The 125,817-nt window shown below is 37.9% G+C and overlaps 10 protein-coding genes, 1 non-coding gene and 3 pseudogenes across 17 annotated transcripts; 4 read left to right on the plus strand and 10 right to left on the minus strand.

The window, feature by feature from the left end:
- The first annotated feature begins 378 nt into the window (after nucleotides 1–378).
- Nucleotides 379–2,416, plus strand: LOC149005961 (uncharacterized). Its single transcript, XM_089169508.1, has 2 exons — nucleotides 379–636; nucleotides 754–2,416. Exon 2 carries the CDS (start codon nucleotides 778–780, stop codon nucleotides 1,780–1,782), a length of 1,005 nt encoding a protein of 334 aa, XP_089025634.1. The 5' UTR covers nucleotides 379–636; nucleotides 754–777; the 3' UTR covers nucleotides 1,783–2,416.
- Nucleotides 2,417–3,630: 1,214 nt separating this feature from the next.
- On the minus strand, nucleotides 3,631–5,419 carry LOC149005962 (uncharacterized). Its single transcript, XM_089169509.1, has 2 exons — nucleotides 5,121–5,419; nucleotides 3,631–5,010 (listed from the first exon to the last, which is right to left on the minus strand). The coding sequence occupies exon 2, from the start codon at nucleotides 4,987–4,989 to the stop codon at nucleotides 3,901–3,903; it is 1,089 nt and encodes a 362-aa protein (XP_089025635.1). The 5' UTR covers nucleotides 4,990–5,010; nucleotides 5,121–5,419; the 3' UTR covers nucleotides 3,631–3,900.
- An 11,382-nt stretch (nucleotides 5,420–16,801) lies between these two features.
- Nucleotides 16,802–57,864, plus strand: LOC149005963 (disease resistance protein RPV1-like). Of its 3 annotated transcripts, XR_016175688.1 has the most exons (7): nucleotides 16,802–17,448; nucleotides 19,091–20,189; nucleotides 20,354–20,656; nucleotides 20,768–22,083; nucleotides 22,204–22,254; nucleotides 55,793–56,051; nucleotides 56,509–57,864. XR_016175688.1 is itself a non-coding variant. In XM_089169511.1 (4 exons), exons 1-4 carry the CDS (start codon nucleotides 16,961–16,963, stop codon nucleotides 21,293–21,295), a joined length of 2,418 nt encoding a protein of 805 aa, XP_089025637.1. In that variant the 5' UTR covers nucleotides 16,802–16,960; the 3' UTR covers nucleotides 21,296–24,141. The 3 variants fall into 3 exon arrangements, 1 of the variants encoding a protein (XP_089025637.1); XR_016175687.1 differs by having other exon boundaries at nucleotides 20,768–22,254; XM_089169511.1 differs by lacking the exons at nucleotides 55,793–56,051; nucleotides 56,509–57,864 and having other exon boundaries at nucleotides 20,768–24,141.
- Nucleotides 57,865–58,143: 279 nt separating this feature from the next.
- Nucleotides 58,144–65,663, plus strand: LOC149005964 (putative nucleolar protein 5-2). 2 transcript variants are annotated; one of them, XM_089169141.1, is made up of 9 exons: nucleotides 58,144–58,288; nucleotides 59,282–59,435; nucleotides 59,542–59,583; nucleotides 59,981–60,160; nucleotides 60,269–60,433; nucleotides 63,626–63,826; nucleotides 64,296–64,793; nucleotides 64,872–65,003; nucleotides 65,083–65,663. In XM_089169141.1, exons 2-9 carry the CDS (start codon nucleotides 59,358–59,360, stop codon nucleotides 65,500–65,502), a joined length of 1,716 nt encoding a protein of 571 aa, XP_089025267.1. In that variant the 5' UTR covers nucleotides 58,144–58,288; nucleotides 59,282–59,357; the 3' UTR covers nucleotides 65,503–65,663. The 2 variants fall into 2 exon arrangements, with proteins under 2 accessions (XP_089025267.1, XP_089025266.1); XM_089169140.1 differs by having other exon boundaries at nucleotides 59,297–59,435.
- A 1,331-nt stretch (nucleotides 65,664–66,994) lies between these two features.
- On the minus strand, nucleotides 66,995–67,068 carry TRNAT-AGU (transfer RNA threonine (anticodon AGU)). Its single transcript has one exon. It is a non-coding gene; the product is annotated as a tRNA-Thr (tRNA).
- Nucleotides 67,069–67,895: 827 nt separating this feature from the next.
- On the minus strand, nucleotides 67,896–70,611 carry LOC149005966 (uncharacterized). Its single transcript, XM_089169290.1, has 5 exons — nucleotides 70,204–70,611; nucleotides 69,860–69,936; nucleotides 68,686–68,840; nucleotides 68,338–68,461; nucleotides 67,896–68,248 (listed from the first exon to the last, which is right to left on the minus strand). Exons 1-5 carry the CDS (start codon nucleotides 70,325–70,327, stop codon nucleotides 68,060–68,062), a joined length of 669 nt encoding a protein of 222 aa, XP_089025416.1. The 5' UTR covers nucleotides 70,328–70,611; the 3' UTR covers nucleotides 67,896–68,059.
- A 5,337-nt stretch (nucleotides 70,612–75,948) lies between these two features.
- On the minus strand, nucleotides 75,949–76,805 carry LOC149005967 (putative receptor-like protein kinase At1g30570 pseudogene; annotated as a pseudogene).
- Nucleotides 76,767–79,310, minus strand: LOC149005968 (disease resistance protein RUN1-like; annotated as a pseudogene).
- Nucleotides 78,077–84,068, minus strand: LOC149005969 (uncharacterized). Of its 2 annotated transcripts, XR_016175651.1 has the most exons (3): nucleotides 83,248–84,068; nucleotides 79,233–82,924; nucleotides 78,077–78,180 (listed from the first exon to the last, which is right to left on the minus strand). XR_016175651.1 is itself a non-coding variant. In XM_089169229.1 (2 exons), the coding sequence occupies exons 1-2, from the start codon at nucleotides 83,745–83,747 to the stop codon at nucleotides 79,801–79,803; spliced, it is 3,624 nt and encodes a 1,207-aa protein (XP_089025355.1). In that variant the 5' UTR covers nucleotides 83,748–84,068; the 3' UTR covers nucleotides 79,003–79,800. The 2 variants fall into 2 exon arrangements, 1 of the variants encoding a protein (XP_089025355.1); XM_089169229.1 differs by lacking the exon at nucleotides 78,077–78,180 and having other exon boundaries at nucleotides 79,003–82,924.
- A 4,110-nt stretch (nucleotides 84,069–88,178) lies between these two features.
- On the minus strand, nucleotides 88,179–91,448 carry LOC149005970 (uncharacterized; annotated as a pseudogene). The gene is made up of 2 exons (XR_016175586.1): nucleotides 90,683–91,448; nucleotides 88,179–90,522 (listed from the first exon to the last, which is right to left on the minus strand). The product of XR_016175586.1 is annotated as an uncharacterized LOC149005970 (transcript).
- A 2,470-nt stretch (nucleotides 91,449–93,918) lies between these two features.
- Nucleotides 93,919–100,263, plus strand: LOC149005971 (transcription initiation factor IIA subunit 2-like). The gene is made up of 5 exons (XM_089169355.1): nucleotides 93,919–94,078; nucleotides 94,174–94,296; nucleotides 97,632–97,799; nucleotides 97,888–97,938; nucleotides 99,240–100,263. The coding sequence occupies exons 3-5, from the start codon at nucleotides 97,671–97,673 to the stop codon at nucleotides 99,378–99,380; spliced, it is 321 nt and encodes a 106-aa protein (XP_089025481.1). The 5' UTR covers nucleotides 93,919–94,078; nucleotides 94,174–94,296; nucleotides 97,632–97,670; the 3' UTR covers nucleotides 99,381–100,263.
- An 853-nt stretch (nucleotides 100,264–101,116) lies between these two features.
- Nucleotides 101,117–104,579, minus strand: LOC149005972 (uncharacterized). The gene is made up of 2 exons (XM_089136066.1): nucleotides 103,904–104,579; nucleotides 101,117–103,579 (listed from the first exon to the last, which is right to left on the minus strand). The coding sequence occupies exons 1-2, from the start codon at nucleotides 104,401–104,403 to the stop codon at nucleotides 101,308–101,310; spliced, it is 2,772 nt and encodes a 923-aa protein (XP_088992192.1). The 5' UTR covers nucleotides 104,404–104,579; the 3' UTR covers nucleotides 101,117–101,307.
- A 5,329-nt stretch (nucleotides 104,580–109,908) lies between these two features.
- On the minus strand, nucleotides 109,909–113,186 carry LOC149005973 (uncharacterized). 2 transcript variants are annotated; one of them, XM_089168521.1, is made up of 2 exons: nucleotides 112,534–113,186; nucleotides 109,909–112,216 (listed from the first exon to the last, which is right to left on the minus strand). In XM_089168521.1, exons 1-2 carry the CDS (start codon nucleotides 113,025–113,027, stop codon nucleotides 110,008–110,010), a joined length of 2,703 nt encoding a protein of 900 aa, XP_089024647.1. In that variant the 5' UTR covers nucleotides 113,028–113,186; the 3' UTR covers nucleotides 109,909–110,007. The 2 variants fall into 2 exon arrangements, with proteins under 2 accessions (XP_089024647.1, XP_089024648.1); XM_089168522.1 differs by having other exon boundaries at nucleotides 109,909–112,658; nucleotides 112,780–112,851.
- Nucleotides 113,187–116,059: 2,873 nt separating this feature from the next.
- Nucleotides 116,060–119,471, minus strand: LOC149005974 (uncharacterized). Its single transcript, XM_089135586.1, has 2 exons — nucleotides 118,913–119,471; nucleotides 116,060–118,261 (listed from the first exon to the last, which is right to left on the minus strand). The coding sequence occupies exons 1-2, from the start codon at nucleotides 119,431–119,433 to the stop codon at nucleotides 116,320–116,322; spliced, it is 2,463 nt and encodes an 820-aa protein (XP_088991712.1). The 5' UTR covers nucleotides 119,434–119,471; the 3' UTR covers nucleotides 116,060–116,319.
- Between the last annotated feature and the right edge of the window lie 6,346 nt (nucleotides 119,472–125,817).

Below are 125,817 nucleotides of genomic sequence, written 5' to 3' on the forward strand. Positions count from 1 at the left end.
TCCTTCATCAATGCAAGGTTGGATAGTTGGCAAGAACAGTATTTCTTATTCAAAAGATATGTCAATACAGCGTTTATCCAGGGCCTTTTTTTTTAGGAAAGTTTTTTAAAAAAATTTTTTGGGCCCCGGGTTTGGTGTCATTTATAATTAAAAGAAAATTATATTTTACATTCGGTTCTCTTGTGTGGTATTAAAAAAGATCAATTATGTACCAGTTATAAAGAGTTTGAGAATAAGCATATGAAAATGCAGCGTCGATAGCTATACAGAAGTAGAAGTTCCAGGAAGATTCGGGCCCCAACAAAAAAAAGCCCCCCAAAACCCCCCCCTTTTTTATTTTGTTGCCCCCCCCCCAAACCCCAAATTAAGTCAAATAAAGAACATAGCTTTTGTCCTTCTGTGTAACAACTTAGAATAAACTAGTTTAGGGTAAGAGCATCTATGACTCTTCATGACTTTCATCGAAGCTAGCTCCTCGAATAGAATGAGTGATATACAACTAAGGAAACCATAGTGAATATAAAGAAGAGTAAGAGAAATACAAATCTTGAGGAAGTTCTCGATCTCTATTTGCTCATCTTGCAGCTTTCACCTTCACTGTTCTGGCTGCTGCAGACGAAGCTCATCTTGCTTAAGGTATTATTATACTGCATCTGTGTTTGTCAGTTAATGTTTGGAACTCTAGCTGCTGCTACTACTAATACTGAATATATACAGTGAGATTGATTTTTTCTCTCTTTCTTATTTCGTCAGGTTATAAGTAACTAATCAAGAACTATGAGTGGAATTTGGTCGACGGATGATAAACTATTTGTGGATGGGAAATTAGGGATCTTGTCTTTCGACCTAAAATTTGCACCTTCACCTTCCGAATCATTACCAGTGGAGAGGAGATCAGGCCTGGACTATAACGGGCCTAAAGATGATAAATTCAAACATTTCTTGTCGAAAATGGGCTATCGTGTTAACAACAAAGGGAGAGTTATTGTTGCTGTCCCAAGAGACGATGATGAGGTTGAAGCTTTTCATTACTTTCTTCTTGAAAAGGTGATTCCTTTGGGTCCTTTTGGTTTCCCAAACAAACCCATACCAAAGAATCAACAAGAGACAATATTACGAGCTGAATTAGCAAAGAAGAACGACGAACTGGACGAATTGCGAAGGCAACTGTTGAAGAGTACGGTGAATCTAGAAGACATCAAGTTTGATCGTCCTCTTGTCTTAGTCTCTACAGAATCTACAAGCTCCAACTTCCTAGGGTTTTGCCGTCGGATGAATCGTATATACGTCAACTCGAAAGGAGACTATATAAAATTTGAGTTCACCGCTATGGATGCTGGAACTTCCAAGGCTTATTCTGATGTTCTTTACTATTGTGATGAGGATTGTTGGATAACTAGCCCTTTCACATTGGTGCAATATGATGAGAGCTCACCTGAGCAGCAAGATACAATTTTTCAAAAATTTTATGAACCTGGTTATGCTAATATGCGGAATTGCGGAAATCCCAGTACTTGGCTTGTGAATGAAGCTCTGACTAAGGCGCGTAATTGTCTCTCATGTGCTTTCGCCCTTGGTCGGTTTCGTTTTTTCGGCAAAATAACAAGAACTTCTGGGACATTTCGGAACAATGCTTTGGTCAGTGTGTTCTTCGACCAATGTCGATATAAGTATTGTTATGTTGATGCTTTAGGGACTACTTTCTTTGTTTTAGATACCGCAAAAAAACAAACCTGGGACGCCAGCCCGCCTTTGGGAAAGCCTCCAAGACTTCTTGATTAGGCTCCTTTTCCTTTTGGGTGTGGGTGAGCATTTGGAGATCTTTACTACCGTTTTCATTCATCATCTTTCTTAGTTTTCTGTTTTAGTAGTTTCTTGTCATTGCATTTATTGGTCAATCTCAGCTTCTGAGTTTGTATCTCAAAGGGTTACTTTTTCCCTTTTTACCTTTCTTTAATTTCTAGATTTGTTGCAATGGCTATTGTCAGTAGCAGCGAGCCATCACGATTATGCCACGTATACAGAAAATAGTTGGACAGTGTCAAATGAATGACATGATTACTTAATTTTCTCACTTTTTTATTCAAAATTTCAAGTTTTTCTTCTAATGAACACTTCGAAATTTGAAGTTGCGTGTGCACATTGGGCTAAAGTTGCCCACCAGGGGAGTATTATTTTAATTCAAGATAAAGACAAAATTACACAACAATAATAAAATTTTCATCAAACATTATTAATTATTAATTATTTATAAAATATTTAAGTTGCTCAACTTGCCTATCATTGACCACCAGGCTGACCAGAGTATCTATTTTTATTAAAGATAACAACAAAATTACATAATAATAAAATTTATGAAACATTATTGATTATTTATTTATTTACATAATATTTTTGATAGTTTGAAAACTTTAAATTGCATGGTAATATGGGGCTTAACTTTGCCAATCATCCACCAAAGGAATTATTTATTGTTACTAAACGGTTGCCCAACTAGGAGTATTATTTTAATTCAAGATAAAGACAAAATTACACAACAATTATTAAATTTTCATCAAACATTACTAATTATTAATTATTTATAAAATATTTAACGATTGCTCCATGACTTGTTCCTATCCTCTCTCGACCACCATCGGCTGATCTCAGACTTTGGTGAAAATCTATTTTTACGTTAAAGGAAATAACAAAACAATAAACTTTACATAGTAATAAAATATTGGAGGGATGAAGCATTATTGATTTCTCAATCTTAGGGTGCCCTTTTTTCTCTAGTTACGTAGATATTTATTCATGATAGCATTTTCTGCTTTATTTTATTATCATTTCTAAATAGCGTGTCAAGTTAGGAATATGGGTGCAACTTTTAAAAGCTTCCCAAGTGCCAAATTTGTGTCATCTTTCATCCACATGAATTTTTTATTGTTTTCTAGGAATAAAGTGCTCAATAATAGTAATGATAGGGGATTTTAGTTTTTTTTTAATTGGAGGTCATCGAAATCGTCACTATCTACATTAAACGACCTTTTCTTTGGTGTGGGGGGCTAACCCCTTCTTTTTATTTACCCCCTTTGTAATTATGATCAAATAAACCGCCATTGATTGGATTCAATTAGTGATGGATTTAAAAAACACCACTAAATAGGATTAGTTTATCCCATCCAAATACAATTAGTGGCCCTCCATTGATATCTCAAACTTTGGTCTAGAAAATCATCTATTATTGACACGATCCTCACGCAATGAAGGAAATCTCCGAACAAAATGAGTGGACTTTAAATGTGGCCCAAATAATTAGTGGCGGGAAAAAAAAACCGCCACTAATATTGTTTTTTTTTTTTTTTTTTTTTTGTTGGGGTAGGGATGAAGAAGAATTGATAGTCTTTCAACTATATGGGGTTGCACGGGCATAATTGTCTCTCATGTGCTTTCGCCCTTGGTCAATATCGTTTTTTGCCCAACGTCGATATGATGGTAAGCACTGCTATGTTGATGCTTTAGAAACCACTTTCTTTGTTTAGTTACAAGGAAAATAAAAACTTGGGACGCCAGCCCTTTTGAGAAAACCTCCAAGACTTGTTGATTAGGCGGATCTTGCTTGGATAGAATGTCTGATAAGTGCAGCTTAACATACAAGAAATTTTATTATGAGATAAACTTTTATTTCATTATAACAACATACTGACTAGGACTCAAAAGGAACAACGAATGTGATCCATGCTTTTGGCCATCGCCAAATGCATTGGGATATACAAGCTTGAAACAGATTGACTACTAAATGCAATAACAAGAAACTACTAAAACAAAAAACCATGGGCAAATGAATGAAAACCAAGTAGCAAAGATCAAAATAGTATTCTCGCACCACCAAGTCAAACACACTATTCAAGCAAGATCCGCCTAATCAAGAAGTCTTGGAGGCTTTCCCAAAGGGCTGGAGTCCCATGTTTTTGATTTAGCTTTCTCTAAAACGAAGAAAGTGGACCCTAAAGCATCAACATAACAACACTTTCCATCATATCGACATTGGTCAAAGAACGAGCTCACCAAAGCATTGCTCTGAAATGTACCAGAAGTTCTTGTTATTTGGCCGTAAAAACGATCCTGGCCAAAGATGAAAGCACAAGGGAGACAATTACGTGATTTACTCAGAGCTTCATTCACAAGCCAAGTACCAGGATTTCCATGATCCTGACTATTACCATAGCTAGGTTCATAAAATCTTCGAGAAACGATTTCTTGTTCAGGTATGCTCTCATCATATTGCACCCAAGTGAAAGGGCTACTTATCCAACAATCCTCATCACAGTAGTAAAGAGTTTGAGAATAAGCATACGAAAATGCAGCATCGATAGCAGTGAAGTCAAATTTGATGAAGTCTCCTTCTGAGTTCACGTATGTACGATTCATCCGAAGACAAAACCCTAAGAATTCGGAGTTTGTACGGACTACTATGACACGATTCATCTTCATATTGTCGAGTTGCCTTAGAAAGTCATTCAGTTCATCGTTCTTCTTTGCCAATTCATCTTGCAATTTCTTCTCTTCTTGATCCGTCGTGTTCTTCAATAGTAGTTCTGCTTTGGTATTGTCGAGTTGGCTTTGCAAATCATTCAGTTCATCGTTCTTCTTTGCCAATTCAGCTCGCAATATTGTCTCTTCTTGATTCTTTGGTATGGGTTTGTTTCGAAAACCATAAGGAACCAAAGGAATCACCTTTTCGAGAAGAAAGTAATGAAAAGCTTCAACCTCATCATCTTGATCTCGTGGAAGAGCAATAATAACTCTCCCTTTGTTGTTAACAAGATAGCCCATTTTCGACAAGAAATGTTTGAATTTTTCATCTCTTGGCCCGTTATAGTCCAGGCCTGATCTCTTCTCCACTGGTAATGATTCAGAAGGTGAAGATGCAAATTTTAGGTCAAACGACTTTACCTCTAACTTCCAATCCACAAATAGTTTATCATCCGTCGTCCAAACTCCACTCATGGCTCTTGATTAGTTACTTACCTGATGAAATGATAAAAAGAAAGACTAAAGACCCAAAAAATCTGTCACTATATTCAGTATTAATAGCTAGGTTTACAAACAATTTAACTGAAACAGATGCAGTATAATACCTTCAGCAAGATCTGCTCCGTCTGCAGCAGCAAATGGAGATCAAGAACTTCCTCAAGATCACCCAGTACTGAAGCAAGATTTGTATTTCTTCTACTCTTTTTTAGTTCACTATAATATCATTAAATAGCAAAAGCAACTAATCCTCAATTCCACTCTTACAGTTGTCTCCAAGCTACCTGCTCGTTGAGAAGACAATAAAATGAAGACTCCAAAGTCAAGCTTCTGAAGTCTTTTTGAAAAAATTGAAAACCCAACCTTGAAACCTTTAATATAGGAATCCAGATCCTGTGTGTCTGAGTTTTTGTACGTCCCATCTTTTAAACTTCTAGATGAACAACATATGGATGCACAAAGAGCTGGACTATTGGTTATTTTAAAGCATATTATGGATCCAACGGTTCAGCTCGTTGTGCATCCATCTGTTCAACCACTAGATGGACGGCATCTATCTAGACGAACAAAGAACTGAACTATTACATATTTTAAAGGATGTTATGGATCTAACAGTCTAGTTTTTTTTGCGTCCAGGACGACATTTGGACTAGAAAGCGCTTAATTGTTAAATATTTTAAAGTATGTTATGGATCTGACTGTTCAATTCTTTGTGCGTCTAGATATCGCCTGTTTTAAAAGCCTTCACGTAGATGGACTTAGGGGTACAAATCCATACGAATTAAATTAAAATACCTAGTTTTTTTTTTAGGGTTAAAAGTACCTAGATTTTCCCCAAAGATATTATTTACATATATTTAATGTTATCCTACCTTTGGTTAGTAATTTGACTATTTCTTACTTTGGTGCTAATTATTAAATAAATAAATAAATAATTACTATTGCTCCTTTACATTTTTATAATTAAATAACAACCTTATCCTTGACTTTTTTTTTAAGTTATGTATCGAATCTTGTACTTTGAATTGCTTTTACTATTGCCCTCTTGCTATTAACAACTTAGCTGATGAATTGTTATTTTTCCATTTTTAAAATATCTAAAATAAAATAACTCCAAGTAATGGTCAGTATCGATTTAAGCTTTAGTTAAAGTGTTAAACTATTTATCTATATCCATGGTTAAAAAATAAATAAATAAATAAATGTCTTATGATTTTCCCCTAAATTAAAGTGAAAAAAGAAACTAATAATTCTTCCATGACTCAGCAATGAGGTGAACTAGTAATTTTATATATATCTCATTTTGATGGAGGGTAGAATAAACAGTCAAATATCTCAAGGTCCCAAGCATACCAACATTCTCTGCAAAGACCAGAAGCCATTAAGATTGCTTGTCTCAACTCAGATCGGACATGAAATGCTAAAGCCCATGCGAAAAAGCTTGTTGCATCCCTTTTTAATGGCCAACAACGTACACAACCATGCGTGAACATTAGCAATTTTTTTTCATAAATCATCATTAGAATAGAACCCATTGAGATTTGAGTCTAGATCATTTCCACCCAAGCAAGCATATTCTCTCATCCTATCCTCACACATGACTCTGTTCATGATACACAAGTAAGCCTATACCAACCAAAACTACTGAGGTTGGGAGGATCGGGGGCAGCCTACCCAAGTGGAAGGGATTTGAATTCAATTTGATTTCACCACAAGTCATTCTTCATGAACTTAATGTGGATGCCTCTAGACGTCCTAGATTTCGTTTTATAAGTTAGTGGTTTTCTTGAAAGGAACCGGAGGAAAGGGTGTATTGGGGGCTGTTTTGCGGGTAAGGGAGGTTGGTTCTTTTATGACCTATCTAATTGATGTATTTTTAATACCCCATGTATTAGATCGCCTAAATATTTGAGGCATTAATTGATTCTTTTTAAATTTCTTCTGCTTAATACAATCATCCTTTAGAAAAAGTCATTATTCATGATAAGAAATGGCAAACCTGTGTCAAGTTTTATGTAGATGTGGGAGAATAAGAGAACAACCCATCCTCACTTAGGCAAGTTGTTCTTATCCTCCTATTCTTACGAAAAACTTGTTCATGAACAATCCATCTTCACTTCAAATTTTTTTTTTTTTAAACCTTCACTTCATGTAAACATGCAACTTAAAACTTCTATGAGCATTATAAATATTTCATAAATCGATAAATAATCGATAAAGTTTGTTGAAATTTTTGTTATTTTGTAGTTTCATCTTTATCTTCAATGAAAATAGATACTCCGGTGGTCATGGAATGGCGAGTTGAGCAACTTAAATATTTCGTAGATAACAAAATCAATAACGTTTGATGAGAATTTTGTTATTATATATATATATGTGTGTAATTTTGTCTTTTATCTTAAATTAAATAATACTTCCTTTGGTCAATGATCGGCAATTGAGCCCATGTCAGCAATTTGAAATTTCAAAAGATAAAAAGTTAGTAATAAAATGATACATCATTTTCCACCTTACATCGCATGTGATTATTTTTTGTCGTATCTTCTTACAATATCCATTAAGCGAATTAATAATCTACTAACCCACATTAAAGGGACACGCAAGTTGAATGCTTTCATCATTCATGGTTACCCAAAAAAAAAAGGTTGAATCCTTTCATATTTAAGTGAGAAATACTTAATCCATCTTGTCTTGTGAGTTTTTCATTCATAATTTTATTGGAACCCATCATCAATGCGAAGGTTGGATAGTTGGTAAAAATATTATTTTTCATTCAAAAGATATGTCAATACAGAGTTAGTCGACAGGTGAAACCCATACCTTTTAGTGAAGAGATTGTTCAAAAAAATTTATTGGGACCTCGAGGTTTGGTCGAAGTCATTTATAATTAAAAGAAAATGATATTTTACATTTGGTTCTCTTGTGGTATTTAGAAAACATCAATTAAGGACATATCATCATTTCAAAAACCAAAATATCCTTATAATTTTTTTTTTTTCAACTACTACTAAAAGGGGTGCAAGTTTGGCCCTAACCCACCTTAAGTCCGCCCTAAGCCCGAAGGGCTTGAACTTAAGATTTTGGCCTTGAGGGTGGGTTAGGGCCAAAATATTCTATCCAATGGTGGCTCTGTGATTATTTTTTGGCCCGCTAAACCTATCCTGATTTGTCCTTGATTTTTTGTTTTGACCCTAGTCCTGATTTTGGCTCTGAGATTCTAGCTCTAATCCTGTATCTAATGTTTGATCTCAATGAATTATGAATAAGGAGAAGGACAAGGCCAGGGCCAAGTATAGGATCAATCAGAGCTAGGGACAAGGCCATAGACAAGGCCAATCAGGGTTAAGGCTAGGGATAGGGATAGGGCCAATCAGGGCTAGGGACATGGCCAATCAGGGCCAAGGACAAGACCAATTAGAGCGAGAATGAGCTTGGCTTGGCCCTACAGGGTTTAGGGTCAAGGACAATAATTATTGGCCCTAAATTAGGATCAGGGCAGGAATGGACTTAGATTAAAATGTATAGGCTTGGGTTTGGGATTGCAAAAGTCCAGCCCTATTGTAGCCCTAATTACTATTAGATGCTTCTTATTTTTAATAAGTGAACCAACAATAAAAGTTAAAAAAGAAGGGGGTATATATGTAAATATAATTTTTATATTACATTTTAAGATTTTTAGTTTTTGAATTTACAATTTTAACCCCCTAACTGAAATTTCTTCATCTCAATAAAACCCTAGGGGAAACTCTATCCCTGCTGGGTTCTTCTTTAGCTCTTCTTGAGTTCATCCAAATCCAGGAAAATCAAGGAAGGGAGCACAATCATCGACTCATAGGAAATACCCTCCCCAGAGGGTCAACTTAGGTCACCATCCCTAGATAAAGGTAATGCTTCGTTATTTGCCACTTGTGAGTTGTGACTACATAAATTAGTCCATTTGCATTTTTGTTTATGTTCCTAGAGCGGCAAATTTACTAGCTGATGCTCTAAGCAAGGACCAGATTTGTGCAGCATCAGATTTATTGGCCATTTTCCACTCTTTGGTTGATGGATTCTTGTAATTCATCTTTTGTGTGTCCTTTTGCTGTGGAATAAAAAGCCTTTAAACCAAGAAGAAGAAGAAGCAAAGGAGCCGCACATCTTAATTTCTATGCTTAGTCCAACATAAACAAGGAATGTTGCTCAAAATTTTAGTAAAATTAACAAAAAGCCATTAGACAAAGATCGAAAGGGCCGGGGGACTACCGGGATGATCATTCATGGCTTAGATGGTACGCCTATCTTAGCAAAATCCATTCCTCTCACCTGCTCTTTGGCACTTGAATGTGAAGCATTGGCTATGAGATCAGGGCTATTGGAAGTGTTGGCTGAAGGGACTGACTTTATTGTTGTTGAGTCCGATTATAAATTACAGGATAATAGTGTTCATACCTGCATGTCCTTCCTATTTTACAAGATATAGGACTAGGAGTGCTCACCTCTAAGTTTTTGAGTTATAAAGCCCTCTATGTATCTAGAAAGTCCAATGATGCTACAGACTTTCTAACAAGGAAGGCATCCTCATTTGAGGGTCCAACAAAATGGTCTATTTTCACTGAGTGATTGTTAGAGCTTTGCTTTACCATGTCTTTGGCCCATAATGAACGAATTGCTAATTACCAAAAAAAAAGAATATAGAGATGAATGCAACATATACATAGCTCAAAATAACAATAAAGGAAAATTACAATTAAAAAAAAAAAAAAAAAAGACCAGGAATTATAACTACTCCAATACATAATTTCTTAAGCATCATATGGTTTCAAGTTTCAATCTTTCTTTTTTAATTGCAGACCATTAGGAAAGGGAGTAAATCAAATAAAATGAGCCTAAAAAATTTAGCTTTCTTTAGACCAATCATTAATGGGTTCATGACTTTTGGGCTGGGCTAAAAAGAAGGTCAATCCAACCTAAATTAAAGTTAAAAGCCCTTTGTTGCACACAATCCTTCTCTGGGTGATGTTCAATGCCAAAAAGAGTTGGACTTCAGCATTGGCCACTTTGAAATTTTAATTAGGGTTCTACTAAAAAAACATAAAAAATTCAATTGGGCTGTGTTAGGAAAATCATTTTATCACTCATCATAACAAATATGGATATATTCGAGTGATTGGTTCAGTTGGCTAAGACAAATGCATCATAATATAAGATCAAGAGTTTGCATCTCTTTGAAATGTTGGTGAAATCTTGTTGTATATATAAAAATATATAAAGTTCTTAACTCACAACGTAGTTGAGGTGCACGAAAGCTAAAAAAATGTTCATTTTATGGTCTATTTCCCCCGCCCTGCCCCCCCTAAAAGAAAACGAAAAAAAAGCTTGAGTCATTTTATTTTATTCAGATTCTTTATGTCTCTTTGACACTCAATTCCTAGAATCCCCTTTCTTATTGAAGGTTGCGCATCACATGCTAGAATTATTTATTTAGAAAAAAATTTAGTCAATGAGTCCATAGGCTTCTATTGTTTTAAATTATTTAAAATATTATTAATAAAAATAAGATTTTTTTTTGTCGTTTTCCAACTGTATCATAAAAATGGAAGGAAAAAAAATTTTGATAGAAAAAACAGAAAGAGAAATCATTTTCATGAATGGAAATATTTAATCATCATTATGATATTATGTGCTGGTTGTAATAAAATATTTAAAATATTTAGAATAAATTACATGCATTTTTTTTTAAATTTAATCATCATTATGTGGGTGGCTCCAAACGTATTGGGAGGCAGTCTCTTATTAGAAGCCTAAAGTCTTAGGAGGTTTGTAGTTTGATCTTCTGTTTCCTTCACATCTCTCCCTCCGCACCCATCCTCCAAAGACCTGTAGGTCTGCAGTCATGATTACTTGTATCCACTGGTAAAAAGAATACCAATCGAAGAAAGTGATTGATCCGAAAAGAGTCTAGTGATTTTTTTTTTGAAGCCTAATATGTATAATCAAAGTCGTGTGGTTGTTCAACCTCAATAGTGTAAGTGTGGAAACCGAGCAACCATGTCAAAATTTCGTCACTCCAATATGACTTTGAGCATGTAAAAATTTATCAAAGATAGTTATGTTTTAATATTTTTATCACAATAAACATGTAAAAATTAATGAAAAGTTCACATTAAAATTATGAAGTCAATGCATGAGATAACCTTAACTACTGTTGGTATGTGTTCTCTTCATTGATTTGTTTTAAGTATGTAGAAGATTTCAAGTCAAATGTGAACTTCGGGATTATCTTTTCACACACAATCTGTGGTGTTTTCACATTATAAGTTTCTAATTGTTGCTGCACAATCATGTTCGTCCCTTCATCCGGATGAACCTGCAAGAATGAGCTCGACCGTGGAGGTCGAATTTTCACCTCCGACAATTTAGTTAGGAATTCGATTGAGGAAGACAAGAAAGTAATGAACAATAAGAATTCGAATAGTGATAGTTCTATTTAGCGTCTTCCTCAATCGGATTCCTAACTAGATCGTCGGAGGTGAAAACTCGACCTCCACGGTCGAGCTCATTCTTGCAGGTTCATCCGGCTGAAGGGACGAACAGATTGTGCAAGGAACACTAACCAAGGTGTCTACTAGTTTCAACGTTATTCTTCTAGAATAGAGCAACTGACCTTCAATCCAGCAGCTCTACTGAAGAGCGCGGGTGACATTGGCAGCCATGGTTTTACCACAAACGCCAGAAAGATTTACAAAATGGATTCAAACCCTTTCCTGGCTTCCATCACGATCGTTCAGAACCCTAGCTGTAAAGCTCCACCTCTGAGGTTTTAAAACCCTAGCTAGATCGGCAGGGGGAGGGAGGAAGATGGGTCGGTGGTTGCCGGCAGGGGGTGTGGTGGGTGGTTTTTGGGGAGGTATATGCCTGAGGGTTGGGCATAGGAGGATAATTCGGTCATTATACTACCCCTAAAGGCATTACGGTCATTCACATTAAAAATTGAATAGTTTAACAAAATCAAGAAATTGTAGGTAACTTGTGATTTTTTGCATTAAGATGAGGTGTTTAGAGTTTTACTTCCACTAAAATGGGTAAACTGTTAAAAAACACTTCTTTTTTTTAAAGGGCACACATATTTGATCGTACCAAAGTGTACGTAGGCCATGTCAATACAATATAATACTCGATATAAGATGATACATCTCTTAAAATCGCCTTACCGATACAACACCTGATATCGATACTTCAAACCTTGCCTAGCTTTACAATATGGAATTTCACTTCCCTAAATCCTAATGAAGCATAAAACATATATTAAGACACCAATTAATAGGAAAATCGATACGGATTTTCACTTCCCTAATGAAAAAATTGATAGGGATTGGTTTTGAAGTTAAATATGGGAATAAGTGCACAGCTTAATATACAAGAAATTTTATTGTGAGATGAACTTTTATTTCATTATAACAACATACCAACTTGGAATCAAAAGAAACAGCCAATGTGATCCATGCTTTTGGCCATCTTCAAATGCATTGAGATATACAAACTTTGAAACAAATTGACTACTACATGCAATGACAAGAAACTACTAAATCATAGACAAATGAATGAAAACAAAGTAGTAAAGATCAAAAAATATTCTCGCACCACCAAGTCAGACACACTATCCAAGCAAGATCCGTTTAATCAAGAAGTCTTGGAGGCTTTCCCAAAGGGCTGGAGTCCCAAGTTTCTGATTTGGCTTTCTCTAAAACGAAGAAAGTGGACCCTAAAGCATCAACATAACAATACTTTCCATCATATTGACATTGGTCAAAGAACACGCTGACCAAAGCATTATTCCGAAATGTGCTAGAAGTTCTTATTATTTGGCCGTAAAAACGATACTCACCAAGGATAAAAGCACATGGGAGACAATTACGTGATTTACTCAGAGCTTCATTCACAAGCCAAGTACCAGGATTTCCATGATCCTGACTATCACCATAGCTAGGTTCATAAAATCTTCGATAAACAATTTCTTGTTTAGGTATGCTCTCATCATATTGCACCCACGTGAAAGGGCTACTTATCCAACAATCCTCATCACAGTAGTATAGAGTTCGAGGATAAGCATACGAAAATGCAGCGTCGATAGCAGTGAAATCAAATTTGATATAATCTCCTTCTGAGTTCACGTATGTACGATTCATCCGAAGACAAAACCCTAAGAAGTCAGAGTTTGTACGGACTACTATGACGCAATTCATCTTCATGTTGTCGAGCTGCCTTAGAAATTCATTCAGTTCATCGTTCTTCTTTGCCAATTCATCTCACAATTTCTTCTCTTCTTGATCCGTCGTGTTCTTCAACAGTAGTTTTGCTTTGATATTGTCGAGTTGGCTTTGCAAATCATTCAGTTCATCATTCTTCTTTGCCAATTCAGCTCGCAATTTCTTCTCTTCTTGATCCGTCGTGTTCTTCAACCGTAGTTCTGCTTTGATATTGTCGAGTTGGCTTTGCAAATCATTCAGTTCATCATTCTTCTTTGACAATTCAGCTCGCAATATTGTCTCTTGTTGATTCTTTGGTATGGGTTTGTTTCGGAACCCATAAGGAACCAAAGGAACCACCTTTTCGAGAAGAAAGTAATGAAAAGCTTCAACCTCATCATCTTGATCTCGTGGAACAGCAATAATAACTCTCCCTTTGTTGTTAACACGATACCCCATTTTCGACAAGAAATGTTTGAATTTATCATCTCTGGGCCCGTTATAGTCCAGGCCTGATCTCTTCTCCACTGGTAATGATTCAGAAGGTGAAGATGCAAATTTTAGGTCAAACGACTTTACCTCTAACTTCCAATCCACAAATAGTTTATCATCCGTCGTCCAAATTCCACTCATGGCTCTTGATTAGTTACTTACCTGATGAAATGAGAAAAAGAAAGACAAAGACCCAAAAAATCTGTCAATATATTCAGTATTGATAGTTAGGGATATAAACATTATAACTGAAACAGATGCAGTATAATACCTTCAGCAAGATCTGCTCGGTCTGCAGCAGCAAGGTCAAAGCTGCAAGATCAGCAAATGGAGATCAAGAACTTCCTCAAGATCACCCACAGAAGCAAGATTTGTATTTCTCCTACTCTTCTTCTTTAGCTCTCTAAAATATCTTTAAGTAGCGAAAGCAACTAAACCTCAATTCTACTCTTACAGTTGTCTCCTAGCTACCTGCTCATTGAGAAGACAATAAAAAGAAGACTCCAAAGTCAAGCTTCTAAAGTCTTTTTGAAACAATTGAAAACCCAACCTTGAAAACCTTCAATATAGGAATCCAGATCCTCTGTGTCTGAGTTTTTCTACGTTCCATCTTTTAAAATACTTTTTTTTTCCTTGGGTTAAAAATACCTAGTATTTCCCTAAAGATATTATTTACATTATTTAATGTTATCCTACCTTTGGTTAGTAATTTAACTATTTCTTACTTTGTGCTAATTATTAAATAAATAAATGAATAATTATTATTGCCCTCTACAATTTTATAATTAAATAACAATCTTATCCTTGACTTTTGTTTAGGTTAGCTATGAAATCTTGTACTTTGTAATGCTTTTACTATTGCCCTCTTGCTATTAACAACTTAACTGATGAATTGTTTTCAAAATACCTAAAATAACTCTGAGTAATGGTTAATATCGATTTAAGCTTTAGTTAAACTATTTATCTACCCATGGTAAAAAAAGCAAGCAGGATTAATAGTGATCGCTATTACTTTAGTTAAACTATTTATCTACCCATGGTAAAAAGCTTTAGTTAAACTCTGAGTAATGGTTAGAAGGGCTGTTCAAGGGAGGTTTTGCAAGGAAGTTTCCTTTGTGTTCAGTCCTTGAAGCAGAATTAATAGCGATCATCGAAGGCCTTAGGTTGGCTTGGAGTTTGGGGTTTTGTCAGATTCAGGTCGAATCTGATTCTAAGGAAGCTGTTGCTCTCCTCGACCCTTGTAGGCATGCACAAGGGAATATTGTTCGCCTCATTGAGGAAATAAAAACCCTTTCAGGCATTAATGGAAGGGTGAGGTTTGTTCATCTTGGTAGAAAAGCAAACAAAGCTACTGATTGGATGTCTAGGGTGCAACTTTGTCCCTTAGAAGAAATTCTCATGGTGGATAGAGAGTCTTGTTTAAGTTAAGTTTTTTGTTTGTTCTTTTGGGTTGTTTAACCCCGTCTTTGTACCGAAAAGAAAAAAAAAAGCAAGTGAAAAAAAATAATTATATATTATGATTTTTCCCTAAATTAAAATAAATAAATAAAAGCTAATAATTCTTCCACGATTCAGCAATGAGGTAAATTAGTAACCTTATGTATATTTCATTTTGATGGACGGTAGAGTAAACAGACAAATATGTCAAGGTCCCAAGCAAACCAAAGAGCTCTGCAAAGACCAACAGCCATTAAGGTTGCTTGTCTCAACTCATATCGAACCTGAACTATGCTAAACCTCATGTGAAAAGCTTGTTGCATCCCTTTTTAATGGTCAACTGCACAACCATGAGGGAACATTAGCAATTTTTTCATAAGATCATCATTAGAAACCGTAAAGATTTGAGTTTAGATCATTTCCACCCAAGCAAGCTTGTCCTTTCATCCTATCCTCACACATGGTATGTCCATGATACACGGACAAGTCAATGCCAACAAAACTGTGAGATTGGGAGGATCGGGGCAGACTGCCTAGGTGGAAGGGATCTAAATCCAATTTGATTTCACTAGAAGTCATTCTTCATGAAAAGAAAATGACATTTTGGATTTTTAATTCTGACCTTCTAGTTGAACAACATGTTCAGATCCCCTCTAGTTAGGCAAGTTGTTCTTTCATCCTCCTAACAAATTATCAATAATGTTTGATGAGAATTTCGTTATTATATATGTGATTTTGTCTTTATTCTAAATTAAATAATACTTCCTTTGGTCAATGATCGTCAATTGAGCCTCGCAATTTGAAATTTAGATAAAAAGTTAGTAATAAAATAATATATCATTTTCCACCTAACATCGCATGTGATTACTTTTTGTCGTTTATTCTTACAATATCCACTAGCCAATTAATAATCTAATAACCCAAAATATTCTGGCCAAGGGCTAGCTTGTGATTACTTTTTTGACTACCGTGTCGGTACCGACTCGTTCATAATTTTTTGTTCTGATTTTGGCCTTGATTCTGTATTTAATAATGTACCTAATGCTTGATCTCAATGAATTATGAACAAGAACAAGGACAGAGCCAATTAGGGCCAGGGCTAGGGACAGGGCCAAAGACAAAGTCAATCAAGGTCATGGTTAAGGATAGGAACAATCAAGACTAGGGACAAGGCTAATCAGGGCCAAAGACAAGGCCAATCAGGGTGAGAATGAGCTTGGTTTAGTCTTATAGAGTTTAGGGTCAAGGACAATAATTCTTGGTCCTGAATTAGGATCAAGGCGAGAATGGACGTAGATTAAAATATATAAGGCTATGTTTGGGATTGTAAAAGCCCAGTCCTGTTGCAACCGTTACAACTATTAGATGCATCTTATTTTTAATAAGCAGACCAATAGTAAAATTAAAAAAAGCAGCGGGTATATATGTAAATATAATTTTCATTTTACATTTGAAGATTTTTAGTTTTTGAATTCACAATTTTTAGTTGAGGTGCAAGGTTCGTTGAGTGATAAAGATTCCACTGGGAGAGGTCATGGGTTTGAGTCGTTTGACTTGCAGATGGCATTTCATTTCGAGTATTAAAGAAAACACCATTACCCTAAAAAAAATTCTAGTCCCCATCCGGAAAGGGTGGTAAAGTCAACAGGGAAATCTAATAAAATAATAGAAATATCCCATGAAAGCTGCAGAAAGGCTCTGCAATTTCCTGGCCAAAAGTACGAAGATTGAAGTGTTTACAAGTTCGACTGAAGAGATTGAGGCATTCTTCAAGCAATTTGTCAGAGTAAATGGCAGCAGCAAATCATCAGGCCTCTTCTTCATCCTCCTCTGGTTCGACTACGTATGAAGTGTTCTTGAGCTTTTGCGGCGTGGATGTTCGTAAAAAGTTCGCTGACTATCTCTACGAGGATTTGGTTGCGTCTGGAATTCGAACTTTCAGGGATGAGGAGGAATTGCGCTTGGGTTCCAAGATTCGCCAAGACCTGCTCGATGCAATCAAGCAGTCGACAATTTCGATTCCTATCTTTTCAAACAACTACGCTTTAAGCCATTGGTGTCTCGAAGAGCTTACCCATATGGTTGAATACAAAGAAACTCAAACCATCATACCCATTTTCTACGGAGTTGAACCAAGGGATGTGCGTAAACAGACTGGACAATATGGGGAAGCCTTTGAGGAACACCAAAATCGCTTTGAAAAGGCTACAGTGCAGAAGTGGCGTGATGCTCTGGCAGAGGTTGGAAACTTGAAGGGATGGCACACGGAGGAACACACGTAAGTCCAACAGTTTCAGTTGGATTCCAGCTTTTGGGTTTAATTTAAATTTTTTGAAGTTCATTTATTGATTACTAATACTTAAGATTAAATGACATAGATCTTGCAATTTCTTTGAATGTTATGACATGGATAGTTTCTTTGGTATATTAAAGGGGGGAAGTTTTCCATCCTCTTCTACTCTCCTTTTTGGTTGGATTTTTTTTCAGTCATTATTAGTATGTAATCACCTCATATTAAGAATAGTTTGGATTTTAAGGGGAAATACAGAGCCAATACAGTCTTGTACAAACCTAAGTGGAGATGAATCAGATCCAATTAAATTTTGGATGGGTTAAAGTAGCAGCAGCCTCTTTAAGAAGCTCTTAGTACCTCCCTCAGCTCAACCACCAAATTAAGGGTGTCAATGGAACCCTGTCGGCCGAACCAGCTGCCCAAAACCACCCTGAGCATGACCAAAATTATCAACTCAAAAAGCTGGTTTAGGTTACAAATTAATTGGCTATGGTTCGGGTTTAGCCCTGGGGCAAGGCTGGCCCAAACCAACCTGACCCTATTTTAATTGGACTAAATACAAAGTACATGGAATAATGGAAATTGAGTTTTAAATGACGGAGTAATCCACTAACCCTAAAGACCTAAAGTGGGTTGTCACAATAAATATTTTTTTCAAGAGAAAATGCATGGATTTATTTGAGAATATCTCATGATCTTCTCTTGGATGAGGATATATATCATGTTAGGTTCTTGTTATATGAAGATAAACACACACCATGTTAGACTTATGTAGTATGAACGTATGATACGTTTTGATATCATGTTAGGTTGCTAGAGCTGCTCATATTCTTCTATTCTTAATACAATTTTATTTATTCTTCTTAACTTTAATACTCTATCCAAATTTTGCCTCGTATCGCCGGTTCACTTTCTTTTTTCTTTTTTCAATAAATGGAAAATCAGTTTGAAGCCAGAAGAGAAGCCACCAGAGGGAATTAAGGACATTCCTTTCGCTAGTCCAAGAACCCTAATAAGGAGTGATCTTTCTTTGAGTTGTAGCATAATCTTCAAATGATTTTTAATGCTGCTCCCAGAAATTCCCCAAAACAGCTTGTAACTGTTTTGGGTCTACAAGCAATCATTTCAACACACTTGAAAATGTGAATAAGGCTCACGCCTACATTGGTTGTGAATGTCCTTCTTTTTCCCCCTTCAGATAGGAGTTGATTCTTTTTGTTTTAAATTGTTAGGAGTCGTAGTATATTGAAGTATATCTCTTTTATTTCATTTTATTGCTTGTAATCGGCCTACAAAAGGTGGAACAAAAGATGAAGTGAAGTTAAAGCAAACCCTCTTCCCCTTCACCCCCTTTTCTTCTCTTCCCTTCTTTGTCAGTTTTAAAAATTTAATTGGTTAAGGACCAATAAATGCGAGATCTTGCTTTTCATTACTCTACTTACTCATTTTTGAAGGATTTAAGAGAGTCAATACAAAAATAGACACAAAAAATATTGTAAGGCTTGGTAATCTTCTTTAGAAAACATAATTCACTAGTGGTTTCTTCCTTGTTGAATTTATTTTTCCTTTCCTCATGCAAAATATTCATCATCAAAGTGTTTACCCTTTTTTTGTTTGAATTATGCAGGTATGAAGGGAAGTTGGTGAAAGAAGTTGTTCAAACAGTTTTGAGAACATTGAAGGAGAGAATCTTTACTGTCTCCAACAAGCTAGTTGGAATCCAATCACATATAGACAACATGTTGGTGTTATTGGATGGAAAATCTGAGAAAAGAATAATGGTGGGGATCCATGGCCTTGGTGGTATTGGAAAGACAACGATTGCTAGAGTTGTCTACAACAAAGTTCGTAGTGAGTTTAACGAATGTAGCTTTATTGAAGATATTCGAGAAAATGCAGAAAGATATGGGATTCGTCATTTGCAAAATCAGCTAATCTATGATATCCTGAAACAAAAAAATCAAACTAGTATTGATGTGAATGCTGGAGTTGAAGAGATACGGGAACGATGTCGCTCAAAAAAGGTTATTATTGTTTTGGATGATGTAGACCAAGATATTCAGGTAAAGTCTTTGGTTGGGGATGGTAAATGGTTTGATAAAGGAAGTAGAATTATCATCACTAGTAGAGATAAGAAAATTCTAGATGATCAAAAACCTGATGGGATTTACAAGCCTGAGGAATTGAACTTTTCTGACTCTCTTAAACTTTTTAGCCTACATGCGTTTGGAATGGACCAACCTCTTAATGATTATATGGATGTCTCAAAAGCTGTGGTAAGAACTATTGGGGGACATCCGTTGGCTCTTCAAGTTATAGGTTCATCTCTAGCCTCAATGAAATTTTCACCAGGCACATGGGAAGGCATGTTAAAGAAGTTGGAAAATATTCCCATTAATAAAGTTGTGAAAAGACTGAGAATAAGTTACGATGGATTGGAGCACGAGGAGCAACAAATGTTCCTCGATACTACTTGTTTTCTCATCGGAATGGACAAGGACATTGCCTGTCACATATGGGAAGGCTGTAACTTTTATCCTCTAGTAGGACTTGAAGTTCTTTGTTTGAAGTCTTTGATAAACATTGGTGAGGATGGTAAGTTAGCGATGCATGATATGGTTCGGGATCTTGGAAGAAATATTGTTTTAGAAAGCCAAAAGAAACTAGGGAAGCGCAGTCGAATATGGTCTCAAGAGGATGTTTTATTTCTACTTGAAACAAAGACGGTAGGTATTGAATGCACTTTCTTTTTTTTCTTTTTTCTTTTTTATGAATTTAATTTAATTTATTATTACTATTAATTTTTTTGGAATTAGGCTTTCAATGGTGTTTTTTTTGGATTATTAGAACAACCTTGGTTTAGTATTTATTGAATTCCTCTGTTTCGTAGGGAACGAGTTATTGTGAAGGACTGAGTATTGACTTCAATCGACTGAATGCTGACCGCAGATCGAGGAGCCAATGTTTGATGAGTGAAGGATTCGCTCCACTGACTGGATTAAGGTTACTCCGAGTTGATTATGCACAATCTTTTGGAAAATGCACCAATTCTTTTTCAGAACTGAGATGGCTCTCTTGGAGGGGATGCCCTGGCCAATATGAACTAGCCAATTTTTGTCCTTGGAAACTAGTTGTCCTTGATCTATCAGACAGTGAGATCACAGAAGAATGGATGGGTTGGAATGATATCAAGGTCTTGCAGCTCTTTGTTTTAATTATTCATATCAAGAGTCCTGAAAAAGTTTGACAAATTACTTTAGGTCCTTAATCTAATTAGATAAGTTCTCTTCATTTTATTTTGCAGAAAGCTGGAGATCTTAAAGTTCTAAATCTCAAATCTTGCCATCAATTATGTAGAACTTCTGATTTGTCAAGAAACCAAAAACTGGAGGTACTGATTCTTAGTGACTGTCAAAGGTTGGTAGGGTTTGACCCATCTTTTTGTAATCTCAAGAACTTAGTCACAGTAGATATGAGTGGTTGCGAGAGGTTAGTTCATCTCCCAACTGAAATAAATCAGTTGACCTCTCTCAAAAAACTTGATTTGAGATGGTGCTGGTGTATAGAGTATCTCCCAGATGAAATTTGTCAGATTGCTTCTCTTGAATCACTCCTCTTAAATGGATTGTCGTTTCTCAAGAAGCTGCCAGAGAAATTGGGTGGAATGATCTCCTTGACAACACTCGATTTAACTGGCTGCATGAGTCTGGAAGAACTCCCAATGGAAATTTGTCAGTTGGCTTCTCTTAAAACACTCTGTTTGAAGGGATGCAAAGGTATAAACAACTTGCCAGAGAAATTGAGCAGCATGGCCTCATTGACAATCAGTTGATCCAAAAGGACGCTATAAACTTGTTGGGTTGCATATAAGTCCTCCTCATCATTGGGAATCATGATCACTTTTGATTTTTAAAGACACAAATTTGGTTGAGGTCAATGCATCTTTTTGTCATCTCAAGAATTCAGTCATTAGATATAAGCAGCTGAGAGATCTAGTGTACTCCTCAGTTGAACTTTGTCAGATTACTTCTCTGGAAAAGACTTCTTGTAATTTGCTACTTTAGCCTAGTGCATGGAAAAACTTGATTTTAAGTATTGCACAAGTTATTTTGCAAGAGGCTTTTGCAATTTCAGAATGTGATTCCTAGAAACTAACTGCATTTCAAGTATTGAAAATTCTTATTCAATCGGATAACACTGAACCAGATTAACTTTTCTTGATAATGTGGGTCTGAAAAATATAATACTTAGATGCCCTCTTCACTGCTGTCACACCATGGTAATCTAAATGATGCATTGTCATGCTGTAAATGAAGGATTCACTTATTTTATTGGATGAACATAATGCTTCACTTACTAGGCCATGCTTGTTTCAAGGACAGGATTTCCAATCGAAGTTGTGGGTCCCATTATATGTAGCTTCTGTGACCATACAAGTATACAACATCCACAAAAGTTTTGCAGGATCAACAAGGTTACACATTGAAGCTAGTTTGTCCATTGCATCTCTGTCAAAGAATAGAAAGACATCCAAAATTGAAAGAAGAGCAATGGCACAATATTACTAATAAAATAACAACAGCAAATCAACCATTATGAGAAACCACAAGCTGATGACTGGTATGAAAACTTTTACCCTGCAACAACTAGGAAATGGTGTATTTGCTATTTCACAATGTAGAAATGGTAGACATATATTAACATATATTGTGCTGACATAGTAAGTTTACTTACTTTCAGGCATTAGCATTGGTTCATCTTCCTCACTCTTCTATCTAAATTGCTTTGGAGGTTTGTTTCCTACTTCTAGTTTTTGTCACATCTTTTGCTTTTGCTGCATGCTTTCCTATGAAAGCTAAGACACAATTTAAGGAACAAAAACAAGTAATGGTCAATGAAACCTCATTAGATATTAGATAGGAAGGATCTGTTAGAGATCAAATTGCATGTAGAATTATACATTTCTGGGCTAGAAATGGTAGTCGCAACTCGCAACTATATAGCATACAGAAACTGAGCAATATACACAAACTTTTGTTTGAACTATGAAAAAAATCAAGGCAGAACTGTTCATACAAAATCGAAGGACTTTTTGTTTGAACTATGAAAAAATCAAAACAGAACTGTTCGTACAAAATCGAAGGACTGACAGGCCCAAGAACACCAACCGTCTAAAAGGACTTTTGGAGATCCAATGCAATGTGGAGATTCAATTTCTGCAATTGCATAAACTACATTGGCTATATATAATACCCATGTGGAACCATTTGTTGTATGTACTGAACTGTATACTTGGAGGGTGGGCCTTGGAGCAATGGTAAGGTTGCTCCATTGTCTACTGATGACCATTGAAGGTTTCAGGTGTGGAAAAATAGCCTCTCTGCAAAAGCTAGGGAAGGGCTGCATACATTATGACCTTCTCTAGACCCTGTGGTGGCTGGAGCCTCCTGCACTGGTGATATCCTTTTGTCTGCAGGTATCATTTTTCTATTTCTCCGTAGAGATATTCCAGGACTACTTATTCATCTAGACATTAAACTTCTGAATCGCTTGAGTCCAACTTCTTATCTATGAGGCTATTATTGCCTAGCTGGACTACAGTGCTTGATCTTCAGTCTGTTAATTTTAAAAGAGATTCACAGCTACATTTACACATTCTTTCTATATTGATTCTTTCATGGATTAGTGGTTGTATCACACTATCATGTAGGTCTGTAGGGAAATTCCTTCAGAAACACCCTGCTTTGTTAGGAAAAGTGCTTGAGAGTGTTGAATGGCAATTTGATTCATTAATGGCATCAATCTTGAGCCTTCAACTCATTCATTTTTCCAGTATACGATCTTCCATCATGGAATCTTACAATGAGATTTCAAGTAGGGATTTATAACAAGTCACCTGTTCTGTTGATATGGACCCATGTCACACATCTAAAATCACCAAATGCTCTGCAACCTCGACTCAATCTCTCATTCATATTTACTTTCCACCTACCCAACTTCATTTTGGTTGAAACATGGTACCAAAGGCTTCAGCAGAAGCAGAATCTGGGGAAGCATTTTTGCCCACAATATCACCCCAAGGCCCTGGATTTTATTGCAGTAGATTGGCTAGCTTTCTATATTAGGGGGTGAGGACTATTTCATATACCATGAGGGAGAGTTGAACTTATAACCCTCACTAAGAGGAATTGGTCATTGCCAACTGAGCAACCTTGTGATGCTCCCTGAGATTTTTTTTTTTTCTTTTTTTCTTTTGGTGGTGAATGTTAACCATGGTTCAAATAGTTTCATTAGAAAACACCCCTAATAAGATGAAAGCCTAATTTAAAATTATTTGATGAATTTAATTATTTTTTAAAAATTTCAAAAACCAAATTATATAGGACTTGAGTTGAATAAAGTAATAAATCTATATAACTAAAGGGGAAATTTTAGGGACTCCCAAAAATGAATAGTGAAAAGCATAGACACCCCAAGAATATATCAAATTGGTAGACACCCCAAAATCTCTCTTAAATTTGCACAATGGTACAAATTTCGTTAAGTGATGGTTAGATAATCTCATAATTCCTAATTTGCCCTTATGTCTTATGACTTTATAGTATTGCCCTTAACCTTGTTTATACTTTGGAAAAGTTTCCTTGATATATTGTATTTGAATATTCTTTTTTTTACTTCATAAAGTTATTCAAAAAAGTTTTATTTCTTTAAAATATAAGATATAATGGATAGCAAAAATCAATGCCAAAATTCAAATTAATTTTGGTAAAAATCATTTGAATTTGAAATTTGAATGTATAAGTAAATTATTAAGAAAATTCTGAATTACTCTTACTCCTAAATTCAAATTTTGGGGTGTCTGAAATTTGTACTATTAAAGTATACATAAATTTGGAGTTTACTTTCACGTTACTGTTCACGTGAACAGTGTTTTTGCTGTTGTTTTGATTATATTTTCTATTTCTAATGTGGGAATCTTGCTACATAAGTTTTGGGAGTTTTTTAGAAAGCATAGTTTCTATTTTGGTGGTAGTTTCTATTTTCAGAACTTTCTATTTTAGGAGTTTGGAAGTTACTAAAGCTATAATATTTTGTTTCCTTCTTCTAGAGGACAATTACTTGTCTCTCAAGTTGTATTAGATTCATTAGAAGCTATAAATAAAAGTGTTCTATGATTCTAGTCTCTTTAGCTAAGAATCACAGGTCTTTTCTACTAGTTCTTCATCTCTCTTCTCTTCTTCTTCTTCTTCTCTCTTTTCTTTGTTCAAGTTCAACTGCTATTTTGATTGTTTAAAGCTTGTTTTCTAACATGGTATCAAAGTTGTGAAGCGTGCAGCCACCTAATGCTGTATATTATGGACTGTTAGATCAGATATTCATGTGAACTGATATTCTCTACCTATTACCTTACTCTTACACGTTCCAGAACTTGGATACCTTTGTTACCTCTCTTTTTTTTTTTTTCCTCCTATTCTGTCCTAAGGTTGCAGAATTTTGTTTTCTGCTCATTCTACTTCAAGTTTTGGAAAACTGATTTGAGTGCTATCTACCTCAGTTTAATGTTTTCACTTACACGTGACTCAATCATGAGTACGGCTGAATCAAAAGGATCTCAAGGAGATCATGTAAACGTTCAAATTACATCTATCAAGCTCAAAGGTAGTTCTAATTACTTGTTGTGGTCACAAGCGGTTCGGGTGTACATACTTGCAAAAGGTAAGCTTAAGTTCATTGAGGATGAACCTCCTGTTGAGACTGACAAATCCTATTTTAGTTGGATCCAAGATGATGCAATCATCAAAATTTGGATGTGGAATAGTATGGCACCTGATATTGCAGCGAATGTTATGTTCCATAAGACTGCAAAGGGAATATGGGATGATTTGCAAGAGACTTATTCCCAAGCTAAAATATGACTCGGATTTTTAGCATTTATGAAAAGCTATTTCAATTTCAGCAAGCTGACAAGTCTCTGCAGGATTATTACAACTCCTTTAAAGGCATAATGGAGGAGTTGAATGTCTTTCAACCTCTCACCACTGATATAGAGAAGCTAAAGGCCCAACGGAATGAATTTTTTGGGTCTAAGTTTCTTGCAGGATTGAACCCTGAACTGAAATCTGTTAAAGGACATCTTCTTGCTGGTGAGCATGTCCCTAATCTTAGTAAAGCATATTCTAGACTTCAACGTATTGCCTTGCCTAAAGGGAGTTCTCCAAACAAAAGTTCTAAAGGAGAAAATTCAACCTTCACTACCTCTTATGGAAGGGGACGTGGTCGTGGTTCAGGGGGAGTTAGTAGGTCTTTTGGAGGTCGTGGTGTTCAATTGTCTGATAAGACATCTCGACTTTGTACTCATTGCGGTAAAACAGGGCACTTAGTGGAAGCTTGTTGGGCCAAACATGGAAAACCAGAGTGGGCCAAGCACCTTGTCAATCATGCCGTTTCTGATGGTGGTACTGATACTGTAACAAACAACGATAGTGGTTCTGGATCTTCTTCAGGGGACTTGTCTAAGACTCTAAGAGATGATGTAAGCCAAATCCTTCGCCGATTGCAAAATATTGAAATTGGCGCTTCCACATCCACTAGTACTTCTGCTGCCACACTTTCTCATGCAGGTAACACAACACTTCTCACTTCTACTCCCACCCCTTGGATCATCGATTCAGGGGCCTCTTCCCATATAACTGGTAAGTCATCACTTTTTAGCTCTTTTTCTAAATCTACCACTAAACATTTTGTTGTCATAGCTAATGGGACTTCCACACCTATTCTAGGCTCTGGAAGTGTTTCTCCTACACCTTCTTTTACTTTATCATCCGTACTTCATGTTGCTAACTTTCCTTTTAAATTATTATCTGTTAGTCAATTAACTAAAGCACTAAACTGCTCTGTGACTTTTACTCCCACTTATTGTGTTTTCCAGGACCTTCACACGAGGAAGACGATTGGTGGAGGGTGTGAAAGGAACGGACTTTACTATCTGGACTATGCTACCCCTATTGCAGCTCTTTTTGATGATTGTGTAGATGCTCTCCAGTGGCATTGTCGTTTAGGCCATCTGTCTTTACCTAGATTAAAAATTTTATTTTCTTCTTTTAAATCAGTGTCTATATTAAATTGTGAAGCGTGTGAGTTAGGGAAGCATCATCGTGCCACCTATCCTCCACGCTCTATCTCTCGTAGTGAGTCCTTATTTTCTCTTGTTCATTCCGATATTTGGGGCCCTCGTAGAATTAGTAATAGGCATGGTTTTCGATATTTTGTTACTTTTGTGGACGATTTCTCCCGTCTTACATGGTTGTATCTTTTAAAGGATCGGACAGAGTTCTTAACTACATTTAAAAGTTTTATTCATGAAATTCGGACTCAATTTTCTCTTCCTATTAAAATTTTTCGGTCCGATAATGCTTTAGAATATGTGCAACATGATATATCTAACTTGTGTGATTCTCTTGGAATGATTCATCAAACCAGTTGTTCATTCACTCCTCAACAAAATGGAGTGGCTGAACGCAAAAATCGTCACCTCTTGGAGGTTGCACGCGCTATTTTGATTCAGATGAATGTTCCAAAGAGTTACTGGTGTGATGCAATTTTGACTGCTGGTCATTTAATTAACCGCATGCCTATGCCTTTGCTTTCTTAAAAATTTCCTTTTTCAATTGTTTTTCCCAATAGAGAATCGTTTTCAGTTCCACCTAAAATTTTTGGTTGTGTGTGTTTTGTTCACATACCACATCCTTTGGATAAACTTTCCCCCCGTTCTATTAAGTGTATTTTTCTTGGGTACTCACGCACTCAAAAAGGTTTTCGTTGTTATGATCTGGTTCTTCGCAAACAATTTACAAGTGCGGATGTGACCTTTTTTGAAGACACTCTGATACGCCCCTGATTACACAAGTGTATCAACGAAAGAAGAAATAGAGAAGAACAGCTGAAACATTGACTGAAACAGGGCAGAACATAGGTGAAACAGGGGAGATGTGGTAGCTACACCAGCAGCAGGTGTAGAGGAAGGCCAAGTGGCAACCCAAGAGTGGGCAAATACCACCATTTTTATTATGCACTAAAAGACAGAACTGTAGGCCAGATGGCAGCAGGACAGTGGATGAGAGAATCAAGTTTGTTAGAGTACCAGGGGATGGGAGAATAATATAAGGGAAAGAGCCGAATAGTAAAGAGGAGGAGGAAAAGAAAGGCAAGCGATCTTGTGGGAGAGGGAGCCTCTCAGGAGAAGGGTATAACCTTCGGTGTTAGTTGCAGCTTTACTTATTTCTGTTTTATCATTCCAAGAATTAGTTAGCAGATGAATAGAGTCTGTTGTAGTGATTTAAGTTGGATTGTCGTCTTAATATATATGCAATGATATTCAACTTCCTCATCTGTTCATGTTCTTTATTTATCAATCCGAGTAATCTTTCTGCTGTTGGGAGTTTGGTAGGGAGATAAGTTAGGCTAGTGAGAGGGGTCCTAACATTCGGTATCGAGCACGTCGACTCGGGGAATGGTAAGGTGAATGGAGTCCGAGTTGAATTATTGGAAGACGGTGTGAAAGACCTCAAACCCAACTCGCATTGATCGACTCGAAATAGACAAGGTAGAACAAAGTCGGGTGGCATTCATGAGTGACGAGAACATACCTGCAAAGGGAAAAGCCCTAGAGATCGATAGTCCATCGCCTGAAATTACGATGGGAAGGCGGTGGCGGCACCAACATCCGTGAGGGATAACTCGCAGAGTGTTGTCGTACAAGAGATACCGCAGACCACAACTTCCTTAGGGCGTCGCGATTTCTTTCCGAGGTATCCGGAGTTACCTATCTTCAATGGCGAAGATCCAAATGGATGGTCGGCTAGGCGGAGAGATATTTGGGCTGCAAGGGCTCACCGATGCGGAGAGTTACGGCGCGCTGATTTGCTTCGAAGGACCTGCATCGGGTGGGTACAATTCCGAGAATTACAAAATCCCTTCCATCGTGGGAAGAGTTGAAGCGGGAGTTGCGAAGCGATTCGGTTCATCACGAGCAAGAACACCACGGAGGCGATCATGGAATTGCGGCAGGAGCACGGTTGCTAAGTATCGCAACCAATTTGAGGCCCTTACCGCCGCTGCCGGAGCTAAGGAGAAGAATGGTTACAAGGGGCATTTTTGTCTGGACTGGGCGATGAAGTTAAGGCTGAGTTGCGCCTATTTCAACCTAAAAATTTAGCCCATGCAATGGATATGGCCCATTCCATCGAGTCCAAAAACAACACCCTTCGTGGGCTTAAGAAGATTCCAGTAGCGCAGCCCATTAATGGTTGGGGACAGAATACAGCCCAGAGGACGGTATCATTGAACCGAACAAACCCTGTAAGTTCACGGTCCAATCAATCAGGTCCAGTGACTCAAACCAGTACCGGTTCGAATGTGGTTAATCAAACTAATGTAGGGCAAACCACAGTGAATAGTTCGTCGTCCTCAAAAGGGGTCTCGTCTGCTACATCCGGCGGTGCAAGTAGCAGTAGCAGCGGCCGTAAATGGTTGACACCTGAAGAACTAAAAGTGAAGATGGATAAAGGCTTATGCTTCCGGTGCGATGGTCCCTACAGTCGCGGTCACCAGTGTCCATTGAAACAACTGAAGATTCTGCTTCTCCACGAAGACGAAACCCAGGAAGGAACAACGGTATTTGCAGAGACACCTATCAAAGTTGGGGAAGAGCCACCTGAGCCATTGACTGAAACTGAACTATCGTACACCTCTCTCGCAGGGCTTGATTCACCCCGTACGCTGAAATTGAGAGGGTCGATTGAAGGAAATCCGGTGGTGTTGCTAGTAGATTGTGGCGCAACACACAACTTTATCTCACAACAAATGGTACAACAGATTGGGTTGAAGGTTGAAGGGAAGAAGCAATTTCAAGTCACTTTAGGGGACGGGAAGCATGTCAAGGCCGGGGGTATGTCGTGACATTACCATATGATCGGAGCGTGCGGTTTGTGCGGGGCTCTTACCATTCGAACTTGGTGGAATCGATGTCATTTTAGGGGTGGAATGGCTCTCCTCTTTAGGGGATATTCAGAGCAACTGGAAGCTCCAAACTCTGAAGTTCAAATGGGAGAACAAACCAGTGACACTAAGAGGGGATCCCCTACTCGGGGGAGACATCTCTACATCAACTGTGGAAGGCAGCACACAAGAGGGTAGTGGAATGTGGCTGAAACCTATGCAGCGGATGTTTGGCCGGTAAATCTTGACAGGAGTAAGTGCTTTCTTGGAATATTTCAACTCCCTATTTGTAGAACCCGGGGACTTACCGCCAAGAAGACAACGGGATCATTCGTTACGTTTGATCGAGGGCGGTAACCCCCAAACCTCGGGCCATCGGTACCCACATTCACAAAAAATGAGGTGGAGAGATTAGTCGGTGAGATGTTAGCTGCTGGACTAATTCGACCCAGTGTAAGTCCATATTCCAGTCCAGTGTTGTTGGTGAGGAAGAAAGACGGAGGATGGAGGTTTTGTGTCGATTATCGGGCACTTAATAAACTCACTATACCCGACAAATTTCCTATTCCAGCGATAGATGAGTTGCTTGATGAATTGGGAGGCGGACAGGTATTCAGCAAGCTCGATCTTAGATCCGGGTATCACCAAATCCGAGTTGCTGAAAATGATGAAGAGAAGACGGCATTCCGCACACATGATGGACATTACGAGTTCCTCGTAATGCCCTTTGGGCTTTCCAATGCACCAGCGACTTTCCAGGCACTAATGAATAAGGTATTCCGCGAATACCTACGTAAATTTGTGCTAGTATTTTTTGATGATATTCTTGTCTACAGCAGTACCATGGATGATCATTTAGATCACTTACGGTGTGTTTTATACATATTATCACAAAATCACTTGGTAGTGAATCAAAAGAAATGCTCCTTTGCTGTCACCACATTGGATTATTTGGGGCACATAATTTCTGCTGAAGGAGTCTCAGCAGATCCACAAAAGATCCGCTGCATGGTCGAATGGCCACTTCCGAAGAATGTCCGGGCACTTAGAGGATTCCTTGGTCTCACGGGGTATTATTGGCGATTCGTTCGCGATTATGGGAAAATAGCCACAGCACTCACCAAGCTGTTGAAGAAAGATGCTTACCGTGGGATGATTCAGCTACTACAGCCTTTGAAGCACCGAGGCAGCAATGACTTCCGTACTTGTCTTGCTATGCCTGATTTTTGAAAGAATTTTTGGTGGAAACGGATGCATCGGGCGTAGGGTTAGGAGCTGTCCTCATGCAAGAAGGGCATCCTATCGCCTATTGGAGTAAAGCATTATCACCACGAGCCCGGCCAAATCCGTCTATGAGGAGTTAATGGCGGTGGTGTTATCAATTCAAAAATGGCGCCATTACCTCTTGGGAAGACACTTCAAAGTTCGTACCGACCAAAGGAGCCTCAAATATTTATTGGATCAAAAACTCGTGGTGAAGATCGGCAAATGGATTATGAAGTTATTGGGATTCAACTTCGAATCCTTTACAAACCAGGGTGTGAAAACAAAGCTGCCGCGCACTATCCCGGCAAATGGAGGGCCCATCCACTGTTCTAGTCTATCTGCAGCAATGTGGGGGTGGAGAAGAATTAGAAGCTGAACTTCGGACATCTAACCACTATGGCAGTGATGCAATCATTACTTAGTGGTTTGACTGCATTTTCAGATTATAAGTTGAAGAATGGGACTCTTTTCTTTAAAGAACGTTTGGTCATTCTGAGGGTTCTAAAATGATTCCTAAGCTGTTGGCTGAATTTCACTCTACTCCATTTGGGGGCCACTCCGGCTATTTTCGCACCTACTGAGAATTTCAGCGGTTGTGTATTGGGTAGGTATGAAGAAGGCTGTCAAAAATTATGTGGCAAGTTGTGAGACATGTCAGCGGAGCAAACATCAAGCCATGAAACCCGCGGGGTTGTTCTGCCTCTCCCTACCGGACCAAATCGGGAAGATATCGGTCTGGATTTTATCGGTGGATTGCCTGGGGTCGTGGTGGAGATACCATATTGGTGGTAGTGGATCGACTTTCAAATACGGACACTTCATGGCACTCACACACCCATATTCAGCAGAGATGTGGTGTAACCTTCACTAGGTTGATATCGGCTCCATGGATTTCCAAAATCCATTGTTTCGATCGGACGGGGTCTTCATGAGTAACTTTTGGAAAGAGCTGTTCGTCTAGTTGGGACCAACCTGAAATTCAGTAGTGCTTATCATCCTCAAACAGATGGCCAAACGGAAGTGGTGAATCGAGGCCTTGAGATATATCTCCGTTGCTTTTGTGCGAGACAACCAAAAAATTGGATCACTTGGCTTCCTTGGGCTGAATATTGGTACAATACTACATATCATTCTTCTACCAAGATGACACCATTCCAAATAGTCTATGGACGGAAGCCCCCACCTTTACTCAAGTGGGAAGGGAATTCTTCCAAAGTAGCTGAAGTTGACATTTACCTGAGGGAACGGGATCAGATTATAGCTGAGCTGAAAGACAATCTGCGGGTAGCCCAAGACCGTATACGGTCTTCTTCAAATCAACACCGAAGAGAGGTAACTTATCAAGTAGGCGAGGAGGTTTTTCTCAAACTCCAACCATACCGCTTCAAGAAGTTAGCCAAACGTCCCAATGAGAAGCTCAGCCACCGATACTACGGTCCATACCCTATTGAAGCCCAAATTGGTCCAGTTGCCTACAAGCTTACACTCCCACCCGATTCCAAGGTACATCCGGTGTTTCATGTTTCACAACTAAAGAAGGTGGTGGGTCTCAACATCACAACTCAGCCCTTACCAACATGTTTAACCGAAGATGGGGAACTTCAACTTACCCCGCAAACACTCCTAGACACTCGCTATTCAACTCAGGGTCATTGGAAGTGCTGATTCAATGGCAACAATTATCCAGCTGTGAGAACTCCTGGGAAGATTTTCGTGAGCTCCACAATCAATTTCCTGAATTTAACCTTGAGGACAAGGTGACACTGAAGGGAGGGAGTGTTGATACGCCCCGATTAGACAAGTGTATCAACGAAAGAAGAAACAGAGAGAGAACAGCGAAACATTGGCTGGAACAGGGGCGAACATAGGTGAAACAGGGGAGATGTGGTGCTACACCAGCGGTGTAGAGGAAGGCCAAGTGGCAACCCAAGAGTGGGCAAATACCACCATTTTTATTATGCACTAAAAGACGACCGTAGGCCGGATGGCGCGGACGGTGGATGAGAGAATCAAGTTTGTTAGAGTACCAGGGGATGGGAGAATAATATAAGGGAAAGAGCCGAATAGTAAAGAGAAGGAAAAGAAAGGCAAGTGATCTTGCGGAGAGGGGCCTCCGGGAGAAGGGTATAACCTCCGGTGTTAGTTGCGGCTTCTTATTTCTTTTATCATTCCAGATTAGTTGCGATGAATAGAGTCTTGTGTGATTAAGTTGGATTGTCGTCTTAATATATATGCAATGATATTCAACTTCCTCATCTGTTCATGTTCTTTATTTATCAATCTGAGTACTCTTTGCTGTTGTTGAGGAGTTTGGTAGGGAGATAAGTTAGGCTAGTGAGAAGGGGTCCTAACACACTCCTTATTATCTAAGTCAATCTGTGTCTATTGAAAATGTTTTGGATGATACTCCTCCTATTCCCTCTTTAGTTCCTTCCACTAGCAATGTTCCTCTACAGGTTTATCAAGCAAGACATAAGTTGCCAGAACATATTGTGGATAGTAGAGTTCCTCCTAACAATATTAGCGGCTCTCCTTTAGTGGAGCCTGAAGCTGGCCCTACGGATGTTCCTTCTTCATCCTCTCCACCGGCGGATTCTTCTAGTGGAGATCCCACTCGCCTTCGCGATGACTTACCAATTGCTTTAAGGAAAGGTACTCGTACTTGCACTTTACACTCTAACATTGTTTATCCTGTTTCCAATTTTGTTTCTACCTCTCATCTCCCTCCTAGCTTTCATTGCCTTGCTTTGTCTATGTCTGCCGTTCATATTCCAACCCATCATACCGAAGCTCTTAAAATTCCTGGCTGGAAAGCCGCTATGGATGTGGAAATGGATGCTTTACATTCTCGTCATACATGGTCTTTAGTCAACTTACCTCCTGGGAAAGATGTGGTCCGCTGTCGGTGGGTGTATACAATTAAGTACCATTCTGATAGCACGGTTGAAAGGCTTAAGGCCCGCTTGGTGGCTAAGGGCTATACACAAACATATGGTGTAGATTATTTTGAGACTTTTTCTCCCGTGGCAAGACTTAATTCTCGTCCGTGTCTTGATATCTTTGGTCGTGAATTATGATTGGACTTTTTTTCAGCTTGACATAAAAAATGCATTCTTATATGGTGATCTTCATGAAGAAGTTTACATGGAGCAACCTCCAGGGTATGTTGCTCAGGGGGAGGACAATGTTCGTGTTTGCAGGCTTTATAAAGCGATTTATGGACTCAAACAGTCTCCACGGGCTTGGTTTGAGAAATTTAGCAAGACCGTGGAGTCTTTTGGTTTTGTACAAGTGTTATTCCGATCACTCTATGTTTGTTAGACGGCAGGGTGATTGTGTTGTCATTATGGCAGTTTATGTTGATGATATTGTCCTTTCAGGCAATGATGTTGATGCAATACATACAGTTAAGGCACACTTACAAAAATCTTTCCAAACCAAAGATTTTAGGTGATCTACAATATTTCTTGGGGATTGAAGTGATCCGCAGTAAAAAAGGAGTAAGTTTGTCACAAAGAAAGTATGTGTTAGATCTTTTGACTGAGACTGGCATGCTTGCTTCTAAACCTAGTGACATTCCCATGGATCCTCAGTTGAAGTTAGGACGTGATGATGGTGACTTGTTAAATGATGTCCATCGTTACAGGAGTCTTATTGGGAAACTTATTTATCTTACTGTTACTTGTCCTGATATTTCTTATTCTCACGGTGTGTTGAGTCAATTTATGCAGTCTCCTAGGAAGGCTCATTGGGATGCAGCGATGAGAGTGCTTCGGTACCTCAAGAGTGCGCCCGGAAAAGGGCTCATCTATCGACCAAATCGGAGTGTGGACTTGGTTGCCTTTTCTGATGCAGATTGGGCTAGATCCGTCATTGATCGCCGGTCAACCACAGGTTATTGTACTTTTCTTGGTGGAAATCTTGTGACTTGGAAGAGTAAGAACCAGTCCACCATTGCTCAATCTAGTGCTGAAGCTGAGTATAGGGCTATGGCCCACACCACTGCTGAATTGATGTGGCTTCGTTCATTGTTAGAGGAAATAGGATTTCCAGTTTCTACCCCTATGAAAATGTTTTGTGATAATCAGGCAGCCACTTACATTGCTAGTAATCCAGTGTTCCATGAGAGAACGAAGCATATAGAGGTAGGTAGATTGTCATTTTGTGCGTGATGCAGTGAAGAAGAAGCTTATAGCAACTCCTTTTGTGAGCTCTACTGACCAACTAGCTGATTTGTTCACCAAAGCTCTGTTCAGACCAAGTTTTCGGTCTATCTCATTTGCAAGCTGGGCATGGGAGATTTATATGCTCCAGCTTGAGGGGGAGTGTTAAAGTATACATAAATTTGGAGTTTACTGTTCACGTTACTGTTCACGTGAACAGTATTTTGCTGTTGTTTTGATTATATTTTCTATTTAAAATGTGGGAATCTTGCTATATAAGTTTTGGGAATTTTTTAAAAAGCATAGTTTCTATTTTGGTGGTAGTTTCTATTTTCAGAACTTTCTATTTTAGGAGTTAGGAAGTTACTAATGCTGTAATATTTTGTTTCCTTCTTCTAGAGGACAATTACTTGTCTCTCAAGTTGTATTAGATTCATTAGAAGCTATAAATAAAAGTGCTATGTGATTCTAGTCTCTTTAGCTAAGAATCACAGGTCTTTTCTACTAGTTCTTCATCTCTCTTCTCTTCTTCTTCTTCTCTCTTTTCTTTGTTCAAGTTCAACTGCTATTTTGATTGTTTAAAGCTTGTTTTCTAACATGTACCATTATGCGTAACCTCTCTCTTGTTCTTGTGGTTTGTTTAGATTTCAGTAACTTCTGTTCTACAGTTCTCCAGCAAGGCAGATGCAAAGGCTTTCCCAGCACCATCGTTGAGCTGTGGTACTCTCTCTCTCTCTCTCTCTCCCCTCCTTTTACTTAAGTATCATCTTCTCATCTACAAATGAAATTTCTCCATTTCATCTATTTTATGTTACCTTTTCTTTAGTTTTGATTTGGAAGCTTTTCCTCTCAGGATGGTGCCTTCTTTACCTCCTATAGCTAAAGTACGATGCATCCGTGCATCCTTGTTCAGTTCTATTTGTATTTTTTATTTTTTGTTTGCTTTATAAAATTTTATTGGTGGGTAAGGTGATTGTGCATTCGCATGAGAAAGCACATTATAAAGATGGTTAGGAGCATTTTGAGGCAAAATGTCTTGATTATTTATGAACCCATAGAACTCTTTGGTTTCATGCAATGGCGTGTCTTCAAGTTAAAGCTATTTTGCCCAATTTGGGTTTCCTATTTAGGGCAGTGAGCCATTGAGGGAAGCTTTCTATGAACTATGGCCTTTACTTGCTACTTATCAAATTACTTGTTGCTAAAACTTCTTCAGAATGTTTTGTTCACGCCAGTCTCTGCAAATGTGATAAGTTGTAGCTTAATATTCCCCCATTTTTCAGAAGAAAAAGTATAACGGATTAAAAATTTAAGTTCAAGGAAATGTTCAAATACATGGTGGTATATATCTGAGATGAAGCACGAAATCTGACATTTGTATTGATCTGGAGTTGAGTCTCCTTCGCATGACATAAATGGGCTAGCATGAGGCCATTTGCCTGCAAATATTCAGTAGATTATATTTTCCTGTTTTTTCTAAAAATGATTTTCCATCTAGCGTTGTCAGGATTTTCTCTCCAATTTAAAGTTTTCTAGATTGGATATTACTTCCAATTTTTAGAGCCATGCATCAAAGAAAAGTTATCTTGATGGTAATTTTCTTTTACAGGAGGAGAGGTTGGTGCCATTTTCCTGGTTTCGTTTTGGGAATTTTTTTAATTTTTGTTGTTTTCTAAAATTTGGTTTAGATATCCAAAGTCATTGGTAATTCTGACTAGTTATCGTTGAGGGAAATCTTCATGATTTGATAGTATTTGGTTTTTTAGTTTGATATGCGACTTAAATGTTCTAATATAAACATGCTTTTGTCCATTATTTTTTCTTGTTCTTGTATTTGTACCACTCTTTAGTTTTCAAGTTCTTTCTATTTCAGAGCTTTCTGTGTAAAGCATAGTGGGCGGTATCATTTGTGTTTTAGATGCATAAGGTATGAAAATGCTCGTGCTATTTGAAACTCCTGTGGGTTTCGCCTTTGTTTAAAGTATTAGATCAAGGAAAGCTATCTAAAGTGGATGTAAGTACCTTGGATTAGATTGGTTTCATTGTCATTCTCTGCGCTTTGTTTGGTTCTGATGTGGAGAAAATATGATCGAACTTGGTTCATACTTGGTTTGACCTTCGACTCCGGTCGAGACGAAAGGAATCGACTCGCTTTCGAGCAAGCCGGGTCCAAGAGGTAGCTTGCTGAGGAAGAAAACTAAATCAACAACAAGCATGCCCTAATCCAACTTATGGATTAGGTTAATTACCCTAATGATGGCAGACACAGATGGACGGCTGTCACTTATCACTATTGAAAGGATAATCATCAGATAACCGTGAGGTTATCTCAGGAGTCCTCTACTAGTTCAAACTAGTAGAAGTCTATCGCTCAACGGATCTAACTATTAGAATCCAACGACTATCCGAAGAATGCTCAAATACATCCAACGAAGAAGATTCGAAGGTACACTCTATATAAACATCACTTACCTACAAAGTAAAGGAAGAGGAGAGATCCAGATCCATACACACACTTTTGGACGTAAACACTCAGATGCTTATGATCTAAATCGTATTCCAGTTATTCATTCCTTAGCTTTGCGCTTCTAGCAGGGCCGTTTGTGATTAAGTTCATCGACTGGCTTAGCCTTCGGAGGTGGACTCCTGACCCCAGCGGTCGGGCCACATCTGACGCTTTCGTTTTGCAGGTCATTCTAAGGAGATCTAAGGGCTGAGCAGATTTTGGACGCATCATTTGGCACCGTCTGTGGGAAACGATTCAGAAAGCTATGGTGACTAGATCAGCAGCAGCAGCCGCTGCACAACGCGATCTTGGTGTCCAAATCCCTGGAGTAAATAATCCAGATATTCCTCAGGAAAGTTTACCACCTCTCGAAGTAGATGGCGGTCAAGGGGGACACAATCCTCCAGAGACACTCCAAAATCAATTGGATCAATTGAAAGTCCAACTTTTGGACGTAAGTCAAGCACTCCGTGTGCTAACCAGACGAGTGGTATTACCACAAGAACCTGATCATCGCGACGCAGGAAGGCGTGTATTGCCACGGGATCAGAGATTAATTTAAGATCAGAATATCGGTCAGAACTTTCGTGAAGGTGACCGAGTGCCTAGGAGAGTCGACAATCTACCTAGGCGGGACGATCGATTTGACGGACCGCAAGGAAGTACAACTGATTCGAATACAAGGTTGGTTACAGGAGTGAGAACTCATTCACCAACTGTTAGACGAGCTATTCGTGATGAGCGGGCTTTTCGTGACGATCGGAATGTTCGTGATGATCGAGTAGTTCGTGATGATCGTTTTGTTCGGGGTCGTGATCGTGTTGCAGAAGATCATTCAACACATATTGGTCGGGAATTGGCCAATATTAATCAGAAGTTGGGACAACGGCTAAAGGAAGAATAACTGATGATATCTATTCAGTTATTCGAAAGACTCCATTTGCCGAGCCAATTGCGGGATACCAGTTTCCTCATAATTTCCGTTTACCAACTTTTTCCACTTTCGACGGCTTTGGAGATCCTACGGCCCACATCGGTTATTATCAGCAGACTATGGCAGTTGCAGGTAATTCTGATGAAATTTTCTGCAGGGTTTTTGGTTCATCTTTAACCGGAGCAGCACATAAATGGTTCTTGAAACTCCCATCGGGAAGGGTCGTGAATTTTGATGAGTTGGCGTGCAAATTCATAAGGCGATACCTGAATGGAATCCAGATCAAGAAGACAGAGGAAACCTTGTTTACTATTAGGCAAGGAAAGAGCGAATCGATCAGAGAATATCTGAAAAGATTCAATAGAGTTACAATGGAGATAGAGAATCTAGATGAGCAAGTAGCTAAAACTGCTTTGTTCATTGGACTCACTAACTGAAGACTTTTGGAGTTATTACTTCAAGATATGCCTACAACTTATGCTGAGTTGGTACAGAGATGCCAAAAGCAGGCTGAAGTCACATAAATCTTAGATGCACGCCAGGGGGACAATAAAGCCTCCACCAAAGAACAAAAGGCTCTTGAGAACAGGCAGAAGCCAAAGCAGAATGTTCGTGATCGAGTTGGAAAGCCTCAGGCATGGCGGCAGAGATCTCTCGGTAAAAGTGAGTATACTCCATTAAATACTCCTCGGGCTGATATTTTGAATATTATTAAGAAGCGAAATATTTTGAAGTGGCCTCCAAAGATTCCTTTAAAGCCTGGAGAGCAACAGGATCGAGAAAAATATTGTCGTTTCCACAAGGATTACGGTCATTATACCAATGATTGTCGTCATTTGAAGGCGGATATTGAGAGATTAATATCTCAGGGACATTTGTCCAATTTTGTTAATAGAAGAAGAGAGGAGCCACGTGAGGCTGGGCCCAAAAGGGATCGTTCGGATAGTCCAGAACAACCGAAGGAGGCTCCAAGATCTAAAAAAGGTAAGGAGGTGATTGATGCTACTCGGTCACCGATCCTTACAATATTCGGAGGCCCAGAACCCGAATCACTCTGGAGGTTGAAAACAAAATCTAAATTTGTTGGAACCGGAGAAACGAAGAAGCGTAAGAGGCCGAACGGTGAAGATTCTATCACCTTTGGCGAAGAAGATGAGAGAGGCGTTTGTTTACCTCACGATGATGCCATAGTCACCAAGGTAGAGATCGCGCGCCGAGAAGTACATAGAGTCTTAGTTGATACAGGGTCTGCTGCGGACCTAATGTCTTATGAGGTGTATCAAAAGCTTAAGGTGGATAAGGACTTGATGGAGCCATCATCCACACAGTTATATGGCTTTGCAAGATCATCTGCAATAGCGGAGGGATCTGTCCAGTTGGACCTATCGATTGAGAGTTTTCCCAAGGAAGCTACCGTCCGAATAAATTTTTTGGTGGTTCAGGAACTTCCAGCTTACAATGTTATCCTCGGGCGGCCATCTTTGTCCAAGCTAGGTGCTATTGTTTCTACGAAGCACCTGAAGATAAAATTCCCGACTGAGATGGGAATTGGTCAAGTTTCATCTAACTAGAGGATCTCTCTGCAATGCTATGTTGCCTATTTGAAGGACAAGGATGGCCCAAGGAAGATGACTGCCCTACCAATAGAAGTACGGGATGATCGGGAAGAAGCAGAAATGCAAAGGCCCGAGCCGGTAGAAAAGTTAAAGCAAATCCAGTTGTTTACTAATAATACAGAAAGGATTACTTACATCGGATTTGAGCAACTGGAAGAGTTCAAAGGAGAGTTGAAGTCTTTTCTTCAACAAAATAATGATGTATTCGCATGGTCTGCTGAAGACATGCCAGGAATCGATCGAAATGTTGCAGAGCATAAACTTTGGATAGATCCAAAGGTGAAACCAATCATCCAAAAAAGGAGAAATTTCTCCATAGAAAAGTACAAAGCCATTCGAGGCGAAGTTGAAAAACTGAAGAGTTCTGGTTTCATAGAACCAATTGAATGCTTAACTTGGTTAGCCAACGTGGTAATGGTCAAGAAGGCGAATGGGAAGTGGAGGATGTGTATAGATTGCACCGACCTCAATAAGGCTTGTCCTAAAGATTGCTATCCATTGCCCAGGATTGACCTCTTGATAGATGCAACTGCAGGATATGAAACCTTGAGTTTCATGGATGCCTACTCGGGGTATAATCAAATCCTCATGAATAAGGAGGATGAAAAATTTACGGCTTTCATGACTGATCGTGAAAGCTTCTATTATAAAGTCATGCCGTTTGGCCTGAAAAATGCAGGAGCTACATATCAGAGGGCCGTCAACAAGATATTCAAAGACCTAATCGGGAAAAATGTTGAGGCTTATGTTGACGACATGCTGGTAAAAAGCATTGCAAGGGCAAAGCATATCGCAAATTTAACAGAAGTATTCACAGTCTTGCGAAAATATCAAATGAAGCTAAATCCGGAGAAATGCGCCTTTGGAGTATCTTCAGGCAAATTCTTGGGCTTCATGGTGTCACAGAGAGGTATTGAGGCTAATCCAGCCAAAATACAAGCCTTAATTGATATGGAAGCCCCAAAAACTGTTCGGGATGTGCAGTGCTTGACGGGGAGAATAGCTGCTCTGAACTGCTTCATCTCAAAATCTGGAGAAAAGTGTCTACTATTTTTTAAGGCACTTAAAGATTTGAGGGGAAGCAAGGAAGCGAATTGGACTGAAGAGTGCCAGAGACCTTTCGAGGAATTAAAAAAAACACTGGGAAGACCACCGCTTTTATCCCGACTCGAAAGGGGAGAAGTTTTACAGCTATATTTAGTAGCATCCCTTTCAGCGGTCGGTGCGGTACTCGTTCGGGAGAAGGATAAAAGGCAATGGCCAATTTATTATGTTAGCCACGTTTTACTTGATGCGGAGACGTGGTATTCTCAGATCGAGAAGCAAGCTCTAGCTCTCATAACAGCAGCTAGGAAGCTACGGCCATACTTTCAGGCTCACTCGATAGAGGTATTTACAACTTTCCCTCTTAGTAAAGTTCTTTGTAAACCTGATTTGTCTGGAAGGATGGTAGCCTGGTCGGTTGAACTCAACGAGTTCCAAGTAAGCTTTAAGCCTAGAATGGCAATCAAAGCTCAGGCGTTGGCCGATTTTGTAGTAGAAACTACTGCACCAATGGAGAACATTGTTGAAGAGCCCACTATACCAACCATTTGGGAAGTATATGTGGACGGTTCGAGTAATAAAGACAGAGCAGGGGCTGGAATTCTTTTGAAGAGTCCAACAGGATTTATCATTCGATATGCATTGAGATTTGCATTCGAAGCTAGCAATAATGAAGCAGAATATGAAGCCCTGATAGCTGGACTCAGATTGTCAAAAGCACTTGCGCGATAGCAAATGTAACTATTTATAGTGACTCTCAGCTTATTATCAATCAAGTTCAGGGTGAGTATGGTATTAAAGAACCTCGCTTGCAGAAATATCGAGAGATTGTGCAAGCGTTGCAAAAAAATTTCAGGAATTTGAAGGTATGTCAGATTCCAAGGACAGAAAACACAGTGGCAGATGAGCTATCCCGATTAGCCAATACCAAAGAGAGAAATTTAGACCATTCGGTCTACATTGAAGAGATAACATTTCCAAGTTATCACGAGAAAGAAATTTCTTACATTGAAGCAGAGCATTGCTGGATGGATCCGATAGTGGAATATCTGAGAGATGATAAACTACCGGAGGATCAAAAAGAGGCGAGATTAGTCAGTGTACGATCCGCGAGGTTCATTATGCAAAACGGAAGGTTGTACAGAAGATCTTATTCTGGACCCCTTCTAAAATGTTTAGGTCCCGAAGGAGCGGAGTCGGCTCTGGCCGAAGTACATGAAGGGATTTGTGGCGCTCACATGGGTGGACGAGCCTTGGCCCACAAAATCCTGAGACTTGGGGTTATATTGGCCTAAAATCCAACAAGCTGCTATGGAATATGTTCGCCGGTGTAACAATTGTCAAGTCCATGCTACAGTATTCAAATGCCCAGCGGAAACCATGACGTCAATTATAGATCCCATCCTTTTTGCGATGTGGGGAATCGATATCATGGGTAAATTCACCAAGGCGTCAGGCGGAAGAGAATATCTGATAGTAGCAATTGATTATTTCACTAAATGGGTTGAGGCCAGTGCCCTGGCAACAATCACTGAAAGAAAGGTGGAGAAGTTTCTACTTGAGTCAATCATATATCGCTTTGGGATGCCGAAGATAATCGTTACTGATCATGGTACCCAATTTGACTGTCCACAATTCGAGCAGTTTTGTGGAACTTACATGATCGAGCATCGTATGTCATCAGTGGCATACCCCCAAAGCAATGGACATGTAGAGGTTACTAACCGAATGCTACTTGAGGGAATAAAGAGAAGACTTGAGGCCGATAAAGCCTTATGGGTCAAAGAACTGCATAATGTACTGTGGGCCTATCGAACTACGGTTCGAACACCCACAGGAGAAACTCTATTCAGGTTGGCTTATGGATCCAAAGCATTGGCACCTGTGGAAGTAATGGCGGGAACATTGCGGGACAGAGAGTTCGAAGAAAAAGCGAACGAGCAAGGACTACTTGATAGTCTTGATTTATTGGATGAAGTTCGGGCAAAAGCAATAGCACGAACTCAACATTATCAACGAAGGATAGCGTCACATTATAATACCTAAGTAAGGAATCGTCGGTACTTAGCAGGAGATTTGGTATTGAGAAATACCTTAGCTTCAGATCTACGCCATCAAAGAAAATGGACCCTTCTTGGGAAGGACCATATATGGTTATAAAACCAGTCGGTTCGGGAGCTTACAAGCTGAAGAACATAACAACCCAGAAAGAGTTGGATCGTTTGTGGAATGCCAGACATTTGAAAAAATATTATCCTTGAGGATTATCAATTTTGTTCGTGATATAAGAAATTTCAACTCAATCAATGCAATTTTTGGTTTTCAACAACTATCTTTTGATTGGGGGGCATCATACATCACACTCAAGAACAGATCCGGCCACAAGGCATCGGTTTGAAACCCGAGTGAGTTCCTTCTCAGACTTATTGAATTTCTCCGGAAATCTTTAAGTAAAGGCATCGGTTTAAAACCCGAGTGAGTTCCTTCTCAGACTTATTGTATTTCTCCGGAAATCTTTAAGTAAAGGCATCGGTTTAAAACCTGAGTGAGTTCCTTCTATAAGGCATCGGTTTAAAACCCGAGTGAGTTCCTTCTACAAGGCATCGGTTTAAAACCCGAGTGAGTTCCTTCTCAGACTTATTGTATTTCTCCGGAAATCTTTAAGTAAAGGCATCGGTTTAAAACCCGAGTGAGTTCCTTCTACAAGGCATCGGTTTAAAACCCAAGTGAGTTCCTTCTCAGACTTATTGAATTTCTCCGAAAAACCTTAAGTAAAGGCATTGGTTTAAAACCCGAGTGAGTTCCTTCTACAAGGCATCGGTTTAAAACCCAAGTGAGTTCCTTCACAGACTTATTGAATTTCTCCGGAAATCTTTAAGTAAAGGCATTATAAGACTTACTGCAACAATGACTCAAATGACTAGCAAAGTTCAAAGATGAAGTTCAAGTCTTTATTAAACGACCAGAAGAGGCCAACCTTTACAACCAACATATAAACAAGTGTTGGGGTACAATCTTCACTTGGTCAAAATGAGAAAGACATCATCGAGAAATTACAAGATTGAAAAAGCTTTGCCAGAAGTCATACAGAGTCAGGAAGCAACACAAATTCAGGAAGAAGAAGAACAAAGTCGGGAAAAAGCATGTTATCAAAATCCTCTGCAATTCCATACTCTTTATCCAACTTGACCGGAAGAAATCTGATCTTTGATGAAACCTATACTCAGGCCAAGTTCTTCATAACTGAATCCTTGGAGAGGAGCATAAGGAGGGAAATCATCGAGATAATGCATGATATCCGGATCCGGGGGCGGAGGATCAATCTTATCCTTGGTCCAGTCAGGAGAAGGAAGACCCAGCTTGGCAAACACTTCAGGATGACAAATAGAGCTGTAGGGAGTCGTATCGAAATAAGGATCTTTCCTTAATATCGATTCCCATACTTCGTTTTCGCCATCGCGGTATGCCTGCAAGTTATAAGCATTCAGCATGTCAACAAAGGGCTTACTGTGCAAATACTTGAAGATGCAAGCTCTGCGAACGTCAGTTGGAAGGGATTCGGGCAAGGGAATGTTAGCTTGCCTTTGGGGTAACGCTTCAGATCCTTTTGCCCCTAACTTTTCTACTTCTCATTCCAGCCGCCGGATCTTCTCCCTGGCATCATCCAAATCTGAATGGAGATGCTCAATCACAGAGTTCTTCTCTCCTGCAACCTCCCAAGCTATTTTTTAAGGTGAGCAATTTCAACGTCCTTAGCTTTGGAGTCTTCCCGAAGCCTGGAAACTTCATTACTTAGTTTACTAAGTCTAGAGGCTGCTTCCACTTGGTTGTGGAAGTTGCTAGTGAGACTCCTGCAAACAACTTTCGAGTTAGACAGGAGTAAAAGAATAATCTTCAGCATCAAAAGATAATATGAAGAGAAACCTACATCACCAGTGACTTCATAAAGTCATCGTCTGGAAGTTTGGAAAGAACTCTACTCTGGCTAGGCATTTGAGCAGCAGTGCACCACTCCAGCGCTTTGTCAAACTCGTTTGACACTAATTCAGACTTCCTCAGGGGAGGAGAAGGATGAGCTACATCAAGAGAAGGATGAGCTGCATCATCCACCAACCGACGGCGCTTCCTAGTGGCAAAATCCTCCCGCTCCAAAGAAGGAGAGGAAGAGGATGCCAAACAAGCACTAGAGTTGGAAATAGAGGCAGCACCTGCTGGGACCACGCCTTCGTCAGATGCCAACATAGTTGCCCCAGATGTCTGAAGGGTCTCCTTCGAAGAATCCCGAATGGTTTCTCCAATAGTGACATCAAAAACACAGGCAGCGATGAAAGGATCAAGATCTTCCTAGGAAGATCGAAAGGTCTCTTCAGCGGAGGGAGCGTAGGAGAAACATTAGTAGAAACTGGGGGAATCTGATCTGAAGATTCACCAACATCAGTCTCCTCACGTTAAGAAGATTCACCAGATGCAATCACCTCACTAGCAGCAACCTGCGTCGGTACTGGGACAGTCTTCTTGCAGGAATTCGCCTTAATAAAGCTCAAATCGATTCTGGGAGGCACTGCAAGTACAAAAAAGGCAGTATCAGTACGAAAATCCAACAACATTCAGAAAAAGGGAAAACCCTATTCTCAAATACCCATTAAATGAACCCCAAGTATTACTACTGTGAAGTTCACTCAGGGAGAAGGAGAAGAGATTCGTGACATGGGCAAAGTAAAAGCTTTTGTTCAGATGCTGATCGAAAATATTGTTGGAATACGAAAAGTACAAACACGGCAAAGGAAGACTAAATGTCGTTTTGTTTTGCAAATCTAATTTGCAGATAGCAGGATAAATGAGAAGTACCCTTGAGGAACTTAAATAGCCTCAGGGAGTGAGGCAAGGGTTGAGAGTCAAAGGCAACCAAATGACCGGATCGAAGAAACGCTTCGAGTTCTTCAAAAAGTAAGATCGTTGGTCAGAGGAAAGCCATGTGGAAATATGCACCTGGTACGAGAATACCTCCAACCGTCGCGCCACCACTTAAATGATATTTATATTTCCAACTCGTTGGGAGAAGTGAGTGGTACACAAAGGCTGGGAAACGTTTGGACTTCGTAATAAATGAAGGAGCAGTTGAGAATATGTAAAAGCTGGAAGCTAAAACATCTCTCCCAAACGCCTCTTCATGATTTCCCAAAGGTCATCCCTCGTCAAAATACAAGGAGTTAAGTGATAAGTGATAATAAATATCATTTATACTTTATTGCCAAGACAAGCTTTTGGATATAGGATGAGGAAATATTCAGGCAATCATTGGAAAAGTTCTATTTTCATTGATTATGGAGGGTCAAACTTTACAAAAAAAAAAAAAAAAAAAAAAACCTTGACTCCCTAAGATTCTTCCTCATTATCGTGTCTGAGGAGTCTTTCTCGGGTCGTCTTCATCAATCTTCTTTTCAGCATCAGGCTGTGAATTTTCTTCTTGAAGTGGCGGGGAATCAGCAAGATATTCCTCATAATTCGGGTCAGCTGGAAAAGGATCATCCTCTCCCAAAGCCCAATCTAGGAAGGCCAACTTAAGCTTCCCAAAGATTTCTTTATGACACACCTCACTAAATGGAGTTGTGTCAAAGGAAGGGTCAGATTTGAGGATCTTTTCCCAAACATCATTCTGCCCCACGCGGTAAGCTTGAAGGTTGAAGGCGCCCAACAGTTTAGAGAAAGGAACGCTGTTCAGATATTTCCGAACACAATCCTTTCGAAGCTCTAGTTTAACATGTTCGGGCTTACTTGGACTTGCCATCTTCAGTAAACGTTCGTTCTCTATGGCTTTAAACTCAAGACTGTCACCGAACAACGTAGTAGCTTTCTTCTATTTCCTAGCCTCACGCTCGGCAACAGCAGTGCGGGCATTTGAGGAATCAAAGGCCTTTTTTAAGGAATTCATTTCCTCATCGTGCTTCACCTTCAGCTCTTCGGCTGCTGCCTTCAGCCGGTCTATTTCAGAATTGGCCTTCGCCAAATTCTCTTCACAGGTCCGCAGCAAGGAGCCATTGTGACCAACTCGGCTCAATGCCTCCATGTGTTGGTAAAAGCTCAACACGACATTCTTAGGGACGAGGAGATTATCAGAAGAACTCATAAGAAATTATGAAAAGCAATTAATGAAAGCTCAGGAGGGATGGTACCTTGTGGACTGACTTACAAGGGCATCATCGTCCAGGGTTTCAAAGGCCTGACGATCAGCAGGCAGAAGACCGAGAGAACTCCATTCTGCAGCTTTCTCAGGGTCTTGTGTTGCCCTATCGATGCCGTCGGTGTCCACCGAGGCATGAAGATCTCCTCGCAATCTTCATTCTTTTTGGATTTTTTCTGGGAGGAAGCATCAACCGAATCGTGCTTCCTTTTAGTTCGAGCGGCGGAGGGGATACCAAACTCTTCCACCATTGGTTTTTTCCCTTTTCCCGAAGCATCAACCACTGGCTTCAAGTTCCTAATACCCTTGTAGGAAGGGTCGGGAGAGGGAACATAAACTACTTGTTCGGCAGTCAAGGCTCGAGGCGACCGTTGCTCAGCTGTCACAACAGCCTTAGCAGCCTTTACCCGAAGATTTTTAGGGTTCATTCTTGGTGGCACTGCAAAGAAGGACAAAAATCAGGATTGCGAAAAGACATATCATTCTTAGAAAATTGAAGGATGATGGTTAAAAAGCTCACGATGAGCCAGTCCCTAGTACTGGAGGATGGAGTTGTATTCCATCTCATATCCATGTATCTCTTGATACCATGGAATTGATTTGATCTTCCTGACGGCCGTTTTGTCTTCTTTGAATAGGGGAAGGACCCGGTTACCCTCAGAGTATGAAGTATACTGTTTCCAGACGGTCGGGAAGTTGAGATCTGATTGAGGCGCTTGACAGAAAAAATATCGATGGCGCCATCCTTTGTGATTGAAAGGGCAAGTTCCTTTAGCAAGAATGCTGCCCCTCCAGTTAAGCTTAGTCTTATTGCGCTTGGAAAGCACAACCCAACCAAGAGGATGGGAGATAGAAAGAAGATGAAAATGCACGAAAAGAGCAAGAGAAGGCGTAATGCCAAGTTCAAAGCATAAACCCAAGAAACCGATGATGAGACGCCAGCTATTGGGAAGGAGCATTCCAGGGCAAATATCCCAGTGATTCAGGATGGCTGCGAACAAAGGATTGAAGAAGGGAAAGCAAACCCCGCTTTCCAGTGCATCTATATATAGGGAAAATTCGCCTGGAAGGATCGAATCAACCCTCTCATCAGGGTTTGGAGCCCTAAGGTGGTAAGAGGAAGGAAAATCAAAACCCTGAATGGCCGAAAGAAGAGTTTCCTCCTTATACGAGGAGGCAACAGAATCGGGTCTACCACTAGGTTTGAAAGTTTGTTTTGACCGCCCAGAAGACTCTACGGTCACCCTAGGAGTCATGGATGGTCCAAACTCAGGAAGGGCAGAGGAAGTTTCAGCTTTTCTTTCTAATCTCTTCTAGTTAACTTCTGCGAAGTCACGCCAGAGAGCAATTAGGGTTTTATTATCACTATCCGACTGCTCAGAGGGAAGGGAAACAAAAGCCTCGTTACCATTATCACTATTACTGGCGTTGGGCACGAGGGAAGCTTCGGAAGAAACCCTATTGTCCTCCATTACTAAAATCTCAATACGATACAAAAAAGGAAAAAGAAAAACATGGAGACAGGAAGTTAACTTTGCAAAGGGATCAGTAAACTTACTGATTCAATGAGGCAAAAAGCTTGAGAACGAGAAGGCGCGAAGGAGACGACGGGGTTTCAAAATTCCAAGAAGAAGAATGAAACCTACAAAGACAACGAACCGCTTTTAAGCACCCGCACGAGTGTTCGAGGATGTGAACGATCGAGATTTATTCAGCATCGACGATCGAGATTTGAAGACGGTTTGAAAGTTTGAACTCACGAATCCAAAACAGGCGTTCAGAAACCGACGCTTGGGTTACGTGAGCCACGATCGTTCAACTGCGAAAGGATGCGTGGCATTGCCCTCACAACGCTTGAGGAAAAAGTGACCACTGCATTAAATGTGATTTGACATTTAGTGGGATATGCAAAGATTATTGCTTGACAAAGAACCCAGTTAAAAACCAAGCCCTCAGGATCGACCGAACGCTTGGTCTGGGGGGCTCGTGATGTGGAGAAAATATGATCGAACCTGGTTCATACTTGGTTTGACCTTCAACTCCGGTCGGGACGAAAGGAATCGACTCTCTTCCGAGCGAGCCGGGTCCAAGAGGTAGCTTGCTGAGGAAGAAAACTAAATCAGCAACAAGCATGCCCTAATCCAACTTATGGATTAGGTTAATTACCCTAATGATGGCAGACACAACTGGACGGCTGTCACTTATCACTGTTGAAAGGATAATCATCAGATAACCGTGAGGTTATCTCAGGAGTCCTCTACTAGTTCAAACTAGTAGAAGTCTATCGCTCAACGGATCTAACTGTTAGAATCCAACAACTATCCGAAGAAGGCTCAAATACATCCAACGAAGAAGATTCGAAGGTACACTCTATATAAACATCACTTACCTACAAGGTAAAGGAAGAGGAGAGATCCAGATCCATACCCACACTTTTGGACGTAAACACTCAGATGCTTATGATCTAAATCGTATTCCAGTTATTCATTCCTTAGCTCTGCGCTTCTAGCAGGGCCGTTTGTGATTAAGTTCATCGACTGGTTTAGCCTTCGGAGGTGGACTCCCAACCCCAGCGGTCGGGCCACATCTGACGCTTTCGTTTTGCAGGTCATTCTAAGGAGATCTAAGGGCTGAGCAGATTTTGGACGCATCAGGTTCCCACTTTTAAGTGAATGGAATTCAATATCATTGTTTGCTGTGTTCCAGGATTTATGGAAGGAGTTTTCCATGTCAGATTCAGCAACAGGTGATTTATACTCTCCTTTGCTTCTCCAAAAGATACAGTTATTGGGAAATATGTATCATCATTGATGTAGGTCAATAATTTCTAAAATATACGATGTGTGATATGATTACTTTTTCGAGCTTATCTTTATCGCAATTGTCAAGGTGTTACCTAGGCTCTGCCTAGGCATCCAATCAACTTCTTTCGTCCAAGACAACAACTTGTTTAAATCAGTGGAATCAAGGGAAAAGGAAAATGAATAATGGTCAATTTTGTTTTGTCTTTCTTCTATTGTCATGTTTTTTGTTTGATAAATGGTGTGGAAAATCTTAGAATCATATCATAATATTTTATTAGTATCTTTAATCTAAGTAGATCAGATTGAAATATTCTATTACAGGTATTTTTCTTATTGTATTTTTCTATTCTAGGTAGATTACTCATTTATTGCAATCTTCTATTCTAGGTAGATTTCTCATTTATTGTAATCTTCTATTCTAGGTAGATTTATCATTTATTGTAATCTTCTATTCTAGGTAGATTTCTCATTTATTGTAATCTTCTATTCTAGGTAGATTTCTCATTTACTCTAATCTTCTAGGTAGGATATTCTTTCCTATTTCATAGATAGCAGCTGTGTATATATTGATTGTAAAGTTCTAAATAATACACACAAGAATAAAACACTTCAATTCCTATTTCGTCATGGTATTAGAGCCAACCAATCTTGGGATTGCTATTCAGCTTTCAGGCCTTCATTGCCTTTAATCTCTGGTGTTTCCGCCACACAAAGATTATTCTTCCTTTGGCCTTTATCGCCATTCTTTATTCAGCTCTGTTCTGTTTTTTTTGTTCCTTACCTGAAAAACAAATTTTTTCTTTCTCCGTCTTGTCTGTCGTTCTACTGCATCTTTGGTTACTGTTTCACATACTATTTTTAAGCACCTACAAAGAGTATGTCGTAACCAAGAGAGGTTACTTCCGGGATCGCATTTGATCGGACAATCAAAAATCTGCAAAATGGAGAATTGCAGAATTTTCAATTTGCCTACAGGCTCGATGGAAGAAATTATTTAAAATGGTCTCAACTCATTCGGACCATTCTGAAGGGCAAAGGAAAGATGAGCCACCTGATTGGAGATGGACCGAAACCAGGAGATCCAAAATATGAAGCATGGGACGAAGAAGATTCTATGATTATGGCATGGATGTGGAATTCTATGATTCCAGAAATCAGTGATACATGCATGTTCTTGGCAACTGCCAAAGACATCTGGGAGGCTATCCAACAGACGTATTCTAAGGCGAGAGATGCAGCCCAAGTCTATGAGGTCAAGGTTAAAACAATAGCAGCCAAACAAGGAAATAAAACGATTCTGAGAATATGCCAACCAGCTGAAAGCTTTGTGGCAAGAGTTGGATCATTACCGAGTCATCAAGATGAAATGCTCTGAGGATGCTGCAGAAGTAAAGCAGTATATTGAGCAAGATAGAGTCTATGATTTTTTGGTTGGGTTAAATCCTAAGTTTGACCAAATAAGGGTTCAGATTCTTGGAAAACCAGATGTGCCGTGTTTCAATGAAGTTGTAGCATTGGTTCGAGGGGAAGAGAGCAGAAGAGGACTGATGTTAGAGCCTACAAGTGTTGATAGTTCAGCAATGGTATTTTAAGGAGGAGAGCATTCACCTCCCACAACCGACAAGGCATTTTCTGTTGAAAGTGGAAAAACTAGGGCAATCCAAACAGCAAAACAAAGACAATCTATGGTGTACCTATTGCAAGAAAGCTCGTCACACACGGGAAAGATGCTGGAAACTTCATGGTAAACCTCCTAGCCGAGAGTGGGGGCACAAAGGAGAGCAATCTGGAAATAATGGTCAGGCGCATGTTACATTTGCACAAAGAACTCGAAGCCACTAATAAAGAGGTTGCTAGCCTTAATCAGGAGGACATAGAACATATAAAAACTCTTTTGAGCAACCTTAACAAAAAACCAGGTACATGTTCTTTGGCATATTCAGGTGAGTTTCCACTTTCTATTGGATTAAATGTCTTTAGTAATTCTCTTTCAAGCCCCTGGATTATAGATTCAAGTGCAACTAACCACATGACACACTCACCAAATCTTTTCACCACATATTCTCCCTGTCCAAGTAGTAGGAAGATAGCTACTGCTGATGGCTCATTAACTACTGTGGTTGGAACTGGAAATATTGAGCTCAACTCCTCCCTCACCTTGAAAAATGTCCTACATGTTCCTAGACTATCTACAAATCTCGTTTATGTGAAGAAACTCACACAAGATTTACATTGTAATGTAGTCTTTCACCATAGTCATTGTGTATTTCAGGACAAGGATTCGGGGAGGACGATTGGACATGCTAGAGAAAGGGATGGACTCTACTACCTTGAGGCACCAAGCCAATCACATGCTACTAATGGTAGTCCTTCTCAAAGCAATAAAGAAGAAATCTGGCGTTACCATCATAGACTTGGACATCCTTCCTTTAGGGTGATCAGTCTTTTGTTTCCTTCATTGTTTCAAGGCATACATGTTGATGAGTTTCATTGTGATGTGTGTGAGCTTGCTAAACACAAGCGTGTACCACTTCCTTTAAGCAAGAAAAGAAGTTCCATCCCCTTTTATCTCATTCATAGTGATATTTGGGGTCCTTCTAGAGTTCCTAATGTGTCTGGGGCTAGGTGGTTTGTGTCATTCATTGATGATTGCACTCGTGTCTCATGGATTTTTCTACTCAAAAACAAATCCGACGTTAGTTGTGTTCTTCCCAACTTCCATTCCATGGTTAAAAACCAATTTGGAGTTAGTATAAAAAGATTTAGATCTGATAATGCCATAGACTATTTCAATCAAATTCTAACTCCATTCTTTCAAAGGGAGGGAATTATACATGAGTCATCGTGCGTTAATACCCCACAACAAAACGGAGTAGCTGAACGGAAAAATGGCCACCTTCTTGATGTAACTAGAGCCTCCCTATTCCAACACAATGTGCCTAAGTCATTTTGGGGGGAAGCAGTCCTCACAGCAACTCATCTTATAAATCGGCTGCCTTCGAGAGTCTTAGGATTCAAGAGTCCAATGGATGTCCTTTCCCAATTCTACCCAAACCTACAAACGACAAATAACCTTGTTCCTCGAATTTTTGGGTGTCTTATTTGTTCATATTCATGGACCACATCGTGGTAAATTAGATCCTAGAGCACTCAAATGTTTATTTATAGGATATTCCTCCACTCAAAAGGGCTATAAGTGCTATCACCCTCCTTCAAAAAGGTTTTATGTTTCCATTGATGTTTCTTTTCATGAACATAAGTCTTATTTTTCCACATCTCATCTTCAGGGGGAGCATTCAATAATGGAAGATAAGAATGGGAATTCCTTCCTTGACTTAGAGTTCACTCCTAAATACTTCACTATGTCACCTGAGTCAAACTGTGAACAACCTAAACTTGTGTCAGACTCACCTATGTCAAACTGTGAACAACATGAACATATGTCAAACTTTGAAATGAAAGAGCCTACTTCTGATATTGAGCATGTGAGATTTGGCAAAGGAAAGGTGTTCTCAAGGAAGAAGAATCTTGTTCCAGAATCAGTGCAAGTTCAAGACTCCAATCCAAATTCTGGAAATGAGGTACAAATGACTAATCCTTCACTACAAACCGAATCTGATGTGCCCACAGATAGTAATGAACTAGACCTTCCTATTGCCATTAGGAAAGGCACTAGAGAATGCACAACGAAACCCATGTACCCTCTTGCCCAATTCTTGTCCTTTAAACATTTTTCCCCATCTCATAGAGCCTTTCTGGTAAGTTTAAACACCATTGCCATTCCTAACAACTTATCTGAGGCTTTATCCAATAAGGAGTGGAAGCAAGCTATGAATGTGGAGATGGAAGCATTAGAAAGCAATGGAACCTAGGAACTTGTAAGGTTACCAGAAGGGAAGAAACCTGTGGGGTGCAAATGGGTCTATACATTGAAGTATCGAGCAGATGGATCTTTAGAAAGGTACAAAGCAAGGTTGGTAGCCAAGGGCCACACCCAAACTTACGGGATTGACTACCTTGAAACATTTGCTCCAGTTGCAAAAATGAATACTGTCAGAATCTTACAATCCTTGGTGGCAAATTATGGTTGGGACTTACAACAGTTTGATGTTAAAAATGCATTCTTGCATGGTGAACTAAAGGAAGAAATTTACATAGAGGTTTCACCGGGTTATGAGAATGATTTAGCCGCTAATACTGTATGCAAGTTAAAAAATGCCTTATATGGACTCAAACAGTCACCGCGGGCATGGTTTGGCAGATTTACTAAAGTCATGATTAGTATGGGTTACAAGCAAAGTCAAGGAAACCATACATTGTTCATCAAGCACTCATCATTAGGGGGAGTCACGTCACTACTTGTGTATGTTGATGACATAATAGTGACAGGAAATGAAGAAAAAGAGAAACAAAATTTGACTTAATGCTTGGCTAAGGAATTTGAGATCAAGGCTTTAGGAAGATTAAAATACTTCCTTGGCATTGAAGTTGCTCACTCTCAACAAGGCATTTTCATCTCTCAACAAAAGTATATCACTGATCTCCTTAAAGAAACAGGAATGGCCGCGTGTAAACCAGCAAGCACTCCAATAGATCCCAACAGTAAACTTGGGAATACAGAAGAAGATGTTGTTGTGGACCGAGAGATGTATCAAAGACTAGTAGGAAGACTAATCTACTTGTCTCACACAAGGCCCGACATAGCATATGCAGTTAGTGTAATCAGCCAATTCATGCATAGTCCAAAGGAAATTCACTTGCATGCAGCTCACCATGTGCTACAATATTTAAAAGGGACGCCAGGGAGAGGCCTTTTATTTAGAAGGAATAAAGGAATGATACTAGAAGCATACACTGATGCTGATTATGCAGGGTCAGCAGTAGATAGAAGGTCAACCACAGGATATTGCACCTTTTTTGGTGGCAATCTTGTGACATGGAGGAGCAAGAAGCAGAATGTTGTGGCCCGGTCAAGTGCAAAAGCCGAATTTGGTGCAATGGCTCAAGGAATATGTGAATTACTTTGGTTGAAGATTATCTTAGAAGACCTAAAGGTTGAATGGGGTGGACCAATGAGACTCTACTGTGACAACAAATCAGCAATCAGTATAGCACATAACCCTGTTCAACATGACCGAACCAAGCACATTGAGATTGACAGACACTTCATCAAAGAGAAGCTAGATAGCAGACTGATTTGTACGCCGTATATGTCTACACATAGTCAACTTGCTGATGTACTTACTAAAGGATTGAGCAGCTCAGCCTTTCAAAAATGCATATCCAAGCTAGGAATGGAGAATGCCTATTCACCAGCTTGAGGGGGAGTGTGGAAAATCTTAGAATCATATCATAATATTTTATTAGTATCTTTAATCTAAGTAGATCATATTGAAATATTCTATTACAGGTATTTTTCTTATTGTATTTTTCTATTCTAGGTAGATTACTCATTTATTGCAATCTTCTATTCTAGGTAGATTTCTCATTTATTGTAATCTTCTATTCTAGGTAGATTTCTCATTTATTGTAATCTTCTATTCTAGGTAGATTTCTCATTTATTGTAATCTTCTATTCTAGGTAGATTTCTCATTTACTCTAATCTTCTAGGTAGGATATTCTTTCTTATTTCATAGATAGCAGCTGTGTATATATTGATTGTAAAGTTCTGAATAATACACACAAGAATAAAACACTTCAATTCCTATTTCGTCAAATGGGAATGCTTGTTGGGGAGTTTCTTTCTTGAGCTTCTTATTTTTCCTCTGCATGATCAACTTTAAAACCTGAAATGTATTTGGTTCACCTCATTATCAGATAGTGAAGCTGAAAGCTTTTTCCAAGTTCAAGAACACAGCTGAAGCCTTATCAGGAGCAACCTTGTTGATTGATGACAGGCCTACCACGTCTCTTCATAATTTTTTGCATGCTCATTGTGATGGCAATGAGAGTTCGAGAGTGGTATAGTTGGCATCTTCCAGAACTTGCAAAGATTGTTCAAGGCAACGTTCTCTATGCCAGGGCAGTGAAGCTGATGGGGAACCGTGAAAATGCTGCAAAGCTTGATTTCTCAGAGGTAGAGTTTTGCTTTCCATTTTTACCACTATTATATGACAACTGTAAAGGATATGATTCACACACATGGTAGATGTAGCTTGCCATTAGGTTGGTTTCTTTGTCAATTCCTTGGGCCAAAGAGCTGACAAAGCATTGTCTTACGGATAGTACTTTGAAGCTGTTCCCATGTAGCAAACTAGCAATGACATAGTTGCATTCAGTCTTTAGGTTGTATCTGTTTTAGAGCATTCTTAATTTGTCCTTGCTGCCTTAATGGCATTACAAGGAGAGTAACATGATCAAGAAAAGTTTTCAGTTTTATGTTGTCCTTGAATTCCTTCACATGAGCCATCAAAATCAAGCCCAGAGTTTCCAAAACATGATTTATGTGCCACATTGCTAAATTTTAGGAGATCCAGTTTCATGCTTCATGTAATAAGCTGAAGGTCATTACCCTTTTTCTTACTTTTATGCAGTTACTTCCAGAAGAAGTTGAGACAGAACTGAAAGAGGCATCCATGGGAACTGAAATCAGTGAACTTAATCAAATGAATGTTAGAGAACTCGGTGGACAAGCAGACCCAAGAAGACCAGCCATCTAAAGAGACTTTTAGAGACCCAATAGAATGTTGGGATTCATTTCTGCAACTGTGTAAACTACATTGGCTATCTATATCCATGCGGAACCATTTGTTGTATGTACTGAACTGTATCCTTGGAGGGTGGGCTTTGGAGCAATGGGAAGGTTGCTCTAGTGATTGCTTGTGACCACTGAAGGTTTCAGGTGCTCTGCATAAGCTAGGGAAAGGCTGTGTACATTATGACCTTCCCCAGATCCTGCAGTGGCTGGAGCCCCTCCTGAACTGGTTATATCCTCTTAATCTGCTAGTTTCCCTTTTCTCTTTCTTGGTAGAGATCTTCAGGGACCACTTAATTCATCTAGACATGAAATTTTTAAATGGTTTATGAGTTCATTTTCTTATCTTTGAGGCCATTGCCTTGCTGGACAACAGTGCTTTGATCGTCATTCTGTTAATTTTAAAAGAGATTCATAACTACACTAACACATTCTTCCTATGAAATTGATTCTTTCATGGATTGTTGGTTTTAGGATTAAGATCTGTAGAGTAGTTCCTTCACAAAAACCCAGCATTTTTAGGCAAAGTTCTTGAGAGTGGAGAATGGCAATTTGATTCATTAATGGTATCAATCTTGAGCCTTCAAGTCATTCATTTTTCCAATATACGATCTTCAATGATGGAATCTGACAATAAGATTTTGAGTACGTATTTATAATGAGGCACATGTTCTATAGATATACTATTAGAGAGAGTCAAACTTATAACCTTTATTGAGACTTGAGTGGGCATTAGTTATTGTCAACTTAGTAACCTTGTGATGGTCATTGGGGTTGTTTTCCTTTTGATGGTAAATGTTAACCATGGTTCAAATGGTTTCTTAGGATACAACTTTAATCGGGTGAAAGTCTAATTTAAAATTATTTTGATGAATTTGGTGAGTTTAATTATTTTTTTTAAAATTTTAAAAGTCAAATTATATAAGAATTGAGTTGAATAAAGTAATAAATCTATATAACTAAATTATAAAATCCTCCAACTCCTTGTTTCCTTCTCTTATTAAAAATGGTATAAGCTTAAAATATTGTCACGTTTGTATTGTACTTAATTTTTATTTTGTCACGTTTTTCATATGTTAATTTGCCATGTTTTTAAAAAGTCAAGTCGAATAACTTTTTGTAACAAATAATTTTATATATTAGGAACAAGGGTATTACATAATAGGTGAGGTTACGCCCAGAAGGGATTCGAAGTCGAGTCGAGTCACAAAACCCTAGTATTACAATTACGCTTTCGATATAGAATTCCAAAATACATGTTAGAAAATGATTCGAAAATGATCAATGCGATTCCATGCGTTGGTCCCCATTATTAATGCCACTCAAAACAAATCAAATTTAAATAGACCCACAAGCTATATTGTTTAAAAGACAAAATTACCCTCAAATATGAAAAGGGTATAATAGATAGAGAGGTATTTTTATCTGTTTCAAAAAATAATCTGTATATTAATACTGATAATTTCCCAAACTAAAAGTCTCTTCTTTGGGTTTAGGGTTTAAGAGAGCTAAACCCTCTCGCTTGTTCTTTTGGTTTATTCAGATTTCTGCAGCATCCATTGTACAGTTCTCCAGCAAGGCGGTGGCGAAGGCTCTCCCGGCACCATCGCTGAGCTGTGGTACTCTCTCTCTCGCCCTGTTTCTGAGTAGTTCACTTCATTGTCATCTTCATGTTATCTTATTCTTATCTACAAGTGAAATTTCTCTATTTCATCTCTTTTATGTTACCTTTTCTTTAGTTCCTCTGATTTGAATTTTTTGTTTTGTTTTTCTGTTTTTTGATTTATAAAATTATTTTGTTGGGTAAGGTGACCGTGCGTTCGCATGAGAAAGCACACTCTAAAGACGGTTAGGAACCTTTTTAAGCATAATGAGTCCCGCTTGATTATTTGGGAACTCATAGAATTGCCTAGTTTCATGGAATGGTGTGTCTTGAAGTTAAAACTGTTTGGCTCAATGTGGGTTTCCTATATGGGGGGCAGTGAGCCATTGAGGGAACCTTTCTATGAACTGTGGCGTTTATCTGCTACTTTGCAGGTTACTTGTTGCTGAAACTTCTTCAGAATGTTTTGTTCGCGCCAGTCGTTGCAAATGTGACAAGTTTTAGCTTAACTTTCCCCCATTTTCAGAAAAAAAGTATAACGGATTAAAAAACTTGAGTTCAAGGAGAAATGTTCAAATACTTGGTGGTATATATCTGAGATGAAGCAAAAAATCTGACATTTGTATTGATCCGGAGTTGAGAGTCTTTTCCATCTGGTATTGTCGCCTTTTCTCTCCAATTTAAGTCTTATGGATTCGATATTACTTCCAATTTTTAGAGCTATATATAAAAACAGTTATTTTGATAGTAATTTTTTTAGGGAGGAGGGGGTGGTGCCTTTTTTCTGGGTTGATTTTGGATTTTTTTTCCCTTCTAGAGTTCGATGTACACTTCTAAAGTTATTGGTGGTTTTGATTAGTTATTGTTCAGGGAAATCTTCCTAAATTGATGGTATTTGGTTTTTGTAGTTTGATATGCAACTTAAATGTTCTAATATAAACATGCTTTTTATCCATTATTTTTCCTTTTCTTGTATTCAAATTTATTTTTACCACTCTAAGTTTTTAAGTTCTTTCTATTTCAGAGCTTTCTGTGTAAAGCAGTGTGGGCTGTAGCATTCATATTTAAGTGCATAAGGGTTGAAAATGCTCGTGCTATTTGAAACTCCTGCGGGTTTCGCCTTGTTTAAAGTATTAGATGAAGGAAAGCTATCTAAAGTTGATGTAAGTAATCTTTGATTAGATTGGTTTCATTGTAATTCTCTGCGCTGAATTTGGTTCCACTTTTAAGTAAATGGATTTCAATATCATTGTTTGCTCTGTGTTTCAGGACTTGTGGAAGGAGTTTTCCACATCAGATTCAGCTAGACAGGTGAGCTATACTCTCCTTTGCTTCTCCAAAAGATACAGTTTTTGGGTAATATGCATCATCATTGCTGTAGGTCAATAATTTCCAAGATATACAAGGTGTGTGATATGATTACCTTTTTGAGTTTATCTTGGTCATAATTGGCAAGGTCCTAGGCTCTGCCCAGGTGTCTAAGCACCTTCTTGCATCCAAGGTGACAACTCGTTTAAATCAGTGGAATCATACATGAGGGGAAAAAAATATGAATAATGGTCTATTTTGTCTTGTCTTTCTTCTATTATCATGTTTTTTATTTGATAAATGGCTATGGATGTTGGGGAGTCTCTTCCTTGAGCTTCTTCTTTCTTCTGCATAATCAACTTTAAAACCTGAAATGTACTTGGTTTCACCTCAATGTCAGATAGTGAAGCTGAAAGCTTTTTCCAAGTTCGAGAACACAGCTGAAGCGTTATCAGCAGCAACCTTGTTGATTGATGGCAAGCCTACCAAGTCTCTTCGTAAATTTTTGCGCGCTCATTGTGATGGAGAGTCATTAGCTGTGGCAGACTCAAAGCTTGGAAATGTGATAAAAGAAAAACTGGTATGCTCCCTGCACTTTGTGTCATAGACTCTTTGTTTTATGCTATCCCAGACTACCCATTTTTTCCTTTCAATTCTATGTGATAATTGGGGTCTCATATTTTTTCAGCAAATAGACTGTGTTCACAATAATACAGTGATGGAGCTCATGAGAGGGTTAAGAAGTCAATTAACAGAACTGATTTCAGGGCTCCCTGGTCAAGATTTAGCTCCAATGAGCTTGGGTTTAGCACACAGTTTGTCTAGATATAAGCTAAAATTTAGTCCTGACAAGGTGAACTCTCTCCTTCAAACTATTTACTAGTCTTTGATTTTGAAGTTTATTCATGTTATGTATTTTTTAGTGCTCAATATAATTGTTAGTTTTTAGACAGCACACTCTGTGTTGGTTTGAATAGTGTAAGTAAAAAAAGAAAAAAAAAGAATGCTTCTCTGGTTTGTGTCCACTGAAACCCAATTCATAACAAATAATTATCTCCAATAGCTAAAAGGACAGCCTTATTGGGACACAGCCAAAATATATTTAATCAAGAGGATCAAATAACTGAGCCAAATTATGTTTGATGAAGAGAGTCACATCAAAACTCCGGTCTGGTTCTTGTCTTGCCTCATATCTGGTTTGAGCAGTTTGCTCACAAATTGGTTTTAAAATTGTTGGTTAATGTATTCCGAAAGAGTTATAAGGTATGAATCCAGGTTTGACACTTTGACCCCACAAGTAACTTGATTGATGAACTGAAACCATCACAAGGCTATATGCTTCTGTGGTTTTGACCAGACAAGAGGTTGAACAAGAAGGGGCCTTCAAGATGGAGGTCCATTTTCTCATTATTTATCTGTAAGTTCTTATACCCTTAAGTCAATTTAGTTCCATCATCATTTGAATTTCCACGATCCAATACCCGTTTTCAAGTTAATGTAGTGGTTTCCCCCTAAACTTGTTTCCTTTTAAAGATGTCCTAAACTTTTCTCAGAGTTTTAAAAATTGCCATTAATGCCATTATTTGAGTTTGTTTTGATTGGGCAGGCCTATTAAGAGATCCGAATTGGATTTATGGAATCCAACTTCATGCAATGCATTGCCAAGATATTCTTAAGTTCTCAACAAGGTTACCTGTGGAGCCTTTTATGTTTGAAAGAGACAATAAGCTTTAATTTAGTCTCTCTCTGTCTACCAATAAAGATGGGTAGCTAAAGATGTCCTAGGTGAATCAAAAGGAAAATTCCATTTTTATATAGAGACTTGGTGGTGGGATAGTGAGGTTCAAGCTGCCATTAGGAATTAGAAAGCTAGTTTTAAGACATGGCAACAAACTAAGGATGTTGTCTTCAAAGGTATAGGTTGGCTAGAAATGAAGTTAAGAAAATTGCGGGAAAAGCAAGGAGAAGAAGTATGAAGAGTTGTACAATAAGTTGGGCACGAAAGAAGGGGAAAAAATCTATTTATAAGATAGCTAAAATAAGGGATAGGAAGAGTAGAGATCTTGACCGTGTTAAATGTATTAAAATTGGAGATGATAAAGTACTAGTTTGTGATGAAGACATTAAGAAAAGATGAGAAATCTATTTCTCTAGTATACTAAATGAGCATCCTTAAAGCACCAGTGCTTCGGACGATTTCACCATTCACCAAAGCACCAATTTTCGAACATATATACGGATAATTTCGATGTTCGAAGTAAAAGAAGCACTAAGGAGGATGAAACTAGGTAAGATACAAGGTTCTGATGAAATTCCAATAGAAGTATGGAGGAGCTTAGGAACTCATGGGCTAGTTTGGTTGACTAAGTTGTTTAATAAGATTATAAGCACAGGAAAAATGGCAAATGAATGGAAGAGAAACATTGTGGTTCCAATTTACAAAAATAAAGGAGATATTCGAAGCTGTAAATCTGTAATAAGTATAGGGGCATTAAATTGATGAGTCATCCTATGAAATTATGGGAGAGAGTAATTGAAACCCGTTTGAAACACTTAACCACAATTATGAAGAACCAATTTGGGTTTATGCAGGGAAGATCTACAACAGAGGCTATTTACCTAATTAGGAGACTTATGGAAAGGTATCGAGAGTGTAGGAAAGACCTTTATATGGTATTTATTGACCTATAAAAAGCTTATGATAGGGTTCCTAGAGCGTTAATTTGGCAAGTACTATAGAAAATAAGTGTTGCAGGTAAATATGTTGACATACTTAAGATTATGTATGATAGTTCAATGACAAATGTAAGAACAATGGGGGGACAAAGTAATGAATTTCCAATTATAGTTGGGCTACATCAATGATCAACTTTAAGCCCATATTTATTTGCACTTGTAATGGATGAATTAACAAAAAACATTCAAGACGAAGTCCTTTGGTGTTTGTTTTTTGTTGATAATATTGTGTTGATAGATGAGACTCAAGTGATGATTAATACCAAGTTAGAATCATGGAGAGCAGTTTTGGAATCAAGTGGCTTTAATCTAAGTAGAATGAAGATATAATATCTAGTTTGTAACTTTAGTTATGGTCGGGCATACGATGAGGTGGTGAAGCTTGACTATAAGGAGATTTCTCAGAGTGATTGTTTAGGTACCTAGATTCAATGATAAAATAAAAGAGGTGATGTAGATGATGATGTTTCCCAAAGAACTAAAATAGGGTGGATGAAGTGGAGAGGTGCGTTCGGGGTCTTGTGTGATTGACGTATTCCATTAAAGCTTAAAGGAAAAATCTATAGGACCGTCATTCAACCAACTAAAATGTACAATTAAGAATGTTGGACTGTTAAAAATAATCATATAGATAAACTCAGTGTAGCAGAGATGAGGATGCTAAGATGGATGAGTGGCAGAACTAGGAAGGGTAAGATAATGAATGATCATATTAGAGTTGGTATGGGAGTTGCTGCCATAAGTGATAAGCTTTGAGAAAGCTGTTTAAGGTGGCACAACCACGTTCAACAGAGACCTGTAAATGCCCCTATACGGAGAAGTGATATAATTCAGATTGAAGGAACTAGAAGAGCTAGGTGCAAACTTAAGATAACCTTAAGAGAAGTGGTGAGAAAGGATATACATAGCTTAGGCTTTGTATCTAGCATGGCCTCTAACAGAACTTATTGGAAGGCAAGAATCCATGTAGCCGACCCCATTTAGTTGGGACAAGGCTTAAGGCTTGTTGTTGTTGTTGGTTCTGTTTACCAATAAAGGTATAATGTAAATATTATATGGCAAATAATATGATGTGGCCCACTCATGGCAGGTAAATAAAGTCCATATTTTCGTCTCCATCCGCTCATCTGGAATTGGTTGAGCATTGTATAGAACAAATAATTTTGTTTTGGGTGGAAACCAAGCGTTTCTTGTTAAATAGGATCTTTTCCAGTTTTTGGGAAATCAGTTTCTTCTTCTTTAGTTAATTTTTAGCATTATGTCTATTGCTGTGAAAGCTATAACTCAAGGTTTGCTTTCCTCTTTATAGGTGGATACAATGATCATTCAGGCTATTGGTTTGTTGGATGATCTTGATAAGGAGCTCAACACATATGCAATGAGAGTTCGAGAATGGTATGGTTGGCATTTTCCAGAGCTTGCAAAGATTGTTCAAGACAACATTCTCTATGCCAGGGCAGTGAAGCTGATGGGGAACCGTGAAAATGCTGCAAAGCTTGATTTCTCAGAGGTAGAGTTTTGCCTTCCCTTTTTACAACGATTACTCTGAGGGCTCATACAGGAAAGTATGATAGCTGTAAAGGATATGGCAGATGTAGCTTGCCATTTGATTGGTTCCTTTGTTAACCCCTTGGACCAAAAAGCTGACAAAGCATTGTCTTACCGATAGTACTTTGAAGCTGTACGATAGGGTGAGGTGATTCTGGTTGAACTGACCTAGTTGCATTCAGTGTTTAGGTTGTATTTGTTTTAAAGCATTCTTAATTCTTCCTTGCTGCCTTCATGGCATTATGGTAAGATGGTCAAGAAAAGTTTTCAGTTTTATGTTGTCCTGGAATTCGTTCACGTGAGCCATCAAAATCGAGCCCAGAGTTTCCAAACATGATTTATGTGCCACATTGCTAAATTTTAGGAGATCCAGTTTCATGCTTCATGTAATAAGATGAAGGTCATTGACCCTTTTTCTGGCTTTTATGCAGATACTTCCAGAAGAAGTTGAGACTGAACTGAAAGAGGCAGCCGTGGTGTCCATGGGAACTGAAGTCAGTGAACTTGATCTGATGAATATTAGAGAACTCTGTGATCAAGTGTTGGCTCTTTCAGAGTATAGAGCTCAACTTTATGATTACTTGAAAAGCAGAATGAACACTATTGCTCCAAATCTGACTGCTCTTGTCGGAGAACTTGTTGGTGCTCGCCTTATTGCTCATGGTGGCAGCTTAATTAACCTTGCCAAGCAGCCTGGAAGCACGGTTCAGATCCTAGGTGCAGAGAAAGCTCTGTTCCGGGCTCTGAAGACAAAACATGCTACTCCCAAATACGGCCTGATCTATCATGCATCTTTAATTGGTCAGGCTGCTCCAAAATTGAAGGGAAAAATTTCTCGATCTCTTGCTGCTAAGGCTGCATTAGCCATTAGGTATGACGCTCTTGGAGATAATCCGGATAATTCAATGGGACTAGAGAATAGAGCAAAGGTAATTTATAACTCAAGTTCCAAGATTCTGTTGCCTCTTCTTCTGGGACCCCTTTTAAAATGTGAAACTGTTTTGTAGCTTGAAGCCCGACTCAGGAATCTTGAGGGAAGAGAGTTGGGGCATTCTGCTGGGTCGATGAAAGGCAAACCCAAGATTGAAGCCTATGATAAGGATCGTAAGGGGGCAGGGGCATTGATAACTACTGCAAAGGTGAGTTTACGAGTGTTCGCATTTGGTTCGTTTCTTTCTTGATATTACAGTAATTGAGGGTACTTGTGATCATGTGCAGGCTTACAATCCTTCGGCTGATTCAACACTTGGGCGGACCATAGAAACCACAAAGGCCCATCAGGATGAGGATGCTACTGAAGATAGGAGAAAGAGTATGCAAATTAAAAACACTGATGAGCGAGACAAAGAGGATTCTATAGAGGAACCAGGAGAAGAAACCAAAAAAGAAAAGAAGAAAAAGAAGAAAAAGCAAGGGGAGACTGAGGTTGAGCACATTGAACTTGAAGACACACAGAAAAAGAAGAAAAAGAAAAAACATACAGACACTGAAGCTGATTTGGAGGCTGAGGATCAGCACATTGAACTAGAATCTGGAGAAACAAAGAAGAAAAAGAAGCGAAAGCATCCAGAAACAGAGGGGGAAACTGAAGGAAGCAAGAAAGATAAGAAGAAGAGGAAGAAAAAGAAAGATGAGTGAATGTCCGACAGTAGATGTAGTAGGTATCTTCCATTGTAAGCAAGCCAAAAATTTTGATGTTAAGATAACAATGGTTGATTTTCATGTAAAATGTGCTAATTATCCAGAGGTGCCAAACTTATTTCCTTTTGCTTGGTTAATATTCATACATTATACATCATTCTTGGTTAACTCCAAGGTCCGGCATGTCGGCTGGTGTCGCCGTGTCGGTGGCTGGCGACACCAGCGACCAGCGACACCAGCGACACGGCGATTTCAGCCGACATATTGAGCGATTTTTGAGGGATTCGGTTATCGACTCATCGCCATCGGTGATTGCACAAACAACGTCGCCGATGTTTACCGGAGAGTTACATCTTTGAACTTGTATTGTCGTGTTATTCTGTAAATCTTCCTACTGGATTAAACCCTAATTCCTCCTCTTTTTTTGCAAATCTGTCCATGGGATCCAACATCTTTGTTGTTATTCCTCTCTACGTGCTTCAGATTAGCTGATAATCGAACGAAAAATACCAAAAATCAAACCAATCTTTCTTTAGGATTCTATAACCAACCTTCTCGTTTGTTCCTAGTTTGTTCCTTTCAATTATCATCTGGCTCCCGAATAGGTTGTGGGGTTTTTCTACAAGGGTGAAGAAGTAGTTATGGTGTGCCAAGCAGCCTGAAGTGGTTCTGGACAGCCTGTGATGTCCTCTATTCCTGGATGAACTTTGCAACGACTTTCTGAAGCAAATTTCGACACGAAATGGTGGGAGACTGCTGGACTGCAATGGCCTTGAGGAAGTTCAAGCAGACAAATAACGCGCAGTTCTCCTTCTCCACCAACGTCGCTGATGCCCTCCTCCACCACGCCACCATCTTCATCGCTGCAGCCCTCTGCAACTGCCCATCCAACCCCTGCAATTTCTTGGCTTTTGGGCTCACCCACGAACAGATCATGATAACTGAATGGGTCTTCCAGAGTAGAAAAGTAAAAGGAAAACAGGGGATAGCAAAAGTGAGCAATATCTCTTGGTTATCGACTTTTTGAAGCAATATCCCTACCGTCGATCACACTGTGGAAACTTGAAACAGGTTCGAAATATCGATCATTGACGATATATCGCCGGAAACCGGCGATATATCGTCGATGTTTAGTATTTATCGAGTCGCTGGGGGGTGTCGTGTCGCCCCCCAGCGACACGAGGTACCATGGTTAACTCTAGTAGATCATTCACTTGTGCTGCCAAGTGTTTTATGCGTGAACTCCATCAATTATATCAATGTTGCTCCTTTTACCAAAAATAACAGAAAAATGAATGTTGCTCCTTGTTCTATTCAGTTTGCACTTGAAATGCAAACGGCTTCTTTACTGCAGCACTGATCTAAGGTATGGGGTATGGGTAAGAAAACTAAGTAAAAAGGCAAAAATTTCCAGTTTGAGTAAACACACCATACACTGGGAATAACATCTATAAAAATTGTCACAAAAAAAAGATAAATAAAAAAAAAATGCTTTCATTGAGAGTTGAACTCAAGACCTCCCGCTTACTAAACGGGTGCTCTAACCAACTGAGCTATGAAAGCTTGTGAAAATCATTTTGAAAGCAATTTTATTTGTAATATATTTCTTTGATCCAACATCCTCCTTCAGGTTAGTAGGGGATATTGAAACAAGGTGGTGTGTGACAAATATGGTCTCCTTTGTGCTTGACCATGCACATAATCTTTGGCCTAATGATTATTCACCAGATATTATGTATGAATAACAAATATGTCAATTCTACCCAAAAAAAAAAACAACAAATATGTCAAATATGATACCTTGCATAGTATGTCAAATTCAACAAATTTGGATGTTCTTGTTTTAGACTTTTAAGGTGGTGGGTGACAAACACGGTTTCCATTGTGCTTGACCATGCATATAACCTTTGCCCTAATGATTATTCATCAGATATTATGTATGAATAAGAAATATGTCAAATATGATACTTTGAATAGTATATCAAATTCGAGGAATTTAAATGTTCTTGTTTCAGACTTTTAAGGTGTTGGGTAACAAAGATGGTCTCCGTTGAGCTTGACCATACACGTAACCTTTGGCCTAATGATTATTCATCAAATATTTTGTATGAATAACAAATATGATACCTTGAATAGTATATCAAATTCAAGGAATTTGAATGTTCTTATTTTAGACTTTTAGTGCTTCACTGAGTTGTCTTATGATCAAAATCTCAACGTAGAATCTGAGATTTCTAGCTAGTTATTTTTTATTTTCAGTATCTTCATTATTACTAGCATTGTGTACTTTTGTATGAACACTTAAGTACTTGAGTTGTCAAGTCGGAATGAAATGCCAAAGGTGAAGATTTAAGATCTAAGACAAGTTAAATTGTAAAATATCAAGTGGATTCAGTTGTCATGTTTATCCTGTAATTTCAATTAAATAGTTACAGTGATAAGACAACAAAATTTATCAGTAATGTCAGTAGCAACTTGCTGGTATATAAGGGCACAAGCTAGTATATAATTTCAGTATCTAGTTAGAGTTTAAGCTACTATACAATTTCAGTATCTAGTTAGAGTTAGAGATGGCTATTGAGATTGTTAAGTCCAGGTTTATGCAACTTTCCTTAAGGGATGAGTTGAATTCCCTAATGTCTCTCCCTTTACCACTTGTGAACTGAGGCATATATTCTTCCAAATAACACATTTCTCCTTTTTCATTTCTTTCTCTATTGGATATTCCACCAGCTGGGTTCACCTGTGCAACAAAATTATACATAAATGAGGAACAATATTAAGAAAACCCAGTGAAGATTACAACCATAAATTTAATTTTTTGACTTAAACCTGATTAGCATCTCTCTCTATTGCTTTTCTTGTCTGGGGAACTTCATCTCTTTCTGTCAAAAGCCTTTCATGCCTAGAGGCTGCCCTTTCAGATTCCCGTTTAGTCAATTGAATTCCTAAGGGCCTGCAAAACAGTGAAATCTCAAACAACCACCATAGCAGTGTAGTACATTCTTGAGCTTGTCTCTCAATTTCCTGTAGAAACTTTTCAACATTCAGAAATCTTTTACAGATTGATCTTATGTGTTATTAGAGACTAGAATAGTTGGTTATGTTCACATGTAAGCTTTCAACACTAAATCTTATCATAAGATTTGCATTCTAAATTAAGGATGTATATGGGTTTACCTTTGTAGAGCGAAGCATTTGGAGATTGGGTCAGTGTTTTCCACATCTTGTTGATAAAAGCTGTTTAGATCACTGGATTCTGTTCTTCCATTACTTGATGGACGTCTACTTAAAAGAGACTTGATGTTTGTTCCTTTGTCGATGCTTCTGTACATCTGCTGATTAGGGAAAGGTTTAATAGGCAACATTATGAATTCTGATTAGTTTGTTTGCAATAAATTCATCTTCATGTAATTGCAATATTTTATTCACAAATTATTCAAGATGGTGACCTTGAAAAACTTTCATGTGTGTGCTATGTCAAATCCATATAAAAAGCATTTGGCTGAGTTTTTTTCCAGTGCTGACTGCCAAGCTCACACACCAACCTCCTTCATGCACCCAGGCTTGAAACCAGTAGCAAACATATATAGCACACACGAAAACTCCGCTAGTGTAACAACACATTATTAGTATTAGTGGAGTTTTTAGGAACACTAAATAATAATCTCTTGTCACATATGTTTGGAAAAGTTTCATTTAATTCTAGTAGAGATGGAAGAGTTGCAAGAAATATGACAAGGGTTTTCACAAAATGTCATTTTCCTCCTGAGGGGTAAGGCGTTTAGTATGACTCTTCCCCCTCTTCAGGTTCTTGTTATTTTGATTTACTGATCTAATGACACGATATGTTTTTTCTCCACAGAAAAGCCATTTCAAGTTTGATCTGATTCTACTAAAACCATTTTATGGTAAAAGCTGTTTGAAACAGTTCCTGTTAAAGTTCCTATATTTATTGGATACATCTGCTCTGATCCAAAAACATTAGGGGCTTTCAGATCAAATTATCTGTATCCAACCTATTAATACCTGTTCAACTGCTTTGTCAACTACAATTGTATATCATAATTTGTACGTGGAAATTAATCTAGCTGGAAGCTAGGGTTGTGATCTAAGACAAAATGCATTCTCTCTCTTCTTTTGTTTTTTCCCTAAATTTCTTTGGGGGTGGGTGGGGTGAGGGAGAAAATAAAAGTACTTGAATCAAAACAAAGGGAGAAAAGAAAAAGAAAAAAAAAGAAAAAGAAGAAGAAGAAGAAGAAGAAATATATCATCTTCTAACAGTTCTGAAACTTCTTAATATCTCTAGGAACACAGTTATAGATTTCTTCTGAAGAAAAACAGAAAAATGTACCTGAAGATGGCTCTTCACATGAGATATCAACAATCCTTTAACAGCCATCAGTTGTATAATTCTCTTCGGTGTAGCTCCTGCAAAATCCAGAATTTATCAGCCCTTTAATGAAAATTTTCATTGATACAAGCTTCAAATAATGGTTCTAGTAATAATTAATTCCTTTTCTTTTCTTGTTTGGTCATGCTGAATACAAAAAAGACTTATAAGATACATCTTAAAAAATTTATACATATTTCTTCTTGGCTTGGTAATTACTAGACACTCTCAGATTCCTTGAAGAGAGATCTTCTGTGAAACTTTTATATTTAATAGTTCAAACATCTACTGCAACTGAAACTTACGATGTTTTCCACCGAGTCTTTCGACGGCTTCCACAAAGGATTCATGAAGATCGGGTGTCCACCGCAGGCGAGGAGCTTCAGATTTCTTGTAGTGTCTGACACCAGCTCTTGGAGAGTTTTTCATTATTTCTTATTTATCAAAATGAGAGTAGTGCTTCATCACAGTAGTTCTAGATTATCATATATGTTTGGTTCTCCTTTTTCCAGTATGAACACAAGTATACTAAAAGCCACACACAGGAATAAAAGTTGATGTCTTAGTCCATGGAATTTTATGATCAGTAGGGACAGTCAAAACATAACCAGTTGCTTGACATGAGCGAAAAGTTAAACAAATTAAACCCTAATGGAGACAGATACTCTTGGTTGGTCATATTGAAGTCATAAGTCATAAATTGTTCTGTGAAATATCTACCTCATTATCTCTATTTGGACCACTGACCACCATTTCTCTTCTTCGAAGCCTTTCCAGAAATTTGAACTCAACTATCTCAGGAAGACAACTATAATATTCTATAAATTAAACTCTTACCTGCAGACCCAAGAGCTCTCTCAATTGAAGTTGGGTTCTGTAGATAACCCAAATCTGGGTCTGTGTTTATGCTTTGCCAAACTTACATTATTCTAAAACTTTTTACAATCTCTTTGTCAAAAGATGTGTCAGACAGATGGTTCTTTACCTAATTCTCCAAACAATGGGGACTTTACGGCAACTATTCCTTTGTTTGTTCTCACGAAAAGGAACCAAAAGTTGAGCTTGAGTCAACAAATGCAAACCCTATCCAGAAGTTGAAAAAAAAGGGGGAAAAAAAAGCTAGTAAGTAAATAAATGATAGGTTAACATAGATAAGGAAGCAACGTTGAGAGAGTCAATTAAAAATAGAGTTAAAAGAGAGTGAAACAGTGCCAATAGAATTTCAATTCTTTGTGTACGTAAAATTCCAGAATATATGCCCCATAGTAGTTGAGCTCAATGAGTTCTTCTTCTTTGGGATGACAACATCAACTTGACCATTACCTTAATTAGCACCATTTGATGCCAGTTGTTTTCACCAGTTAGAAGTGTCAATGGGTTGGATTAGGTTGGGTCTTCCTAAAATCTTGCCTTTTATCTTAAGGTTTTAAATCAAATCTAAACCTTATTCAATTCTGCTAAGCAGCCTTAAGAACCCTCAACCCAAACACTAACCTTTTTAAGGTTTTTCAAGCCTGACCCCGACCTTACGGAGATTAGGGGTCAAGGTCGCCCTGACCGTGGCCTAAGAGAGAAATGAAGAACACTTAGATATAAGGCATACCTTACAAAAAAACTGAAATATTATTGCTAGGAAGGTAATTTCACAAGGGATTTTGTTTATATATGCGCGCATATGAAATAGAAATAAGAATCTGTTGTGCAAATTGTAATTCATTAATATTAGCGAAGGGTATCTTTATTGTTGCGTGTGACGGAAGTTTGATTTAATTAACATTAGGTCAAGTAGGGTAAGTTTGACGGCTTCAAGGCCTAAACTAGAATTCTACCCAACTGTTTTAGGATCAATTAATTTGAATTCGAACTTGCCATTTTGAATGAAAATTGGGCAAGGCTTTAAGGCAAGTCTAAACAAATTTTGATGGACAAGATTTATTGCCCTCTGTACTAGCACATTTTCAATTCATATCCAAAAAAAATGAAGAAAAACATGTTATATAGAAGCCTAAATTAAACACTAGTTATATCATTACAATATGATTAAAGAGGTAGATGATAGCGTACACAATAAGCTCAACCAAAGATATCCATTTGGCTCAAAATATGGTTAGAGGAAGATGACGATAAATGAAGAAGATTAGGTTAAGCATAGGAAGCCCTTAAAAAAGAAGAAGTCAAGGAGTGAAATTAATTTTCAATATGGTTTAAATGTCAACAAAAGACGGTGCCTACTTTTGGACCCATTCTTAGCCATGTTGCCGTGTTCAACACTACACTTCTCTTTCTTTGAATGTGAAAAAGCAAAACCCTAGAATTTCATGGCCTGAAAAAGCAAACAATCAAAGCAACTAATTAAATATTGTAGCCCATGCAATAAGGTGAAGGTCCCCTAACTTTTACATGATTAATAAATGCCTCATAAGAACTACTACTTTTTTGAAATGTAAGTTAACCTAGTTAATAATTGATGGAAAAGCATTCATAATTCATAAATCATTGATATTACCTGAACTGGGTTTGGTCCGGTTTGATCAGTGGATTGGTTTGATAGTACAGTTTGAGCCAATTCTATCATCCAACTTAATTCAAAAGGATAATTAGTGTTGGTTCCTGTACTTTGGTTTTATCACTAATAAAACCTAATTCTTTATGAAACTACTATTGTATTGTCTCCGTACTTTTAACGGTGTTAAGTAGCTGTTAACATGGAATATGTAATGTCTATTTCACCCTTCATTAAAATTAAGAAGTCAAAAAGATGACATTACCCTCATTTATGGAAAATAAATTGAATGCCAATTATTTTCTTAAAATCTTATATTTTAGAATCAATTTTGGATTTGAAAGAATACCAATTGTCTCCATTTACAATGTGATGAAGACGCATATTCAGAAAGTTTGTGAATGAATTACCTCTTGAGATCTTGCTTATTTGTCCCTAACTCCATCAAAATGTGTATTATGGTAAAGACGAACTGTTTCACAACATAAATTTAGGTTCTAAGAGCAAGAGCAATGATCTAGGAGAAAGAAGAAAAAAAAAATGAATCTCTCTATGTGTGTTGTAATTTTTGGAATTTACATAAAATAATAAAACAACAATGATCTTTGCCACAGCGTGATACTTATTAATGAAGGTCTTACTATTGCACTAAAAAACATAAATCATGTAGATTTACAGATAAGGTTCATCTTCAATTAAAGTATTGTCTTGAAAGTGTTTATTTTATTTTATTTTATTTTATTTTAAGTTTCTTCTGAAAATTTAATTCGAGGATTGGTGATACCACGCACTTATGGTTGTTGAAACTCTCATGCTCCACTTAAATTTTTCACAATCACAATGTTGGAAATTTTACAAACAAATAACATATAAGATGCTAATTGATAGGAAATTGGTAACATGCACAATTGTTAACATATATTAGGTGATTTTTAATTTTCAACTTTGAATTAATTTGATATTTCCTCATATTAGTTTCTATTTTGAGTTTTTTTTTTTTTATACAATATTTTGAGTTTTATTTAATCACATCTTTCTTTTATTCAGTGGTTTCTCTTTGGAGAATAAAATGGATTTAAGCTTAATTTTTTCTTATAATTAATTAAGGGTAATACTATAACTTAACAAGATGGTAAATAAGTAAAGAAATAATTACATGGTTATTTTTAGAAATAAAAATAATAATAATGTAGACACCATATCATCACCTAACTAATGGAGCTTAACAGTAAGAGACATTAGTAATAATAGACAAAATTAAAGGTTGGATTAGTAATTTTAAAAGTATATAAAATAAAATAATAATAAAATTAAAGTATAAGAGGACAACAGTAATTATTCTTAAATTAAATTGTTTGATTTAATTTAGATTCAATGACTATTTATGCAAATAATTCGTTGAGATGTACGCATTTGTTATTCTACAAAGATTATGGTTCAACCACTAAATTAAGTAGAAGAACCACAAAACCAAAACCTGCAATGTGTGAACGATCATGAAGTCATGGAGGATCGCATTTGTTTTTTTGGCACTTTGCTTTTGTTGTCATTTCATTTTAAACACGTGATTTTCAAAGAGAATGAAGATGTAGCTTCTTTTCTTTATGTACTTTTATTTTAACTTATTGGCTAAAGAGGAAGCTCTGAAAATGGTGGCAGTTCTTGATTTTACAATTCATACTAGGAAAGGGATGAGGATAAGGTTGGAATATTTTTAATATAATGGATTTGTTTCGGATCCATTACTTGGAATCAATTAAAGTGTGTTTTTTTTAACTTTGTTCCATATTAGGAAAGCGTGTATTATTTTTTTTTAATTATTTGTTTTTTTTTTTGGTTCATGTATTATTTTAATTTCAGAGCAAGGTTTTGAAACACAATTTAATTAAGGTACTCACTGTTTATCTTAAATTTATATTTAATAAGGTTTATAGTGCACATGGAATAAGGTACATAGTGGGCACTTTTATTTATTTATTTTTTTATTACTATTATTTTTGTGTTTTAAGAGGGTGATGCATAAACTTGTATATGGATATAGTTGTTAGAAGTAGAATACCATAGATATTGTATAAGACAAACCAATATTATGCAATAAAATAAAAAATCACAATAGTAAAATAATCTTATGTCAGAAGCATTTACCTGTATGTAGCAGAAGAACGAAACAATAACAACAACAAGAACTTAAACAGAGTGAGCTGAGGCGTTCAAACAATATTTTTCTTTAGGGTATTCGAACGCCTCTCAAGTGCATATTGGTTTTGACCATTGACATCCTCACCTCTTAGATACAAAAACTCATTAGATTTGAACGATAACACTCAACATATTTTATTTGCAAAAGAGATACGAAGGTAGTGTTCAGCACAAGAAATGAAGGATTTAAAACATATATGGATTTTTCAACTTTTTTATAATAGAGCGCAAACTGTTGTTCGTAACATTAGATCTGTAAAATAAAGAGCTCTTATTTGTAAGATCACTTCTGTAAGAGGAAGAATTGTGACTGAACGTACAATCACATTTCCACAACGAAATCGAAAAATAGATTTTTCGGATCATGACCCATGATCCAATTAACCAAGCCTCATCATAGTCATTTAATTAATTAATATAATATTATATATGTCCCATGGTTTGGTCAGACTAGGGTCCAAGGGCCACAAACCACGACTGGCACAACTCGGCCTAGCTCGGCACATGTACTTGTAATCCGTATTTAACTCTTCTAGCACACATTTCATTTAGGAACAATTATTATACATATAACAATATAATTGATAGTGAGCTTCATCCGATGTGAGGCTAAAATAAATACCGTAATTTAGGTTACCTTATATATGCCGAATTACTAAAAACCTTGGATCAGAATCTTTCCATCCACAAGAGTTTCACAGAAGCAAATCAACAAGAATCTTAAAATAAAATTAGCTCCATTTGATGTGGGACTAAAATAACTATATATGTGGCCGAATTGCTAAAATAAAACTCTGGGAAATAGAGTTTTTATGTTTTTGAAACTTGAATAAAACATTATAAAAAATCCCACCATGCATTGAATCTCTGTCACGAATCCCATGCTAATTAGGCAATCTTAAGTCATATCCCACTAGTAACTGCAGTTTATCATTTTTCAACTAATTGTAGTGCCTTGAGTAATTCGAAGGTGATCCATTTTTTAGATAAGCTATTTATAATCCAAGCATTTAAACAAACGTAAAAAGGCATAACCCATCTTGTACTACTTAAAAGTAAGCTATTGAAAGCATGCATCAGTGAGTGCAGTTACTCCTAAGCAATCTAATCAGTTCAAACTGCACAACCATCACCAGAAAATGGTAATTAATGTCATGGTGGGCAGCTGAAAGTGACATAGACAGACCTCAAACAACACAAATCCAATACAATCAGCAGAAAGTAATACAAATTTTAACAAACAAAAACCTCCAATAACTACATTTGACACTATCAGGAATCAGGATCTTCTTCACAGATTTCAATTTCATTACTGTCACCTGGTTTGAGTGTTAATCTACTCAGAGAACTAATGATCAGACCTAACTGTTCCATCCATTGAGGAGCTTGTGGATTCTTCCCCAGCTTTGCTTCTTAACCAATCTTCATGTAGCTTCAATACATTCTCCAAATCCCACAACACTTTCCCAATTGTAGGTCGATTCGCATATTCTTTCAGCTACACATTTCTCTGCAATCTCCCAGAATTTCTTCATTGAGTCTGGTGAGTAATTCCCTTCAAGCCTTGGGTCCAACAAGGTTTCAAGTAATGTCTTGTGTTTGCCACTGGGTTTCCCCTTTTATAAAGTTCATCTCAGCTTGCAAGCTTGCACATATAACTGGTCCCCCACAGACAACCTCAAACAGTACCATGCCAAAAGAGTAAACATCAGTCTTCAAAGTCAATTGCTTGCTCTGCAAATATTTTGGATCAATGTATCAAAGTGTTCCCCTAGCAGTAGTAAAATCTGCATCATCATATGAAGGAGCAGTTCTTGATATTCCAATGTCAGCTATCTTAGCTACTAAGTTCTCATCCAACAGTATCTTTGATAATGTCTCAAAACCCCCATTTGCAGAGCCAGCCGATGTTTGAATGTAATGGAGTCCACGAGCAGCACCTATACAAATCTCCAATCTCTGCTTCCATGTCAATGGTGGAAGATCACTCTCAAAGAGATGCTTTGTGAGATCCCCATTTTCCATATACTCATCCACCAAAACTATCTCATCCTTTTCTTTTTCCTTGCAGAACCCAATCAAGGAAACATGTCTATGCCTGAGCTTTGATAGCATTGCAATCTCCAAGTAAGGATCTCTGCCCTGGTGAACCATTTACCCTATCTATCAGCAGCTGTAGAGCCACTGTGATTTGGATAACCTCCTCTGGATTCCACTGATATACCCATGTGATTGCAGAAATGCAGCTCCGATTTTCGCTCTTATGAGTTCCCTACCAACTCTGACTGTTGGATTCAGATACTTTTCCATGATGTTAGATACCTCAGCAACACTGGAACTAGGGGGATTTTCTCTCATAGGACGTGTGTTCTCACTCTGCTTGCGTAAAAGATTCAAGACTAGAGATAGAAACTTCACCAGCATTCAATTTTTGCAGTGTACTTTCCCACTCTTCTCTGCTGCTTATAAGCAAAAAAAAATGATCCCAACTTCTCAAGATAAAGGGGCAAACATCCCGAATGGCGGCATACCACAGCAAAAGAAAGCTCCATATAATCTGGAGGAGGATGATCCATTTAAAAAGCATGCAAACTAAACAGTTGAAGAGACTCCTTATGCTCTAACACTTGTGGCTAATAGATGTTATCTTTACCAGCTTTAGCTAGATTCAGGATATGTGAAGCTCTAACAGTTATTATGACTCTACTTTCTTGACCGAACCAGTTGAATTCACCAGCCAGGGCATCTCTCTGTTCTTTACTATCTACATCATCATGAACAAGAAGAACATTTTCTCTTCGAAGTGTTTGTTCTATCATCTTTTTCCCTCTATGATAGTTACCCATGTCAAATCTGTTTTAAATATATCTTTAGGAAGTCATTTCTGCAAAGATGCTAGACCCATGCATTGTGTTGCTTGTTCTGCAATGTCTGAAATAAAACTATGCCGATTGAAAGATAAAAAGATGCGATTATATACAATCTTTGCAATGGTTTTCTTCCCAATACCCTTGCAACCACAGATTCTCACAGATTGAACATCATTGGAACCAAGATCTAAAAAGAATTATAGATTTTCTACAAAAGATCCTATGCCAATATGGTATTTACATTCAGCCAATTGTCTGCTACTGATCAACTCATCCATAGCCCATTTGAAAACTAGTTCAACTCTCTCTCCTTCAGCCCTGCAACTTTTCATTTTACAAAAGGAAATCACAACTAATTTGATGGAAGTTTCTCTTAGAAAAGAGCATAAAGTTTTGAGTTTGTACTTCCTGCTATGACATCTTGCAGCCAAACTGTACATTGAGGGAGGAAAGCTGGAAAGAGAAAATAGCAGAGGACGGAAGTGATCATGGGCTAATGAAATGAAATAGTTAGCTGCGTCCAAGCTAAGATATGAATATATAATAATGAGACTGCGCTGAGACATTGAGACTTGTTTTCGTCAATTACTTCTCCCTTCAATTTCCCTGTCTCTCTTAAAGCTTTCTTCCAACATTGTACTACATGAGGCTCGAAATTCTTCTTGTGCTCCCATAATGCTTCTTCAAAACTCCGGTTTGATCCTGAATATCTGATGGATCAATGTCGAAGAAAATGGGTAGTTAAAAACTATCAGATCATTGGATACATGGCATTCAAGAATCTGTGCAAGTTCGAGAAGACATTATTTGCAATTTGCATATCCTTCAAAAAAGAAAGGGATTGAGATTTTGGAACCCTTGATTGCTCTAAGGCAGGCTGGGTCAATGGCTTCTCCAGTCCACAATTTTTCACTACCACAAAAACATCAATTCCTCCTCCCTTATAAAAATAAGTTAAGGAAGCTAGTGAAGTTGTTACAATTATCTTCACCACTGAAGTTGAGGAACACATCAAAACTAGAACATCCAGTTGTGAAAATTGTGCAAGAAGCCCAATCTAGAGATGGCGTAGTTTGCAATTGCAGGGAACCTAAGAGGCTTCAGAGTTCTATTTTCTCTGAAGCAGGGGCTGTTTTAGTAGAAAAAAGGGGGAAGATTCAACCAGTAGAACATGGAGAAATGTCCTCTGAGTTGCTTTCTCTAATGTTGGATTCCAGATTATTTCCTTTGAGCTTCCAATGTTTGTCTAATTGACTCCACAAATGTGATGCAATTGGACCTGTTAAATTCAGATCTTCTTGAATGATATGTAATCATCAAACATGATATCCTCTCCACACCCTCTAGAGGTGATTCCCACATCCAGGTGTTTGGGAATCTATCATAGCATAATAATTAAAGTCACAAGTCTCAATTATGTTTCAAATCACTCTGGGATTCAATTATCTTTGTAAAGATTCCGCAATCCATGTCCACACCTTATAATATTTTTTAAGACAGATGTGGCTGGTTCTCCTTAAATCCGTGTTTTGTTGTTAACAGTTTAATATATAATTTGATCTTAAAATTATTCTTCTAGAAAAATATATCATGTTATAAAACATTAACTTTGTTTACTTACACTACATTCAAGTTGACCAACATGAAAGAAATTTCAGCAAAATTTACAATACCATACAATTTTCAGTTTGATCCCAATTCCCAAGAATTTACCAGAACAAAGAACTAAAAAGAACTTGCTTGAACAGAGGATCATACATACAAAAGGGAAGACATAACAAATGGTTCTTTCACGGTACAGAATCAGCAATCCAGTAGAAGAAATTTCTCCTGTATCCATCGCTGTAAACCCTGTTGATGGTTAACCAAATCAGAGAACTCATCAAACCCAACCGTGCCAACCCATGAGGTGGAACAAGTGGAATATATTTCTGCTCTTGATCATCACTTCTAACCAAGGTAGATTTGATTTGGCTCTTGAATCCTCAGACCCAATTGTAGCAAAACCATCTCCTTCTTTTGATAGCACAAGCCATTAAGCTTAATCAGATTTATATGATGAACATTTCTTAGCAACATGATCTCACTCTCAAACTCTGTCAAGCCTTGTCCTGATCGTGGACAGCCATGCTTGAATGCTGCAATTGTCCCATCCTTGCTTACACCTTTGTAAACTTTGCCATAACCACCAACTCCAATCACCAATGAGTCATCAAAATTGTTTGTTGCAACTCAAATCTCTGCCATTGTGAATGAATTTTTACCAATTCCATCAATAGCTGTGAAGCCATCAGTGAATGGGGAGCCATATAGATCTGGATAACCTTCAGTTAATCTTTTGTCAGGGAAGTCATTGAAGCGCCAGACTCCTCTTGATCGCCGACGGTGACCAACTCATTCCCTGGGAACATGGCACCAAGAATGCTTCCTCCTGCAACCTCCTTTGAAAGCTGCTGCTCTTCTCGCTTTCTAAATCGACACTGTGCAATCAAGTGACCATCCTTCTTGCAGAACCCACAATGTCGGATTCCCTCCTCATATTCCACCTTCTGGAGAAAACTAAAAACTTTTGAAGAACCAGTTTCACATCTTTCGACCTGGATTTCTTCGACTTTTTCTACGCCAACATTTACTTCCACCAAAACCCTTGCAAAGTACCCCATGATTCCTTGCCGTGTTCGTCGATCCAAATCTACAGGATGTCCTACAGATTTTGCAATTGAGAGTAATACCTTCTCATGCCAATATTCCAAGGGCAGCCCAGGAAACCGAATCCACATAAGCTTTGCTGCAGGCTCTGACGTATCGACATTAAAATCTGGTCTCCATTTGTGAAGCCAGATAACCTGGGATCCCACCCTCCAGGGACTTCTACGCCACACCTTAGTCATATGCTCTTCCATCTTGAATTCAAAAACCACGTACCCTTTGCCGATAGGATGCATCACCACCCCATCCCTAATTGCCCAAGAACAAGTTGCCTCTGCATGAAGAGCATCCAGCGACACTAGATGAAAGTTCACCCTCCCTGTCAATGCGAACTTGAATTTGTCACACTGCAACTCATACTCACGCTGGGGAATGACAACACGCCTAGATTCCGCTGCTTGAATTGGTTCTGACAGCAAGTCAATGTTTGGTTTGACTCTCCCCACTATGGCTGCATGAGTTTTCCTCAAGAGCCCATCTCCCAGATCACTTGCTGGTACCAGATCTAGCGATTTTTCCCCTCCCGAAATTTCTAGAGGTTCTTTCTCTTCCATCTGTAACTGGGTACCATCTCCTTCAGCCATTGAATCATGGTTTCTACCCAAGGCAGATTCGATTTGGGCTCTCGAATCCTCAGACCCAATTGTATCAACCAATGAGAAGCAGGTGCAATTTTGTTCCCCTCTAGAACAATCATCACATCTAACCAAGAGTGATTCAGTTTCAACTCTTGAATCCCTGACCCCAGTTAAATTAGACGTTGAACAGAATGTGGCATAATCTTCCTCGGCATTACTGTTTCTTAACCAAGCTTCATGCAAATGCAACATGTAATCCAAACCCTGCACAACCTCCGCCATTGTGGGTCGCTCCAGACTACGATTGGCAGTACATTTCTTTGCCATCACCTCAAACTTTTCCAATGATTTTGGATCGTAAGTCCCTTCAAGCATTTTGTCCACAATGTTTTCAAGTGATCCTTGTTTTTCCCATTGGCAGTGAGCCCACCCTGCAAGGTTGACCTCATCTGGAGGCAACTCTATATTTATAACAGGTCGCGCACAAACAACCTCAAGCAGTACAACACCAAAAGAGTAAACATCAGACCTAGTAGTCAATTGTCCGTTTCTAAGATATTCTGGATCAAAATACCCATAGGTTCCCATTACTTGGGTACTAACATAGGTGGTCTCTTGTGATGCTGGACCTGTACTGGCCACCCCAAAATCAATCAACTTTGCTACAAAGTCTTCATCCAATAATATGTTGGATGTCTTAACATCCCTATGGATAATACCTCTCTCTGATCCTGTGTGGAGGAAATGGAGCCCTTGTGCAACACCTATGCAAATTTCTAACCTCTGTTTCCATGTCAACGGAGGGAGGCCTCTTCCATATAGATGATTCTTGAGAGTTCCATTGCCTATGTACTCATACACCAAAATCATCTCATCCTTTTCGTAGCAGAACCCCATAAGTACAACCAGATTTTTATGACGGACATTTGATAGGAACATGATCTCACTCTCAAATTCTTTCAAGCCTTGACGAGAATTGCAACTGTGACACTTGAATGCCGCAACGGTGCCGTCCTTGAGTACACCTTTGTAAACTTTGCCAAACCCACCAACTCCAATCACCAATGATTCATTAAAATTTTTTGTTGCAACTCCAATCTCTGCCATTGTGAATTTACTTTTACCAACTCCATCAATAGCTAGAAAGCCATAAGTGAACGTGGAGCTATATGGATCTGGATAACCTGCATTTAATCTAAATCTTGCAGCATGGACCTTACGCTTACAAACTCTATATAGATCCAAAAATCCACCTAAGACTTTAGATACGCTAGCAACAGGGTTGCTAATTTCAGTGGTTCCATGAAGTTGTTGATGCCAACCAAGGGGATTATCTTTGATACTACATGTGCTCTTCCTCTGCCTACGCAAAGATGCAAGCCTGAAAATTGAAGCTTTACCTGCTTTTAATTTTCGTAATGTAATTTTCCACTCTTCTTTGCTGCGTATATCTAACAAGTAAGACCCCAACCTCTCCAAAGTTGAAGGTAACCCTCTTGAATAGCGTACCACATCATGTGAAAGTTGCACATAATCCGGAGGAGGTTCATGCTTCAAAAATGCATGCAAACTAAATAGTTCAAGAGATTCCCTATGGTCCAACTCTTGAGGATAATAGATTTGATCTTTATGAATGTTAGCCACTTTCAAGATATGTTCATCTTTGGTTGTTATTATGACTCGACTTCCTTCACCAAACCATTTGAGCTCACCGGCTAAGGCATCTAGCTGTTCATAACTGTCAACATCATCAAGAACAAGGAGAACATTTTCCTTGCAAAGTCTTTCTGCTATTAATTTTTTTCCTCTATGAAGATGACCTATGTCAAATTCTGTCTTGAAGAGATCTTTAAGAAGTCGCCTCTGCAAAGAAACCAAACCCATGAACTGATTTGCTTGTTTATTAACATCTGAAATAAAACTACATCGATTGAAGGCTGAAAGGATCTGATTGTAGATAGCCTTAGCCATAGTTGTCTTCCCGATGCCACTGTTACCACATATTCCTATGAATCGAACATCATTGGAGCCGATACTTAATAAAGATAATAGATCTTCTACACGGGAAGCTATGCCGATGGGGTATTTACATTCAGCCAAGTATGTGCTACTGACCAGTTCATCCTGAACCCTTCTGGCAACTAGTTCAACTATCTCTGCTTGGTCACTGAAATTTTTTCATATAAAAAAGAAAAGAAATATAAATGTATAATAAGAATGGATGAACACAAAATTCTAAGTTTTGTTGGAATAGAAGGCAATGTGAGAAAGACAGTGAGAATATAATCTGCTTAGAACCAAGTATTATTAGAGTGATAACAAAGCATCAAGGTAATTCTTTTATTTGCTAATTTATTTCAACACCAAATGACTTTGAAAGTAAAATCCCTGCTGATATGTTAAATGGATTTAAACTGTCTCATTTCTTGAATGAGGATAATGTCTAATAAGTGATGATCCACAGATGAAATATTTGGAACAGAGAGTTACCTATTCTCGTGAATGACTTCTCCTTTCAAACTTCCTATTCCTTGTAAAGCATCCCTCCAACTCTGTACGACATGAGGCTCAAAATTCTCCTCGTGCTCCCTAAATGCTTTTTCAAAACTTCCCGTCTGATGCCGAATATGGGACGGATCAACGTGGAAGAATATGGGCAACACTAATTGACCATTTGATTTGTAGCACTCAAAAATCTGGGCAAGTTCCAGCAGACACCATTTGCTGTCTGCATACCCTTTGGAGAAGACAGGGATGGAGATTTTGGACCCTTCAATCGATCTAAGCAAAGATGGGCCAATAGCATCTCCAACCCACAACCTTTTACTATCCATAAACACATCGATTCCCCTGTCTTTCATAACTAGGTTAAGGAACCCAGTGAAGTTATGACGAGTATCTTCTCCCCTGAAGTTGAGAAACACATCGTAAGCACAACATCCGGTTGTTGTGAAGGTAGCAGTGTTGCTCCAGTCTTCTTGTGCTGCCATGACTCCCAGTTGCAGCGAAAGATAGGTGGAAGCTCAGAATGCTTTGTTTTGATTTCTTTTTCTTTCTCTCAAATTGGGTTCTGCTCTCTAGACGCTAAACAGAGTAGAAGCAGAGCTACGTTGACTTTCTGGGATGTTTCCGTTCTTCCGTTCTTCCGTTCTTCCGTTCTTTCGTTTTTTCAGGATTCAAAAGAGGAGATTCAGCGCGTCGCAAGTTCACTTCAAGGATAAGGTTGTTAGGAAGTTTCCTGATAGCGAGCGATGAAATAAAAAGAGTGAGAAACAGCGTGGACGAGAAAAGAAGCCATTGTCTTGGCCAAAATAAAATAGAGAAAAGAAGCCATTCCTTTCGACAAAACCAGAAACCCTTTGCAGGACCGTTTCTTCTCTTAGCACCGGAAGAAATTAATCTGGGGACCACGGAAAAAAATTACATATACTCGCCTAGACTTATCAATAATTACATCAATTACCCACAAGAAAAATATAATTACAAATGTATCACAATTGTTAGGAAACTTTCAGCATCATCCCTAATATTAATGTCTTATTCGGATTTTTATTTGCGGCAGCAGTTGCTTGCTGCTGCCGATGGCTCTGATCTCAACCGTTGAATCAAAGTTTGTTGACGTGGCTCAATCAGAGCCGTTGGCAGCAGCAGGCAGCTGCTGCCGCAAATAAAAATCCGTCTTATTCCTGAGCTACCCAATTTATTAGTCAAACCCCCTATTATTAACACCATTAATCTCAATTAATTTTTGTTTATCTATTCCAAGGTTATACTCATCCTTTTTAAATAGTTAACTTATTTACATCATCCCTTAATTGTTAATTTCTACCAAAAAAGATGTCCTTGATAGAGATTTTTACTTTATAAGGAGTTGGATTGATAAATTGGATAATTTAGTGGGAGACATTAATTTTAAGGGGTAACTCAATGGGCGGCACTGAAAATCCCCCTTCCCCCTAAAACCCAATTTCACTTCTAAGTTAAGTGATATGGCATTATTGATAAAATATTTGAAATATCCATTTTGTGCTCTTGTGTCTTCTTTCGTAAAGGGAAAGTCACCGAATTTGGGTCAAACAAAAAACCCTACCTACAAGGTTTGCATTTTGCAACACATCGATGAACTATCGGTCATGGATGAGCTGTTGGTTGATTCAATTGTTCCTATTGATAGCCCCATTTTCCCTATTAAAACCCTCATTTTCCCACTACCTATGGTACTCTAGCATGGCTGGCAAATGTTGTTGCTCAAGGGAGCAGGGAGCCCAACTTCTAATTTCAGGAGCTTCCGGCTTTCTCCTTGTTCTTAAAAAAAATACCTCAATTTAATTGAGTACAATTTTCTTTTAGAACAAGTGAATTTTATATATTGGGGATGAAGATATTGCATAATATATCATTAGGCATGATCAAACCCATGACCTATCTATTGAAAGATGTTTGTTTAACTAACCAACTAACTCCAGGATGGTTAATCATGTCTTCTTTTTAGCCAATCGAATACTTCAAGTCATTTGAATTGTTCACTAGAAGATTTGGCACTGTGCTACAGGGGCAGGCAATTTCCCAGTAGTTCTATTTTAAAACTTTCTTCAACTTGGATTGTAAATATAGGATTAAAATGAAGGTAGTTAAGTCATTTCGCTGCCTCTTGACCAACAAACTTAGCCGGAATATCGCACTTTGCCAACAGTATTAACATTCAGGGGAGTTTACGTAATTGGTTTCTTTTTTTTTAAGGTAATAGATGAAATTTTTGATAAATTCAAGGGGATTTGTGCACTTTACTTTAAAGAGAAAATGCTAGAAATCTATTAGAATTGATCCGTATCAACTATCAATCCACTTCCAAATGCGACGAAAAGAGCTCTTTTCGTTACCAAAAAAAGAAATTTCCTTTCCTTTTATAGGGAAACGTAGAAAAGAGTAAATCATTTAATATTAAAGTGCATTATCTTTCTCTCGTCCAAATATGGTACGTTATCTCTTCAAATGAACAACTTTTTGGAAAGAAAAAAAAAAAAAAAAACTTGAGACGAACTCCAGCTGATAAAGATAAAAAACTGTCAAAAAAATGGTATGTTAAAATATTTAAAGACCCATTTTCCTTAGGGGAGGTCTTAGATTCGCACTCATTCGACGACAATAATATGAAGATCCCTCTGAAGAAGTAAATTGTGGTGCGCGCAAGCTGATCCGGATGATCCTCAGTTAAAAAAAAATAAAAATAAAAATAAAAGGCAGAAATTTTGATTTGATCCTAAATTATCATCAACAAAATTTATATCCTATACTTTTAGGTTTATTCCTAAAATTTCCTCATTCAAACTTTTACATTTGTCTTACCCACCAAAAAAAAAATCACATTTGCTTTCCTAAATGAAACATTCTATATCTCCTTTTCCATTAATATTTTTATATATCTATGGTTGTATTTGGGATGATTTTCATTTTTTATTTTTAACTATTTTTTATAATCTCTTAAAATGAACCACCTTTGGAAACAAGGAAGAAAAAAAAAACTTGAGACGAGTCCGGATCAACTATCTGTCGGAGTAGCACTTTGTGCTCTCCGACTACTTTACCACCATAAAAACAAGGTTTTTTTATTTTTTACCGGTGGATCTCATCAAATTTGTGGTGGTAAACCCGTCAGGGAGCACTGTGCTCCCCGTTAAGGATGATGATCCGGATTCACTTGAGACGACCTCCAGCTGAAAAAGATAAAAGCAGAAATTTTGAATTGGTCCTAAATTATCATCAACAAAATTTCTATCCTATACTTGTAGGTTTATTCCTAAAATTTCCTCATTCAAACTTTTACATTTGTCTTACCCCACCCAAAAAAAAATTCACATTTGCTTTCCTAAATGAAACATTCTACATCACCTTTTCCATTAATATTTGTAGATAATATGGTTGTATTTGGCATGATTTTCATTTTTTATTTTTACTTATTTTTTGAGAATCAGTATAAAAAAATATTTTAGATCAAATACAAAAAAAAGTTTGGTAATCATTTGATACAACATTTTTTTTTTTTACTGAAAAATATGTTATCCTTTGATAAAAATGATTTTTTTAAGGTTTGAAAACTTACACATAGAAAAAAGATACACAAAACCTTTCAAGTGTCATCATTTGTAACAGTTTTATAAACTACTAAATTAAGCTCCGTGAAATGTACATGGAATTGAGCCTTTCAAAAAATTATTAGATAGAACAACATACTACAACTCCGCATACACGTTATGCTCCCACATGATAGTGTTTATAATCAATCACCAATGATAGAGCTAGAACTAGAGACCGTTCATAGCCCTTGTTAAGGGAGGAGGAGAGGAGCTAGTTCCATGGACCATCAAAGAGATGGAGCAAAGGAATAAGAAAAAGAAAGCAAAAAAGAGGGTTATTAATTATCTCTATACATAAATTTGTTACTGTGTTTGTGAAAAGGCAAATGCCATGCCTTGCCAACCCTATCAGCATAAAAGAGGGTCTTATAAAAGAATACGAATTTATCATACACATTAGAAGCACATGTGTATTAAAGATCACTGTAAAAACAACTAAAAACAATTTTCATAGAAAAATAAAAAAAACAAGTTTAATAGCATTTTCACATTTTTTTTCCAAAAAGTGGGGCTTTCTGGATCTAAGCCCATGACAAAATGGGCTTTCCGAATCAAGGACTACACACACGGTTCGCATCGCACACAGGTTTGTATCATACTACGTGAGTGCAATCGTTAACCCCAAAATTATATAATATATATAATATAAGTTCTTACCATATATAAACCAAATAACTATCTCATTATTGTCTGATGTAAAAGTAAAATTCTAGTCATAAAATTCATAAGATAAAATGACGTAAATATAATATATTTTATACTAATAATATACAATAGGTTTTAAACATTTTTCAATAAAAGCCTCGAAGGATTCAGAGGATTTAGAGACGTCATTGCATCTTTTCTGCTACATAATTTCATTATTTGTTATCTTTTCATTCGAGTTCTTTATATAGGATGAATCATCAATTTTATGATTTGAGTTTTGAGAGATTCTGGATCTGATGTATATGAGATCACAGACTTAGCTAATAAATTAATTGTAGTTTGGGTGTGAATGGGATTTCCAAATCAATTTTAGATTACACTTCCACTCCAGAGTCTGCTATTTTCTGGTTCTTCCATTTTAATCCGCATTTTGTTGTTAACTGTTTAATATATAATTTAATGTTAAAAACTATTCTTTTAGGGGGAAAACACATCATTCTATATATAACATTAAAGTTGTTGACTTACACTCATTAACATGCAAGAAATTTCAGAAAAATTTACAATAACATATACAGTTTTAACGAAAAACCAAAAAGAACCCTCATTAGCAGGGATCGATGATACTACATACAAAAATGGCGGACATATCGTTCTTTCACAGTACAGAATCAGAATCAACAATCGAGTGGAAGAAGTTTCTTACGAATGTAATCATCTGAATCCAGTGATCGAGAATTCTCCATCTCCTTAAACCCTGTTGATGGTTAACTGAATCAGAGAACTCATCAAACCCAATTGTGCCAACCCATGAGGAGGAGCATGTGGAATATTGTTCCGTTGTTGAACCATCACTACTAACCAAGTCAGATTCTATTTGGGCTTGTGAATCCGCAGACCCAATTGTAACAACCAATGAGGAGCAAGGGCAATATTCTTCCCCTCTGGAAAAATCATCGCATCTAACCAAGGGTGATTCGGTTTCAACTCTTGAATCAAAGGTGTTGAACAGAATGTGGCATCATAATCTTCCTCAGCATTACTGTTTCTTAGCCAAGCTTCTTGCAAATGCAAGGCATACTCTAATCCTTGCAACACCTTCCCCATTGTGGGTCGGTCCACACCATGTTTGGCAGTACATCTCTCTGCTATCTCCCCAAACTTTTTCAATGATTTTGGATTGTAAGACCCTTCAAGCCTTGGGTCCACAATGGTTTCAAGTGACCCATGTTTTTCCCACTGGCAGTGAGCCCACCCTGCAAGTTCGACCTCATCTTCAGGCAAATTGTAATCTAGAGCAGGTCGTGCACAAGCAACTTCAAGCAGTACAACACCAAAAGAGTAAACATCCCACTTTGCAGTAACATGTCCATTTAGGAAGTATTCAGGATCAAGATACCCGAGGGTTCCACATATTAGAGTACTAACATGGGTCTCATCTAATGCTGGGCCTCGTATGGCCACCCCAAAATCAATCAACTTTGCTACCAAGTCTTCATCCAATAATATGTTGACTGTCTTAACATCCCTATGGATAATACCTCTCTCTGATCCTGCGTGGAGGTAATGGAGCCCTCGCGCAACACCTATGCAAATTTCTAACCTCTGTTTCCATGTCAATGGTGGGAGGTCTGTTCCATATAGATGATTGCTGAGAGTCCCATTTGCTATGTACTCATACACCAAAACCATCACCTCCTTTTCCTAGCAAAACCCGATAAATGTAACCAGATTTACATGACGAACATTTGATAGGAGCGTGATCTCACTCACAAATGCTTCCAGGTCACATTGATAATTTTGACGCTTGATTGCTACAACAGTCCCGTCCTTGAGTACACCTTTGTAAACTCTGCCAAACCCACCAGCTCCAATCATCAATGCTCCATCAAAATCGTTTGTTGCAACTCGGATCTTTGCCATTGTGAATGTATTTTTACCAATTCCACCAACAGCTAGAGAGCCATTAGTGAACGTGGAGCCATATAGATGTGGAAAACCTGCATTTAATCTAGATCTTGCAGCTTGGACCTTAAGCTTAAAAGCTCCATATAGATCCAGAAATCCACCTAAGACTTTAGATACACTAGCAACAGGGTTGTTAATTTCAGTGGTTCCATGAAGTTGTTGACGCCAGCCAAGGGGATTATCTTTGATACTACATGTGCTCTTCCTCTGCCTACGCAAAGATGCAAGCCTGAAAATTGAAGCTTTACCTGCTTTTAATTTTCGTAACGTAATTTTCCACTCCTCTTTGTTGCGTATATCCAACAAGTAAGACCCCAACCTCTCCAAAGTTGAAGGTAACCCTCTTGAATAGCGTACCACTTCATGTGAAAGTTGCGCATAATCCGCAGGAGGTTCACGCATCGAAAATGCATGTAAACTAAATAGTTCAAGAGATTCCTCATGGTCCAACTCTTGAGGATAATAGATTTTACCTTTATCAATCTTAGCCGCATTCAAGATATGTTCATCTTTGGTAGTTATTATGACTCGACTTCCTTCACCGAACCAATCCAGCTCCCTAGCTAAGGCATCTAGTTGTTCATAACTATCAACATCATCAAGAACAAGAAGAACTTTTTCCTTGAGAAGTCTTTCTGCTATTAATTTTTTCCCTTTATGATGATCACCAATGTCAAATTTTGTCCTGAAGAGATCTTTAAGAAGTCGCTTCTGCAAATAAACAAGACCCATGAACTGATTTGCTTGTTTACTAACATCTGAAATAAAACTATGCCGATTGAATGTTGAAAGGATCCGATTGTAGAGAGCTTTAGCCACAGTTGTCTTCCCAATGCCACTGGAACCACATATTCCTATGAATTGAACATCATTGGAACCGAGACTTAATAAAGATAATATATCTTCTACACGGGAGTCTATGCCAATGGGGTATTTACATTCAGCCAAGCGTGTGCTACTGACCAATTTATCCTGAACCCTTCTAGCAACTAGTTTAACTATCTCTGCTTGGTCACTGAAAATGTACAGTAAGAATGAATGAACAATAAAATTCTAAGTTTTGTTGGAATAGAAGGCAATTTTCAAAAAATGACAGTTAGAATATAATCTGCTTGAAAAAAGGATATGTAGATAATTGATGATGCAGAGATGAAATATTTTGAACAGTGAGTTACCTATCCTTGTGAATAACTTCTCCTTTCAAATTTCCAATTTCTTTCAATGCTTTCCTCCAACTCTCTACGACATGAGGCTCAAAATTCCTTGTGTGCTCCCCAAATGCTGTTTCAAAACTTCCTGTTTGATTCCGAACATGGGACGGATCAACATGGAAGAATATGGGCAACACCAATTGGCGATTTGATTTGTAGCACTGAAAAATCCGATCAAGTTCTAGCAGACACCATTTGCTATCTGCATACCTTTCGGAGAAGATAGGGATGGAGATTTTTGACCCTTCAATTGATCTAAACAAAGTTGGCCCGATAGCATCTCCAACCCACAACCTTTTACTATCCATAAAAACATTGATTGCTCTGTCTTCCATAAATAAGTTAAGGAACCCAGCGAAATTATGACGAGTATCTTCTCCTCTGAAGTTGAGAAACACATCGTAAGCACAATATCCGGTTGTTGTGAAGGTAGCAGTGTTACTCCAGTCTTCTTGTGCTGCCATGACTCCCAATTGCAGCGAAAGATAGATGGAAGCTCAGAATGCTTTGCTTTGATTTCTTTTTTCTTCTCTCAAATTGGGTTTATTAGTTGGAAGCATCTGGCGTCCTCCACTGCTTTACAGACAATAAACAGAGTAGAAGAAGCAGAGCTACCACGACTTGACTTACTGGGTTGTTTCTGTTCATTATCTTTTCAGGACTCAAAGAGTCAATGGAGACTCAGTGCCTCGCGCAGTCCCACTTTCACTTTTAAAGAGTAAAGTTGTTGGAAGTTTCCTGGTTGCGAAGAAATAAAGAAGAGGCTGTAGGCGAGAAACGTAGTCATTGTCTTGAGTCTCTTGACCAAAAGAAATAGGAGAAAAGAAGCCACTGTATTCTGGCATGACCGATGAAATCCTTATTGGTTTTTAAACCCTCTTTATATGATTGAAAATCTACCTTGACAGTGGTAAGAAAGGTTACACCTCAAGAGAGCCCAACTTCTGATTTCACGGGTGGTAGATGAAATTTTTATGTAATTTTTTCGAAAATGATAGATTTGCCTCCTAGAGAAACGACAAGATAAGGAAGAAATTATGAATTGCATTTGAAAATGATAGATTTGCTTACTGGCTAAGGCATCTAGCAGTTCACAAGTGTCAAACGTTATCAAGAAAAAGGAGAACATTTTCCTTGCAAAATCTTTCTGCCATTAATCTTTTCTCTCTATGATAATGAGTTTTGTCTAGAAGAGATCTTCAAGAAGTTGTTTTTACAAAGGAAAAAAAGCCATAGGCCTTGATCTAAAATAACTGAATATGAATTGAATTACCTTGGCAGAAGAAAGTAAGAGTGTACATGGGTTAAACTATTTAATCATAATTCTTAGGGAAGACAACCTTCTTTTTGTCTGAATTGTCCAATCTAGGATTGATGACAATTTACTTGGATGTGTGATTTATTTAGAGTGTACATGTGTTAAACTATTTAATCATAATTCTTAAGTTTTTTTTTTTTTTTTTGGTTGTAGTGACTTTTGAGTGTGGATTTGTGCTCTCCTGCTGGATTCCTACTACAAATTATGTGGGACTCATAAGTAAAAATAATAAAAATAAATTTCATCACCCTAATCTTGTGGGCCCTCTATAATTTGTGGTCAACAGCCGATGGGGAAGACGATCCGAAGTCATTACTTTTGGTATTGATTTTCGATATTGCATTCATTTGGTGTCATATTCGTATTCTTTTCTGGTAGCAAAAGAAGGGATGCAGCGGTGGAGATCTTGTGCCCTTCGCTATGCAATGTTGGGATTCTTTTGAGTTTGAATTATGCAAGTATTAGTCCTGTTTAATATTTCAATTCCATACAAAAATTGTTTACCATTGTCAATATCGTGACAAACTGTAGTACAAATCGAACTTTTTTAATTTTCTACAATATGAGTACGATACCGGTCAGGTATCATACCGTCTATATATAAATATGGAACAATTTTTGCCTAACTGTTTTGGTGGATAGGGAATTGAAAAGGTTGGCGAAAACGGGATTTTCGAAAATCGCCGATCCGGCGATATTTCGACGAACTAGCAAAATGTAGCGAAAATCACCGTAGAACATCGCTGGTATCTCTCGTTTTCATTCAAATCTTCGAATCAAATTGAAACCGTAACCATCTCTACAAAGAAGTAATGATGGAAAGAAGATTAAAACAAACAATAAACTTTAGTAGTTTATTATTTTAGCATTTCAGAAGCAAAAAAAGTGAGAGGAGAGACTAATGAGAGCTTGTTGAGGGACTGAGCAGAAAGACTTGAACAACAAAGAAATTGCTACTTCATAATTTTTGGAGATGGTGGTCGATGGTTGTCATCCATGACGATGGCTTCGAGCCTTCAACGCAAATCGACGATCAGAAAATGGCAAAACCCTTGCTAGAATAAATAAAAGAATGACATGTTTTTAAAATTAAAAAAAGGACATTGAGCCTAGGGGTGTAAATGGATAACCAAAATCCACTTCCAAATTCACATCCGCATCCGTTTAGGGGTATCCGAATCCTGTCCGATTACTAATAAGATGCAGATATGGTATACACCTTTCTTACCGATTATTATCTGTCCGATAAAATTATTTTATTAAGTTACTTATTTAGATTTATTTTTTTATTTTTATCAAAATTTTACCCGTGACATGTGATTAATTTTTTAGATTTTCTATTAAAATAGCTACTAAAGTTGTTAAATTCTTAAATTGTAAACCTAGCCCTTACAAATAAAAGGGTAAATATGTAAACAGATAGTCAAAAACTTATATTCAACTGTATTCATGCCCATTAAGAAGAATCTACTTTAAAAAAAATTTATCCGATTAAATTCGATTGAATCCCTCTGAAAACTGATAGGATATTATCGGAATCCATCTAAATATAATAGGATGCGATATGGTATTATCACTATTCGATCCGAATCTGGTCTGTTTACACCCCTAATTTTTAACCCCACACACGTTGTCTAACAATTAATGAGGATAAATGTTGGGGGATTGCCGTGGCTGAGCAATTATTGAGGGATTTTTCACTTTTTTATTCTGGTTTTTCGACGAAGTTTATCGCATAAGCGCCAAGATTTTGCCTTATAATGAAACCGTACATACAGAATTTAAACCGAGGATAATTCTGTAAATGACTGTTTCAACTTCTAACCTTAGCCGATAACTTTAAATCCCGTTCGCTGAATGCCTTCACTAGTTCACCGTGAATCATTTCGTCTTCCGAGTTCCGAGAGAGAGACTGATAAAGTGGGAATTGATATTGAGTGCTCAAAAACTACGATTCTGAGATCGAATTTTCACTGCTGAAAGCCAAAAACTGCGAATCCTTGCTTCCTCATCCTAATCAAATCACCGCAAATACCTTACAGGTTTGCCAATTGTAGAGCTTTGTTTTTGAACGCAAAAAATGGAGATGTTGAAATCGTCTAACGTGTATTTTTTTTTTTTTTGGTTGGGGGTATAGAAATCGTCGAATGCAAAAGAAGGATTTCTTCTACAATCTGCGAATCTGAGATCGGTCTCTAGCAGTGTTCAGCGGCAAGTCCAAATCTTCGGCGGATAATTTCAAGAATTTTTCCTGATTCAGGTTTCTCATACTCATAAAATTTATGTTTTTCGTTCATATTGTTGATTTAGGGTTTCATAGAGCTTCAACATGCTCTTTTAGGCTTTTCTTTTTGTTGGTTATTTTTTATCCCATTCCAGGGAAGTGATTTTGTTGGTTCTTTTTTTATTTCATATTCGCTAGGACTGCTTCTTCTTTTTGTTAAAGTCCTATGTTGGCCCTTGAGCCTGTCTTTCATCTAAGTCACGAGTCTGTAATTGCGAGCGAGTAGTTTCAACATACGGACTGTAACTACTATTGATTTTGTTTGAATTGAAAGCAGAGTATAACCCGTCAATGATTTGGGATTATCATAAATTTTCTTTTAGGTTACTATTTAAGGTGATGATATCCCTGTTGTGCTTGTTCCAAAATTGCGGATATTGAACCTATCCATGAATCTTACTTTGGCACCGAAACAATCCAACAGAGAGGGTGACGTTGTTTCTCTCCATGCATTAGATACCCCAGCAAAGGACCTTATGTCTGTTGGATGTGAAATAGTAGATTCAAGGAGTTCGACAAAAACCAATTTGCTGATGGTAGGCCTATTGCACAATGCATGGAAGGCGGGTCCTAGTGTTTGACAAAGCACATGAAATTTTGCCTGAAGCATGGCCGCAAATATGTAATTCAGTTGTTTATGATAACATTTGATGGTAGTAACTATCAGCAATAGGCACATTGATCAAATAGTTGTAAATTGTAAATTGATTGTGAGGAATAAATTCTCTTAATTTTATAGACTATTAGGACTTTAATAAGTTGGTTATGTATCTTTAGTCAGTGTACATTCCTAATGGTGCCGTTGATGGAAAGCTGGAAGCAGTTGGGAAAAGCATTTTATGAGGCCTTGAATGTCTATGTAACTTCCCAATAGAATCTCCACATATAATGTCCTTGAGGGTGTGGTCCTTTGACAATTTCTCTATTAATAGTGTCATTGACACTTAGTTTATTTGAATGTTAACCAATTTTCAAAATATAGGAACTAATTGGGGCTTTGAAAGGTTGATGATATTGATTACAAATACATCATATGATGGAGATTAAGATTTCCCTTTTGAACATTTAGATTTAACAGTTCAGAAGTACTTTGGTGGGATGTCAACTTGGATATGAAAGATGTCTAATTGCATAGTGAAATACCTGTACCTCCCTATCCTCTCTGATAATTCAGTGAAGCTCCACTGCATTTCTGGCAATTAGATGAGTCTGTTCTACTTTAAAATACTCCAACTTACCATAATACCCTTGTTGGTCTTACCTCATGCTTGTCAAGGCGTCACCTTGTTGGCTTGACTCCAACCACCCCCAAGCGATCGCCCACTGACGTGTTACTTGCGCAGGTGCAGTGACAACTATGTTTTACCTACTTTAGGAAGTTCCCTGTTGACATTTGAAGAAACCGCTCCTACCTCAGTCCAAATCCGTCACCATCTTTTAGCTTCATGAACCTCCCATTAACTTGAAAATCCTATTGATCCCACTCACGTGGAGGTGATGGTAGCAGCTCAAGAAGAATCTCCTTCTTATCTTCAGTCTACACATAGGTAGAATGATTTACCAAACTGGTTAACCTTCAGGATAAATGAAGGTATGGAAGCCATGGTCAAAGATGGCATCTTGGATCTAATGGGAGGAATTACAGGTCTGCAATCCCTTAGGATATTATGGGGATCCACCACAGAAGACAAAAACGAGGGAACTCCTATAGAAGCAGTAATGAGGTTTAAAAGGATTTTAGAAGGGCTCGGCTTCTTTGCCTACTGTCTCTCGAAAGGCACAAAGATTGTTAAGGGGTGGTGAGGCAATAGCAAGCAATGAAAACCAAGGCAACACCAAACAAGGCGACAAAGGGATACCAGGTTGCCTTGACCCAAAATGGGTCTGGACACCTAAGTGACGCCTTGACAACCTTGATAGTCACCACCATCTAATGAATGTATGAGAAGAATCAGACAGAAAAAGGAGAGCTTGGAAAAAACTCTTCAAGGGTAGTATGTTTAGAAGTCTAAATGGTATCCAAAAAGATTACGTTCTAGAAGTGAAGTTCATTCGTCCACACTTCTTGAGGAATTTTGTTATGGAAAAGAATGATTTTAGAACGAAATTCCTAAGTCTACAAAAATCATGTAGACCAGCTAATTGTGCCCTCTTTGTGAATTGACTTTTAGAAAAAATGGCTTCTCAAATGAGGAAAGATGAAAAGCCAAAACAACCACCGACTTTCCGCTTGATTGGAATTTTTGGTTGGCATGTGTTCCATTCCTGGCTTTTAATTGTGAAGCCAACTTCTAGCAGCTACTATGTATTTCTTTTGATGATTACCATCCGGCAAGAATGATTATCCATTCCCTAAGCCTGATAGTAATGGGAGAAAAATCCATTGCTTAGGGTTAGCTCTATTGTGTGGTTGATGCGTTGCAGTGGGGTGACATTTAGGTAGGTTTGCAAGTGAATGAAGAAGAAATGGAAAGGGTTCATTAACGTTGGCTCTTTATATGCAAGTGTATTTTGGTCATAATAGCTGACCCCCCCCCCCCCACCCCATCGGAAAAAACTAATAATCTAACACTATTAAGTTTAGTGGATACATGTGTAATTGTAAGTAACAAAGGGTGGTTTTGTGGAGTCGTTAGAAAGGCCGGGAGATGTTTGATATTTCACGTGTAATTGAATGATGTGACATGTTGAATTGCTATTGGTGATTTAATGTTGGAATTTTGTATTTGTTTGTTGTTAGGGATGGAAATTTCCTCTTTTAAGTATTTGGATGCATATTTTAAAATCTTGTATTTTTCGATCATGCATGGGTATCCGGTTATTTGTGTGTAGGAGTGGTTATCTGATTTTTTGTATGTTTAGGTAAGGATTTTGGAATTTTGTACACTATAATCGTCTGGCACTAATTGCAAACCAGTCTTGCAACTTTTTTGAAATTGGTACTGGGTCTAAGATTTTGACTTGGTTAGCTTAATGAGACAGTTACGGTTTTGGCCATCCTTGTAGATTTATTCAGAAACAATGATCTTTTGAACATAATGAAAACTTGAGACTATGATCTCAATGGATTTTATGTTGGGCTCCACACTCTTTAATGTCTTCAGATGATTTTTCATCTTATTATTCCTTCTCTGCAACTGCAACTGATTATTCTCATTTGTGTTCCTATTGCCCTTGAATCATCATGTATCAAATTTGTATGCTGATGGGTTATCTCTTGTGCAAATCAAGTTTTGTTTGCTGAAAATCTGTGTTCATAGTAATCTTGTATACTTTGGATTGTTTGATTAACATTTTTTTGTGTCGTAGAGGTTACCGATTGCCGTTAGCTTGACAAGATCGACTTAGGAATGGCAACTTTTGAACTCTATCGTCGATCGACTATTGGCATGTGCTTGACCGAAACATTAGACGAGATGGTTGCAAATGGGACTCTTAACCCAAACCTTGCCATTCAAGTTCTCGTCCAATTTGACAAGGTAGGTGTCAATTTTGGGATGTTCATCATCTGACTGCTCTGGTTAGAATTTCTGACATTTGCTCTTGTTTATTTTTTGTGAATATTAGTCTATGACTGAAGCTCTGGAGACTCAAGTCAAGAGCAAAGTCTCGATTAAGGTATGCTTTCATAATATAATATAGTGCTACCAACTTCCCTGCGCCGCCCTGGGTCTCCAAAAAAAAAGGGGGGAAAATTGGAAGATTAGCATTTGGGGCTTTGTTGAAGTGCCATGGAGCACAAAGCCTCATTATACATTTTCTTCTGTCTGCAATATGAAGTAAAATTGGTCGCTGCATATATGGGTTAATGGTTCTTCTTCTCAAATCTTACTGAAAATCATGCACCAAAAAAAGTTGTTTGTAACCTTAGGAGAAAGAGTGGTATCAGTCAAAACAATTTACTCTAGCTGAAGCATCGTGTTTTGTCATAATGACTACTTCTCATTCTTTTGGGTCTAGGCTTCCTATCTAGTATGAGATCAATCTCTAGGTTCAATCTTATGTGCTATCTCGATCAGTTGCCATGAACTTTACCTAGCAAGCCAGATTTTCTTAAGTCCTCAAATTAACTGTACTATATTTCTACCACATAAGAGGTGGGTTCCCTGTATTTTAGCCAATTAGAGATTCTTTTTTTTGGTGCTTTATGGAGTTCTCAATTTCGTAGAAAGGATGCAGATTGTAGAAAGGATGCGTGCTGCATCTCTCATTGAATCCAACAACTTCATCACTTCATTTTTCCTGCACCTCATAACTTGTATTGAGTTGTATGTCTTGGCATTATGTAGCCGCATAGTAAGTCCTCTGCTTTGTAATGCTTCATTTTGGACACCCTTTCAGTGTTTTCCCTGCCATTCAGCTAGCGGCCTACTTGACTACCTGTAAAGCTGGTAACTCATTGTTTGTGGTTGAGGGCATTAAGAGTTGAAGTCACCTGTACAAAAAGGACAAATCTATGAGGTCTAATCTCCATTTTGATGGAATTACAGTGGACATTAGTTTTCCTTGGAATTCGTGGTCACATTGTAAAATGTGGTTTATTGAGTAATATGCTATTCAATTACTGAAGAGTATAAGCATGTAGTTCATCATGGTTGTTGAGCTTCCAACATCTCTTTCTCCATGAATGAGAATAGGTAGAGATGCCATTATCTGCAATGGACTATTTGATCAGTATGAATGCATGATCACTTCTCGGATGCAAAATTTAAAAAAGTGAAAAGAGATGAGGTTTGCCTCAGGTTCTTGGTAGAAAACTTCTGTACTACTTGTCCTCATTTTGTTAACTGCTGCGTTGTCATTTACTCTCTAGACTATTCCCTATCATTATCAGCATCAATGGTTTTTTCTTGTATTGGGTTATGTGAATGGGAGAATCTAGGGTTTATGCCATTGATCTTTGTGTTCGTTGATTTCAGGGACATTTGCACACTTACAGGTTCTGTGACAATGTCTGGACCTTCATCTTACATGATGCTCTGTTCAAAAACGAGGAATCCCAAGAGACCGTTGGTAGGGTCAAAATTGTGGCATGCGACTCCAAGTTGCTTGCACAGTGACACCACAGCTGTTTTGCTGCTGTGAATATGTAATGAAGGGGCTATATAGTTGCAGACAATGATGAGTTGGGCCTTCACTGTTTGAAGACGAAGAGTATCAGGTGGCCTTACGAAAGCAAGTCCCTCCCCCTACTGTGTAAGAGATTCGTTGCAGAATCGTTAGTGGCGACTTCGAAGGAGTTTTTGCCTTTTACATTGGATGGATTTTGTGGAATCACTATTGATTAAGCACAGAAACGGAAAAACATGTAAGCAGTCAGGGAAATGGATGAGAAAGACGTTAAATCATGGGATATGGTTAAGAAAGAAAAAAAATTTCTCTCAAATGATTTGAAAATTATATTGGTAATCAAAAACTATGCCTTCTGTGTTGGGTATTGGTGCTGTCTATACCTCTTAAATGCATTCTACTGCTATGAATTAGACGATTTATGGTGGTTGGACTTTATTTGAAGATTGTGTTTTTCTCTTTTGTTGGGTCCTTGGATTTGCTATTATTTATTGAAATGACCATTAATAGGTGTTATGATTAAATTATTTTCCCATAGAAAAATCACCTAATTTTGGTCAAGCAAGGAATCCAACGTATAGGGTTTGCAATGTAACAGTGATGGGCAGTTGTTTTTACGAATCAATGGCATCGATGAACTATTAGTTTGGATTTGTAAGTTGATGTTGTTGGAAAATGAACATTAGTGAATGAAATCGCTCATTAAGAGGAGATTTTACAGAAATGAGTGCGTGATATAATTATGGATGGTTGGGTGTTTTAAATTCTAAGGATGGTTTATGCATGAAATGTTAATGTACATTTGAGTTTTATATTTTTCAAGCAAATTTCATGAATGGAATGTTGTGGGACTTGAATGGAATGTTATGAGACTTTCGTTTTCTCAGTAACGTCTTGTTCCCCTAGCTTGGCTATAAATGATTGAAGCACTTTGTTTCTCAAACTTATTTATTAATAACTAAAACTCTTCATTTTCAAGTTTGATTGTAAGTGATGAAGAGCTTTTAGTTTTCTAAGATTGTTAATGAGACAGTGATGGTAATATGGTATGTTTCTTGTACCCATGCCACCAAAGCCATCCACTATAAATTGAGATCACCCCTTAATGAAGATAAGTCTTTTTAGGATTTTTCTTTCTAGTGCTAAGATGGTCTTGAGAATCTTCACAATGTTTTGTGGGTTTTGTTAATTTTTTATTGAGGTTCCCCTTTGACGAATAGAAAGATTTTAAAACTATTATCTCTTTCAATTTTTGAGTAATGCTAAAGTTTTTTTGAGAGTATTGTCATTCTTGGTATTCCAGTAAATTCAAGTTCGCCGTTGCGATCTACTTTGTACTGGTATACCATTGTTCATTGTTACATCCTGGAAGACAGATGTCTGAATCTTCAAATACACTCCGAAGATGATGATATAAAATCACAGGTGATTCAAATGAATCTATTAATATTAATAGAAAAATAGAAAATAAATCCATTCAAATAAAATCACAGGTCATTCTGGGATTCAATTATCTTTATAAAGATTCTGCTGTCCATGTCTACACCTAAGAACAATTTTTAGGAGAGATGTGGCTCTTTCTCCTTAATCTGTGTTTTGTTTAATACATAATTTGATTTTAAAATAATTCTTTTAGTAAAAAAATATCATGTTATATAACATTAAAGTTGTTGACTTACACAGCATTCAAGTTGACCAACATGAAGAAATTTCAGCAAAATTCACAAAAACATACAGTTTTCAGTTTGATTCCAATTCGCAAGAAACCAAAACAAACAAAAAAAACAAAAAGGAACCCACTTGAATAGGGATCATACATATATAGAGAATGGAAGACATATCAAATGGTTGTTTTACAGTATAGAATCAACAATCCAGTAGAAGCCAGTGATCAAAAACCACCCATCGCCGTGATCTCTATTGATAGTTAACCAAATCAGAGAACTCATCACACCCAACTGTGTCAACCCATGAGGAGGAGCAAGTGAAATATTCTTCTGCTGTTGAATCATCACTCCAAACCAGAGCAGATTCGATTTGGGATCTTGAATCCTCAGACCCAACTGTACCAACCAATGAGGAGCAGGTGTAAATTTGTTCCCCTCTGGAACAATCATCATATCTAACCAAGGGTGATTCAATTCTGACAGTTGAATCCCTGACCCCAGTTAAATCATACATTGAACAGAATGTAGCATAATCTTCCTCGGCATTACTGTTTCTTAACCAAGCTTCATGCAAATGCAACCCGTACTCCAAACCCTGCAACACCTCCCACATGGTGGGTCGGTCCACACCATCATCGGCAGTACATCTCCATGCTACCTCTCCAATCTTTTTCAATGATTTTGGATTGTAATTCCCTTCGAGCCTTCGATCAACAACTGTTTCAAGTGATCCTTGTTTTTCCCACTGGCAGCGAGCCCACTCTGCAAGGTATATCTCATCTCTAGGCAAATGTGGACTTATAGCAGGTCGTGCACAAATAACTTCAAACAGGACTACACCAAAAGAGTAAACATCAGACTTTGCAGTCAATTGTGCCCTCATGCAGTATTCCGGATCAAGATATCCAGCGCTTCCCTTTACAACAGTATTGACATGGGTCTCATCTAATGCTGGACCAATTTTGGCCAACCCAAAATCTGTCAACTTTGCTACAAAGTTTTCATCCAATAATATGTTGGATGTCTTAACATCCCTATGGATAATACCTCTCTCTGATACTGTGTGGAGGTAATGGAGCCCCCGTGCAACACCTATGCAAATCTCTAACCTTTGCTCCCATGTCAATGGTGGGAGGCCTGTTCCATATAGATGACTCTTGAGAGTCCCTTTTGCTACGTACTCATACACCAAAACCATCTCCTGCTTTTCGCAGCAGAAGCCAATAAATGTAACCAGATTTAAATGATCAACATTTGGTAGCAACCTGATCTCACTCTGAAATTCTGTCATGCCTTGTTGCGATTGTGGATTGCCACGCTTGAATGCTCCAACTCTCCCGTCCTCGAGAACACCTTCATAAACTTTGCCAAACCCTCCAACTCCAATCACCAATGATTCATCAAAATTGTTTGTTGAAGCTTGAATCTCTGCAATTGTGAATACATATTTACCAATTCCATCAATAGCTGTGAAGCCATCAGTGAATGTGGAGCCCCATAGATCTGGATCACCTTTTTTAACTGTTTTAGATTGCCACACTGCATATACTTTTGGAACACCTCCAGTGAATCCAAATGTTGTAGCTTGGTCCTTATGTTTACCAACTCTATTAGTAATTAGATCCAGAATTCCTCCTAAGGCTTTAGACATTCCAGCAACAATATTGCTAATTCCAGTGGTTCCATTAAGTTGTTGACGCCAAGCAAGAGAATTATCTCTGATCCTACTTGTGTTCTTCCTCTGCCTGCGCAGAGCTTTTCTTAATTTCTGTATCGTAAATTTCCACTCTTCTTTGCTGCTTATACCCGACAAGTAAGACCCCAACACCTCCAGAGTTGAAGGTAACCCTCTTGAATAGCGTACCACATCTTGTGAAAGTTGCAGAAAATCCAGAGGAGGTTCATGCATCGAAAATGCATGCAAACTAAATAGTTCAAGAGATTCCTCATGGTCCAACTCTTGAGGTAAATAGATTTTACCTTTATCAATCTTAGCCACATTCAAGATATGTTCATATTTGGTTGTTATTATGACTCGACTTCCTTCCCCAAACCAATTGAGCTCACTGGCTAAGGCATCTATCTGTTCATAACTATCAACATCATCAAGAAAAAGAAGAACATTTTCCCTGCAAACTCTTTCAGCTATTAATTTTTTCCCTCTATGATGATGACCTATGTCAAATTCTGTCTTGAAGAGATCTTTAAGAAGTCGCTTCTGCAAAGAAACTAGACCCATGGGTTGATTTGCTTGTTTACTAACATCTGAAATAAAACTATGCCGATTAAAGTTTGAAAGGATCCGATTGTAGATAACTTCAGCCATAGTTGTCTTCCCAATGCCACTGTAACCGCATATTCCTATAAATCGAACATCATTGGAGCCGATACTTAGTAAAGATAATAGATCTTCTATACGGGAATCCATGCCAATGGGGTATTTACATTCAGCCAATAGTGTGCTACCGACTAGTTCATCCTGAACCCTTCTGGCAACTAGTTCAACTATCTCTGCTTGGTCGCTGAAAATGTATAATAAGAATGAATGAACATAAGAACTTTAAGTTCTGTTGGAATAGAAGGCAATTCGAATAAGACAGTCAGAATACAATCTGCTTAATTAAATTACAGTGATAACAAAGCATCAAGATGACTCTTTCATTTGCTAATTTATTTCATTACCAACTGACTTTGAGCAACCAAATAACCTTGGGCTTCAAACAAGGTAGAAAATATAATCCATGCCGATATGTTAAGTGGATTTAAAATGTCTCATTACTTGGAAAAAGGACAGTATCTAAATAAATGATAATCCAGAGATTGAAATATTTGGAACAGAGAGGTACCTATTCTCGTGAATCACTTCTCCTTTCAAACTTCCTATTTCTTGCAATGCATCCCTCCAACTCTGTACGACATGAGGCTCAAAATTCTTCTCGTGCTCCTTAAATGCTTTTTCAAAACTTTCCATCTGATGCCGAACATGAGACGGATCAACGTGGAAGAATATGGGCAACACTAATTGACCATTTGATTTGTAGCACTCAAAAATCTGGGCAAGTTCCAGCAGACACCATTTGCTGTCAGCATACCCTTTGGAGAAGACAGGAATGGAGATTTTGGACCCTTCAATCGATCTGAGCAAAGCTGGGCCAATAGCATCTCCAACCCACAACCTTTTACTATCCATAAACACATCGATGCCCCTGTCTTTCATAAATAGGTTAAGAAACCCAGTGAAGTTATGACGAGTATCTTCTCCCCTGAAGTTGAGAAACACATCGTAAGCACAACATCCGGTTGTTGTGAAGGTAGCAGTGTTACTCCAGTCTTCTTGTGCTGCCATGACTCGCAGTTGCAGTGAAAGACAGATGGATGCTCAGAATGGTTTGTTTTGATTTCTTTATACTTCTCTCCAGTTGGGTTCTTGGTGGTTCTTTCAGAGGGTAAAGTTGTTGGGAAGTTTCCTGCTAGCAACGAAATACAGAAGTGGATGAGAGACAGCATAGACTAGACGAGAAAATTTACTTGTTTATTATTTATAAAGAAGCCGAGAAGATAAAGAGGATGTTTATTATTTATAATTGACGAATTCTCTATCATATCATATCTTATTGCTTAGATTCTGGTTCCTAAACTTTCCACATTCAAACTTTCACATTGCTTTACCAAAAATAAAAAATAAAAGGTAAATTTTCGCATCTCCTTTTCCTTTAGTATTTTTAAATACCTATGTTATCTCTCTGTTTTTCAATCAATGTCAGCCTAATAACTTCAGTGGTGGCGGATGATTTCAGCATCCAAATAAAATATAATGGAAATACTTAGAAACATGGAAAATTATTTCTACCTAAAAAGAAAGATTGCCATACAATCCAAAACTCATTTGGGTCCAACCAAAATGGCTCAATGGAAACACTTGCATTTTATTAGGCAATTGGGCTTCATTCAACATGGCTATTTTGTTACTGTTTGCAGATGTTTTTTAGTCTTCACTACGTTGGGCCAAGATAAGGTCAAGTCCTACAATGTCCCAGTTTTCTTTTTACATTTTTTTTTTTGGGTAAAATGATGTCCGAATTATAATAATACAATTTAGTTGGGAGACCATCAAAGCCAGGGGTTTTCTTGCCTTTCATTTGAAATAAGGCACCTCTAATTTCCACACAGTAAAGAACTCCCCACAAAGCCTATCTTTCTCCACTCTTGAGATGCAAGGTTGTGAGGGGAGGGGGAATTGAGGATGGGAGGATGTGAATAGGTCACTAAAGTACCTTACGATTTCATTTGAGATATTCTGTTCAAAGTTTAAATTGACCATTTTGGGATTTTAACTTGTAAATCCCATTTCACTGTCTTCTATGACTTGTAACCGAATGGAAAAAGAAGATATTTTTGTTCCCGTCTTTTAACCAATTGACCCTGGATTTTCGATACAAATATTTCTCTTCTTCCCTTATTAACTCACCCAACTTATTTGAGATCTCCAATTCAGCTTAAGTCAACTGGTTAGAGGGATTTGCTTGTTGGACTACTTTTAGTTCCTTTACAATATTTCTTTATTTCAAGCGAAGCCACAGTTACAATAGATTTGTAGAGCCTTGAACTAAAATGACTGAATATGAATTAAATTACCTTGGGAGAACAATGTAAGGGTTTACATGGGTTAACCTATTTAATCATAGTACTTTGCAGAAGGCAACATGCTTTTTTCTGGATTGTCCAATCTAGGATGGGTGACAATTTACTTGGAGTCTGAATCGTCTCCCCCGACAGAAAGCACTCGGTGCTCCTATATGACTATTTACCACGAATTACAAAGGGCCCACAGGGTGAGGGTGATGGGATATATATATTTTTAATATATTTCATTATATTTTACTCGTGGGCCTCACTTAATTTGTGGTTATAAAGTCGTCAAGGGAGATGATCCACACTCATTTACTTGTTGGACTATCCTATCTGACGAGTTGTCTTCTAACATCCTGATCCTAATGAGTCAATGTCTATTAATGTTTTTAAAATTCCCAGATTTTCCATGACTGATTTACCCATGCTCCTCTCTTCTTCCTCCACCACCACCACTCCGGCAATTTCGAGGTGAGCTCCACCCGTTTTTGGTGGTGGCCTTCGATGGCGATGGATGCTTCCATGCTAATTCCCCATGGACCATACATCCCCCCCCCCGGTTCCACATAGCTCATAAAGTTCCCCATGGATTCTTTTGAGTTCAACCCTATGCAAGTATTGGTCTTATATAAGATTTCAATTCTATACCAAAATTGTTTACCATTACCGATATCGTGCCAAATCGTATTACAAATCAAACTTTTTTAATTCTCTACAGTACGGCATCGGTTCAGGTATCACACTGTTTATATATAAGTACGGAACAACTATTCGCTGAACCGTTTCGGTGGACAATGAACCGAAATGGCTGGTGCAAAAGAGATTTTTAACAAATTGTCAATCCGGAGATATTCAGGGGAACTAGCGAAATGCAGCAAAAATCGCCACAAAAAGTCACCGGTATCTCTCATTTATCGTTCAAATCCTCGAATCAAAACTGAAACCCTAGTTATCTCTACAGAGAATCAGTGTTTGAGAGAAGATAGAAATGGACAATAAACTGTAGCAGTTTATCATTTTAGCGTTTCAAAAAGAAAATAAGTGAGATGAGTGATTGATAAGAGCTCATTGAGTGGCTGAGCATAAAGATTTAAAGAACAAAGAAACTGCTACTTTACAGTTGCCCGAGATGGTGGTCCGGTTGTCATCCATGAAGATGGCTTCAAGCCTTCGACAATCAAACAAATAGCAAAAACCATACTGACTTGTTTATAAGATAAATAGAAGAAAGAAGAAGAAAGAAAAAAAAATAGGCATGAACCACACACGTGGTAGAACAATTAATGATGAGAGATGATGTTAGGGGTAAAGTGGTGGAGCAATTAATGAGGAATAAATGTTTTGGTATTTTGCCTTGTACCGGTGCAATTAATGAGGAATTTTTCACATTTTTATTCTGGTTTTTCACTTTTTCGACAAGTTTATCGCATGAGTCGGAATTCGATTCGCGACAGATGTCGCACTCGCACTCGCACTTATTATACCGAAACCGTACATACAGAATTTAAACCGAGGATAATTCTGTAAATTCCTGTTTCAACTTATAACCTTAGCCGATAACTTTAAATCCTCTTCGCTGAATGCCTTTCACCAGTTCACCGTGAATCATTTCGTCTTCCGTCTTCCGAGTTCCGAGAGAGAGACTGATAAAGTGGGAATTGATATTGAGTGCTCAAAAACTACGATTCTGAGATCGAATTTTCACTGCTAAAAGCCAAAAACTGCGAATAATCCTTTCTTCCTCATCCTAATCAAATCAATGCAAATACCTTACAGGTTTGCCAATTGTAGAGCTTTGTTTCTGAACGCGAAAATGGAGATGTTGAAATCGTCTAACGTGTTTTTTTTTCTTCTTTCTTTGTGGGTTGGGATAAAGAAATTGTCTAATGCAAGAGAAGGATTTCTTCTACAATCTACGAATCTGAGATCGGCCTCTTGCAGTGTTCAGCGGCAAGTCCAAATCTTTGGTTCAGGTTTCTCGTACTCATAAAATTTATGTTTTTCGTTCATATTGTTGATTTAGGGTTTCATAGAGCTTCAACATGCTCTTTTAGGCTTTTCTTTTTGTTGGTTATTTTTTATCCCATTCCAGGGAAGTGATTTTGTTGGTTCTTTTTTTATTTCATATCCGCTAGGACTGCTTCTTCTTTTTGTTAAAGTCCTATGTTGGCCCTTGAGCCTGTCTTTCATCTAAGTCACGAGTCTGTAATTGCGAGCGAGTAGTTTCAAGTTTCAACATACGGACTGTAACTACTATTGATTTTGCTTGAATTGAAAGCAGAGTATAACCCGTCAATGATTTGGGATTATCATAAATTTTCTTTTAGGTTACTATTTGAGGTGATGATATCCCTGTTGTGCTTGTTCCAAAATTGCGGATATTGAACCTGTCCATGAATCTTACTTTGGTTTTACGAATCATCGGGCATCGATGAACTGTTAGTTAGGATTTGTAAGTTGATGTTGTTGGAAAATGAGCACTAGTGAATGAAATCGCTCATTAAGAGGAGATTTTACAGAAATGAGTGCGAGATATAATTATGGATGGTTGGGTGTTTTAAATTCTAAGGATGGTTCATGCATGAAATGTTAATGTACATTTGAGCTTTATATTTTTCCAAGCAAATTTCATAAATGGAATGTTGTGGGACTTGAATGGGATGTTATGAGACTTTCGTTTTCTAAGGAACCTCTCGTTCCCCTAGCTTGGCTATAAATGATTGAAGCACTTTTGTTTCTCAAACTTGATTTATTAATAACCAAAACTCTTCATTTCCAAATTTGATTGTAAGTGATAAAGAGCTTTTTGTTTTCTAAGATTGTTAATGAGACATTGATGGTAATATGGTATGTTTCCCATGCCACCAAAGCCATCCACTATAAATTGAGACCCCCCCCTCTTAATGAAGATAAGTCTTTTTGGGATTTTTCTTTCTTGTGTTAAGATGGTCTTGAGAATCTTCACAATGTTTTGTGGGTTTTGTGGGTTTTGTTAATTTTTTATTGAAGTTCCCCTTTGACGAATAGAAAGATTTTAAAACTATTATCTCTTTCAATTTTCGAGTAATGCTAAAGTTCTTTTGAGAGTATTGTCATTCTTGGTATTCCAATGATAAAAAGGAAAACACAATTCAAGTTCGCCGTAGCGATCTACTTTGTACTGGTATACCATTGTTCATTGTTACATCACTCGAAGACAAACGTCTGTTGAATCCTCAAATACACTCCGAAGAGGACGATATAAAATCATAGGTGATTCAAATGAATCTATTAATATTAATAGAAAAATAGAAAATAAATCCATTCAAATAAAACCACAGGTCATTCTGGGATTCAATTATCTTTATAAAGATTCTGCAGTCCATGTCTACACCTAAGAAGAATTTTTAGGAGAGATGTGGCTCTTTCTCCTTAATCCGTGTTTTGTTTAATACATAATTTGATTTTAAAATAATTCTTTTAGTAAAAAAATATCATGTTATATAACATTAAAGTTGTTGACTTACACTGCATTCAAGTTGACCAACATGCAAGAAATTTCAGCAAAATTCACAAAAACATACAGTTTTCAGTTTGATTCCAATTCACAAGAAACCAAAACAAAGAAAAAAACAAAAAGGAACCCACTTTAACAGGGATCATACTGTTGTTCATGGCTAAGTGTGCTGTTGACATGGTGACAGCCCAAGTTCGAACACATAAAACTCAACCCTTTTGGCCCTTTTAACCTCTTCCAGTGCACTCCTTGTTTTTCCCGACTTCACACGTGCGCTATTCCTTTCTCCCCTTGTTTTTCTTTTGATCACCCTGGTGTGTTTGGTTTATCGGTGTTGTTGTTTTTTTTTTTCTTTGGTTTTTTGGGTTCTTTTTTGTTTTTTTTTTTTTTTTTTTTTTTTTTTCTTTTTTTTTTTTGGTTTTTTTTTTTTTTTCGTGCTTTTAGACTATCGGATGGTGTTCCCTGCAGCCGGAATATACGAAACCCTGGGTGGGGTATTATTCCGTGGTGTGGCAATTTGGCCATCCGTAACTCGGTCTGCGTTTTGTTTATTTTCTTGTTGCACTATTGGGTGCCTGTGCGGGTGGTCACCTGTGGTGATTGGCCGATTCCGCGGTTTTGTTTTTTTTTCTTTGTTGCACATATTGGGTGCCTTGATTGCGGTGGTGGTCCCGGCCCCCCTTGTGGTGTTTTGGCCTGTTCACCCCCCCGGGTCCGGGCCATACATATATAGAGAATGAAAGACATATCAAATGGTTGTTTTACAGTATAGAATCAACAATCCAATAGAAGCCAATGATCAAAAACCACCCATCGCCGTGATCTCTATTGATAGTTAACCAAATCAGAGAACTCATCACACCCAACTGTGTCAACCCATGAGGAGGAGCAAGTGAAATATTCTTCTGCTGTTGAATCATCACTCCAAACCAGAGCAGATTCGATTTGGGATCTTGAATCCTCAGACCCAACTGTACCAACCAATGAGGAGCAGGTGTAAATTTGTTCCCCTCTGGAACAGTCATCATATCTAACCAAGGGTGATTCAATTCTGACAGTTGAATCCCTGACCCCAGTTAAATCATACATTGAACAGAATGTAGCATAATCTTCCTCGGCATTACTGTTTCTTAACCAAGCTTCATGCAAATGCAACCCGTACTCCAAACCCTGCAACACCTCCCACATGGTGGGTCGGTCCACACCATCATCGGCAGTACATCTCCATGCTACCTCTCCAATCTTTTTCAATGATTTTGGATTGTAATTCCCTTCGAGCCTTCGATCAACAACTGTTTCAAGTGATCCTTGTTTTTCCCACTGGCAGCGAGCCCACTCTGCAAGGTATATCTCATCTCTAGGCAAATGTGAACTTATAGCAGGTCGTGCACAAATAACTTCAAACAAGACTACACCAAAAGAGTAAACATCAGACTTTGCAGTCAATTGTGCCCTCATGCAGTATTCTGGATCAAGATATCCAGCGCTTCCCTTTACAACAGTATTGACATGGGTCTCATCTAATGCTGGACCAATTTTGGCCAACCCAAAATCTGTCAACTTTGCTACCAAGTTTTCATCCAATAATATGTTGGATGTCTTAACATCCCTATGGATAATACCTCTCTCTGTTCCTGTGTGGAGGTAATGGAGTCCCCGTGCAACACCTATGCAAATCTCTAACCTTTGCTTCCATGTCAGTGGTGGGAGGTCTGTTCCATATAGATGACTCTTGAGAGTCCCTTTTGCTACGTACTCATTCACCAAAACCATCTCCTGTTTTTCGCAGCAGAACCCAATAAATGTAACCAGATTTATATGATGGACATTTGGTAGCAACCTGATCTCACTCTTAAATTCTGTCAAGCCTTGTTGCGATAGGGGATCGCCACGCTTGAATGCTCCAATGGTCCCGTTCTCGAGTACACCTTTGTAAACTTTGCCAAATCCTCCAACTCCAATCACCAATGATTCATCAAAATTGTTTGTTGCAGCTTGAATCTTTGTAATTGTGAACACATTTCTACAAATTCCATCAATAGCTGTGAAGCCATCAGCGAATGTGGAGCCCCGTAGATCTGAATCACCATTATCAAGATTAAATGCTGCAGTTCGGTCCTCATGCTTTCCAACTCTAATAGTAGCTAGATCTAGATATCCTCTGAAGATTTTAGATATTCTAGCAACACCAAGAGAATTATCCTTGATACTACTTGTGTTCTTTCTCTGCCTACGCAAAGATGCAAGCCTAGAAATTGAAGCTTTACCAGCTTTTAATTTCCGTAATGTAATTTTCCACTCTTCTTTGCTGCTTATATCCGACAAGTAAGACCCCAACACCTCCAGAGTAGAAGGTAACCCTCTTGAATAGGATACCACATCATGTGAAAGTTGCACATAATCCAGAGGAGGTTCATGCATCGAAAATGCATGCAAACTAAATAGTTGAAGAGATTTCTCAGGGTCCAACTCTTGAGGTAAATAGATTTTACCTTTATCAATCTTAGCCACATTCAAGATATGTTCATCTTTAGTTGCTATTATGACTCGACTTCCTTCCCCAAACCAATCGAGCTCACCGGCTAAGGCATCTAGTTGTTCATAATTATCAACATCATCAAGAACAAGAAGAACATTTTCCCTGCAAAGTCTTTCTGCTATTAATTTTTTCCCTCTATGATGATGACCTATGTCAAATTCTGTCTTGAAAAGATCTTTAAGAAGTCGCTTCTGCAAAGAAACAAGACCCATGAATTGATTTGCTTGTTTACTAACATCTGAAATAAAACTACGCCGATTGAAGGTTGAAAGGATCCGATTGTAGATAGCTTTAGCCATGGTTGTCTTCCCAATGCCACTGGAACCACACATTCCTATAAATCGAACATCATTGGAGCCGATACTTAATAAAGATAATAGATCTTCTATAGGGGAATCCATGCCAATGGGGTATTTACATTCAGCCAAGAGTGTGCTACCGACTAGTTCATCCTGAACCCTTCTGGCAACTAGTTCAACTATCTCTGCTTGGTCGCTGAAAATGTATAATAAGAATGAATGAACATAAAAAATTTTAATTCTGTTGGAATAGAAGGCAATTCGAGAAAGACAGTCAGAATACAATCTGCTTAAATTAGAATGATAACAAAGCATCAGGATAACTCTTTCATTTTCTAATTTATTTCATTACCAATTGACTTTGAGCAATCAAATAACCTTGGGCTTCAAATAGGGTAAAAAATATAATCCCTGCTGATATGTTAAGTGGATTTAAAGAGTCTCATTACTTGAAAAAGGACAATATCTAATAAATGATGATTCACAGATGAAATACTTGGAACAGTGAGTTACCTGTTCTTGTGAATTACTTCTCCTTTCAAACTTCCTATTTCTTTCAATGCTTTCCTCCAACTCTCAACGACATGAGGCTCAAAATTCTTCTCGTGCTCCCTAAATGCTTTTTCAAAACTTCCAGTCTGATTTCGAACATGGGATGGATCAACATGGAAGAATATGGGCAACACTAATTGACCATTAGACATGTAGCACTGAAAAATCTGAGCAAGTTCCAGCAGACACCATTTACTGTAAGCATACCTTTTGGAGAAGACAGGGATTGATATTTTAGACCCTTCAATCGATCTGAGCAAAGCTGGGCCAATAGCATCTCCAACCCACAACCTTTTACTATCCATAAACACATCGATGCCCCTGTCTTTCATAACTAGGTTAAGGAACCCAGTGAAGTTATGACGAGTATCTTCTCCCCTGAAGTTGAGGAACACATCGTAAGCAGAACATCCGGTTGTGATGGTAGCAGTGGTACTCCAATCTTGAGCTGCCATGATTCTCAGAGTCTCAGTTGCAGTGAAAGATAGATGGTTGCTCAGAATGCTTCGTTTTGATTTCTTTTTATTTCTCTCCAATTGGGCTCTTAGTGGTTCTTTCACTTTGAGGGAAAGTTGTTGGGAAGTTTCCTGCTTGCAACGAAATACAGAAGAGGGTGAGAGACAGCGGAGACTAGACGAGAAAATTGACTTGGATTTTTTAAGAAGCTGATAAAGAGAGAAGCCATTGTTGAATTCGAAACCAACAAAGAGATTGCATATATCTCCCTAGAGTTATCAAAAATTTCATAAAATAACCCCTAAAAATTTCAATTATAAATGTACCTCTATTAATTTTCTGGGTTAAGTAATGATTTACGATTGATAAAATATCCAGAATACCCATTTTACCCTTGCTAATAATGTCCATTTGTTCTCTTGTATAGGGAAGGTCACTTAATTTCAATCAAAGGAACCCAACCTACAGGATTTGCAATGCAACAATGGTGGACTACCATGAACCATCGGCCATAGATGGGCTGCTGGTTGATAATTTTTCTCGTTTTTCTCAATCACAATTCTTATTTTTCCACAATCTAGAGCATGGCTGATGGAGTCCTCATCATTTTCATATGAACTCTCTTTAGCATCCCACAATTTTGACTGAAGTTCTACTTAAATGGTAGTGGTAAAGGGTGCAGCTCAGAGAGCCCAACTTCTAATTTGAGGGCTTCAAGCTCGCTCCTTTTTAAAAGAAAATTTCTTAATTTAATTGAGTATGTTTTCATTTCGGCCAATCAAATACTTGAGTTAGTTTGAACCGTTCTCCAGAGGATTGGATGCTGATACAATGGTAGGCAATTTCCTACTAGTTTTATTTTTGGACTTTCTTCAACTTAGGTTGCGATTTTTCGTTGTGTTGCTGGGGGGCGACATGACTTTTGCAATTAATCAGCGATATATTGCCGATTTCTCGGCAATATGTCGCCATATGTCTAATAGTTGCATGTGTATATAAAAAATCAGTGGGGGAGGCGTGTTGTGGTTGCCCGTTGCCGTGCCAATTGTTGTCCTCTATCATCACTGTTTCCTGAGTCATCTTCAAAACCTGCCACATTGTGGGCCTCTGCTTCGGCAATGTTTGACTACAAGTTGCAGTAACCTCAGTCAAGATAGCCAACCGTCTCTTTTCCTCACAGTCTTCATCTCTCGTCATCCTTACCCACATGTGAAGCTCAGCCGGCATCAAAAAGGGGTGTTGCGATGGAGGTTTTCCAATAAGAAGCTCCAGCAGAAGAACACCAAAGCCGTAGACATCCGATTTTGGTGTCGCCGACGGCTGGATTTACGGGTCTCTGGAGCTTGGTATCTGGTGGAATTGCTGACTTTCTCGTCGGGGATGACATCATCCACAAGCACAACAAGGAAATAATCTGTAATGCAAGCTTCAAAGTCATGGCCGAGGAGTACATTGGAGGCTTTGAGGTTTCCATGGACCAGCTTTGACGCTTGGTGTATGTATGCCAGCCCTTGAGCTACATCCTCTGCTATCTTCAAACACGAAGTCCAGTGCAACGGCTTTGCTCTCGCTGATCTCAAACCTGTTCCAATAACAAAACCCAAAAAGGAAAATATAAATTTAGAAAACCACTCTACATTTTTCTATTTGTTAAACTGCAAATCTTCCGTTGAAAAATCGGGCGACATGTCACCTATGTCGCCAGGCACCGACACGGCTACACCAAGCAACATGCCGGTCCATGGGTCAAAGTATAAGACTCTAATGAGGATAGTTAAGTAATTTAACTTAAAATGTATGAGGGTTTTCTTGTCTTTTCATATTCAAAACGAATCGTATAAACATTTAGGGTGGCTTCCTTTTCAGGGTAGTAGATGAAATTTTTTATAAATCTAGGGGTGGATTTTTTTAAAAAGAGAAAATGATTAAAAAAAAAAATCTAGTAGAATTCATCCGTATCAAGTCACTTTTATATGGTACGAAAAGAGTTATTTTTTCTTTTTCTTTTTTGGTGGTGGTGGTGGAGTAAACAACAAAAAAAGGTAAATCATTAAATAATTATAGTGCATAATTTATAATGTGAACAACTCTGAGGGGAGAAATTTTGAATGGGTCCAAAATTATCATTGACGAAATTTCTCTCCCTATCCTATACTTTGTTTCTTATTCATAAAAAAATTTTAATTCAAATTTTCACATTTGTTCCACATCTACTTGTCTTTTAATATTTTTATGTACTTAAGTTATCTTTCTTTTCTTTATTATTATTTTTTTATTTTAATCAATGCCAGTCTTCTAACTTGAGTCAATTTACACTATTTAGTTCCAACATGTTTTTGTAAATTATCATACTTTTCTAAAAACTAAAATCAATTTCTTCAAAAAAAAAAAAAAAAAAAAAACTGAAACAACACCTACGACTTTTGCAGTTTTGCCACACCTGCAAATGCTCTAGGAGTTTTGCCAACAAGTGGTTTGCCAATCAGGGTCTTATAGAAAGCCTGATACTGAACTTACTTTGGTTAATTTAACAGGATTTGCTACTCTAATTATATTTTTTTATTTATTAATCAAACTCTGTCATTCAGGTGAACTTCCAAGATACTGATAATAGAACACTTTGTAAGGTCTTTGTCATTTTACAGTCAAACTTGAAACTCTGTGATAGTTGAAACTATTAAAAGCATGAAAATGTGGATAGTCTTCGATCGTTACACAAATACAACAACAACGAGCCTTATCCTAACAAAACAGGTTGACTTTTTCCCAAACAAATAGAATAGCTAATTTAATTACTTAAATTTCTTCCACAATCATATGTGGCATAGACGTTTGCTTTAAGAATGGGAGATCAATGGATCGATTAAGGATGATTTGTACCAATAAAACCTCTCCAACCCATTGTCTTACAATTGGCAAAAGATGAATATGTAGCATTTAACCTCAAGTGGTGATATAGAGGGATGAGTAAAAGTACCATTCAACCTCATTGTTTATGCATGGTTGGCTCCTAATGATCTTCAGACTTTATTTACCATTTTGTTTATGAACTACCAGAAAAATTTTAAACAAACAAAATAAAAAAGAGCCTCCATTAACTATATTGTACAGTATCAAGAGCTTCTTCACATTTGTCTTGTACAAATTATTCAATAAATACATCTTAACAAACTTCAAAATCTCCCATGGATTGGATTACAGGAAGAAACTTTTGATAAGAATGTAAACATTTGAATCCAACAACTGAAGTGTGCCCCTTCTTGTAACCATAGCAAATAAATCAAATCAGCTTCATGCAGCTGCCAGACACGACTCTAAATCCTGCAAAACTTGCTCCATTGTGGGTCTGTCCTTGGCTTTATCAGCAATGCACTTCGCTGCTATGTTCCCAAATTTCTTCAAGGATTTTGGAGAGAAGTTCCCCTTAAGTCGTGGGTCTACAATGGATTCAAATCTTTTCCTTTTCAGTATGGGGAGAGCCCATTCCTTAATGTGCTGCCGCTTGTTTCTGTTTATAGCTGGTCGCCCAGAAACAACCTCAAGCAATACTATGCCAAAAGAGTAAATATCAGATTTCAAGGTCAAGTGCCCAGTCATAATATACTCTGGAGCAACATATCCAGAGGTTCCCATCACACGAGTAGCAACATGGGTCTGATCTGGTTCAGGACCTGTTCTTGAGATTCCAAAATCAGTTATCTTTGCCACCAAGTTCTCATCCAATAGTATGTTAGATGACTTAATATCCCTATGGATTATCCCATTCTCTCCCAATGTGTGGAGGTATAGGAGCCCCCGTGCAACACCTATGCAAATCTCCAATCTCTGCTTCCATGTCAATTGTGGGAGATGACTCTTGCCAAAGAGATGCTTCGTAAGATCGCCATTTGCCAAATACTCAAACACCAAAATCATCACATCCATGTCCTTGCAAAATCCAAGAATGGAAACCACATGCCTATGCTTGATCTTCGCCAACAACTCAATCTCCCTCTCAAACTCTGACCGACCTTGTAAACCATCCAAATGAGCTAACTTGAATGCTGCCTTGGTGCCATCTTCTAGTACACCCTTAAAAACTCTGCCAAACCCACCCTCTCCAATGAAACATGATGGATGGAAATTCCTTGTTGCAGTTTTAATTTCTTCTTTTGTGAACAACCTGTGGCCAATTCCATCAATAGCTGTGGAGCTCTCTGGCTTCAGAACTTCGCTGTTGAATACAGACAATGTGGCTTGGTTCTTTGTCGTTGTGGACTGATTACCAACCTTATCAGTAACCATGAAGCCATTCAGATGCAGATATCCTCCAAGAACTTTAGATACTCTAGAAACAGGGTAGTTGATCATTCCAATGGTTTTATGAAGTTGCGGACGCCAACCGTGGGGATTGTGTTTTGTAGGACATGTTCTGGATCTCTCTTTGTATAGAGATGCAACGCTAAAGATAGATGTCTTGCCCTTGACTGCCTTCAATGTTCGCAATGTATTTTTCCATTCTTCTGTGCAACTTCTGTCCGATAGGTCATATCCCAACTTTTCTAGAGTTGAAGGCAATCCTCCAGAGTAGCGTACAATCTCATGTGAAAGTTGCATATGATGTTGAGGAGGTTCGTCCATTGAAAAGGCATGCAAACTAAATAACCGAAGAGATTCCTCCTCATCCAACTCTTGAGGCCAATATATTTTTTCCTTCTCCACTTTGGCCACATTCAAGATACGTTCAGATCTGGTTGTTATTATAATCATGCTTTTCGGACCAAACCAATAGAGTTCACCGGCCAAAGCATCAACTTGATCTTTATCATCCACATCATCAAGAACTAGAAGAATTTTCTCATTGCAAAGCAAGTTTTCTATCAATTTTTTCCCCTTACGATAGTGACCAATGTCAAAGTCTACATTGAACATATCTTTAAGAAGTCGCTTCTGCAAAGAAGCAAGACCCAGACCCTGCATTGCTTGTTTGCTTACATCTGGAATAAAGCTATGCCTATTGAAGGTTGAAAAAATACAATTATAGACTGCCTCAGCAATGGTAGTCTTCCCAATTCCAGGAGGACCACAAATTCCTATAAATTGAACATTATCAGAGCCACAACTTAATAAAGATAAAAGGTTTCTTACCCGATAATCTATCCCAATAGGATACTTACATAAAGCCAAGTGTGTTTTACTGACCAATACATCCAAAACTCTTTTTACAACTAACTCAATTACCTCTGCTTGATTCCTGCAAAGAATTTGCATGCAAAAACTAATAAGATGAAATTATTTATGAACAAGATAACATATAAGGGAGGTAATTAAACGGGATTTTATTATCAAAATTGAGAAAGAAATTGTACATAGGGGCTCAATGGATTCAGTAGAGAAGCATTTTCAAAATATGAAAGTTGAATGGACTGATGAAGTAATTAGATTGAGCTCAAGATATGGGAAAGATAACAGCTCCTGGGAGCATGCTGTATGTTGCAGGAGCACACAGAATTACCACGATTCCTTTGGAAATTTCTGCTTGACAAAACTGTGTATCTGCATGTATTTGAGTCCCAACACAAGATAGCACACCAGTTTTGGGTGAATTCTGCAGCTCATGATGCCAATTTAAGCTGATTTCAACGGCTAACAGCAATGGTCGAGCCAAGATTTCAAAAAATCAGAAAAGAAAATAAGAAATTAAAGGGAGGGATCCATGCTGATATTTCACACACGAAAGGTGGACTACAGAAAAGATTTCAAAAAATCAGGAAAGAAAATAAAAAATTTCAAAAAATTGGGGGCGGACACAGGCAGTACCGGATCCAAATCCCCTGGATATTGTTTAATTTTTCTTCTTCTTAGAAACAAGGGAATGAGAAAATTTTGTGGGACAGAGACTTACTTGTTCGTATCAATAACTTCTCCTTTCAAATCCCCAATCACTTTCAAAGCTTTCCTCCAACTATTCACAATATCAGGTTCGAAATTCTTTTCATGCTCACGAAATGCTTTCTCAAGACTTCCTGTCTGATTTCGAACATTTGAGGGCTCAATGAAGAAGAATACAGGAAAGACTTTCTGAGTGTTTGATGTGTAGCAGTGAAAAATCTGAGCAAGTTCCAGAAGGCACCATTTGCTATTTGCATAACCTACAGAGAAGACTGGGATCGAAATTTTAGATGCCCTAATTGCTCCAAGGCAAGCTTGGCCGATGGCTTCTCCAATCCATAGCTTTTCGCTATCAATGAAGACATTGATTCCTTTGTCTCTCATAACTAAGTTAAGGCATCCAGTGAAACTATTACGAGTATCTTCACCTCTGAAATTGAGGAACACATCGTAACTAGAAAACCCAGTTGAGAAGGTGGATGAGATGGTGGATGCGGCGGTAGAAGTTGAAGGTGTCCCTTCTGGTTCCGCCATGAAAATGCTTGCTCAAAGCTTCCTCTCTAGATTCACAAAAAAAGTAGTTTTTAAAAGAAAGAGTAAAGGTTGGCCGACGCACTTATCATTTATTAAGATATTTTATTATTTTAATATTTATTGTCTTATTCTATAGACTTGTCTCATCAATCATAGACTTTTAAATTCAATGTTGAAGAAACGTGAGACCCATTCTCATGGACTTTTCTTTTAGTGGCTACGTTAGACATATGTCACGTGTAGCAATTTCACAAGTCAAGTACCAAGTCCATGTTTAATAGCCAACACTCTCGAGTGGGAGTCGGGATCACCTTCCTGTTGGGGGAGCACGGAAAAAATTCGTCCAGTTTCCTAACCATGGCAAATCATATCGGGTATGGAATATAGGGTTATGATAACAAACCTGACGGATTGGACCCATAGGTAAAAAACACTTCTTAGAAAAAAAAATTTAGAAAAAACTCAAATTTTTACATGTGGGCCCCACTGTGTTTTTGTAGTTGGGAGGCCGTGGGGAGCACCCTCCCCCGTCGGAGAGATGATCCCAACTCCTGAATATCTGACACTTTTATCTTTTACCGAGCAATGATTATTCTCCAACACTTCAAATTGGTTTATGGTGAATTGTGGAGATTTTCTTGTACTTAAAAGGTACAATTCAAATTTAATAATCATTGATCATACAATATTTGTTTGATTTTATTTTTCATTTAGTTATTTACAAATAATTTTTGTGTCTTCTTTTAAGTTCAATTAATAATATAATTTAAAACCTCAATCTCAAGGGTCGATTCCTCAATTCGCAAAAGATCAATGCTTTTATACAAGTCAAGTATGAAATCTAGGGTTATCACAACAAACCCGATGGGTTGGACAAAATTCACCCCGTTTCCTAACCATGGTGAATCATATCAGCTCATGCAATTACAAGACAACTTCAAATTTGGAAAATGGGTTAGGAGCACAAGATATTAACCAGGGTGGTTAAGTCATTTAACTTAAAAGGTGTAAGATACTGAGATTATTTTAGTCTTTTCAAGTTCAAAACTGTGTTTTGTTCTTTAAAAATGGACCAGTCAAAAATGTGATTTGAAGAATGCCCTTTGCAAAACATAAAAAAGATGATTACCAAATAACAGAAATAAAAGTGATAAAATTGATACTGATTGAAACTTTAGTACGAATTTTTCAACCACCAACTTATTTTAATAATGTTCTAGAAAGTTTTCAAATGGATTTATCAAATGCCCATTTCTAGGCAAAGAACAATCTTTTAGTATAAAAACATTAAAAAATGGTTTGCATGAGAACTAGACTCTAATAACAAAAACGTTACCAAACACATACTTAGAAAGCCAACAAGATAAAGGAAAATTTTTGAATGGATCACAAATTGTAATGTTTTTCTACCAAAAAAAAATTAAATCCAAATGTTTATTTATTTTTGGTGTAAAAAAAATCATAATGTTTATTATTATTATTATTTTAATTACAATGTTACTTTTTTATATAGAGATAATGAAAATATTACATATACCATCAGCGAGAGTTGAACTCACGAGCCCTTCACTAAGAGTGGTTGGTCCTTACTAGTCAAGCAACCTAAGATAGTAATTATAATGTTCATTATTTATCATTTTGGAGAAGAGATATATTAGCATTACTCATTATTGGGCAACAGAAGGAGAATTTTTTTTTCTTTATTTTTTGGTAAAATAAAGAGATAAACACTTCATTCATAAACTAAGAAAATATAGACACACAAAAGAAAGGAAAAATACAATAGAAGAATGCATGAAAACACAAGGTTCAAACCAAACTAAGAAATGGAAATTAACCAAATTGTCATACATGCAATAGACAAGGTCATCCAAACTAAGGGATGGGTCAAGCCCAATAAACCCTTAGAGCGAAAGCTGTACCAAATACAGCAACAATTAAGCACCAATGCCCACATAAGGGGAGACACGTCACAAAGGCGGAAATGGACAAGCCACAAGAGCGGAATTTCGGTTGTCGCATTGATAGCATCAACATTGCGGAGAAGGTTCTAACCTGCCATCCGTCACTGCCGTAGAGGCATACTTATAGAGCTCACCGCAGAAGAAATTTGTACTTCCAGAGCTGAAATTGTTATGCGGTATACACCAAAGCTCGCTGCAACCAAAGTTTTTTTTTTTAAACAAAAAAATGGAGAACAGAGAAGTGGGAGACGAAGAGATGGAGAGGAAAGAGAAAACGTAAAGATGGAGAGAAGAGGTAAGAGTGAAAACAAGAAGATGAGGCGATGAGAGAGATCGACAAGAAAAACACCAGATCAAAGTGAGAAAAAAAAACTCCAGATCTATTGTTCTAACCCAATGCGGAGAAGACAAAAGAAGAAAAAAAATTCCGAGCAAATAAGGGAGGTGAATAAAGCGGAAAGAGGAGGAGAGGAGGAAGAAACGGAGGCGGAGAGACCACAGAGGCGAGTCTCTCCGCCTCAAACGGCGGGAGTTGGGGTTGTCGTTCAACAGGGTTAGGGTTCTTCTTGTTTCACTCTCTTAGTGGCCGGTTTCTCTCTCTCAATAAAGAGATAAACATTGGAAGTTGAATTTATCTTCAAATTTGTCATTTTAAGATTAAGTTAGACCAAAACTCTATGGTAGTTGGAAGTGTAGAACTATGGATAGTCTTCTTCACACACAAATACGGTGTGCATAGATCCTCTCCATTCGACTACGCTATTCTCTCATCTCCCACCCCTAAGGGTGAGGGCATGGGAGGACAGCCCACCTAGATGGAGAAGTTTTGAATCCCACAAATACAACATGTACAAGTTTTATTATAATTAAAGGGATTGACTTCTTTACACAAAAAAGATAGCAAATTTAATTGCTTCAAGGAGGTTGGTTTTGAAAATAAGAAAACAAGGGATGGATTCAACTTTCAAGATGGTTTGTACCAATTAAACCTCTCCCATCTATTGTCTCACAATTGGCAAAAGATGAATATGTAGCATTTAAACTCATCTATGGGGTGGGGTTTGGCATCAGCCGGTGGTGATCATACATATGAAGCCATGAATAAAAGGACTATTTAGCCTCATTCTATAAGGTTGGTTTCTCGAGTGTCTCAAACGTTCATGTATAAAGACATGACACAGACTTAGATGGTCTATATTTAGCCTCATTCTATATTTGCTAGGTAAGGGAGAAGGTAAGTGATATTATTAAACTAAGAGGAGGGGTGTAAGTGCTATTTGTCCAGCTAAAAGGGGAGTAAGTGATATTTACCCAAAAAGTTATGATGAAATAGAATTTACCAAAAGAAAAAAAAGAAAAATGAAACTAAGTGATCTCTTTACCAAAAAGAAAAAAATTTTTTAAAATTTTTTTTTTTTATTTATATACATGGCAAGTCAAAGGAGAATGGTAAGAGAAGAATGATAATTTTTTATTTTTATTTTTCATAAAAATGAAGACAATTTAGCACCTTAAGTCTAGGGTTATTTTTTTTATATAATTTAATATTAGGTATAAATAAGTGATATAAAATTCTAAGTGTAATTTGAGGTTTTTGAATAAACAAAGATGCTTGGTCATCAATTAACTAATGAAACTTAATGGCAAAAAGAGATAAAATACTTATTAAATTAGAGTAAATGTGAATAACAATAATTATGTTTTATTCTTTTAATAATTTAATCCTATAATTTTATTTTTTATTTTGTTAAACAATTCTATAATTTTGTTACCAGATGGTCTTTGTCAAAATTCAAAATAATTAAAAAAATATTATAAATTTTAGAATTTTATTAATAATTGACTCGTAAAAGGTCAAAAAATTATTTTAAAATTTTAATTATCTGTGTCTATAAAAATTAAGATAGAGGAAAAGATAGATGAAAATAATTTATCAAAAAACCGATTATTTTGTTCCAAAAAAAATAAAAAGAACCACTATGAGAAATAAGATTTTTTTTTGAAAAACTTATATTTGATAATTAAAATGCAAAGTATATTATTTTTTAAAAATAGTTAAAACAAACCGACGTTATCATAAATGTCGGTTATATCTCGTTGGGGATCGTTCCCTCTTCTTTTTGAATTTTGTTTATTTATATATTTAAACCTCATTTAAGCCGTGCCGATATTTGATCAAATGCCGCTTCATTTCCCGCCGCTTCATCTCCTGCTCAAACCATGGTTTCCCAATTCCCCAGTATCAACTCTCCCTCCGATCGATACCCATTTTCGTTCCTCTACTGAAACACTGGTTTCTCCGATCGTTTTAGTCTCAATACCCACCCGTTTTCTTCTCTCAACTGAAACCCTGGTTTCTCCGATCGTTTTGAGTACCAAAACTCTCTCCGATCATTACCCATTTTCATCCCTCCAACGGAACCCTGTTTTTACGATCTTTTTGAGTATCAGCTCTCTCCGATCATTACCCATTTTCTTCTCTCTACTCAAACCCTGATTCCTTGTTTCCACTTTCGAGTATCAACTCTCACTCTCCGATCAGTACCCATTATCTTTTCTCGAAACCCTGTTTTCTCATCGTTTTGAGCATCTAACTCTTTCTATCGCGCCTTTCTTCGGCTTGGAATTCCTGTTCGTTTATTCACGAAGAGAAGAAGAGTGGGTGTTCGTCGGTCAAAGAAGGCCACAAGTGGAAGCAACCGATGCTGGCAAAGGCAGGGGTTTTGGCCGGTGTCGACTTAGCCTCATTACCCATATTTGTTTCACCACTGAAACCCTAATTTCTCTTAGTTTTGAAGGTCGCCGGCTGCTTTCTTCGAGAGCTTCTTTATTGATATTGCTGAGAATTCTACAAGGGGAAGAATTGCGAATCCACGGGGTTCCATACTGGCAAAGGTTTGAAATCCCTTTCACTGGTTTTCATCTACTGTTTGTTAATTCTGCCTTCCTATAGTTCTTTTGCTTTTTCTGCTTGGTATATAGAATTTTTCTCATACTTCAGATGTTAAATGGTTATGAGGGAGATGGATCAACGATATGAGGAAGTTACTGAAAGGGTACTACTATTTAATTCATGGTTTGTAATGAGTTAATTTCTCAACAAGGAAACTGTGAGATGGAACCGTGTTCATTCTCCCGCTGTTTCATCTCCCGAACACTCTCTCTCTCTGCCTCGAGTCCTTGAGTCCTTGTTTGTTTGGGGTTTACGGTTCTCTCACTCACGCTCTCTGCCTTCAGCTCTCTCCCTCTGGGTTCGCTGCCTCCACTCTCTCCCTTTGATTCGCTGCCTCGAGTCTCTCGCTCTCTCCCTCTCTCCCTTTGGTTCGCTGCCTCCAGGCTCCCTCTGGTTCGCTGCCTCCAGGTCTCTCCCTCTCTCCTTCTGGTTCGCTGTCTCCAGTTCTCTCTCTCTCTGCCTCCAGCTCTTTCGCTCTCTCGCTCACGCTCGCAAGGCTGTCGCTCACGCTATCTCTCCAGCCCTCTGAGCTCGCAGGTCTCTCAAGGGTTTGTATCATTAATTTTAATCTTGATTTTAGCTTCGATTGGTGAGATTTGGAGTTCTCATTTGTGTATCTTTCTAAAATTTGTTTATCAATTGTAGATTGGTTTCTTAATTTTTTTTTGGTGTAATATTTTTTTTAACCTGATATATTGATCCTAGGAAGTTTTTCCTTTCCTTTCATTTGTCTCTGTGCTTCCTTTCATCGTAGGCAAGTTTGATCTGGTGATTGTAAAATTCTGGGTGCATTTATTTATTCTTGTTTTCATTTTCCCTTGTTTCCTTGAGCTGAATCCTTTGTCTTGGCTCTACTGAAACTGATTTGGATTATGGGTTTGACACCCTTTCTGTAACTAATTTTGAATGCCCGTTCTAGTAATGTTTAGATCTATCAACAAATATTCTTAGGCTAGAACAGGACAGCAGCAACTCCAAAAACAAAACAGTAAGAATGGGGCAGTATTACTGTAAATGTTAGAAAGTGAAGATAAATAGTGAGGTAAATCAATGATTAGTAAAATAAAGATTGCAGAAAATAATTCTGCCAATATGATGTTCAACAGAAGGAAAAAAGAGGACCAAGAAAGAGGTAAGAAAAGGATTCCTGGCAGGAGGTGCTACTGCCATGGGTTAGGGGAGTAAAGAGAAAGAGCTAAAATAAAGGATATAAGACTCCTGCAGAAAACAGATACTGATGTAAGGGTTGGAAAAGAAGAGAAAATAAGAAACGGTTATTCATCACCTTGAGGTTCACCCTTATTGATTTTGTCACATGATTTTAGTCATAAATATATTCTTGTCCTTATGATTATACATTCCGAAACGGTTCACCTTGAGTTTTCCTAGTGATTTTGACACTTAATTTTGAATCATTATTCTATTCTAATCCTTCTGATTGCACTTATCCTATAAATAGTTATTCGT

The sequence above is a fragment of the Hakea prostrata genome, chromosome 9, assembly GCF_041222555.1.
Source record: "Hakea prostrata isolate BN-2017 chromosome 9, UWA_Hpros_2, whole genome shotgun sequence".
In the NCBI taxonomy this organism is placed as follows: Eukaryota; Viridiplantae; Streptophyta; class Magnoliopsida; order Proteales; family Proteaceae; genus Hakea; species Hakea prostrata.

Coding starts and splice junctions, on each gene's coding strand:
- LOC149005961 (XM_089169508.1), top strand. CDS start 778: ATGAGTGGAATTTGGTCGACGGATGATAAACTATTTGTGGATGGGAAA.
- LOC149005962 (XM_089169509.1), bottom strand. CDS start 4,989: ATGAGTGGAGTTTGGACGACGGATGATAAACTATTTGTGGATTGGAAG.
- LOC149005963 (XM_089169511.1), top strand. CDS start 16,961: ATGGCAGCAGCAAATCATCAGGCCTCTTCTTCATCCTCCTCTGGTTCG. Junction 17,449..19,090: donor TGGCACACGGAGGAACACAC/GTAAGTCCAACA, acceptor TGAATTATGCAG/GTATGAAGGGAAGTTGGTGA. Junction 20,190..20,353: donor TTCTACTTGAAACAAAGACG/GTAGGTATTGAA, acceptor TCTGTTTCGTAG/GGAACGAGTTATTGTGAAGG.
- LOC149005964 (XM_089169141.1), top strand. CDS start 59,358: ATGCTCGTGCTATTTGAAACTCCTGCGGGTTTCGCCTTGTTTAAAGTA. Junction 59,584..59,980: donor CATCAGATTCAGCTAGACAG/GTGAGCTATACT, acceptor CCTCAATGTCAG/ATAGTGAAGCTGAAAGCTTT. Junction 63,827..64,295: donor CAAAGCTTGATTTCTCAGAG/GTAGAGTTTTGC, acceptor GCTTTTATGCAG/ATACTTCCAGAAGAAGTTGA.
- LOC149005966 (XM_089169290.1), bottom strand. CDS start 70,327: ATGAAAAACTCTCCAAGAGCTGGTGTCAGACACTACAAGAAATCTGAA. Junction 68,841..69,859: donor ATGTGAAGAGCCATCTTCAG/GTACATTTTTCT, acceptor CCTAATCAGCAG/ATGTACAGAAGCATCGACAA. Junction 68,462..68,685: donor AAATGCTTCGCTCTACAAAG/GTAAACCCATAT, acceptor ACTGTTTTGCAG/GCCCTTAGGAATTCAATTGA.
- LOC149005969 (XM_089169229.1), bottom strand. CDS start 83,747: ATGGCAGCACAAGAAGACTGGAGCAACACTGCTACCTTCACAACAACC. Junction 82,925..83,247: donor GAAGTCATTCACGAGAATAG/GTAACTCTCTGT, acceptor AAAAAATTTCAG/TGACCAAGCAGAGATAGTTG.
- LOC149005971 (XM_089169355.1), top strand. CDS start 97,671: ATGGCAACTTTTGAACTCTATCGTCGATCGACTATTGGCATGTGCTTG. Junction 97,800..97,887: donor TTCTCGTCCAATTTGACAAG/GTAGGTGTCAAT, acceptor TGTGAATATTAG/TCTATGACTGAAGCTCTGGA. Junction 97,939..99,239: donor AGAGCAAAGTCTCGATTAAG/GTATGCTTTCAT, acceptor CGTTGATTTCAG/GGACATTTGCACACTTACAG.
- LOC149005972 (XM_089136066.1), bottom strand. CDS start 104,403: ATGGCAGCACAAGAAGACTGGAGTAACACTGCTACCTTCACAACAACC. Junction 103,580..103,903: donor GAAGTGATTCACGAGAATAG/GTACCTCTCTGT, acceptor ATACATTTTCAG/CGACCAAGCAGAGATAGTTG.
- LOC149005973 (XM_089168521.1), bottom strand. CDS start 113,027: ATGGCAGCTCAAGATTGGAGTACCACTGCTACCATCACAACCGGATGT. Junction 112,217..112,533: donor GAAGTAATTCACAAGAACAG/GTAACTCACTGT, acceptor ATACATTTTCAG/CGACCAAGCAGAGATAGTTG.
- LOC149005974 (XM_089135586.1), bottom strand. CDS start 119,433: ATGGCGGAACCAGAAGGGACACCTTCAACTTCTACCGCCGCATCCACC. Junction 118,262..118,912: donor GAAGTTATTGATACGAACAA/GTAAGTCTCTGT, acceptor AATTCTTTGCAG/GAATCAAGCAGAGGTAATTG.